General features: G+C 46.8%; 4 protein-coding genes across 4 annotated transcripts in view; all 4 read right to left on the minus strand.

The window, feature by feature from the left end:
* The window catches only part of OBSCN (obscurin, cytoskeletal calmodulin and titin-interacting RhoGEF), a 377,067-nt gene extending 346,407 nt beyond the window's left edge, over positions 1–30,660 (minus strand). The window contains exons 1-9 of the mRNA XM_078780751.1: positions 30,388–30,660; positions 24,032–24,307; positions 21,019–21,285; positions 20,638–20,904; positions 20,340–20,452; positions 9,601–9,754; positions 3,774–3,935; positions 3,528–3,632; positions 1–84 (exon numbers count right to left, since the gene is read on the minus strand). The exon at positions 1–84 is cut by the window's left edge and continues 186 nt beyond it. Of these exons, the coding sequence (XP_078636877.1) occupies positions 1–84; positions 3,528–3,632; positions 3,774–3,935; positions 9,601–9,754; positions 20,340–20,452; positions 20,638–20,904; positions 21,019–21,285; positions 24,032–24,307; positions 30,388–30,640 (1,681 nt within the window). The 5' untranslated portion in view covers positions 30,641–30,660. The remainder of the gene's footprint in view (positions 85–3,527; positions 3,633–3,773; positions 3,936–9,600; positions 9,755–20,339; positions 20,453–20,637; positions 20,905–21,018; positions 21,286–24,031; positions 24,308–30,387) is intronic.
* Positions 30,661–40,636: 9,976 nt separating this feature from the next.
* Positions 40,637–120,057, minus strand: LOC144892746 (obscurin-like). Its single transcript, XM_078781086.1, has 9 exons — positions 119,850–120,057; positions 86,982–87,733; positions 81,446–81,689; positions 47,589–47,861; positions 46,727–46,987; positions 42,698–43,000; positions 41,523–41,786; positions 40,759–41,037; positions 40,637–40,641 (listed from the first exon to the last, which is right to left on the minus strand). Exons 2-9 carry the CDS (start codon positions 87,720–87,722, stop codon positions 40,637–40,639), a joined length of 2,370 nt encoding a protein of 789 aa, XP_078637212.1. The 5' UTR covers positions 87,723–87,733; positions 119,850–120,057.
* A 7,546-nt stretch (positions 120,058–127,603) lies between these two features.
* Positions 127,604–128,940, minus strand: LOC137429279 (THAP domain-containing protein 6-like). The gene is made up of 4 exons (XM_068119250.2): positions 128,903–128,940; positions 128,539–128,743; positions 128,194–128,325; positions 127,604–128,018 (listed from the first exon to the last, which is right to left on the minus strand). The coding sequence occupies exons 2-4, from the start codon at positions 128,689–128,691 to the stop codon at positions 127,752–127,754; spliced, it is 552 nt and encodes a 183-aa protein (XP_067975351.2). The 5' UTR covers positions 128,692–128,743; positions 128,903–128,940; the 3' UTR covers positions 127,604–127,751.
* A 15,032-nt stretch (positions 128,941–143,972) lies between these two features.
* The window catches only part of LOC137428876 (gap junction gamma-1 protein-like), a 17,850-nt gene continuing 17,643 nt past the window's right edge, over positions 143,973–144,179 (minus strand). Inside the window, exon 4 of the mRNA XM_068118722.2 lies at positions 143,973–144,179. This exon is cut by the window's right edge and continues 2,329 nt beyond it. The gene's annotated coding sequence lies outside the window, so the exon portion shown is untranslated.

Below are 144,179 nucleotides of genomic sequence, written 5' to 3' on the forward strand. Positions count from 1 at the left end.
GAGAGAGTTGGCACTCCAGAATGGCACGGTGTCCTTCAATGATGATCTTGTCTCTCATAGTCTTTACAATATGAACGGGAGGCTCTATTGGAGTAGGCCAAGGAAACATGGATGGAAACTGTTAGAGTGGACTCACATTTTGATTCTCACTCTTCACTTTTATTTACACCTTATCAACAATATAATTCAACAAGTCAGATTTTTTTTTACTTACAAAATCGAAGATTTTTCAAGTATGTTGTTGGTCTTGTGCGTTATTCTGACTGTCTGCCTGTGTCTGTTTGTCTGTTTATCTGTCAATCGCCTACAGATCACAATTTTAAAACGATCTTCACGAAACTTCACCAGATAGTAGAGTTGGTCATAAGGAAGACGCCTATTGATTTTGAGGTCAAAAGTCATCTTGAGGTTAGATTTCTAAAATTGTCATTTTTCATCCGAATGACGAAGGTTGAACAGAGTTTGCATATCGAGTCAATAAATTGGGAAACCAAATATTTTTGAGGTCAAAAGGTAAAAGGTAAACTCAAGGTCAAGCTCCTAAAATCATCAATTTTCATCCTATTAATTTGAAAATTAAAGAGCAATTACATAGTGCATCACTGAATTGGGAAACCAACTACTTTTGAGGTCAAAAGGTCAAAGGTCAACTCAAGGTCAAGCTCCTAAAATCAATTTTCATCCTATTAACTTGAAAATTAAACAGCAATTACATAGTGCATCACTGAATTGGGAAACCAACTACTTTTGAGGTCAAAAGGTCAAAGGTCAACTCAAGGTCAAGCTCCTAAAATCAATTTTCATCCTATTAACTTGAAAATTAAACAGCAATTACATAGTGCATCACTGAATTGGGAAACCAACTACTTGAGGTCAAAAGGTCAAAGGTCAACTCAAGGTCAAGCTCCTAAAATCATAAATTTTCATCCTATTAACTTGAAAATTAAACAGCAATTACATAGTGCATCACTGAATTGGGAAACCAACTAATTTTGAGGTCAGTCAAAGGTCAACTCAAGGTCAAGCTCCTAAAATCATTACTTTTCATCCTATTAACTTGAAAATTAAACAGCAATTACATGGTGCATCACTGAATTGGGAAATCAACTACTTTTGAGGTAAAAAGGTCAAAGGTCAACTCAAGGTAAAACTTCTGACATCAATTTTCATCTGAAAAATCATCAATTTTAATCCAATTGACCCTAGCTTTGATTAAGATTGTCAATTATAATCTAAATGAAATAGACAATTTAATGTATCCATGGTAACTTTTTATTTTGGGAACAGATGGACTTTGCAAGTATCGTGCTCTGCATGACGTCTTTGTTGTTTATTTTATTGGTTATCTTTTTTAAAGAATAGGTAGCTCTTCCACATGGCTTTCATTATTATCGAAATCCATGCCATGACCAACTGGTCATACGTTTGCTCAATAATTTAGAGATAGAAAGAAATAGATAGAAAGAGAGACACAGAAAGAGGGAGAGAGAGAAACCCTTTAGGCCGAAAAACTACCCTAACCATGGTCGACAGAGACACAGAGACAGAGACAGAGAGAGAGAGACTGGAGTTATTGATCTCCCCAAGATGGCCCTTCTATAATTAATAGTTGTTCAGTCCACCTAATATATGTATGCTCTCCTAATCTCCCTATGTTAATATGCATGTACATGTAATTTATTGTCTGGTCAAACCTGTTCACTCCATTTAAAGGTGATAGCAGAACCGTTACATATGGCATAATACTTAGATCAAGCTTAACCTTGAATCTCAACAAAACATATTTGGAAGTAGACAAGAAGCCGGAAAAATACAAGTTAGATTTGTTGTAGTATTAACACACAAATGAGTTTGTGATCATCCATAAAATGTAAAAATTAATTAAATTAATCGAGATGGACAAAGCTTTCAATCAAGTCTATGCAGGTAATCTGCAAATGGTATCATCATCATAATCATCGATGTGTTGCTCTTCCACAGACACATTGCCCGATGGCAATCACCACATTTTGAGCCTTCAATCAGCACAAGTACGTTTGATAACATATCTGGAATATTTTGAATAAGTGATAGGAATTATCTATTTTTACCTGTTTGTCTGCGGTGGCATTCACCCCTGTTTGTGTGTTTGTCTGTCTGGGAGCAGGATATCTCAAAAAGTTATGGATGGATTTGGATGAAACCAGGTGGACAGATTTGATGTGTGACAAGGACGAATTGATTCGATTTTGGTGAAGATCTGGATCCGGATTCTGATGCAAGAATTTTTTTTACATTTATTAAGTGATTCTTCCAACTGAGAGAACGGCCAAAACGATACACAGTAGAGCATTATATTTCAAAAAGTTATTGAAGGATTTGGACGAAACTTGGTGGATGAGTTGGTCAGGTGACATGAACAAGCTGATTATATTTTGTTTAGAGTCCCACTCTCAGATCCAGCCCATCAATGGGATGCAAAACGTAAAATGTCCAGCCTAGCGGAGGTATGCTCTCTATTAAGTGCCATTCTAGTTACTCCCGCCAGGGAGTATTGCATTCGATCGTGTCCGTCCATGTGTGTGTGTGTGCATATGTGTGTTCGTATGTTCGTGTGTTCGTGAACAAGATATCTGGAAAAGTTCTGAACGGATTTGGATGAAAGTTGGTGGGATGATTGCCCTTGGGATAAGGAAGACTTGATTAGTTTTTGGTGAAGCTCAGGATATTATTCCGGATCCAGGAATTTTTTGAAGGATTTTTTACCATTGGAAGATAGGTCTCCAACTTGACCCATGGCGGGAGTATGCGCTCTACTGAGTGGCGTTCTAGTTTTTACTGTTATTGACAATCTACAGGATTTTCGTTAATGATAAATTATGTTTGGAATGTTGTTGCTCAAAACCCTTATACAGCACTAGCAGAAGTACCCGGCGTTGCCGGGCGGGGAGAGGGGGGCAGGGGAGGAGATGGGAGGGAGAGGGGCAGAGGGGGGGAAGGGGGACAAAGGAGAGGGGAGGGGGTAAGGAGAGGGGAGGGGAGAGGGGGGAAGGGGGCGGAAGAGGGGGAGGGAGGGGGGAAGGGGAGTTTGGGAGGGGGAGGCAGGAGAGGAAGGGGGTTCATATACATGCTGGTGGGTTAATGTAGCATTCATCACGTTTCTGAGTTAAGTGTGATGCCGATCAGGAAGAAGAAGAAGCGTACTACCAACTTCGTACATTTCCAGAATTGTTTGATTTATTTGTATTCAAATGTCTGGTGATTGTTTTGTATTTATTTATGCGAATGTGTACTTGTATATAACTGGCATTAATTTAAAAGGGGTTAGGCACTATCGAGCGATTTTTTTTTTTTTTACTCCAAAAAAACGAACTTTTTTTTCCAACTTTTTTTTTGTTTGTTTGTTTGCCTAAAACACTCCCAGGCACTCACTGATGAACCTCTGAAAGTTGGACGAAGATCCGTTCAGCCAACTCTGAGAAAAATGGCGACACACACCAACATCTCTCTTATGTAGTAGATTCCACAGTTATAGATGCTATTTATACCTTTTACCACCAGTTTGGCAGATGAGGAAGCGGACTCTGCAACAACCTTCACATCACCAGCCTCCCGTTTCTGCACATTGTCCAATGTAAGTGTAAACATCTTCCCTGTAAACAGTCATATTGACAAACACAAACAAGCATTAAAAATTACATTAAAGAAAGATCAACAAACACTAGTCATTTATTCATTCATTCATTCATGACATGCAAGGGCGTCGACAGCCATCCATCTACCCCTATCCCCACCTGTTTGTCGTGTCTTGACGTTTCTCCCTGGACGCAGCCTCTTATCATTGCGGAACCACTGGGCATCCATATCATCATGGGAAAACTCACAGGTAAAGATGGCGCTCTCTTCCTCAATCACTTCCTGATCCTCCATCGGCTTCAGTACCTGCACATCACGTGCTAAAAGCAAATGGATACAATTGATGTAAATTGTCATGAACATATCAATGTGATTCCGAAAGTACATAAATGTTTGTGTCGCAAGTGCAAGGAATTACAATACATTACAATATTGTTTATCCAATACAATACAATACATTACAATATTATTGTTTATTGAATTACAATACATTACAATATTACAATATTGCAAAGGACTTCTGTGACTCACTGGGACTGACAAAAACTGTCAATTTCCCGACCCGGATTTCAGTCAACGGAGCATCTTCTCTTCTGGACTTGGTTATGACTAACTTCCCTGAAAATGTCTGCTGCTCTTCTTCTGCTCCAATCGGTTCTTCTGATCATGTGCTTGTTAAAGTGGACATCTCTCTGACCATTCTCAGAGAGCCTCCTCAGCGTCGACGAGTCTGGCATTTCACTCAGGCCAACTGGCACGGTCTTCAAGCAGCCATCAATCATCTGGACTGGTCTCCCATCTCTACTGCCTCTGACATAAATTCTTCCTGGGAATTCTTCCAAAGCAAACTGCTCTCTCTCATGCACAGATTTATCCCATCTCGTCTTCTGTTGTCATACCCTTCCTCCCGTCCATGGTACACGGAATCTTGTGGTGAGGCTATTGCCCAGAAACAACTTGCTTTCGTCTCCTGGAAAGCAAATCCAACGGAAGGAAATCTCATTTCCTTTCACAAAGCCCGAAACAAGTGTGTGTCCACGCTCAGGAGAGCCAGGAAACAATATCTCTCCGTTCTCAGGACCGAACTCTCTTATCTGTCTCCCTCTTCCAAATCCTGGTGGCGTCTGGTCAAATCTGTTTCTGGTGTTTGTTCCCCCTCCATCCCCTCCCTCACCTCAAATGGCCACACGGCTGACTCCACACGCGAAAAAGCTGAATGCCTCAACTCTGTGTTTGCCTCTAAATCTTGTGTCCCAAACCCATCCCTCTCTGTACCCACCGTACCCAGTCGTACCCAGCTGCTCCTGGACTCTGTGTCCTTTCCTCCTGACAAGGTGGAAAAGTTTCTGTCAACCCTCGACTCGGATTCTGCAACTGGACCTGACGGCATCAGCCCACGGGTCCTAAAATCTTGTTCTTCCGCTCTTTCACTCCCTCTCTCTGTTCTCTTCACCCTCTCTTTTGCTCAAGGTCATCTTCCATCTGCTTGGAAATCTGCCAACATCACCGCTTTGCACAAAAAAGGTGCAAAAACAGATCCCAGCAACTACAGACCAATCAGCCTTCTCCCAATTATCAGCAAAGTCATGGAATCCATCATTGCTTCAGATATGAAATCTTTCCTCTTCTCCAATGGCTTGATCTCTGATCATCAATTTGGTTTCAGACCTGGACACTCTACTCTGGACATGCTGCTTCTGCTTTCTCAACAATGGATGGAGGTCCTCAATGCCAAACAGGAAATTAGAGCAGTCTCTCTTGACATATCACGTGCCTTCGATACGGTCTGGCACCCCGCTCTGCTCACCAAACTCTCCTCTTTTGGTATCCATGGAAATCTCCACGCATGGCTGGCGGACTTCCTCTCTAGTCGTAGTCAACGTGTGGCCCTGAATGGGTTTCTCTCATCTCCTCTTCCTGTTCAGGCTGGAGTTCCACAAGGCAGTGTTCTAGGCCCTGTCCTTTTTCTGGTCTTCATCAATGATCTCTCTGACTCTCTTGAAAATCCTCTGTATCTCTTTGCTGATGACTCTACTCTCTGTCGCTCCATTCTTCATCCCTCAGATCGGCAGTCTGCTGCCTCCTCACTCTCTGCAGACCTGGACAAAATCACAGACTGGGCAAACAAGTGGAACATGTCTTTCAATCCTGACAAATCTCACACTCTTACGATGTCTCTCCGAAAAGACCGACTGGACAACCCTCCCATCCACTTTCTGAATAATCCTCTCCAAGACGTTCTGTCACTCAAGCTTTTGGGTCTCACTATCTGCCATGATCTTTCCTGGGAAAACCACATTTCAAATCTGGCCTCCAAAGCCAGTCGCCGACTGGGCATCCTCCGTCGTGCGAAGTCCTTCCTTGGCACACCTGAGCTCCTCACCACATACAAGGCTTTCATCCGCAGCTCAATGGAATACTGCTCTCCCCTCTGGGCTGGTGCTCCTGCCTCACACCTAGCTCGTCTTCACGCTGTTGAAACCAAAGCATTCAGAATCATTGGAATCTCCCGCGATGAAGCTAACTCCAAGGGCCTCTCACTCACTCACCGCAGGCAGGTTGGTGGTCTTTCCATCTTCTACCGACTCCTCTCTGGCCTTGCCCCCCCAGCTCTCTCTGGGCTCTGTCCCGCAAATATTCCTACAGGTCGCACAAGATCTGCCTGCAACCCTCTTATGGTCAAACTGCCAAAATCAAGACTCTCTGCTCACCTTCACTCCTTCATTCCTCTTTTCTCCCACCTCTGGAACAAACTCCCTCACTCTCTTCAATCCCACTCCACCCTCCAGGTCTTTAAAACAGCTGTTCACCACCATCTCTTATCTTCCCCCATCCAAAACCTTGATCTTTTCTACCCCCGCTAATTTCACCGCATTTCCACTTTTTTGAAATACCAACTTCTGTCCTGGAAGTCATTGGTGTCCTTGTGTTTTATACTTCTCCCTCCACCCCCCCCCCCCCTTCCCATGCCTCCTCCCCCCAAGCCCTCTCCCTTCCACACATCTCCCTGCTCTCAAATGTTGTGTTTGTGTGCTTCACCTTCTCTCCCCATCTTGTTTTCCGCTCCCGCTTTTTATATATTTTGTTTGTCTGGTTGATTTGTTTGTGAAGTAAATGTTAGCTCTTTCACGAGCCTCGATTCAGTATACAAAAAAAAAAAAAAATAAATAAAAAAAAATCCCACAAACAGGCCCAGAACAGCCGTTACCCTCTCCGCTGAATTATAATGGATCATTTTTCGATCCATCACATGTAATTCATTTATCAATCCAGGCAGATCTCGCATTCTCACCCTCTCTCTTCAGAATGATTAATAAATGAACCTACCCATCTATTTCCAGAATCAACCACTTGAAAAGTTTCAGTCTCTTCAATTTCTGTCCCTCACCATCCGCTACAATCATACCTGGGCAGACCATGTAAAGAAAGGTAATCTCCAAAGCCAGCTGTTAATTTGGCATCCTCCTTCCTGCCATGTCCTTGCTTGGGAAATCTGAACTTGATCATAGCCTGAAAGTTCTTGTCTGTCACTCAATTATTGATATGGAGGTGCCCACGATTCATAACAGATGTTGTGGATCCAAAGCTCTCAGCATCATTGGCATCTCCTACATATAAACAGAAACACAGGATCTGCTGCTGTTTGCATTGCAGAAAGTTTGATGATCTCTGTTTTCGACTTCCCCTCATCTTGCTGCCTCTCCTCTTTCATACACAGTCAATACTTTGTTTCCATGACTTTGTTCCTCTCTTCACCCGGTTGTGGAACCTCCTTCCTCATTTTGTTCACTTAGTCAGGTTCACTATGTCAATAAATTATATTTCGTTCAAAATCATGGTAGATTAGCAAACCTATGCATTTTTGGAAAGGTTATAGCATAAGGAAACTAAAAATCAATGTTTACATTTGGAGAGATACCTGTATGGCGGCCATTTTGGATTTTCAAAATGGCCACTGTAAAATACATATTTTGTTCTATTTCTGCCTCTAATTACCCTAAAAACTTTTTAAAATATACAAAACCTATATTTTCAGGGACAAGGAATCCAATGAAAGTATCAAATTAGTGCTATGGGGAATGGTAAGACACGAATCAAAGGTTTTGAATTGCAAAATACTGTCTTTATATTCGCGATAAGTTGCATAATCAAATACATGTTATCATTTTGTACAGGCAGTTAATAACATCAAAATGTGTCACAATAATTCATATCACCAAACATACACAGGCAGTCAGCAAAATCATATATACACATGCAGTCAGTATAACTTCACATCTACACAGGCAGTCAATGACAAAATATACACAGGCAGTCAATGGCATCAAACATACACGATTACAGAATATGCCATTTAGAGTTCGTCATCACTGTCCTGTGTGTCGTATCCGACAATATAGTCCGCATCGTTTTCACAGTCCGTTCCACACAAGCAAAGGTCGGTCAAATTGATTGGCAAATCGAATTGGTCGAATGGTCGATCGAATCGAATTCGATGAATCGAATCGAATCGAATCGATCGAATTGGTCGAATGGTCGAATGGTCGATCGAAGCGATTGGTCGAATGGTCGAATTGGTCGAATGGAATTGGTCGATTGGTCGAATCGGCAAATGTAAACATTGATTTTCAGATTTTCCATGTAATAACGTTTCCAAAAATGTATAGGTTTGCTAATCTACCATGATTTTGAACGAAAAAACATAGTGAACCTGACCAACTCCCAAAGTCCAAGTTCAGTGCTCACCTCCACTAATTTATTCCTCACTTTCACCAATTGTGGAATATCCTTCCTCATTCTTTTCAATCCAATTCTTCTGCAGGGCTTCAAATAGTTAATGCATCAACCCAGGTAATCTTCCATCCATACCCATGATTTTTTATATCCTAATTCACCGTCTCAAGAGCCCCCACAACAATTTGAAGGTTGCTATGATTACCTTCCTCTTCTCTCATCCTGGGCATTCATCTACTTGTGTCCACATGTGATCATAATGTCCACTCTCAGAGCATCACCTTACCCTTCCATGAGCTGAGACTTTGTACACCAATAAATGTTTGTGAATATATTGTTTTTGTGCTTTGTGAAGTGTGTAAAACAAAATGAGAATCTCTGAGTAAGATAATTTTACATCTGAGAAATATGTAGGTATGTATCATATCAATCATAGGGACGAAAGTCCAGAAAGTTAAAAAAATATCTGGAATCATATCAATCATTGGGACGAAGTTAGCTGTCATTGCATGGCATGGTGCCACCATTTTTATCGGAATCTCGCTGTTCGTCAGAAAATATAGCAAATTTGATTGGTCGAGAAAATGTACAATTTTGCCCAAGTACTGTTAAACTGATAGCTTTTGGAAATGCAAACAAGGCAATTTGTGTTCTAAAAAAAAAATATATATATATATATATATATATATATACATATATATATATATATATATATGTATATATATATATAATATAATAAAAGTTTTAAAGGCTGTATATAAAAAAACAACATTGAATTGGATGTCTACCGCCATTGATTCACCTTCTTTTACACCACCTTATTTAACACATTAAATTAGTTCTTCATGCTTGCTTTTGTGCCCTTTGTGACGTATTTAAAAACTACGTTTATTGTTTGGAATGATTTTCAATTTTGTTTGACTGCCATACATGGAGACAGAGAAAACAAATCTCACTCCTTTATGCATACGTTCGATCGGGACGAGATTCCATACATTTTGCCAATTTCAGAGCCAAAGTACTGTTAATCTGCAAGTTAGTGTTCCGATTCATGTTAATGTTCCACAATGTTCAAAATATAAACTTAAATTGAAATTCAGTTGTTCTCCCATCATATAAATAGAGTGCTAGACAAGCAGAGTGACCCAATTATTGCTCAACACTACTTTGCGCTGCACACAGCGTAATGATGACAGGTGGTAAGGTAGCGTAGCAGTGTGTCAAAGCCAAATGAAAGTAAAATGTACAGACCATGAACCACCAGAGCAGCAGTCGTCTCATTTTGTCCAGCAGAGCAACGGTACCCTCCAGCATCGGTGAGCTCACACTGCATGATTTTTAGGCCACGCTTCCGGCCCTGAACAATGATCTGCCAACGATGGCCTGGTCTTATTTCTACACCATCCTGTACAGAAGAGCATAATAACCAGCATTGACCGGACAAATATTCAACGAGACCTCGACGCTCTCACATGGGGTAGAATTGCTATATTGGGCGGGAGTTGGGGGAAGGGGGAAGGATACGAGGAATAAAAGTGTTTGGGGAAGAGAACATGACAGCACTTGTAAAACAACAAATGAACATCAGAGGAGAGTGTTTATTTATAAAAAGGATGCACTTCACAGTCGAACATGGGAAGGTAATAAACATTTAAAATAAAGCAAATAAATCCCTCAAAATAATCCCAGCGCTTTACATTGTATATAACCAAATGTTGGAACTGAATAATCAAATAGTCCATATGAAATTAAATGGTTTATTCATAAATTAATAAATATAACACTTAAAATAAATAGTTTGAATGCATTGAGCGATTTTAAAATGTAGATATATTTAACATTGTTCTTCAAAGTACTATGTCCCATTACCACAGGCAAAAGTACATATATATATTGTGAGAAACCCCCCGGTGAAACCACCTTTGTTCTCACCCAAATGAGTGCCCCGCCCACCACTGACGTAACCTCCTGGGAGCCTCACGCGATTGGGAGGCGAGTCGGGACGTGATTGGTGGAGGGTCAGAGAGCGCGGCCGCCATCTCATGATACGGACGCAGCTCGGAGGTTCGAGGCCTCGAGGCGAGGGAACTTTCGTGACGCCTCACGACAGCGAGTTGTGCTGATCGTTTATAGTTATGGATTGTACGAGTGAGTGATTCCGGAAGAGAACGAGTGATTCCCGGAGATCGTAGATTGGAACTGTGAGTCCTATATTGCCTGCTTCGTGTTGGAGCTCCTGGCCGACCGTTCCTGGCGGCCTTGTGTGGTATTCCATCCTGGTATCCTTCGAGTCCCGGAGCTCGTCGATTGGAGCCGCGAGGATCTGACCTGCGTCTTGTTGGAGCGTCTGTGGCCGACCGTTCCTGCAGGCTTGTGCAGCCTGTTCCATTTGTTACCATTCATGGTTTTTTGTGATCGAGCCAATAAAGCATCGTGCCTTACCCCTAGAAGGCCGATTAAAACACAATTGTGTTGATTACGTCTCTTTTGTCCACTCCGTGGATTACTTGAAGCCCGGACATTCACGTCCGTATTCCGTGCTGGGAACATTTACCAGGCGGGATCGCGACAAATGGGTTGCTCGTCCTAGGATCATTCAAGTAAGAGCCATTCGATTGAGACGGGAATTCTGCAGTGGACGACATCTTCTGGCATCTGTTCATCGCCTTCTCACCAGCGGACGCCGTCTGGGAGGAACTTTCTCGCCGTAGGACGCTGTCTGGGGCAGAGAAGTGAATAGCCTCGGATCCCTCCAAACAACCGACAAAGAATAAGCGAATAGCCTCGGATCCCTCCAAACAACCGAAAAAAAAAAACAAAAAAAAAAACGTGAGTATTTGTACGTGGTATTTTTCTCATTGGCAATTTGATGTGCGGGTGATATTGCGTAGTTGTGTCGTATTTCCCCAACAGAGCGTTGTGTTTGAGCGTTGTGTTTGAGGTTGTGTTTTGTGCCTGGTCGTATGATAACTCGTAGCCAAGCTATGTCGACCAGGGAAGTGAGAGTTCAACCTGATCATGTTGACAGTCACGTGGGTGGCGAGGTGAGCGACGCAAGCAGCCTTGACCCGGGCACTCAACCCGAGATGTTAGGAAGCGATCCCATCATGACTAAATGCATGCGTTCGCCCTTCTGGACCGGGCTGACTCCGGTTCAACAACTTGACATGTATAACAGGGAGAATGACAGGGCAGAGGCAGAGCGTGCGGCAGCAGCAGAGAGAGAGCGTGCAGCAGCAGAGAGAGAGCATGCGGCAGCAGAAGCTGAACGCGTCAGAGAGCATGAGTTGCGAATGTTGACTGAACGACTGCGGGCAGAGGGGTCTGCTGCAAGAGTCCCGGAAACTGTTCATGTTCGTTTGCCGGACTGGACGGGAGACACGAAGCCAGAAGCGTATCTGGAGATGGCGGAGAAGTTGTTGGCTGCCGGTGGCATTGATGAGAGCTTGTGGGTCGGCCATCTTGTGAGCCATCTATCTGAGAAGGCGAGGGAGGTATATGCGAGGATGGCAACCGAGGACGCAAACAAATACAGGGCATTGAAGGCCGAGATTTTGAATGCCTATGCGGTGTCCGCATGTATTTATAGGAGAAATTTTTTCAGCTGGACTCGTGAGTCCAGTCAAACCTATGAGGAACATTCGCGGGCCTTGTTGGAACAGCTGCAGAGATGGTTCAAGGGGAGCAAGGTTGAGTTACCTCAAGCGGTTGCGGAACTCCTGGTGCGTTACCGTATCGATCAACAGCTTCCGCCTGACTTAGCATTGTTTCTTGTCGACAAAGACACTGTTTCCTTGGCAGACTGCGTCAACCTTATTGATAAACATGTTTTGGCGTGCAAAATGCTGCAAGTCACGCAGTCGCTTCGTAAGACGGAGGAGTCTGCGATCAAGACCGCCCCCCGTCTGCCCGGCGGCTGGATCGAGGGGAAGGGTTCTCCGATGACCTCCACTGGGGGCGCTCGCGAGCCGCAGACCAGGGCAGGGCCCTGGTGCGATTTCTGCAAACGCGTGGGGCACGGTGAAAACCGCTGTTTCTCTAATCCCGCCAGTCCGGCCTACCGAGGCGACCCTCCTGTTAAGTCGGAGGGAGATCAGTGGAACTCATCCGCCGGGCCCTCGCACACGACGGTGGCATCGGTGACCGAGGTCACTGCCACCGGGGCTAATTCCATTCATCCACTGCATCAGGAGTATTCAGGGACAGCCTTAGTGGGTGGCCCCGATTCGATGCTGAAGTTTGAGACCAAATACCTTCGGGATACTGGGGCGACACGGTGTGTTCTCCGGGTGGGGGTAGTTCCGGCCTCTCAGATGCGTTATACCGGCGAGTATACCCTCCTTCGGGGCATTGACTGGGTTCTTGGCCGGTACCCCCTTGCCCTCCTCGAGGTCCGGAGTGACATTTTTAAGGGTCCAGTGACCTGTGTGGTAGTACCCTACTACCCTATACCCGGGGTCTCCTTGCTGATTGGCAATGATGCCATAGCCAGGGAGGAGTCATTGACTCTGACCTGTGGGGGGGTCCCTAGAGCCCAGAGTAAACAGGCGGAGAGAGTGGCGGAGTCAGACATATCTTCACTCTGGCCCGAGGAGCCTAGCGCCTCGACTCCAGTTTCCGACGGTGACGTTGCGTCAGCTGAAGTCCACCCGAGCCTCCCGTCAAGCCAACCTCAGGTGCCGTGCTCCTCAGGGACCGCTCCCGCCATGTCGCGATTCAGCAGGAACGCTAATGCTAAGGTATATGTGGGAACCCTGGGCAATGGAGCAGCGAGAGCCGAGCTAGGGAGGGTCTTCGGGCATTACGGACCACTCCGCAACGTATGGGTTGCTCGGAACCCACTTGGATTCGCGGTTGTTGAGTTTGAAGATCCACGAGATGCTGAAGATTCGGTCAGAGCCCTTGATGGAAGGTTAATTTGCGGATCGCGGGTGTGCGTCGAGATGTCGAATGGCATGTCGCGGCGGCCTCGTTTCAGACGCCCTTTGGTCCGCAGGCCGTTCGACCCGAAAGATCGATGTTACCAGTGCGGTGAAAGGGGTCATTACGCATATGACTGTCGTTCTCGACACCGGAGGAGAACCCGCCGCTCTAGGTCTCGGTCCGTTTCCCTCCTGTAAATGTTTCCCCACCTTGAGTTTGGCTCCCTTGTTTCTCTATTGTGCTTTGGGTGAAGTGTAACTCTTGTGGGGTAGATGTTAATGGGGTGTATGGTGTTTAATATTGTGTGTGAAAAAAAAACAAAACTGGTTCATTGTTTACCCTGTTAACGCCTGTTAATTGCCTGTTGCGTTAATAAGTGCGTTATTGTTGCGTTATTGTGTTGCGCCATTGCGTTGCGTTGTATTGTTGCGTTGTTTCGTTATTGTTGTTAACAAGTGTTAGTAATTGTTAATTGCGTTAATTGCCTGTTAGCAATTCCCGCCATAATCTTGCCATGTGATTTGCACCTACTACAAATACTGGTTTTAAAAACGCCGTCTATTCGACGGGGTTTTTACTTAGGGGGGGAGGACTGTGAGAAACCCCCCGGTGAAACCACCTTTGTTCTCACCCAAATGAGTGCCCCGCCCACCACTGACGTAACCTCCTGGGAGCCTCACGCGATTGGGAGGCGAGTCGGGACGTGATTGGTGGAGGGTCAGAGAGCGCGGCCGCCATCTCATGATACGGACGCAGCTCGGAGGTTCGAGGCCTCGAGGCGAGGGAACTTTCGTGACGCCTCACGACAGCGAGTTGTGCTGATCGTTTATAGTTATGGATTGTACGAGTGAGTGATTCCGGAAGAGAACGAGTGATTCCCGGAGATCGTAGATTGGAACTGTGAGTCCTATATTGCCTGCTTCGTGTTGGAGCTCCTGGCCGACCGTTCCTGGCGGCCTTGTGTGGTATTCCATCCTGGTATCCTTCGAGTCCCGGAGCTCATCGATTGGAGCCGCGAGGATCTGACCTGCGTCTTGTTGGAGCGTCTGTGGCCGACCGTTCCTGCAGGCTTGTGCAGCCTGTTCCATTTGTTACCATTCATGGTTTTTTGTGATCGAGCCAATAAAGCATCGTGCCTTACCCCTAGAAGGCCGATTAAAACACAATTGTGTTGATTACGTCTCTTTTGTCCACTCCGTGGATTACTTGAAGCCCGGACATTCACGTCCGTATTCCGTGCTGGGAACATTTACCAGGCGGGATCGCGACAATATATATACCCAAGGTGATTGTTCATGGTCCTTTGTTGTTGGATCACATTGTGGGAGAGAAAAGGGGAGGGAAAAAGAGAGGGAGGGAAAGCCAAAAGAGTCGAGTGGATATATATGTACCACGACCAGAAAAGACAACTTAACAGGAGATTCCTCACCAAAATAAACCATAGATTTAAAAAAGATCTTGAAGAATTCCTTCAGCTTTTTCATTGACTATGCAGATCCTCAGAAGAGCACCAATCATCATCGGGGTTTCGATCGATCATTCAATCCCACAGCATCTCCAATAGTAGATTATCTTGCTTGTTATCACCCCCTTCCCCCTCCACACCTACTCCCCTATCCTCCCACCATATCTCTGTGTCAGTACCCTCCCCCACATCTCAAGCTCACATCCTTCCAACCACACTCCTCAAAGGCTTTTCCCTCACCCCACCTCCTCCAAGCTTCCCCCTTACCCCACCTCATGAAAGCTTCCCCTTCATCCCACCCCTCACATCCCCTTTCATCATCCTCCTCAACCTTGTCCTGCCTCCTCTCAACTTTAGTCCAGTTGCCAAATGGGATTCGGGAGCCCAAGCGTGTTTCGAGGTATGGTTGATGTTTTATTGTTGATTCTGGTACTATGGCATGTCCTGAGCAGGAATCAGCCGGGTACCACTTTGGCACCCTTGGGGAAAATATTTTACGGGCCAAAAACTAAATGGCCGCCGGGCGACTATGTCGCCGATCATAAATACCCCATAACTTCCTTATTATTGGTGTTAGAAAGTTAATCTTGGTGTCTACGCCTATGTTTTCAGGGTCCAGGAAGCCATTTATGCACCAAGATTACCCATAACTACATTAGAAATAAACAAATTTGTTACCACTGTTACCCATGAGAGTTCATACGGCACCTATGAAGCTCATTAGCATATGCATGCCACCAGGACGAGGGATGAAGTTCTGGAACTGCTCTGGATAGGCCCATAGTACATCAACAGCAACTCAATACAATTGCTGGTCGACAGTGAAGAGTGTTACTAACTGGTTGGTTCCTTGCGTAATTCTCTGGGACTCAACCATGGCAGTCATAATTGTGTCAGGATCAGATGGCATCATGTCAATGAGGGGAGTATAGATGGCTTTGGTTGAAGGTTTGACGGTATGCCCCTGTGCACGAGCCATCTCTGTGTTGAAACCATTATATTCTGGTGTGGACTCATCATGTGTGATCCTACACAGGAACATGTAGTCGGCCACCTGAGCTCTGTTCATCGTGATGACCTTAGCAGCAAGTATTCGCAATGGGAGGATGTGATGCAGGGCGCAGGCTTCTGGCATGGCCGGTTTCAGGGGCCCATTGTAGTGTTGTATATCTACTGGTAGTGTTGGTTCTTATTTCAGTTCCTCTTTTTGTAGCCTTCTGATTGTTGGACTGTCTGACACTTGGATATCATCTGTGTACTCCTGAAGTCGGGTTAGAAGCAAGGCCAGTGAATGTGTTGATTTGAGTCCATTTGGTGATGCTATGTTTGCGTCAAAGTTGTCAGCAACTGTTTGAACGAGACCAACCTTACTGTCCATCAATCCTTGAAGGTGTTTCTCTCTTGAGGCAGCATGGGCCACATATTTCTTAAATCGTAGGACCTCATCGTATGAACATGTTACGGCAAATTCTGAGCACTGTTCTATGAGTGATTTTTCCCTCAGGATAGTTCCAAGAGTTATCTGTAGTGTTGTTGGTCTGGTGGTTAGAACACTAGTTATGATGTTGCCTATCAGTAGAGCCGTGTTTGTGTGATCCAATTTGGGTGACAATTCAGCAAGCAAGTTTAGAAGTAGATCACTACATGCTTCAGAGGCATCTTCCAGCAATAGTCGAATTTTATACGTGTCTCGGTCAGCTGATCTTTCTGAACACTCTTTCTTGATTGTTTTGGCAATGGGTGTCACATCAACATCAGCGTTATCGTCAACAAGTTTGAGGAGATGAGGAGCTTTGCTGCGGAAGACGAGTATACTCGCAACTCCATTACCTGAGAGCACAAGGAGATCATCACCAAAGTGATTAACTAATCGATCAATGAGCTCGCGACGTGGTTGTACGATACCTCCATGATTGGCGTATGTATCTTAAATTTCAAGAGAGTTCCATACATGCGACTTATTTACTGATATTTCTTCAATCAAGGCATCAAAGGCAGAATCATCTGGTTGTGGAAAATTTGTTGCGGAGTTAGCAGCTGCTTGTATATTCTTGCGATTCATAAAGAGCTTATAACAATCATCATGATACTGCCCATCAGCAGCATGCAAATCTGAAACCGCACCACTAACTCGAACTCGGACTTCATCTGCTAGAGCTAGACAATCATTGCGAACATCACAGGTAAGTAATATGTTCTGCTTGAAGTGATCTGCTGTTCGACACTGGATTACTTTTCTCCATCTACCAGGATGCCGGGAGCTGGAGGCCAATGTTATACATCTCTCGCCACAGAACAAGCAATGTTCTTTGAAGTTGAAGTCTGTTGTCCCTGATCTGCGAGATTTTTTGTGGGCAATAACTTCATCAGTTCCTAGATTGTCATCTTTCTGCCTGGATAGAAATCTTTTTATGTGATGTGCTGATGTATATGTAGATACACAATTATTGTGACATCTGATCGAATCAACTCCAGCAAGTTTATTAATTAACCCATCACCATGCCTGATGCGACAGTTTCTAACAGTTTCTACTCTACAAACACCACAGTTTTTAAGATTAGGAGAATCATTTGTACAGTCAAAGAAGCATCTGCCATCCATCATTGGTAGTGCTGTTATATATACCTGTTAGGACAGAAAGAGATCAATGTTAGTGAACCACCACCATTATACATGCATAATTTAGTATATATATTGGTCATGCCGGCAATATCATGCTGTAGGGAAGTGACAGTGATAAATTAGATGGTATAAATGGCTTCCTGGACCCTGAAAACATAGGTGTAGACACCAAGATTAACTTTCTAGCACCAATAATATGGAAGTTATGGGATATTTATGATAGGCGACATAGTCACCCGGCGGCCATTTAGTTTTTGGCCCGTAAAATATTTTCCCCAAGGCTGCCAAAGTGGCAGCCGGCTGATTCCTGCTCAGGACATGCCATAGTACCAGAATCAACCATAAAACGTCATCCATACCGCAAAACTTGCTTTTCTGAAACTCCACTGGACTACTTCACCCTCCTGCCCCCTTAAAGTTTCCACTTCATTCTGCCCCTCACCTCTCCCTCTCTCATTTATCTGCATCAACTCACCTCCTCCCAACCCCTCATCCACTCACCTCCTCCAAGCTTTCTTCCACCCCTCTCCCCTCCCCCCACACACACAGCATCCTCCCAGAGCATCCCTCCAGCCCCGCCCCCTCCCAGCTTCCCCCACCACCCACAACCCCCTCCAAGCTCCTTTGCACATCCCTGTACCCTGCCAACAATGCCTCCACTGTCCCTAATTATGTGTATATGTGGACCTCAAAAATCTGAGGCCTTTGCTCCAACCTGACAGATTTCTCAATCCAGGCCACTGGTGAAAAACCACACAATCTGTTTAACAGAATCCTTCCACCCACAGGATGTTCCTCACTCCTTGGTGTCCTACCTTGGCTATTGTCTCCTCCGATTTGATAGGCCTGAACCACATTCTGACAGCGGAGTTGCACTTGTTGTTTGTTGTTGTTGGTTTTTTTTTTTTTTTTTTTTTTTTTTTTTTTGTTTTGTTTTGTTTTGTATACAAGATCGAGGCTCGTGAAAGAGCGAACATTAATCACACAGAAAGACAAACCGACACATAAAACATATAACATCGGGAGCGGTAGACAAGATGGGGAGAGAGGGGGAAGGACACAAACACAACATTTGAGAGCAGGGACCGAGAGACATGGAGACATCGAGAGATCTGAGAGAGGGCGAGGGCTTTGGGGGGGGGGCATGGGAAGGGGGCGGTGGGAGAGGTATAAAACATATGGACACTGCCAGGACTTCCAGGAAAGAAGTTGGAATTTCAAACAAGGTGGATCTGGGGTGAATTAGCGGGGGTAGAAAAGATCAAGGTTTTGGATGGGGGAAGATAAGAGATGGTGGTGAACAGCTGTTTTAAAGACCTGGAGGGAGGAGTGGGATTGAAGGGAGTGAGGGAGTTTGTTCCAGAGGCGGGAGAAAAGAGGAATGAAAGAGTGAAGGTGAGCAGAGAGCCGAGATTTCGGCAGTTTAACCATCAGAGGGTTGCTGGCAGATCTTGTGCGACCTGTAGGAATATTTGGGGGACAGAGCACAGAGAGAGCTGGGGGTGCAAGGCCGGAGAGGAGTCGGTAGAAGACAGAAAGACCACCTACCTGCCTGCGGTGAGTGAGTGAAAGGCCCTCAGAGATAGCTTCATCGCGGGAGATTCCAATAATTCTGAAAGCTTTGGTTTCAACAGCGTGAAGCCGAGCTAGGTGTGAGGCAGGAGCACCGGCCCATAGGGGAGAACAGTATTCCATTGAGCTGCGGATGAAAGCCTTGTATGTGGTGAGGAGCTCAGGTGTGCCGAGGAAGGACTTCGCACGACGGAGGATGCCCAGTCGGCGACTGGCTTTGGAGGCCAGCTTGGAAATGTGGTTTTCCCAAGAAAGATCATGGCAGATAGTGAGACCCAAAATCTTGAGCGACAGAACTTCTTGGAGAGGATTGTTGAGAAAGTAGATGGGAGGGTTGTCCAGTCGATCTTTTCGGAGAGACATAGTAAGAGTGTGAGATTTGTCAGGATTGAAAGACATGTTCCACTTGTTTGACCAGTCTGTGATTTTGTCCAGGTCTTCAGAGAGTGAGGAGGCAGCAGACTGCCGATCTGAGGGAAGAGGAATGGAGCGGCAGAGAGTGGAGTCATCAGCAAAGAGATACAGAGGATTTTCGAGAGAGTCAGAGAGATCATTGATGAAGACCAGAAAAAGCACGGGGCCCAGAACACTGCCTTGGGGAACACCAGCCTGAACAGGAAGAGGAGATGAGAGAAACCCATTCAGGGCCACACGTTGACGACGACTAGAGAGGAAGTCCGCCAGCCATGCGTGGAGATTTCCATGGATACCAAAGGAGGAGAGTTTGGTGAGCAGAGCGGGGTGCCAGACCGTGTCGAAGGCACGTGATATGTCGAGGGAGACAGCTCTAATTTCCTGTTTGCCATTGAGGACCTCCATCCATTGTTGAGACAGCAGAAGCAGCATGTCCAGAGTAGAGTGACCTGGTCTGAAACCAAATTGATGATCAGAGATCAAGCCATTGGAGAAGAGGAAAGATTTCATTTTACATCATTTCACTTTACATCAATAACTGAATTTCTCACTGTCCATGTACTGACCTTGCACCTCCAAACCCCGAGGAGTACCTTTGACTGCGACTTCTCCTCTGCTTCGTCTCTTGTTCATCTGTGTGTTGTACCATCCTCCTAACAGTGACGACTTCATATACATCTCTCTCTCTTAGACAACATGGACAAACGTTTAGCAACTCATCGTGTACCCTTCCCTCCTCCCCCAGCCCTCTTCCTTCCACAGATCTACCGACGTCCTTGTTCTCTACTGTTGTTGCGCTTGTGTGCTTCCCTCCCTCTCCCCCTCTTATCTCCCGCTTTCTTGTCCAAATCCGTCCATAACTTTTTGAGATATCTTATTCACAAACAGACAGACAAACAGACAGACAGACAGACAGGAGTGAAGGCATAACCTCCATCTACCTTTGGTGGTGGAGGTAACCAGGTCCGTCACCCCCATCTTCTATTAAATTACCTTGAACCATTTAACTTCCGCATTTTCTCTGGAGACCTCACAAGTGAAGGTCACTGCACTGCGATCTGCCGTGTTAACATCTTCCAAGGGAGAGGTGAACCTTACAGGCAATTCTGTCAAGAAACAAATAGACTTGATGTTAACAACAGACAAACTTTGGAAATACTGTATATAATATTGTGACACAGCTTCAAGACAAGCATCACAAACGAGCAGTGGAGATTTCAGTATGCAGAGTAAAATACAACATCAAAAAAGCTTCCAACTGCAAATATATCTCAACAGGACTCCAACGCACCTTCTACAGAAAGACGGGATGATGAACGGATGCCTTCAGCCTGAAAGGCAACTATACCAACATCCTTTGGCTGTAGATGGTTCAGTGTCAGGATGTGAACTTTGCCGGTCTTGTCAAGCTGACAAGTATTACCTGGGTACAACTCCACCCCATCTTTGCTCCATTTGCCATCTACATCATTATGAGACAGTTCCACCCTGAACGTGGCAGCACCTCCTTCTTGCACTGCAGTAGGCTTCAGGCCGCTCACAAGGAGCACGCACCGTGCTGTGTATATTTCATCACACACAGTAATACAGCACATTCCACAATGTTCTACAACCTTGTTACGAACGCTACCAACATATCTGGGAATGCAAATCACTCGTTTTGAAAACTTACGTTCAATGGTGAGACGGGCTTGCGTGCGGTCACCAGTCATCTCACAGGCATAGAGGCCACGATCCGATACGCAGACTTGATCAATAATGAGTGAATGCCTATTGCCTTGCACTTCAACCCTCAGGCGATTGGTCAGTGTCAGAGCTACACTATTTCGTGTCCATCGAAACTTGGCTCCTGGCCGACTTACTTCAACAGAAAGCTCAGCTCTCTGCCCTTCTTCAACTGACAAAGGCTCCAGCTTCTTCACAAATTGCAAAGGGGCCTCTGCCGAAAGCAAGATCATCGGAACAAGTGAGTAGAAAATGAACACTCCATAACGAAGTTTGATTGGATATGAGCACATGCTTATTCAAATCATTGTGTATTTGTGTACATTGTGTTAGTTATCCAGAAGGGGAGATCCATATAGCTATACTGTGGTAAATGTAGTATTTTCCATGTGTTTCAAGTAGGTTAGATTGCCATGTAACAGGGACCTGTCAGGGAAAGTCATTTGTTAAAATGTGACGCTGAAGAGGCAGCGTATGTAATTTATAAACAATAGTCAGAGAAATATTGGAGGTGTAAACACCTCTTGTTTATAGATGGGGCTGTGGCAGGACTTCCCATGACAGAGGCACATGCATCATGTGTGCGACTAGGCCGATTACGATATATCTGGCCAAGGTGCGCCAGCCATGGTGACACAGTGTGCTGTGGAGCAGGAAGTCTCAATTGGGGATTTATTTTTTATTGGGGCCGTCCCATGGGCAAGATGGCCCAGAGGAGAATTCCGCCCAGAAGGAAGGAGAGAACGGAGACCAGGAGGAAAATGAGGATGAGCGAGTGGGTTCACAAAGGACCTTGTGGTGCTGTTGCAGGCTATTGGGATTGTGGTTTCCTCGAAAGAAGCTTGGGATTGATCCAAGCTGGTATCGCCCTGTTTTTGGAGAGGAAGATAGAAGAGAGACAGAAGAGCCAGCACGAAGTCCCACACATCATCATCACATCACCACACATATCACAGAGACAGTCCCACATGCACAAAGTGCAAAGAAGCACTTTGAGGAGGAAGAAGTGCAGACAGAGAAGCCTCATTTGAAAAGGACAAAGGATGGCACGAGGCCTGATTGCGGGCCTGATCGTCGCTGGCCTTCCTTGTGCCTGGTTCACTCCATCGTGCTCTGTTTGGCTTTCTGCATCTTTGGTGCTACTCGTCACTGGCACTGCCCATGGCAGTTTTACTTAGTCTTTGGGTCCACTTCGTCACTGGCTCTCGTCTCACACCTGGTTTCCAAAGCAGGCTGCATTCAGGCCTGCGTCCACTCTGCACATCATAGACAAAAGGAAGTCCCGCGTGCATTCTGAACTCGTTGTACAAGTGTGTTCTGTGGCGCCTCGGGTGGGTGAGGTTTTGAGCTTTATTTCTCATCCTTGTATACAAGTTTGCATGTCCCCACTTACTTTTTGTGTCTTTTGATTGGCTTGGTTCGTATCATTCATAATAGCGCCTTGTCTACCCTCTTCCCTGTACTCGTCTTTACAAATAAACACTTTAAAAGGTAAGAAAATGTGAAAGACACATGAGAAGTGCTGATGCTAAAACAGAAACCGTCATACTTTGGACGATACATGCATGCAGTAAATGAAAGTCTGGAGAATCCGATTTGAAGCAATGCAAACAGATATTAGGTGGTGATTCCCTAGTTTCATTATCTGTGGTTGAAGAGTATGGTTGCTGCAAGAAGACGAAGAGGCAGCACTTGTATGTGCTGCTTGGGTGGGGTAAAGGCTACAACCGAGCTGTCTCTGTGAGAGCTTCAGGGGGCAGTACAAAGTAAGGATGTTTGGACAAAACTGATCATGAATGTCACAAGAAGTCTGTCATGACTTGACGGAATTAGATAATAAGATAACTAAGGTGTGATAAGGTCAAAAAGTATCCAGGAACCAAAGTATGTTTGTCTTTGACGTTTTTCAACAATATTTCCAAAAAAATCTACACATTACTGCACTGGGAGCCAGCGAATTGTTTTGATGATTGCAGCGACGTGATTAAACTCGCTAGCTTGAAACACAATTCTGTCTTCAATATTCTGAATAAGTTGTAAATGTTTGAGCGAAAAGCAGGTAAGTCTGCTAGCAGTGAGTTGCAATTATTTAACTGAGACATAATTAAACATGGCCCAAAACGTTTTGTTATCGGATTTGGACATTGGTGGGAGTTGGACATAAGTCTGAGAAATAGGATAATACAAGTTTACAGATTTTCACAATGTGTGGAATATAGGGAAAGGTTTGGGTCCATAGTGACACCTAGAATTGAAACAATGCAAAATTGCATTAGGTGGTGATCCCCTCAAGTTCCATTATCTGTGGTTGAAGCATTTTGAGGATGGAATTGGCAGGGCCGAGGACCAGGTCAGCCTTAGCAACATTGAGTTTTCAAAAGGACATGGAAATCCACTTTGGAATTTCATGTAGACAGGAAATCAGAGTTGAAAATGAGGGTGGACGACCATTTTCAATTAACAGGTAGATCTGGATATCATCAGCTTGTCAACGGAAGCTGATATTGAAATTCCGTTTAATTGCAGGAAGCAGGTCCAGATAAGGTGTAAAAGACAGATCCCTCGGGGATATTGAGAGATCGATTAATTGAGTCGAGTCGATAGCCAGCAATGTATTGAGATTGAGGAGATGTGTGATCTGTAAGATGACACTGAAACTTTCAAGAGGAGGCCCAGATATACTAAAACAGAACTAAATAAGGTCAAATAATATATTATGGTTAATGGACAAAGGCAGCTGTTAGGTCCAGAGTATTCAATTGTAGTTGATCTTTGGTCCGCTTTATAGCAAATATCATTTGTAACCTTCAGGATCAATTGATCATTTATATAATGCTTATTCGATTCTTCTTAAAATCCTTCCAAACGACTAATCACTTCCATCAAATTTACGGCTTTTCCCGAAAATGTATACCCTGTTAACCAAAAATTACATGTTAACATCGATATTATCATCTCACCTTGTACGACCAATTTCGCCGAGGTGAGAGCTTCCCCTGATACGGCCCTAATCTCCCCGGAATCTTCCATCTGTAAGTCTCGGTAAGTAATCTGGTGCCAGGGTGGTTCAGCTGAGATTCCCACTCGATCTCCAGCCACCTGTACTGTCCCGCATTTGAACCAGGTGACCGAGGCTTTGTCGGGGGTCACACAGCACCGGAACGTTGCATCTTTGCCCTCAATTGCCGTTGCATCTTGTAATTTGATTGGAAAGGTCACAGGTTGCGGAATTGCATCTGAGTTAGAGTAAGAATAGAGGAAATGAATTGCAAAATGGACAGGTAACGACAATTATTTACCTAACAAATCATCAATGAGTTTCATTTATGCAGCACAGTCTCATCAATATTAACACTCATTGTTAACAATATTAACATTAACAATATTAACACTAACTCAGTCTCATCAATCTCATCAATATTAACCATATGAATGGCATGTATGGTTACTCAAATGGTGGACGGTTGGGTTGGGGGATGTGGGGGAGTGGAGGGGAATGGGAGGCAGGGAAGTTAAGAGAAGAAATTGGTCAAAGGTGAGTACACCTAAGGCACTTGTCTGAAATGATGGCTGAAAAACTAATAGTGTTACTATTTCATCAAAAGAGTGTTACTATTTCATCGTTCTGTTTTGTGTTACAATTTCATCAAAAGTGTTACTATTTCATCATTGTGTTTTGTGTTACTATTTCATCAAAAGAGTGTTACTATTTCATCATTGTGTTTTGTGTTACTATTTCATCATTGTGTTTTGTGTTACTATTTCATCAAAAGAGTGTTATTATTTCATCATTGTGTTTTGTGCTACTATTTCATCAAAAGAGTGTTACTATTTCATCATTGTGTTTTGTGTTACTATTTCATCAAAAGAGTGTTACTATTTCATCATTGTGTTTTGTGTTACTATTTCATCAAAAGAGTGTTACTATTTCATCATTGTGTTTTGTGCTACTATTTCATCAAAAGAGTGTTACTATTTCATCATTGTGTTTTGTGTTACTATTTCATCAAAAGAGTGTTACTATTACATCATTGTGTTTTGTGTTACTATTTCATCAAAAGAGTGTTACTATTTCATCATTGTGTTTTGTGTTACTATTTCATCAAAAGAGTGTTACTATTTCATCATTGTGTTTTGTGTTACTATTTCATCAAAAGAGTGTTACTATTTCATCATTGTGTTTTGTGTTACTATTTCAACATTGTGTTTTGTGTTACTATTTCATCATTGTGTTTTGTGTTACTATTTCATCAAAAGAGTGTTACTATTTCATCATTGTGTTTTGTGTTACTATTTCATCAAAAGAGTGTTACTATTTCATCATTGTGTTTTGTGTTACTATTTCATCAAAAGAGTGTTACTATTTCATCATTGTGTTTTGTGTTACTATTTCATCAAAAGAGTGTTACTATTTCATCATTGTGTTTTGTGTTACTATTTCATCAAAAGAATTAGTATTTTGTCATTGTGTTTTGGACAAAAACAGTTCTCTCCTACCTCTCCTTCGCTGCCTTTCCAATACCTCTCCCCCATTCATGCCATAGCTCTACTTCCTCCATCCTTCAAGGAGTATATTCATGTTTTTAACTGTGCCGTGTTTAGTCCCAGTTTATCGCTATTCTGTTGTAGAAATGTTGGATCTTTGAGCCACTGTTCTCAGAAAATGGTTTCGAAAATCTCCCAAAATATATATTTCAACGAAGTCAATGAAGACAAAACTTCTTCTTCTGTGGCCTAATAAGACCATATTCAGGCCTTATGAACACCTCACATTTTCACAAAGGCAAATAGCACACTAGTCGAGCTTGTGGTCTGAGGAGCGCTGCAACACCTGAGAGAAAGGCTGTGGGGGTTATCTTAAACAATTGTGCATTCTTCACTTGTTGTGGCTAAATTAGACAAATGTATTTCAATTTCATTATTCAAAAAAATTGAAAGTACTTTTAATTGCAGTGTTACTGGGATATATAGGCCTAGATTACATTATATCTGAGAATGAACAATATACTGTGGGACCCCGCTATTGGGGGGGGGGGGGGGGGTTGAAAATACGTTTCTTGAAAATAAATGAATAGCGAAACCACGAATAGCGAGTGGGGCATTGTTTTAATGGAAAAAGGAGGATAGGTTTCCGAGTGGCGAAAATCCACGAATAGAGAGGCCCAAACTAGTCCGGCAGCTAAGCTAAATATAGCATAACAATTGTGCATTTTGTGAGGAAAGCACAAAATTTGGCACAGTAGTAGACCATCATATTATGAAAAGATCTGGATATTGGGCCATCTCAGATTCAGAGAGTAGATTTTTGCAAGATTTGCAGATTTTGCAGATTTGCAAGCTGAGATTGCAACGCCAGGGACGGCCGCCTCCTTCCTGCGAGCTGCCCACGTCACCCGCACAAGAAGAGCTCATCAAATCACTGCAGCGGCACTGCACATCCTGCAACACCGTGCGTATGAACGCCACTGTATGACATATGCTGATGATGCAGAAGACCTGCCTGAGTTCGAAGACTAGTGTCACCAGAGAGGAGAAGACATTCCCAACTTTCAGTACTGGGCAACTGTGCTGGAACTAGAGATGTTGGTACTGGTCTACGTGCGTTCTCTGCGGCAGGCTTCATTCACGATGTACCTTGATGCCCTGACGGAACTGGTCCCATGGTTCCATGCCTTATACCACACACACTATGACAGGTGGGTCCCTGTTCACCTGAGGGACATGGTTGCACTCCCAATGAAGCACCCAGATGTAGCCAGAGAATTCAGGGCTGGCAACTTCACTGTACAGAAGACGAAGAAGGTGTTCTCTTCGATCCCAATCGACCAGGCGCATGAACAGAATAACGCCTGCATCAAAGGAGATGGTGGAGCAGTCGGCCTCACTGACAACAAGCGGCGTTGGATGATTGCCGGGCCAGATGTTGCCAGGGCCATAGAAGAGTTCCAAGATGGCCATCAATACTGGGGGAGGCGAGAGGACACACGTCATCACGACCAGACACCAAGTGTGCAGACCTCTTTCGCCAAGGATGTCCGCGCCCTTGTCAGCGTCATAGAAGAGCTTGGCAACCCCTTTGAGGAAGAGAGCATGGATCTGGTTGTCCTTGACACAAAGGAAATTGCAGGTCCTGCTGCAGTTGAGACTGTCAGGAATGTGAAGAAGATTGGCCAAGAGCAGTTCCAGGCTTTCACCAGAGAATGCCTGGTGGAAAGGACCAAGCCAATTGATGATGCAATTCGTCGGAACAAGCTGAAGGTGTCATTTTGGAAAATGGCTGCCACAGCCATCAGGGGGCTGAATTTGAGATGGCCCAATATCCAAATCTGTTCATAATAGGATAGTCTACTCGTGTGCCAAATTTGGTGCTTTCCTCACAAAATGCACCATTGTTATGCTAAGTTGCCCCACTAAACCGTGAATGGAGAGGGAAAATCCGCGAATGTCAGCGACAATCCGCGAAGTTCGATGAAAATCCCACGAATGTATGCCGCAGCATTGTTTCAATGTGGAAAAGGGGATACGTTATAGGTTTCCGGCGGTTCCTGATTCCTGAATTTTCCTGCGCCCCTGAAAAACCGCGAATTCATGGAACAAGGCCGAGAATAGGAAAAAAAAAAACCTCGATGGCCGCGAATAGAAAAAAACCCGTGAATTTGCGGGACACTTTTCTGCGAATAGAGAAACAGGTCTCATTTTATCACCCGCGAATACGGGGAGCCCGCGAATAGCCAGGTCTGCCTGTATATTAAAGTTCATATATCTTCATTCATACTCACTAACACACAAACTTTCTGAAACAAAGACCAATTAAAATGCCTTTTCCCCTTGGGTGAGGCTAAGTCTTGTATATTATAGTGTATATATGGCCCAAAGCCAATAGCTCAACCACAACTAAGACCGCAGCTGCTCTCCTCTCTGGACTGGCGCCCTTGCCTCGTACCTTGCTCAGCTTGATGCCATGGCAACCATTGCTTTCAAGATCATTGGAATAGTCTCCGATGAAGTTGAACCTATGGGTTTATCACTTCGCCATCACCGACAGGTTGGTGGTCTCTCTGTTTTCTTCCGCCTCCTTTCTGGTCTTGCACTCTCGGCACTCTTTGTGCTTTGTCCCTCTCCCCAGGTATCCATAGGACACATGCAGTCTACCAGGAACCCATCCAAGTGAAACTGCCAAAAACCATAAACACTGCTCACATCCACCCAATTGTTACTCTTTTTTCCCTGCCAGTGGAACCAACTTCCACACTCTCTTCAATCTCATTCTTCCCTTCAGGTCTTCAAGAAAACGTGTCTGAAAATCATCTCAAGTCATCCCCCATACAAAGCCCTGATCTTTTCTACACCCATTAAACCACCACTACCCTCCCAAAATTTTGCCTCTGTATCCATCTTGTTCTCTCCTTGCATTCTCCCCTGCCACTCATCATTACCCGCATCCCTCGTTTGTCCGTCTCCACCTATTTTCTCCCTCCGCCGTGCTGTTGGAATTTCCCCTATCTCCTGCCGTTCCTTTTGTTATGTTCCATCCTGATCCATTCTGTGTTCTAGCTCTTCCTCGAGCCCTGACTCCGCATACAAAAAAAGAAGCTGATGTGAACCATACACATTGAAGCAGATTGCTTGAAGTATGACAGTGTTTGAAGCAACTTCGAGAATAACTACACCCGAGCTAATAATTGTTTTTTTATGTATACAATACACACACACACACACACACACACACACACACACACACACACACACACACACACACACACACACACACACACACACACACACACATGAGACAAACACTTAACACAGCCACTGAGCTTGGGGGAAGTGCTGTCACTGCCGCCACTTCCGGGGATGCAATGGGTACCAGCGACATAACAATTGCGCCGCTTTTCTCACCGTACTCAGTGGGGCATTTCCTCAAGAGGAATTTCCTCCTCCCCATGGAAGCCAACTAATGGGGATTGTCCATGCTCTATCCTTTTCAAGCAAGGAAGCAGCACATACCTTTTTTAAAGTTTCTGGTATGATTAGAATTCACTTTGTACTCCAAAAAGGTCAAAACAACATGGGTTATAAATACAGTATATTTACAACAACTTTAATGGGGCACACAAGTTAGACAGCACAGAATCCCAAACACAAAGTCAATCAATAAAGCAGGACACAAACAAATAAATTAACCCTGAGGTATAGGCCCACACACATACGATGCACAGAACTGGGTGAGTGTGGGAAATAGCAGTTAATTAAAAGATCCAGGTTGAAGGGCAGGTAATCAGGCCCCAAGAGGAAGCAGGAAGGTAGAATGAGGGCAGAACGTCCCAGCAGCAAAAGCCACAGGCCAAGGGAGCACCTCCTGGTATGCAACAAACAACCAAGGCCAGGAGGGAAAGTGAAGAGCAGGAACCCACTTTCTTCCAGTTCCCACCTCTCTGCTGACTGATTGCCCTTGGCCAATCACAGCCACTGGGAAGGGGGGTTGTGGGGAGGTCTGTCCGCATGGACCCATATAGGATCCCGCAATCACGTCCAGGGGATTATCTTTGCCCAATGCACAGCAGACCAATCACCACTCAAACATCCCTACAATGACAAACTGGGAAGGGTCCCATAACCCCTACCACCCACAATGATGTACAGTTGGAGGGTGGGGGAAGGAGCCTACTTTCTTTGTGGGTGGCAGGGGAAAAACGCCGCTTCACCCCCACCAAACTCCTCCCCCCCCCACCCAACTCGCCCAGCCTTGCTCAGTTGTCCAGGCGGACACAGGAAGAAACAATCCTACCATATCTACTCCAAAACAGACATGGTTCGTCACCCAGCGAGCCAAAGGACAAAAGCATATCCGAACAAATTTCCTTAATACAGATGGTAGCAATTCTAAGAGCTACATCAAACATATATGGTGCTAATGCCTGGAAACATAACTACTGACCCACAAACTTCATACGATTCAAACAAGCCTACATTATTATTCACACCAAAGTGATGTGTTCTGCATCAAAAAGAGTGACAAAACGTGAAAGAAAGCTCAGCATCAACCTTTTGCTGACCCTTTCACAATGATGTTAAACAAGATGAAGTTGAAACAGGGTCAACATCAGAACAGCTGTCGGATTATTTTTTAAATGCAGTTTAATTATTTTAGAACTGCACAACAATGTTCATTCCTCAACTGGTAAATGAGCAATCCAAACTACGCCACAAGCTCTTCAGAAGCTATCTGCACAACGGGCATATAGTAATACAATTAAAACTGTAAATGAAGACGTTTTGAGGAAGTGTATTGTGCGTCCAGAAATTGCAGGCATACCCATGACCTTCAGAGTAAATGTGACCTCATCATCATCGACCTTGCAGCTGTAGCAGCCAGAATCATGTGCACCGGGACACGAAAAGACCAAACGGTGCTTAAAGCCATCGGCCTCCATTTTCGGTCCTCGAGGACGAGACGTCTTCAACTCCTCTCCATCACATAGCCAACGAACAGTCGCGTCAGCATGAGAGACGTCACAGCAGAGTTCAGCGTATATCCCAGCTTGTACCGACACCATTCTTTCCAGCATTGCCTTTTTCGTGAATTTAGCTCCAGCTGAAGCAAAAACAACCATAAAAGCAACAGCAGAGATGTGAAATCATAAACACAGCATTGTACATCCCTCTCACACTACTGGTCAGGTCAGGTCAGGTCAGGTATGGGAGCATGCGCCGGGCATCGCGTCACCCATCACCACGTCAACTTTAGGCGGATACTCCAGTGGCCTCCATATGGCCATCTCCCAGGCAGTTGCCTGGCCCATCCCCATCTCCTTGAGATGCCAATCAACTTGCCGCAACCACAAGGCACATGGCGGCCCGTTAGCCTCTTCCACTCACGAGGCTCCCTCGCTGAGAGAATCTGGTTAGCAGGATCAGCGTCAGGGATACTCGTCACATGTCCATGCAGCCGCAGCTGATGCTCACATACTATACAGGGAACAAATCTCATGAGAGTCTCTCTCAGTAAACGCTTGTTAGGCACAAAGTCTGCCCAAAGATGGCCAAGGATTCTCCGAAGAGACCCAGTACCAAAAGCCTTTGTCTTAGATCCTTGGTCAGAGTCCAAGTCTCACATCTGTAGAGCAAGACTGGAAGCACCAATGGCTTAAAGACTCGGACTTTCGTCGTCCTGCCTAGGTACCGTCAATGCCACACCCCATGGTCCAGTGAATCCATAACTCCCCATGCCAGACCCAGATGTCTATCTGTCTCCTCAGGCCCAACCCAGATGTCTACCTCTGGCTCACAACATGCGGGGACATGAATATCGCTGCCAAAGTAAGTGAATATCTATCTATAATGCCAGTAATCTCTGTGTGTCTGTCTGTGACCGCTGTTTCTCGACAACCACGGGTCCGATATACTTGAAACTTGCCAGGTATATTGCTGGGGACCCGAGGATGTGCCTTTTCAAGGTTTCATATTAATCGGACAAGTAGTTAGCGAGCTATGTCCAAAAAACGATTCAACCAATCAGAGAGCAGCGAGCTATCACGTGTGCCGAACGTGCCGAACAGACTCTGCCTCGGACGGCACATTTGAGAGCGTATTCATTTATTTCACGTTGGCAAACTATGTTGGCGTTAAACTATGTTTGAAAACTAATTAAAACTACTTTGCGATTCTTTCGCTTTCCTGCGCGTTTGTGCACGCTATGGCGATTTCTTTACCAAACTCCGCAAGCCGTTCGCTTTGGACCAAACCATTTCATGTAAATAGAGGGGGGGGATTGTCACCGTACTCGCAAGCCGTTCGCTTTGGACCAAACCATTTCATGTAAATAGAGGGGGGGGGGATATAATTTTAGATATATATATAGTACGGGCATGCCCTAGTATCTGTGATCTCAACATCCTCACCACAGACAAGATAGAAACATCCAATATGTTATTTAAAGTATGGATCTTAGTTTTGACCATGGAGGCCCATAAACCCAGTGACCCCGACTCCTCATTCAGCACATGGAGGGCCCCCATAAGGATTCCAGACTCTTTGTCCAGATGACTGCATCATTTGTGAAATCATGGTTAGTTCGAGATACCGACACTCCCAAATGATACACCACAGCTAGATCTCTCAGACATCCTCCCTAAAATCCATTCCATACAAGCACTGTAAAGTGTGGGTGCAGTGCACACGCCTGACAAACTCCAGTAACAACTGGAAATAAGTCACAGATGGAACCACCACACCTCGTAGCACTATTAGTATCAAAGTAACGTTCAGAAACCAGATCTATCCGCTTTGGTGGCACTCCACAAAGATTGAGGATCCTCCAGCATCTCGATTCACTGAATCAAATGCTTTGTGGAGATCAACATAGGATGCAAACAGCACTTCCTGAAACTCTTTCCTGCATTCAGTGAGAACCCGAAGAGCAAGGATACGGTCGTCGTTGACCTCTTTGGTGTAAAGCCAGACTGCTCTGGGTGCTGGTGCTCAAGCAGATTGTGGTGAACACCATCAATAATTAACGAAGCAAAGACTTTTCCTGGCTCTGACAACCTCGTCGCCCTCAGTAATTGTTGCAGTCCTGGTGATCACCCTTTCCAGAGCGGGACAACGAGGCATCTCTTCCAGTTAGTTGGGATGATGAATGTATGTGCCAAGCAGAGCAGAGAACTCCATGCAACAACATGATTACAGCATTTCCATCAGCCTTGAGAAGCTCAGCATGGACGCCACAGATCCCAGGAGCTTTTCCCCTTTTCAACAGGTTCATGTCAGCCTGTATTTCCATAAACAAAGGTAGCTCACAGTTGATTGGAGGGTCAGCAATAGGGATAATACCACTCCTGACATCCAACTCAACAGCTGGTGGGTCAGCCTGGTACAGCTGCTTAAAGTAACTGAAACCAACTGGCCTTCACTTCAGACTCCTCTGCCAACGCTGAACAGCTCAGAATGCCATCAGGCCTGGCCCTGTGACTCTGGTCAATGATATCCTGTGTTCCTTGAGACACAATGTTCCTCTTCATATGACGGTGGGTTCCAAGCCAGCCACTGGCAGCATCAAGGATGGTTGTCTTGAAGGCACTCCATAACTCTTCAGGATTCCTTGAAACACCAAGATCCCTTGGACCCTCACTCAACCTGTTTGCAAAATCCTCAGCTGCCCTTTCATCCTTGAGCTTGCCAACATCCAGCCTAGGCTGGGATGGTACCATTCTCCGATTTGAGCTGCAGCTTCCGAGTTACTACAACAAGCCTGTGGTCGGTATTGAGGAACTGAACACTTCGGTAGACCCTGCAGTTCTGGAGCAACCTCCATCAGTGAGAACATGGTCAATCTCCATTGCCTCTCCATTGCCACACCATTGTTTGAATACCAAATCTAGTGATGTGCATGTGGGCGTTGAAACCATGAACCAACCTCCCTAAGTCCACAACATCTTGTGAAGTCAAAGCACTTAATGCTATTCTGGTTCCTGCTTCCAGACCCATGGGGACCAACACCTATCTCATAACCATCCTTATCAAAGGCCTAGCATTGGCTTAATGGTTAGGTGGCTGGCTTGTAATCTTAGGGTACTGAGTTTGAGCCCCTATCGTGTCGTTGAAATAACTTCAGGTGGGTTGACTCAGCCTGTCGTCCTTCCGTGGTCGGCGAAATGGGTACCAGCTTACTGGAAACAGGGGCATTGCATCAGCGGCACAGCCGCACCCCCAGAAAATGATGCAGCCAAGCAGCCACAGGCTGCATACGAATCACTCACCATTCCTATCAGTGCCAGTCTATGCATTGAAATCCTCCAAGACCAGAAGAGTATCTCTCCAGGGGGCACTGATCAACCACCAACGCCAGTGCATCATTGAATATCACCTTCACACTGAGATCACTCGCCTTAGTCGGAGCATATACAGAGACCAGGGAAATGGAACCCAGAGACTGACAAATCGTCAGTCTGATAATTAGCTCGCTGACTAGTGTTATCTCAATTATCATGGGAATCAGCTTGGACACAGCTACATCAACTATCTGGGCATGGAAATTATCAGAGCGACCAGACCAGTAGTAAGTGTAACCACCCACCATGATCTCACCATGATCCGGTCTCCAAACTTCAAAGTGCTGCAATACGGATGTTCAAATAATGGAGCTCAGATGAAAGCAGAGGCAGGTGGTCATGCTCTCTTAGAATGAGGACATTCCAGGCACCTACCTGAAGAGACCGCCTTAGGTTAACCAGAGGAGACCGCAGTCCGGTGAACAACACCTCAGCACCACCCAGACCTATCCCACCACAATCCGACCCAGGAGAGTTGCCCTGTGGTTTTCCTCCTATCATCAAAGAATGGGGGTTACAAAGGCTTTGCCATAACCCCGTCATCCGGTGAGCCGCCAATCGAAGGGCAGCTACACAGGAGATACTCCCACAGTGTGGGTTTTCCTTCGTTTGATTTGTGTTTTTCATGTATGTTGCGGAATGTTTAACCCTGGTGTTGGGCTAGCGGCTAGAGTGCCGGCTTAGGATCCTAGGATCCTGGGTTCGAATCCCGGTCGATCACTGAATTAACGCCAGGGGGGTTGACTCAGCCTGTCATCCTTCCGAGGTCGGCTAATTGAGTACCAGTTCACTGGTAATTCCCTGTTTGTCGTTAAAGGCGGCAAAAAGGGTTGGCGTCAGGAAGGGCATCCGGCCGTAAAACATTGCTTCAAAAAGGGGACCAAAAAACAACAACAACCACGGTTCCCGAAAAAGGCCAACCCCCGCTTTGCAGGGAAAAATGGCCTCTAAAGGTGGTTATATATGTATGTTGCGGAATGAAGTGTTTTACAGTGGCCAGAGTGCAAATCCTGCCACCAACCTCCTAGAAATAGATAACCCAACTGCAGGAGGATGTCTGCGGACACAGTTGGGCACCAGAAAATAATAATAATAATAATAATAATAATTGTTATGTATTGCATGGGATTAAACCGGAAGGCGGATATAAAGGAGGCGGGGCATACGGCTTGGCAGAGGAAGCTGGGCCTACGCTGGGCGCTTGTGGTTTTCCCGGCTGCGCAATAAACGACTGATGGTGCACTCAAACTGCCTTCCCAGCCTGATACATTACATGGCGACGAGGATGCGATTCTAGTGAGCGCGTGCAAAGCAAGCTGAGCTATTGCAGTTAGCTGTTGGCCTACCAACTCGTTATTTCACGGCATACGCTACTTGATCACCATGTCCTACGGCCGGATTGACGAGTTCAACCCGTGCGAAGGAAGCTGGGAGGCGTACATTGAGCGTCTACAGTATTACTACCAAGCTAACAGCATCGAGGATGATGCCAGGAAGAAAGCAATCCTGATGTCGGTATGCGGCAGCAAGACATTTACTATTCTGAAGAATCTCGCCATGCCCAGGACCACGATGGATTTGACACACGCCGAGCTTGTGGCAGCAATGAAGGTGCACTGCGAACCTACACCCTCAGTCATTGTGAGTCGATTCAATTTTTACATGTGTCGCCAAACCTCAACGCAGTCCATTTCGGCATTCATAACTCACCTGAAACACCTTGCCCAGCATTGCCAGTTTGGTGCTACATTCGACGACATGCTAAGGGACTTGCTCGTAGTGGGAGTGGAGCAAGATCGGATTCGCCGGCGCCTACTTGCTGAACGGACTCTGACATTTTCCAGTGCAAAGGACATTGCTATCGCAATGGAGTGTGCAGACAAAAATGCTGCAGATATTGCACGCTCCATCGCTCACCAGCCTCGTGCTGACCTGTCATCTGTCAACCGGGTGGGACAACATCCGACCCGAAAATCCGATGCCAAAACACCTGGAAACTGCTTGGCAGCTGGTGCTGGAAAATGTTTCCGCTGCGATGGGGAGCATTCTCCCAAGACGTGCCGTTTCAAGAATGCTGCTTGCAACGACTGCCACAAGGTGGGTCATATCGCCTCTGCATGCTTGTCTCGAAAACGGAGGGCAAGGAGAGAGGAATGCAAAACCCACCTCCTTGATTCAGAGCCTAACCAAGAAGATGTGACTGATGGAGACAGCCCGAGCCACAGAGTTCAGTCGTATGACCTTCTCCACACAAAGTCTGGCAGACAGTCTACTCCAATACTGGTTATAGTAGATATAGACGGACGGAATGTGGAAGTGGAGATAGACACGGGTGCTGCTATCTCACTCATGAGCGAAGCAGCTTGCCATAACCTGTGGGGGAATTGTGAACAACCTAGCCTCCATTGGTCCCCGATCCAACTCACCACGTATACTGGTGAGTCAATACAAGCCCGCGGGTTGTGTGATGTCACAGTAACCTACGGAAACAACACTCACCAATTACAACTCTTGATCGTCCCTGGGGATGGACCCACACTTCTCGGGCGAAACTGGCTCGATGTTGTCAAACTCAATTGGGAACACATCCACCAACTACAGGCTTCCAAGCCAGCAACTGTACTGCAGCACCTCCTCGTGAGATACCCGGACATCTTCAAGGATGTACTCGGGACATTGAAGGGCTTCACTGCCAAGCTCAACGTTGAGAAAGATGTGAAGCCAATTTTCTGCAAAGCACGCCCTGTCCCTCTCGCATTGCAAGAAAAAGTTAGTGCAGAATTAGCCAGACTGGAAAAGTTAGTTATCATTGAGTCAGTTCAGTACTCAAATTTGGCTGCTCCAGTTGTTCCTGTTGTGAAGGCAGACAGGTCGATACGCCTTTGTGGGGATTACAAAATGTCAATCAACAAATGTTCCACCTTGGACAAATATCCCATACCAAGGATCGATGACTTATACACAAAACTGGGCGGAGGACAGTCCTTTACCAAGCTCGACATGAGATCGGCCTACCTACAAGTCATTCTGGATGAGGATTCCAAAGAATATCTCACCATCAACACGCATCAGGGGCTCTACAGATACAACCGCCTGAGTTTTGGTGTCAAATCGGCGCCAGGAATCTACCAACGCTGTATGGACAGCCTGTTCGCTGCTGAACCACACGTTGTCGTTTACCAAGACGACATCCTAGTCACTGGCCGCTCAGAGCTTCATCATCTGGACAACCTCGAACGTGTGCTACGTATTATTTCCGACTCTGGACTACGCCTGGGAGAGACAAGTGTGAGTTCATGGTTCCGTCGGTGACCTATTTGGGCCATCGTATCGATGCCGAAGGCTTACATCCCACAGAAGAGAAGATCAGAGCAATCAAAGATGCCCATGCTCCGGCAAACATTACTGAACTCAAGGCTTACATTGGCATGCTGCAGTACTACAGCAGGTATATCCCAAACATTGCTACCATGCTGGGCCCACTGTATTGCCTGTTAAAAAAAGGCATCAGCTGGAAATGGGACATTCTGGAGTCAGCAGCCTTCCAGAAGTCAAAAGACATGCTGCGGTCTTCAAATGTGCTAGTTCACTATGACCCAGACAAAGACATGGCCCTGTCGTGTGATGCGAGTCAGTACGGGGTTGGTGCTGTTCTGTCACACATCATGCCAGATCGCACAGAGAGACCAATAGCATTCGCATCTCGTACACTGTCTCCTGCTGAGAAGAACTACAGTCAGTTGGACAAAGAAGGACTCGGCATTGTATTTTGAGTTAAGAAGGTTCACCAGTACGTTTTCGGTCGGCATTTCACGATTTACACGGACCACAAGCCACTGATTAGTTTGTTTGGTCCATCAAAGGCTACCTCAGATGTCTTACCACCTCGGATCATACGCTGGTCACTTTCACTCTCGGCTTATGATTACGATATTACGTGCAGACCTGGCTCCCCAATTTCAAATGCAGACGCAATGAGTCGCCTACCACTTCCGGACACAGTGTTTGACCCCCCTGTACCTGGCAGCATGATATCTCTGATGGACTTTTTGAATGACAACCCAATTGATGCCAACCAGATACGGACCTACATCAGGCGTGACCCACTTCTTTCCAAGGTCATTCATGCTACTGGGCATGGGTGGGGCCTTTTCCACGATGCTGACCCTGAATTGAATTCTTACAAGGTCAGGCAAAATGAACTAAGTGTCGAGAACGGCTGCTTGCTGTGGGGATGCCGAGTGGTCATTCCCCCAAACTTGCGCACAAAGATTTTGGACCAGCTTCACGATTGTCATCCAGGCATTGTAAGAATGAAATCGCTGGCAAGGAACTATGTCTGGTGGCCTCACCTCGACTCTGACATCGAACAGTGTGTGAAACATTGTTATCCATGCCAAAGCAGTCGAAACGCCCCTGCTAAGGCACCATTACACCTCTGGGAATGGCCCACTGAACCATGGCATAGGATTCAACTTCACTATGCTGGACCCATCGAAGGCCGTATGATCCTTGTTGTTACGGACGCTCACACTAAATGGATCGACGCCTATGTAACACATACAGCAACCTCACACACTACCATAGAGAGGCTGCGCCAGTGCTTTGCCACTCATGGTTTGCCACGCTTGATAGTCACTGACAATGGAACCTGTTTCTCAAGTTATGAATTCACTGAATTCACCTGCCTGAATGGTATAATTCACAAGTTTGTGAGCCCACACCATCAAGCTTCAAATGGACTATCTGAAAGCTCTGTGAGTTTTGTCAAGTCTGGTCTAAGTAAGATACCCGGCGGAAGCCTTCAGACCAGACTATCACGTGTGCTTTTCGCTCACCAAATCACTCCCCACACAACAACGGGGGTGACACCGGCTGAGCTGCTGATGAAACTACGTTTGCATACACGACTGGATTGTCTAAGACCAGACGTGGTGTCGGTTGTGTATCAAAATCAGTGGAAACAGAGACTTCACCATGACAAACATGCTGTACAGTGCTCTATAAAGGTCGGGGACCCGGTGTTTGCAAGAAACTTTGGTCGCGGAATGGTTTGGTTACCAGGGCGGGTTCACAAAAATGAGGCACCATTGTCCTACGTTATCAAACTAGAGGACAATCGAGTCGTCCGGAGGCACCTTGATCATGTCCAGTATCGGTCCTGTGATCCTGTCATTTTCACAAACTAGGGCATGCCCGTACTATATATATATCTAAAATTATATCCCCCCCCCCCCTCTATTTACATGAAATGGTTTGGTCCATTCGCAAAGCCAAAGCGAACGGCTTGCGAGTACGGTGACAATCCCCCCCCCCCCCCCCCCTCTATTTACATGAAATGGTTTGGTCCAAAGCGAACGGCTTGCGAGTACGGTGACAATCCCCCCCCCTCTATTTACATGAAATGGTTTGGTCCAAAGCGAACGGCTTGCGAGTACGGTGACAATCCCCCCCCCCCCCCCCCTCTATTTACATGAAATGGTTTGGTCCAAAGCGAACGGCTTGCGGAGTTTGGTAAAGAAATCGCCATAGCGTGCACAAACGCGCAGGAAAGCGAAAGAATCGCAAATTAGTTTTAATTAGTTTTAAAACATAGTGTAACGCCAACATAGCGCCAACATAGTTTGCCAACGGGAAATAAATGAATACGCTCTCAAATGTGCCGTCCGAGGCAGAGTCTGTTCGCCACGTTCGGCACACGTGATAGCTCGCTGCTCTCTGATTGGTTGAATCGTTTTTTGGACATAGCTCGGTAACTAGTTCTCCGATTAATATGAAACCTTGAAAAGGCACATCCTCGGGTCCCCAGCAATATACCTGGCAAGTTTCAAGTATATCGGACCCGTGGTTGTCGAGAAACAGCGGTCGCATACACACACACAGACACACAGAGATTACTGGAATTATAGATAGATGATATCTCGCCACTTCCTGAACCTGTGAACAGTGACATTGTTGCCGCAGATAGTACTGCACCACTCCCTGAGGCTGAACCCCATAACGCTGCTGCAGTACCACCAGTGGAGCCGTGTGGCGGCTTTGCACCACTCCCTGAGGCTGAACTCCATAATGCAGTTGCAGCACCACCAGTGGAGCCGTGTGGCAGCTTTGCACCCCGACGATCATCCAGAGTTTGAAAGGCGCCTACTCGCCTTGACTTGTAGCTAATATTCTTGTATGCATTTTGCATTCGATTTTCAATTTCAATTCAATTTTCGCATTCAATTTTGCATTTGCAATTTCGCAATTTTGTATGTCTGTATTTGTGTATGCTTTTCACTGTTATTTTCACATTGGTATTTTCACTGCTAATGGGAGGGGGGGGGGTGGGGAGATGTTATGTATTGCATGGGATTAAACCGGAAGGCGGATATAAAGGAGGCAGGGCATACGGCTTGGCAGAGGAAGCTGGGCCTACGCTGGGCGCTTGTGGTTTTCCCGGCTGCGCAATAAACGACTCATGGTGCACTCAAACTGCCTTCCCAGCCTGATACATTACAATAATAATCTTTGTTGACCCGTATCCAGGGAAATTCCTCTTCAACACGAGTACATATGGCCGTCGACTCACTATGGATGGTCGTTGGCTCACCAGGAGCTCCTCCGCCCTTTGCACACTACTTACATCCTTTATCTTGATTATTGTCCAAAACTCAAGTGAATCCCAAATAAAAATAATAATAATAATAATGACTTAGTGCAGTAAAGCAGCTATACAGTGTCTTCAAATAAAATTTATCCTACACACAAGTCAAGGTTATATCAGAAAGTTTAACACAAAACATTATTATCAATCATTCTGTGGAAGACATTCAACTTCAGTTCTGATATAGTTTGAATCAGTCCTTTTGACTCACCCAAGATATCAACAATGAAATTCAAGCAGAAGGCTCCAGCACAACAAGCGTAGCGTCCAGCATGGCTGAGGTCAACATTCTTCACTAAAAGTCTGCGGATGTCTGCAGAAGCCTCCACATGCACGTTGTCCTTCCTGACTTCCACGTCTCTGCCATCCTTACGCCAGACGACATCAGCCCCAGGTCGGGTCGTTCGGCAGGCAAGCACCAAATCATCTCCGCACCGTACACGTACCGATCCATCTCCGGGCGGTTCACGCAAAAGCTCAGCTACATGTTCTACCAGGAAACCAGCAGATACAACATGATTAACTAACTCCCGAAGAACCCGAAGCCAAAAAAATCAACATTAACCAACTCAAGTGTCCGCTTATCTCTTGATTCAGTTTGGAATGTGAAGGTTTTTAAATCAAATAACAAAAACTAAACTATTATTTCCAGTGTATTATTCTGAAATGTATGTTTGTACATAGTGAACAAAATAACAGTGACAGCGTTCAGATAGTATGATGGTTTTATGATTTATAACGAGTACATGTGATTCTAAAAATACAACACGTAAGCTTGGGTGTTCAAAGCCTGCAGTAGTGCAACAAGGATGCAGGGATGCAAGGAAAAGAGAGAGGGGATACAAGGAATAAAGATACTTAAAAAGAACATGGAAGGAAAGGCCATAAGGAATCGAGGCATGGCATGGACAGACACAAAACGAGGACATGTCGGATGTAGAAACATAAATAATGGGGAAAAAGAATTGCAAGAACCTTTGACAGTGAGCTTAGCCGTGTCTCTCAGATTCCCAGAGACAAAGGTCACCAGGCCTGAATCACAAGGCTGAGGTCTTGGAATGACCAAATAATTGGTGCTATTGGTTCTCGTAATGGTAAAACGGCCTCCATCCTGCAATCTCTCTCCATTCAATAACCAGGAACCCGAAGCATTCGCGGACAGTGTGATGGAGAAGGTAGCCTTGACTCCGGAATTCACCGACACGTCATGCAGTGGACTCTTGAGCACAAGTTTTCGTGCTGGGGGAAAGGAAGATGGATAATCTGTGCAAGCTTCACCAACATCTCACTGACTAGTCATATTGGATCAAACAAAGGTTGAAATATACATTATATTAAAAAAAAAAATTGGGTGATACCATTGCAGTATTTTGTGTGTTAGTGTGCCGTGTTCATTTATTCTTTTTGGGAGGGGAGGGGGAGGACGGGGAGACTCCTGATGTAATATTAATAATAATGATAATAATAATAACGACAATTAACCATTCCTTTCACGCCGTGAGATGCATCGGGTTGCCGAGGCAGTTTCATTTGGATAAGGAGTACAATCCTGGATGGGTCGCCACTCCGACGCATGATACTCAAATGGTTTATTACCCCTGTAAGCTGGGACCTATTTTGCCAACCTCAGAAGGATGTTGAGTCAACCCACCTGGTATTATTTCAATGGCATGACAGGGCCTCAAACTCAAGACCTTAAGCCAGCTAACTTAACCGTTAAGCCAACACCAGGCCTAATCACAATTAATATTTTATTTTAATAGCATATTTTGCCGATGGAATTTGTAAAACTAAAACCAGTCCAACAAATGTATCTCTTCATTGTAATGAGACTCTATTGTACTTTAACTGAAGGATAAAGGGGTCACCATTTCAAATAGTTTCCTTCAATTATGTTTCATCTCAATTAAAGGTCAGAGAATGAGAGAGACAGAGACAGAGACAGAGACAGAGACAGAGACAGAGAGAGAGAGAGAGAGAGAGAGAGAGAGAGAGAGAGAGAGAGAGAGAAGAGAGAGAGAGAAGAACTACAGACGCACAGCCAGACGGACAACCCAAAAACCCAAAGCCTTAGGCACCATCGGCTGCGGAAAACAAAAACCTGACCATTGAACCATGCTCAAACTCAAATACGATGTGTGAACTCTTACTAATGTAGTGGGAGCCAGGAACCTCAATACTGGGTCCACGTCCAGCCTTATTCACAGCCGCCACCCGGAAACAAAACTCTCCTTCCTCTGGAAGATCTCCAACCAGAATCTCATTGATTGGAATTGTATCTTTTTCATGGCAGCAGACCCAGGCTGTCGAAGTGGTACGGCGATACTCCACCACATAGCCAATTACCGGATACTTTCCATGTGGTGGAGCTTGCCAGCCCAGTGTGATGGAATGTTCACTCTGCGATCGCACTTCAGGTAGCTGTGGAGGTCCAGGTAGAAACTGCTTGGGAGCTGCGAATTAGGAAGAAAAACACGATTTCACTACCATTCATTATTATCAAACTGAATTACCATTCGTAAAGGCTACTTTGATGTAAACCATACTAATGCTGGGGGTTTTGCTAACATTTACAGTGCCTTCAGAAAGTATTAACACCCCTTGACTTTTTCACATTTTGCTATGTTACAGCCTGAATTTAAAATGGGTTAAATTGAGATTTTTTTTGTCACTGATCGACATGCCTAGAATTGTGCATGCCCAGAATGCATCGCAGAATGCCGAGAATGAAGGTACGGTGCAGGCCTAGAGTGCAGGTAAGGTGCATGGCAAGAACGCCTAGATTGCAGGTAAGGTGCATGGCAATAACGCCTAGAATGCAGGTAAAGTGCATGCCTGGAATGCAGGTAAAGAATACTAGAGTCGGTGGTGTAATAGTTAGAACGTCGGCTCCGTGTCTGGCAGGTCAGTGATTCAAAACCTGGCTGAGTCATACCACAGACTCAACAAGGAGAAAAAGCCATAAAATGTCGTAGCCCCTGCCATGGTTTCAGTAATTTTGCTGTGTGGAGTTAAAGGCTACCAGTTGGGCATATTTTGTTGGACTACAAAACAAAATTTTCTGCATATGCATACTCTCATGTATTGTCGTGGTGCCAAGTTTTAACAAATTCGGTCAAATACATGTCCGAGAAATGGTTGGGGACACGCTTAAGTAACAAAATGGCTGCCAGTCTGCCATCTTTGATCTGATCTTGAAAAGCAATGACGTGCATGTGCAACCCATCATTCATTATATCTGTGTGCCAAGTTTGAGCAAGATCGGTAACTGCCTGTCCGAGAAATGGTGGAAGACGTGTTTATTATCGGGTGTTTTTACAACAAAATGGCCGCCAGTCCACCAATCAGCCATATTTGATCAGATCACAAAATAAAGTGAGGTGCATGTGTATGCCGTCAAAATAAAGTGAGGTGCATGTGTATGCCGTCATGTACTGTTTGAACAAAATCAGACCATGCATGTTCAATAAATGGTTGAGGACACGTTTAACTAACAAAATGGCCACCAGTCGGCTGTCTTGGATATGATCTTGAAAAACAATGACATGTATATGCAAGCCATCATTAATTTTCTGTGTGCCAAGATTGAAGAAGATCGGTAAATGTATGTGTGAGAAATGGTTGAGAAAGTGTTCAACATCAGGTTTGTTTTACAACTAAAATGGCCACCAGTCTACCAGTCGGCCAGCTTTAATCAGATCGCAAAATAACATGAGGTGCACATGTATGCCATGATGTACTGTGCTTGTGCCAATTTTGAACAAAATCGGACAATACATATCCAAGAAATGGTTGGGACTTGTTTAAGTAACAAAATGGCCGCCAGTCGGCCATATTGGATCTTATCTCGAAAAACAATGACATGCATATTTAAGCCATTATTCGTCATCTGTGTGCCAAGTATGAACAAGATCGGTAAATGCTTGTCCGAGAAATGGTTGAGGACGTGTTCAACAGTTTTTTTACAATTATAAAATAGCCGCCAGTCGGCCATCTTTGATTGCATCGCGAAACAAAATGATGCACATATGTATACCACCATGTTTTGTCTTTGTGCCAAGTATGAAGAAAATCGATCCATACAGTCACGTGAAAAAGTAAGTACACCCCATGTAAAGTTTTGACTTTTTCAACATATTTCAACATACAGCTATTTGATCTTCATTTCAACAATATTGATAGATAAAGGTGATATAATATAACAAATATCATGAAACATTTACATTTTGTAATCCATTGTATAATTTAAATAAACATAAATGCAAATTTCGCATGTGGAAAAAGTAAGTACACCCTTCGCTCTAATAGGTGGTACTGCCCCCTTTGGCAGAAACAACCTCAAGTAGGCGTTTCTTCTAACTGTCGACCAGTCTCTGACATCGACTGGGAGAAATTTTTGCCCACTCCTCCATGCAGAATTCTTTCAGCTGTGCGATGTTTGAGGGGTTTCTTGGATGCACAGCTCGTTTCAAATCCCCCCACAACATCTCGATGGGATTTAGATCCGGGCTTTGACTTGGCCATTCCAGAACCCTCCATTTCTTTCTTTTCAGCCATTCCTTGGTGGATTTACTGGTATGTTTAGGGTCATTGTCATGTTGCAAGGTCCACCTTCGGTTGAGCTTCAACTTTCTGACAGATTGCCTCACATTATCCTCAAGCACCCTCTGGTACAATGAAGAATTCATAGTGGATTCTAGGATGGTGAGCTGCCCAGGTCCTGATGCAGCAAAGCTGCCCCAAACCATAATATTTCCACCACCATGCTTTACAGTTGGTATCAGGTTCTTGTGGTCAAATGCTGTCTTTGGTTTTCGCCAAACATGTCTTCTGGTACTGTGGCCAAATTGTTCTACCTTTGACTCATCTGTCCAGAGCACATTGTACCAGAAGTGCTGATCTTTGCCGAGGTGTTCATTGGCAAACTTTAGTCTTGCCCTGATGTTCTTTCTGGACGGCAAAGGTTTCCTCCTGGCACACCTCCCATGTAGATCAAATTTGTGCAGCCTCTTTCTAATGCACTTTGACATCAACAGTGGCAAGAGCTACCTGTAGGTCCCGTGATGACATTCTGGGGTTCTTAGAGACTTCTTTCAGCATCTTGCGGTCTGCTCTCAGGCTGAACTTGCTGTGGCGGCCTGGCCTGAACAAGTTGGCAGTTGTTTGGCATCTTCTACAATTGTAGATGATCTTCCGCACAGTCGAATGATTGATTTCAAATTGTTTGGAGATCTTTTTAAATCTCTCCCCAGACTTGTAGGCATCTATAAACTTCTTTCTGAAGGCCTCAGAGAGCTCTTTTGATCTAGGCATGGTGACGCCACACACTTCAACAACAAAGAGCAAACCAAACTAAATGTCTGAGGTTTAAATAAGACAGGTTCCTCCATTCCTCCAAGATCCTCTCTCACGATGTTCTAATCATTTGCACCTGCGCTGGTGCACCTGATTCTAATTTTAGGTATTTGAAGTAGTGATAAATGTAAGGGTGTACTTACTTTTTCCACATGTGAAATTTACATTTATGTTTATTTAAATTATACAATGGACTACAAAATGTAAATGTTTCATGATATTTGTTATATTACTTCACCTTTATCTATCAATATTTTTGAAATGAAGATCAAATAGCTGTATGTTGAAATATGTTGAAAAGGTCAAAACTTTACATGGGGTGTACTTACTTTTTTATGTGACTGTACATGTCCGAGATAGGGTTGCGGACGGCACGAACACACGGCAGGACACCTGGATGGACGGACAAGACCCAATCCATAAGCCTCAATTTTGGACTAAGTCCAACGAGGGCTAAAAAGGGATAAGAGCATGGAGAATCCCCATAAGGTGGCATCCATGGGAAGGAAGAAATTCCTCCTTAGTCGGAAATGCCCGGCTGAGTGTTGTGAGAATGGCGGTGCCATTGTTGTGGTGTTGCTGGTACCCAGTATACCCCGTGACATGATGGCACTTCTCCCAAGCTCAGTGGCTGTTTGTCACATCAAACAATCTTGTGTTGTGTCTAGTGTATTCGTCTGTATGTCTGTGTGTGTAAGATGTGTGTGTGGCAGCTCCACTATGAGCCATAGATCCTGTAAAAAAAAAAAAAAAAAATTCCCATCATCAGGATGTTACAAACAAAAACTTAAGACAGTTCTCCAACAAGGTTCAGATTTGCTCACCAATGACGACAAGCTGAGTAGATGTTTGTGATTCCCCCACCATGAAGGAAACCTGTCCAGCATCCTCCAAGCTGACTCCCTCCAAGGTCAGCGTGTGCTTCCGGCAAATGTTTGTCATACTGACTCCGGATCCAGGCATGACCTCCTGGCCATTCCGCAGCCAGTGAATATCGGTGGCTTCCCTGGCAAGCTTTACGGAGAAGCTGGCCTTCTCTTTCTCGTGCACCTCTGTCCTTCGTGGAAGCTTCTTCGTGATAATACCTGTAACCAAGCAGAGCTCTTACAGAGGCTTACGGAACACTGACGGCCTTGATAATTAATAAACTGCCACCATCACTTTTTGAGGAAGACAATTTCAAGCTTATTACTAGAATGTTTAGTCTCTTCTATAGAGGATGTGTGATTTGTGTTTTACACGAGCCTTAAAAAACCACCTTCAGAGGCCATCTTTCCCCGCAAAGCAGGGGCTGGCCTTTTTCGGGCACCGTGGTCCCCTTTTTGAAGCAATCTTTCATGGCCAGATGCCCTCCCTGCCGCCAACCCTGTAAGTCGCGTCTTGAGACACACAGGGAATTACCAGTGAACTGGTACTCAATTTGCCGACCTCGAAAGGATGACAGGCTGAGTCAACCCACCTGGTGTTAATTCAACGATTGACCAGGATTCAAACCCAAGATCCTAAGATCCCAAGCCAGCACCCTAACCGCTAAGCCAACACCAGGCTCTTGTTTTCCACGAGCCTTAGATCCTCTTTAAAAAAAAAAAAAGAAAAAAAAAAAAAGGAAAAAGGCCTTATACCCTGAACCAAAACCTTCGCAAAACAAATGCACAAATGGGAGTTCAGCAAAAAAACACACTTTACCTTTTACAGAGACTTCAGCAACTGTGCGGCTACCCTCATCCGTCTCACAGATGTAAACTGCATCATCATCTGCCGTCACGTTTCGGATGGTCAATTGACGCAGTGATCCATCTTCATGCATCTCATACTTGTCCGACGTCTCCCGCAGTCGAGTTTCCTCCAAGAACCAGCTAGCTGCCATCTCCGGTTGTGGGACCTCACATGCGAGCGTTGCTGTTTCTTTCTCTCGCACCTCCACATCCTTCAGCTTCGACTTGAATGGCACCAGAGGTTCTGCAGGGTGGAATTACTACATTTAATGTATCTCCAACAAACAATTCCTCAATAAACTTAATTACCAACACCTTCATACATTGTTACAACAAACAGGTGCACAACACTGCAAACACCACAACAAGTTTTGAGGTCACAGAGGACACTTCAAATGAAACTCCTAAATGATACATTTGATCACCTTGATCTCCCATTCACCAGCGGAGCTTGGGGGTCGGGGCAGGAGGGGCAATGCCCACACCTTAATTTTTTTAAATAGTTTTTTTTTTTAATGTTTTAGGCTCCAGGCACGGACTATATACAGTGCATTCAGAAAGTATTCAGACCCCTTCCCTTTTTTCACATTTTGTTATGTTGTTGCCTTATGCTGAAATCGTTTAAATTCATTTTTTCCCTCATCAATCTACACTCAATACCCCATAATGACAAAGAGAAAACAGGATTTTAGAAAGTTTTGCAATTTATTAAAAAGAAAAAACTGAAATATCACATTGACATAAGTATTCATACCCTTTGCTATGAAACTTGAAATTTAGCTCAGGTGCCTCCCATTTCTCTTGATCATTTTTGAGATGTTTCTACACCTTGATTGGAGTCCACCTGTGGTAAATTCAATTGATTTGACATGATTTGGAAAGGCACACACCTGTCTATATGAGGTCTCACAGCTGACAATGCATATCAGAGCAAAAACCAAGCCATGAGGATGAAGGAACTGCCTGCAGAGCTCAAAGACAGGATTGTGTCGAGGCACAGATCTGGGTCAGCCTACAAAAAAATTTCTGCTGCATTGAAGGTTCCCAAGAGCACAGTGGCCGGCCTCCATAATTCTTAAATGGAAGAAGCTTGGAACAACCAGGACTCTTCCTAGAGCTGGCCGCCCGGCCAAACTGAGCAATTGGGGGGGGGGTGGGGGGGGGGGTGGAAGGGCCTTGGTAAGAGAGGTGACCAAGAACCCGATGGTCACTCTGACTGACCTCCAGAGATCCTGTATGAAGATGGGAGAAACTTCCAGAAGGACAACCATCACTGCAACACTCCACCGATCTGGGCTTTATGGCAGAGTGGACAGATGGAAGCCAAACAGTTCAATCTTGGTTTCATCAGACCACAGAATCTTGTTTCTCACAGTCTGAGAGTCCTTTAGGTGGTTTTTTGCAAACTCCAAGCGGGCTTTCATGTGTCTTTCACTGAGGAGAGGCTTCCGTCTGGCCACTCTGCCATAAAGCCCAGATCGTTGGGGGTGTTGCAGTGATGGTTGTCCTTCTGGAAGTTTCTCCCATCTCCACACAGGATCTCTGGAGGTCAGCCAGAGTGACCATCGGGTTCTTGGTCACCTCACTTACCAAGGCCCTTCTCCCCCGATTGCTCAGTTTGGCTGGGCGGCCAGCTCTAGGAAGAGTCCTGGTTGTTCCAAACTTCTTCCATTTAAGAATTATGGAGGCCACTGTGCTCTTGGGAACTTGCAATGCAGCAGGGATTTTTTTGTAGGCTTCCCCAGATCTGTGCCTCGACACAATCCTGTCTCTGAGCTCTGCAGGGAGTTCCTTCGACCTCATGGCTTGGTTTTTGCTCTGATATGCATTGTCAGCTGTGAGACCTTATATCTACAGGTGTGTGCCTTTCCAAATCATGTCCAATCAATTGAATTTACCACAGGTGGACTCCAATCAAGGTGTAGAAACATCTCAAAGATGATCAAGAGAAATGGGAGGCACCTGAGATAAATTTCAAGTGTCATAGCAAAGGGTATGAATACTTATGTCAATGTGATATTTCAGTTTTTTCTTTTTAATAAATTTGCAAAACTTTCTAAAATCCTGTTTTCTCTTTGTCATTATGGGGTATTGAGTGTAGATTGATGAGGGAAAAAATGAATTTAAACGATTTCAGCATAAGGGTGCAACATAACAAAATGTGGAAAAAGTGAAGGGGTCTGAATACTTTCTGAATGCACTGCAGCCCTCATCGAGGCCAGGCCTTAAATAAAAGCGAAGAAACGTGTATGATGAAAAGTGTATGACGTTTGTTTCCGAGAAAGAGAGGTTGAAGCTAGCCGGTAGCGATCGTTTGAGTGAGACAGAAAGTAAGACCAGCAATCCTGACACGGAGAGTGCAAGATGGTTCCGTTCCGGGCACCACTTAAACGCTCATAAGTCAGGACGGTAATACTACCTTGGGCGGTTGCTGTCTACAACCTACTACCTACAAAGTTTACAATTAAGATAAAAACATCCCGTATTTAAACGTGAGTAACAGAGCAAAACGGAACCCAAGTGCGTGGATTTCTTCCCCCAGCCACGGCAGGTATCGCGGTATTTGCAGAGAGCGATGTGATTGGCTGCATCCTTTTTCAAATCAGGTTAACAACTTTGAAATTTGTCATTTTTCACAAGTTAAGCCACTTCAGACCGAAGCTTTTCTGCAATGAGATAAATTAGAAACTGTTTGTGCTGAACATAGAAGGCGATTATAAAGATTTTCTTCACTGACTCTTATTCACATAGAAGGCGATGTAACTGTGTGGCTGATTCCAGAGGACATTGTGGACGTTTACGTTAACCGAAGGGAAAAACGATTGTACCTACTTTAGTCATTAAGGTAAGAACAGTATTTATATTAAGACAATGTTTATGCATGCGAATCACCAGGGAGACACGATTCATAAAGTGCTCGATTTCGTTTTTCTATTTAAGAATTTGTTGTTATGTTAATCGTAATATTGGTGGTAGCTGGTAAACATGTCAAACTAGAAAGCATCTGACAATGCAGAACCCGTCCGCATCCGTTTGTATTCAGACGTCGTCCTATTCTTCTTCCACCTGCTCAAAATAACGAAAACAGTTTTTAAAAGAATACAAATTGAAAACTTATGATTTTATGTGGCCTTGACCTTTCATCCTTAGATCTAAATATTGTTACGGTTTTTAGAACCTTCACTTTGTAAATTTTAGTAAATGCTCCCTTATAAATGATCCCCTGTAAATATCCCCATTAATTGGCTTTATTAAAGATCGCACCCTAGTTAGTCCATGTACAACACGCAGAGAACTATAGGACCTCTCTGTAGTTATTTCATTATTATGTTTTTCAGTTAAGGATCTGTTCCCAATAGTTGAATCTGCGTTGCATTAATCAAATAAGATAGGCCCCTTTCAATTTCCCCAATCATCTCCGCTCTTCAAAGTGCAGTAACAGAAGGATAGCGTTCGCCATTTGCCTTGGGCTGTTTGCTGGCACCAAGCCGCCATTACGCACGCGGTCTCAAGCCGAGGAAAAAGGGGGTGGAACCACAAGAACAAGGTGTGGCACGTGAACTCATCATCAGAGGTGGAGCCAGCGAGCCCTTGCCGGCCAACCAGCGCCGAGGTGAGCCGACCGGTAGGCGTCATCAGAGCCGACGGCTTGATACAACAACGGACAATAAAAGCGCCTGTGAGGGACTGCTTCAACAGATGAGGTGAGAAGGAGTTCGGGTCGATGAGCTGGAGCGGAGCTGGGAGTGCGCCACGGACTGCTTTTGGTACGAGCTGCGCCACGAACTGCTGATGGTAACGGACTGCGCAGGGGACCGTTGATGATACGAACCTTGTTCGAGAGAGAGAGAGAGAGCGTTGGCACAAGCCACATATTACGTACGCCGTATCCCAGTTTCCCCGATATATGTAACGTCCGCTTGCGGTCCACGATACGCGCTCGCTGCCTGCCAGGGTTTCCCGCCACAACGCAAGTCCACTCCTGGAGCCTCAACGCCCTACCGTCTGCCTGGACCTTCTCCTCCTTCCCGCCATTCCTTCCTGCCATTCCCTGTCGTGTAAGTCTGTTTGTTTGTCCGGGGTTGTAATATAAGACTGTTTTAAGGTTGCCCTGTGTATCTGCTTCTTCCTCTTCCTGTACAGTCTTACCTTTCATTTCTTCTTCATTTCGTGTACATAATTAATAAATATCTGGTATTCCTTTACTTTAGTTTCTTCTTCCCCCGATCGCTTTAGTCCTTTCCCGATTGAGTACATGTGGCGCGATTTGGCCAACCGCTATAGTCGGGTTTAGTCTTTTGTTAACGGCCTGAGTCGTGGCTCGCTTCGCACAGCGTGTCCATTACAGCCGTGGCTCGGGCAGGGCTCATTTCCTCGCTTACCGGAAGGCGCTGGTAATTAGGTCATAGGAATAATTGACCTACTACACTATTCAGCGCTGACCGGAAGTGACGTAATAGCTCCAGGACCGGCGGAGACAGCCAGCTTAACAGGACAAGGGGATTAACCCCCCCTTGCTAACGGGAGTGCCGTCCCCCGGATCCGTAACAATATAATCAGTTTCTAGCTTTCGATTGGTGAACCAATTCTGTGACCCAAAATGCAAATTCTTAAAATTTCGGGTTGATCAGATGAAAATTGACAATAATATATTATGTTGACAATATTGACCTTTTGACCAAAATCTTTAATTTGCCTTCTCCATATCTTATCATAATAGAGCAAATGTATAATATACCATATTATGGTTATGTCCTTATGTATGTTTCTTTGTTTATATGCGACTAAAACGTCTTCTTCTTCCTCAAATAAAATCAACACCCTCTTAATTAACCCTCTTCATTACGTTTAGACTGCTGAGACTCCTCAGACCTTTGATGACCCTTTAATTCCCCCAAGACCCTTACGACCACCAAGACCCCTGAAGATCCAGAAGACCCCAAAGATCCTGAAGACCAAAAACACCCAAAGACCCAAAATACCCTTGAAGGCCCCGAGGCTCAAAATACCCTGAAGACCCAAATGGCAACCGAAGACCCAAATGGCCCCAAGGACCCAAAGGGCCCCGAAGACCCAAAATACCCCGAAGACCCAAAAATACCCAAAGACCCTTAAAGACCCAGAGGAACCAAAAGACACTTAAGACCCAAAACACCCCGAAGGCCCAAAACACCCCGAAGACCCAAAACACCCCGAAGACCCAAAACACCCCGAAGACCCAAAACACCCCGAAGACTCAAAACACCCCGAAGACCCAAAACACACCGAAGACCCAAAACACCCCGAAGACCCAAAACACCCCGAATACCCAAAACACCCCGAAGACCGAAAACACCCCGAAGACCCAAAACACCCCGAAGACCCAAAACACCCCGAAGACCCAAAACACCCCAAAGACCCAAAACACCCCGAAGACTCAAAACAACCCGAAGACCCAAAACACCCCGAAGACCCAAAACACCCCGAATACCCAAAACACCCCGAATACCCAAAACACCCCGAATACCCAAAACACCCCGAAGACCCAAAACACCCCGAAGACCCAAAACACCCCGAAGACCCAAAACACCCCGAAGACCCAAAACACCCCGAAGACCCAAAACACCCCGAAGACCCAAATCACCCCGAAGACCCAAAACACCCCGAAGACCCAAACCACCCCGAAGACCCAAACCACCCCGAAGACCCAAAGCACCCCGAAGACCCAAAACACCTCGACGACCCAGAGGAACCAAAAGACCCTTCAGACCCAAAAGACCCAAATGACCCTTAAATACCCCGAAGAATCAAAATACCCCAAAGACTCTTAAAGACCCAGACGAAACAAAAGATCCTGGAGACACAAAAGCCCCTGAAGACACCAAAGACTCAACAGACTCAAAAGACCCAAAAGACATAAAATACCCTTAAAGGCCCAGAGGATCCAAAAGATCCTGAAGACCCAAATGTCCCTGCAGATCCCAAACACCATGAAGGCCCAAAATACACCAAAATGGTCAAATATGCCTATCCCTCTTAAAGGGCGTGTGGTGAGTCACGCTAGTTATCATAATAAAGCTTTTTTGAAAATTTGATGGAAAAACTCAAATCGTAAAAAAAGTTACGGCCTGGACACACACACACACACACACACACACACACACACACACACACACACACACACACACACACACACACACACACACACACACACACACACACACACACACACACACACACACAGAGGGGGGGGGGTCAGAGTGGGGTCGTTGCCTCGGGTCCGTTGAAGGGCCCGAGCTTCTCCTGTAATTTTTTTTTAAACAGTACAGTGAAACCCTTAAATCAGCTCATCCTTATTTCCTCATCATTACATTTAAACTCAGAGGCCGATTTTGCTTTCTTGCCGGAAACAAAACTACATTTACCACTGTTAATGGTACAGTTTCAAACTTTACATGAAATGGTTATTAAACAGAAATGTGTGTTACAAAGAAATACATTTGAATCCTTTTGTCCAAAAAAATATTAATCATCTTCTGACGTATTTTTTTGCCAACTTATGGAGAAATAGTGTACACTAGTCGAGGGTGCAAATTGATTTAGCGGTCCAAACGTTCTGCTATCTCCCTTATTTTTGATCATACTGTTAGATAAAAGTGACCATTTGTTTTTAAAAGTTTTTTGTTTTTCATTAAAGAAAGTTTCTTAAAAACTGAGAAAAGAGAAAGGGTGGCGGTGGGAGATCCTGGTTGTTTGCCTCACTGGCTCTCGACTCGCGCACGCATACACACACACACACACACACACACACACACACACACACACACACACACACACACACACACACACACACACACACACACACAATAGAGAAGTCAAAACAACAGCTATGCTCCCATTCGAATGCATACTGAAGAGCAGGGCTCTTGCTTGAGACGGACGAAGTGACGGACAAGACACAAACTCGTCCGAGAAGATGTTTATTGTAAAAAACAACTCGGGAACTCTAAAAAGCCCGTTTATCGGGCTGCATATATATCACAACCCGAAAGCACAACCGAAACCGAAAGCCACGCCTCTCAGGCGAGGCGCGCTTTAGTGGTCACGTGACCGACAGGTGCAAAGGATTATAACCGCACACGCGGCACGCTTTGGTGGTCACGTGACCGGCCACCCCGGCGCCATCGTTTGCCCGCCGGTTACGTCACCGGCTGGAGCAAGGAGATTCTGTTGTTGGTCTCGCTTGGGGGACCCATGGGTCGCTACACACGCCTCCCCCCCCCCCCCCCCCCAGAATGGACTTGATCCAGGAAGGTCAACCTAAGGGGGGTCCGGATGACCCGACCGAAACAACCCCTGGCCAGTCGCGAGGGGGGGGGGGGTCCGGTGTGGTGGCGGGTGGTCGGACAGGGGGTGCAGTGGACGGGGGGCGGCCGCGCCACGGTGGGAGAGCCAGCCGTGGCGGCTGGCCGACGTCCATGTGGGCCGGCTTGAGGCGGTCCAGCGAAATCCGGTCTGCCCGGCCGCCGATGTTGACGATGAAGGACTTGTTGTCCCGTCGTAGGACCTGGAAGGGTCCGTCGTATGGTGGCCGGAGCGGCCCCCGGTGCGCGTTGTGGCACACGAAGATGTACTCCGCTGTGCGGAGTGCTGGAGGGATGTAGGATTGGGGGTCGCCGTGGCGGGACGTGGGCACCGGGGTGAAACGTAGGGCGGCCTCCTGGAAGTCCGTGCACTGGCGCGCGGCGGACCAGGGGCTGGTGGCGTCGGGAATGAACTTGCCCGGTACGCGGAGGGCCTGGCCATACACCAGCTCGGCGGTGGACGCCTGGAGGTCCTCTTTGGGAGCCGCGCAGAGGCCCAAAAGGACCCACGGGAGCCGGTCGGCCCAGCCGTCGTCCTGGAGGCCGGCCATGAGTGCGGCCTTCATGGAGCGGTGGAACCGCTCGCAAAACCCATTGGCCTGGGGGTGGTAGGCCGTGGTGCGGTGCAGGGTAACACCCAACGTGTGGGCGACCGCGCCCCATAGTTCGGACGTGAACTGTGGGCCGCGGTCCGACGAGATGTCCGCTGGTGCGCCGAAACGCGCGACCCAGGTGGCGATGAACGCCTGGGGCCATGTCGGCAGTGGTGGTGGAGGCGAGGGGCACGGCCTCCGGCCACCTGGTGGTCCTGTCCACCATGGTAAGCAGGTGGGTGAACCCCTGCGATGGGGGAAGGGGACCCACCAGGTCCACATGGACGTGGTTGAACCGTCGCTCGGGTACGGTGAAGGGAGCCAGCGGAGCCTGGGTATGACGGTGGACCTTGGCCCGCTGGCAGGGTGTGCAGGCATTGGCCCAGTTGCGGATGTCCCGCCGCAGCCCATGCCAGACGAAACGCGCCGCCACCAGCCTCTGGGACGCCTTCCGGACCGGGTGAGAGAGGCCGTGGAGCGAAGCAAAAATGCGCCGCCGCCAGGTGACCGGCACAACAGGGCGAGGTAGGCCTTGGGAGATGTCGCACAGCAGGACCGTGTCCGCGAAGGGGACATCAGCCAAGCGGAGGCCCGTGTCCGCCACCCAAAGCGCCTGCACCTTGCCGTCGGTGGCCTGGTCCGTTGCCATTAGGGCGAAATCGACGCTGAGGTGGACGGCGTTGGCGCCGGCTCGAGAAAGGCAGTAGGCCACAGCGTTGTCCTTCCCAGCGACGTGCCGGATGTCCGTGGTGTACTCCGACAAGGCGGGGAGGTGGCGCTGCTGGCGGGCCGACCACGGCTCCGTGACCTTGGCCATGGCGAAAACCAACGGCTTGTGGTTGACAAAAGCCGTGAACAGGCGGCCCTCCAGGAGGTGGCGAAAATGGCGGACGGCCAGGTACAGCCCGAGGAGCTCACGGTCGAAGGTGCTGTACTTCAACTCGTTGGGCAGGAGTTGCCGGCTGAAGAACGCGAGCGGCTGCCAGGCCCCGTTTACCCATTGTTCATGGACCACGCCCACGGCGTAGTCGGAGGCGTCTGTGGTGAGGGCGATGGGAGCCTGGGTTACCGGGTGGGCCAGCAGCGTGGCGTTGGCGAGGGCCCGTTTTGCGCCGGTAAAAGCAGCGTCCATGTCCGTGGACCAGACAACGTCGCGTTTCGCCGGCTGGCCGCGGAGGGCGGCGTACAAGGGCCGCATGAGTTGCGCAGCTCGGGGCACGAAGCGGTGATAAAAGTTCACCATCCCGAGGGACTCCTGCAGCGCCTTGACGGAGCGGGGGCACAGGAAAACGGCAATGGCCTCGACTTTGGCCGGTAGCGGCACGGTGCCGGTCCGGGTGATGCGGTGGCCCAAAAAGTCGATCGTCGCCGCACCAAAGTGACATTTGGCCAGGTTGACGATCAATCCGTGCTCGCTGAGGCGGCCGAACAGCGTCCGGAGGTGGAGGAGGTGCTCGGCTCTGGACATGCTAGTGACGAGGATGTCGTCCAGGTAGGTGTAGAGGAACGGCAAGTCACGCAGCACGCCATCCATCAGGCGCTGGAACGCCTGTGCCGCGTTTTTGAGGCCAAAGGGCATCCGGAGGAATTCAAAGAGGCCGAAAGGTGTAATAACGGCCGTCTTCGGGATGTCGGCCGGGTGGACGGGCACCTGGTGGTACCCCCGAATCAGGTCCACTTTTGAAAAAATGGTCCGCCCTGCCAACCAGGCAGAAAAATCCTGGATGTGCGGGACGGGGTACCTGCCGGGGGTAGTGGCGTCGTTAAGGCAGTGGTAGTCGCCGCATGGCCGCCATCCGCCCCCCGGCTTCGGGACGATGTGCAGCGGCGAGGCCCAGGCGCTGTCGGAGCGCCGCACGATGCCGAGGCGTGCCAGCGCGGCGAACTCGGCCTTGGCGACGGCGAGTTTGGCGGGATCGAGACGGCAAGCCCGGGCGTACACCGGCGGGCCCGTAGTGGGGATGTGATGCTCGATGCCGTGATGCACCGCGATGGCCGAAAACGTCAGTCGCGTGAGGGCTGGGAACTCCGCGAGGAGACGTGCGAAGTTGTCTGCCAATGGGAGGGCGCAGGAAAACTCGGTGGGCGCGGAACGGCTCAAAGCGCATGCCAGGGAGCTGAAAGTTTCGGCGTTGATGAGACGCCGGCGTTTCACGTCGACCAGCAGCCCGTGGGCGCACAGAAAATCGGCCCCGAACAAAGCCATGGGGACATCCGCCGTCACGAACTCCCAGTGAAAGAGCTGGCTGCCGAAGCGGAGGGCGACGGTGCGTGGGCCGAAGGTGCGGATGGCGGAGCCGTTGGCCGCGATTAAGGAGGGGCCGCAAACGGCGGCCCGCCTGTCCTCCGCCGAAGCGGGAATGACGCTCAGCTGGGCACCGGTGTCGCAGAGAAAGCGCCGCCCCGACGCTTGGTCCGCGATGAATAGCAGGTTTCCGGAACGGCCGGCATTCATTGCTGGTAGGGAACGCCGGCCCGCCCATTTCCCGACTTGCCGAACGTGCACGGGGGTCGACATGATCGGGCCTGTTGCCCGAACCTGGCGTGGAAATAACACCAGGCCGGGTCCGGCGGGGGCTCCTGTCGACGCGTCGGGACTGGGCGACGCGGTGTCGCCGCTGCCAGTCACGCCGGCCCCCGGGAAGGAAACTGCGTCGCGGGTGCCAGGCGGGTGGGCGGGAGGATTCCCGGCCGCCACCCCGACAAGCTGGCTCGCCGCTCCGGCGAGCCGGCTTGCCGAATCCATCTTGTCGGCCTCCTTGGCGAGGTCGCGGGGGTTCATGATGGTCGTGCCTGCCAGGGCGACCCGTACCTGGGCCGGGAGCTGGCGAAGAAAAAGCTCCCGAAACAGGAAATCCAAGGGGTGCTCGCCAAGCAACGCGAGCATGTAGTCCATGCGTTCGGACGGGCGCGTATCGCCGAGCTCAGGAAGGTCGAGCAGGCGTCGTGCGCGCTCAGCCGGAGAGAGGGCGAAAGCGCCCAGAAGAAGTGCCTTGATGGCATCGTACTTGCCGTCAGCGGGCGGGTTCTGGAGGAAGCTCAGGCAGCGGGCGGCGGTCGCGGAGCCAAGCGCGGCGACCACGTAATGGTATCGCGTGGCATCCTCCGTTATTAGTAAGGGAAACATATGAAAATCTGTTAACTAAATTGTTACCAAAAAAATTGTTCACCAATATGTTTGTAAAGGTGTGTAATAACATGTGTTAAAATGTTGAAGGTCAACTCCCATGGGAAACCCAGAAAAAAAGCTGTTGAATTCGGGTACCGAAAAATTATTTTCGAGAATTTTTATTTTTTTTAATCGGCCCTTAAGTAACTTATGAGGGGTCAAATAAGGGTTTTTCATGATTCTGAGTTGATTGTTAACATTTATATTTCACCACAGACACTCCTTTGTGGAAAAATAATTTCTAAATATATCTCATTTTCTACTTTGCAGGACATGGAGTCTAGCAATATGGATGAAGACGTTACTCCACCTGTGCTCAATTGCTTCATCTGTGCACGCTCGGATACACCAGCTGAAAGGCTCATACAGGCAACTCCAAAGGGATACTCAACTTTATTGAAACAAGCAGAAACTGTCGAAAATGTTACTGTTGTGGAACGTATGAAGGAGGCTCAAAAGGAAGGAAAACTGAGGTACCACCAGAAGTGTAAAAATGATCTGTACAACAACTTTGTTGCAACCACCAAGAAGTCAGCTCAAGCATCAAAGGCAGAGAAAGAGTCATCAAAGTTGAAGAGAAGACGCACTACTTGTGAGTTCAGTTCATCAACTGGCTGCAGTTCTAGAAGATCATAGTCAGTTGACCTCCTGTATAAGGATGTATGGAATCTTTGCAACCAACCAGCCCAGCTCTACAAAAATAATCCAGCACAAGCTAGAAAGAAATACAGAGTGCCAGATAATTTGACTGCAGATACACTGAAGGCAAGCTTGCTGAAGACAGCACGGAGTCGCGGGGATGACTGGGGCACTGAAGTCACTGGACGCCTGGAAGGGATCAACGACTTGGTAGCAGAAGAAACACTGTACCATTTGCGATGCAAACTTATGTTTGCGAGAGGTGACAGTTTGTCCAAGACTGATGAGGAAGGAAAAAGGAAGAGAGGACAGAGGAGTATTGATGAGGAGCGAGAGGCAGTTTTTATTGAATTCTGCGAATGGTTAGACTCAGAATTAGAGCATGGGGTAATGAACATGGACCAAGTCCATGAAAAGCTGCAGGAGTTTGATCAGTCACCAGAGAAGAGCCTTTCTTATTCAAAGCATTGGCTAAAGATAAAACTTCTAGAGAAATACGAAGACACCTTGTATTTCACAACACAGGAAAGAAGGGCAGATGTACTCTGTCTCAAAGATGGCACCGACAATATTCTGCGAGGGCATCATGCTAATCTTGACCATGGAGATGAGAAGACTCAGATCATAAAGACGGCACTCAAGTTCATATCCAATGATATTGCCTTGATTGATTTAGGTCCAAAGTCATACCCCACCACACACAGTATGACTGACATCGATAGTCAGCTGACACTTGTTCCTGCAAGCCTTCAGATGTTCTTGAGACCGATTGTCAAGACAGACGAAAGAGTTGCCGTTTGGGGGCAGAAATTTATTAAGGCCTGTCGACCTCGGTCTGGAGTATTGCCACACCAAATGGGGCTTGCCATACAACTTGATCATAGATTTGGGTCAAAATAGATGCTCAACAAGTTCCACCTGCTGGGATACACTGAGTCTTACACTGAGACACAAAACTACAAATACTGCTTCCTTAATAGTAGGAGTGGAGATGTTGTTCCAGATACTTCTGGCACTCTTGACACCATTGTGGAGGAAACCGATGAACAGATCAATGATGAGGTTGCAGTTGATGCTGCGCTTGAGGATCAATCAGTGATGACAGCCAAAGTGCCAGTTGCCTGAATGAGCCTTTCAGCTGGTGTATCCGAGCGTGCACAGATGAAGCAATTGAGCACAGGTGGAGTAACGTCTTCATCCATATTGCTAGACTCCATGTCCTGCAAAGTAGAAAATGAGATATATTTAGAAATTATTTTTCCACAAAGGAGTGTCTGTGGTGAAATATAAATGTTAACAATCAACTCAGAATCATGAAAAACCCTTATTTGACCCCTCATAAGTTACTTAAGGGCCGATTAAAAAAAATAAAAATTCTCGAAAAAAAATTTTCGGTACCCGAATTCAACAGCTTTTTTCCTGGGTTTCCCACGGGAGTTGAACTTCAACATTTTAACACATGTTATTACACACCTTTACAAACATATTGGTGAAGAAATTTTTTGGTAACAATTTAGTTAACAGATTTGTGAAATATCTCATAAAATGCCCTTACTATATGCTACGCAGGGCGAACTGGGAGTCCGCCTGTGTGAACCAGACGGCGGCGTGTGCTTCCCAGAAGGTGGGCAATTTGAGGGACACTGCGGTGTCCATCGCGTGTCGTAAATTCGGGGTCACCAGTGAAGAGCAGGGCTCTTGCTTGAGACGGACGAAATGACGGGCAAGACACAAACTCGTCCGAGAAGATGTTTATTGTAAAAACCAACTCGGGAACTCTAACAAGCCCGTTTATCGGGCTGCATATATATCACAACCCGAAAGCACAACCGAAACCGAAAGCCACGCCTCTCAGGCGAGGCGCGCTTTGGTGGTCACGTGAACGACAGGTGCAAAGGATTATAACCGCATGCGCGGCACGCTTTGGTGGTCACGTGACCGGCCACCCCGGCGCCGTGGTTTGCCCGCTGGTTACGTCACCGGCTGGAGCAAGGAGATTCTGTTGTTGGTCTCGCTTGGGGGACCCATGGGTCGCTACAATACTACCCTGGAAATCAACATTATGAACAACTATTGGGGACGCCTCGTTGCGGTGGTTGTACCGAGCCAATGATGATCATAGTGTCTGACATCTGTGCATTGGGTTGTGTTCCGTGTTGATGTGTTTGGTTGGTGGTCACGTTGAAATATTGGCGAGTTCAAATCAGGACATGAAGGCTTCTTCCACATTCGTTGATTTGTGTTTGAACTTATCATCAAATACATACAATGAATCATGTACAGATGCAATAATGTTGGTCTTTGGATCTGATCTTTCTTGATTTTGAGGAAATTTTCACCATAGGTGCACCTTCTCCTGCAGAATTTTTAACGATAATTATGACGTCATAGGTCACTGAGTAAGGGTGCCATCTTGGAAAAACCGAATAACTTTGCACCTCAATATAAAAATTGAGACAAGGCTCATTGTAAAGAACTCTCCATGTGGAATAAAATATGTGAATGATGATGTCATAGGTGCCTCAATTATGACGTCATAATTTGACATGAACAAAACTTCATCGATCAAGATGAGATTTCTTGAGCGTCATCTCAGGATAAATTGGTGGGGGAAAAAAATGATGACGTCATTGGTCACATGGTTCGACCGCCATATTTGTTTTAATACAAAAGCCCTAAAAAAAACCACTAAAAACACGTTCTGGCGAGGGTCTGTTTGTCCTTTCTTGTTGATGTTGTTCAATCGGGAAATAAAAATAACAATTACAATTAAATTAAACTATTGTAGGGGTTACCCCATTGGGACATAATCCACAGGCACGGGACCAGTGGGGATTTTGATTGTATGGGCGTGGCGTGCGCTCAGTTGTTGGAGCCACGCCTCCTGAAGAGTGAGTTGCGTTATAAAAGACGCGTGAGTTCCGGTATGTTTTAGTTCTGTTGGAATAAAGGAGCTTTGATCAAGCTACAAAGCGTCTCGCCCTCTCGTTATCCGCATCTCCAACATTGATGACCCCTGACCTTTAACCAATCCCGCACATCCAGGATTTTTCTGCCCGCTTGGCCGGTAAAGTTTTTTTTTCTAAGGTGGACCTCGTTCGTGGTTACCACCAGGTCCCCGTCCGGCCGCAGGACGTTCCTAAGACCGCGGTGATTACACCGTTCGGGTTTTTCGAATTCCTCCGCATGCCTTTTGGGCTCAAGAATGCGGCCCAGGCTTTCCAGCGCCTGATGGACAGCATGTTGCGGGATTTGCCATTTCTGTTCGTCTACCTGGACGATATCCTCATCGCCAGCGCTTCCAGGACGGAGCACATGCTTCACCACCGAGCGCTCTTTCAACGCCTCATCAGCACGGCCTTATCATTAACCTGGCCAAGTGCTTGTTTGGGGTGGCTTCAATTGACTTTCTCGGCCACCGCATCACGAAGGGGGGGTGGGGGGGGAGGCCATCCCACTGCCATCTAAAGTGGAGGCTGTGAAAGGTTTTCTGCGACCCTCACCGTCAAGGCCCTGCAGGAGTTTTTGAGCATGGTGAACTTTTACCATCGTTTCGTGCCCCGTGCGGCCCAGCTGATGCGGCCCCTTTATAAGGCCCTCAAGGGCAAGCCTACCAAACGCGCCATTGACTGGACCGAGGAGATGGCCAAGGCTTTCACGGATGCTAAACTGGCTCTCGCCAGCACAACCATGCTGGCGCATCCGTCACCCGACGCACCGATTGCTCTCACCACGGACGCTTCGGACTACGCGGTTGGTGCCGTGCACGAGCAGTGGGTCAAAGGGGCCTAGCAGCCGCTTGCTTTTTTTCAGCTGGCAGCTCCGCCCTAATGAACGAAAGTACAGTACCTTCGATCGTGAGCTCCCAGGCCTCTACCTAGCTGTCCGACACTTCCGTTACCTGTTGGAAGCCCGCCCGTTCACGGCGTTTGTGGACCACAAGCCCCTGGTTTTTGCCATGGCCAAGGTCTCGGAGCCATGGTCCGTCCGTCAACAATGCCAGCTCTCCTTCTTTTCCGAGTTCACGACGGACATCCAACATGTTGCTGGGAAGGATAATACGGTCGCCAATTGTCTCTCCCGGTCCATAGTCAGCGCGGTTCACCTTGGCATCGACTACGCCCGCATGGCGGCCGATCAGATCGCTGACCCGGAGGTCCAGGCCTGCAGGGTGGCGGTCACGGAGCTTCGACTGTCTGACGTGCCGTTCAAGGACACGGGCACCACGCTACTGTGCGACATTTCCTTGGGTCAGCCTCGCCCCGTCGTACCCACCAGCTGGAGATGGCTGGTGTTCGATGCCGTCCATGGTCTTACTCACCCGGGCAGGAAGGCGTCGCAAAAGTTGGTGGCAGTGAAGTTCGTTTGGCACTGGCTCAGGAAGGATGTGCGCGACTGGGCCAACACCTGCGTCGAGTGTCAACGCTCGAAGGTGCATTGCCCCAAGCGATGGTTTGACCAAGTAACGTGGCCCTGGTGCCTTACGACAGACCTTTCCGCATTCTGGAGACCGGGGACAAGCCCTTCGTGGTCGATATCGGTGGCGAACCGGACCACCTTTTGGTGGACCGCCTCAAGCCGGCTGATTTGGACCTGGACCAGCCCCCTCGGTTGGCTCAACCCCTGAATACGGACATTGCCCGTGCGAGTGAATTCTGGGGGGGCGCATGTTGGGATTACCCCATTGGGACATAATCCACAGGCACAGGACCAGTGGGGCTTTTGATTGTATGGGCGTGGCGTTCGCTCAGTTGTTGGAGCCACGCCCCCTGAAGAGTGAGTTGCGTTATAAAAGATGCGTGAGTTCCGGTATGTTTTAGTTCTGTTGGAATAAAGGAGCTTTGATCAAGCTACAAAGCTTCTCGCCCTCTCGTTATCCGCAACTCCTACACTATACCATTATCATTAAAATATACCAAAAATACTGTACCTAATTGATATCAATCTTTTTCAATAATGCTTGGTAACTAACATCTGGATTTTTGATACGAGCAACAGTACCCGCCCTACGGGTGGGGCTTCAATTGGGAAGCCCAAATGAAAAGGAAAAATATCAGAAATTGAAGGCTTTTTTTATTTTAAACGATTCATATAAACATCCATTGAATCATATCACATGCAAATCATCAAAATCTAAACAGTACATGGTGCCCATTTTGAAACAAGATTGAATTCTGCAAAAACGGAAGTGGCCGCTACACATCTTTCTCAGTCGCACGTTTATGTGTGAAAAGTGTGCACCGAATCTGTAACACGGAAGCGGCTGCTACACGTTTCTCAGTCGCTTTGCGCACGCTGCCGTGTTACTTCGGAGCCGCACGCTTATACAGGAAGAGTTCGTCAGGAGTTGATCTACTCTCTCCTGGTATGTAGAATTTCAACAAAAGCCACATCACTGTTCATATCGGTAAATATTATTCCATCGTGTTTGGAAAAATTGGAAAAACAATATAGCCTATTTTACTCCAGGGGCCCCTGGAATACCCACCCAAAATATTGTTGCGATCGGTTCAGCCGTTTTTGCGGTACCTTCGAACGGACAGACAGACGGACATTTGGTGAATTATAGTAAGATAATGTGCTGTTACACTTCAAAACGTAAACTTTCTTAACCGCTTTCAGCATTTTCTAAAAATGTAATAGTTGCACATTTTACGTTTAAATCTTGTTATATATTGTAACGAATGTGGAAACGTTACAATGTGAACGTTACAAAAGTATGGTAACACCCTGTTAATGTAAATAATGGTCGCAGCCGTCCTCCTAGTTAATTCCATGAAACTTACACGCAGGTCACGATATATCTTTTAAATAGTGTATTTCCTTATTCTATGTAGGCTAAATATGCGTTTCCCACTAGATTGACTTTGCATTGTATCAAACAAAATAAGCGTAGGCCCTTCCAATTCCCCCAAACATCTCCGCTCTCCAAAGTTCCTTTCAAAAGGGGAGTTGTTTTCAATCCCGCAGGCCGCCATTGCCCATGTGCTAATCTCGGAGAAGAAAGGCGTGTCTCCACCTCGTCATAAGAGGGGAGGAGTGAGCCAGCCCTAGCAGCCAATCAGCACCGCGGTGAGCGACCCGTTAGGCGTGCCCTCGGAGCCGGCGGCTTAATTCCGCCCGAGGTGATAAAAGCGACTGTAAGGGACTGCTTTACCAGATGACCTGGGAGATGAGCAAAGAGGCGGCACCAAGAGGAGCGGTGAGATGCGAAACGCTCCAAGCCAAAGAGGAGAGGTACTCGGCAAGGAAACCAGCTTTGGAGAGACGCGCTGAAAGGAGGGAGACGGCTCCACCACAAGAAGAGGAGCAGGTGTGCCGAACCAGCGCGTGACGTCTACCGCAGCGGATACGCGACGGAGGGTTTTCCCGCCAAAACCGCGAGGAATTGAGAGCTGCTGCCTCCGACTTTGCCTCCCTCTCAAGCAATCCACCTCAAGCCCTACCTGCCTGCAATATCCCCTGTGTAAGTGTGAACGTCCTGTCCTGCTCGTTGTCTTGGGGTTAAGTAAAAATGAATAGTGTAAGTTAACGATTCGCTGTGTTACTGCTTCTTCCATCCATTGCTTGTGTGTGTATAATAAATCTGTTCTTCCTCCGTATTCTTCTTCTTCTTCTTTTTCATTCTCTTTCGGTCGCTTTAGAGGTTTCCCGATTGAATATCTGTGGGGCGATCTGGTCAACGTCGGGTGGAATCGGGTTCTAATCGGGGAGTAACTGTTCGGACGCGGTTAAATACACCACCGCTCGGTCAATATAACATCTAAAACCGCGTCTGTAACAATTGGTTGTCAGGAGTTGGATTCGGACCTGGGACTAAATTTGTTAGGCCCAAATTTTGGAACACCAATTGTACTATTAGAGTAACAATTGGTGTCGAGGAGGGAGATCGGACCCGAAATCGGACCCGAAGCGCGCTTAACGCGCTCAAAATTATAAGCTGCCGAAATTTATTTTGTTTTATAAAACCCGAATTTTGAGATCGCGCCATGGACAATCAAGGCGATCGGATGTCGGTGGGGGAAATAGACGGGTTAGGGGTAACCCAGGACTTAGGGAAAGAAAGGGAGGAGGAGAGCAATGAGGAGGCGGTTGAGGGGGTATCAGACGCACAAAATGGCGCCTCGCACATGGCTATGGCGGCCGCGCCCGCTGCACAAGTGGGAGGGATTGACATGCAGGCCCTCATTGCGCAGCTACAGGCAGCTGTACAGATGAGTATGGGGAGCCAAATTGAGTGACTGGGTGAGCAATTGGGGGTAATGAGGGACGAAGGGAGGGGTACCGGTGAGAAGTTAGACAAAAATTTTGAGGGGTTAGACAACGGGATAAAAGAGGTAAAGAATGGGTTAACGGGGGTGGAAAACAGAATGGCTGCCCAGGAGAATCAGTTAGAGGGGGTGAAAAATGGGTTAACGGGGGTGGAAAACAGAATGGCTGCCCAGGAGAATCAGTTAGAGGGGGTGAAAAATGGGTTAATGGGGTTAGAAAATAGGATGGAGGACAAATTGCGGGAAATAGGGGAACAATCTGCCAGGGAAATCAAACAAATGGGAGAGCAGATAGAGGAGGTGAAAATCGGGGTAGAAACCAAACTGGATGCTCAGAGGGATGAATTGGGACAGATGAGGGTGGCATCTACAAAAGAGATGGAGGAAATACGACGAGGGGTAAGTAAGGAGGTTTCGGGGCTACGCGAGGAGGTAAAGCGAGGTGAGAAGCGTATGGAGAAAGAGGTGAGAAATAATACGGCTAAGTTACAAGGGGGAATAGAAGATCTGACGGAGGAGGTGGAACAGCTGACAGAGGGATAAACGAAGTTAGTGGAGCAGGTTCAAAGGAACACTGCAGTACTCGGAGGGTTAAAGGCGACACAAAAAGAAATTAAAAACGAATTAATAGCGACGCAGAGGCAATGTCAGATGGTACGTGAGGAACTGACAATGAGGGTGGACGAGGTGACAGAGATAATGGAGACAAAGGACCGGCAGGTGAGGATGCAAATAGAGACGGTCACGGTAGCCTTAGAGGACGAACTTGAGGAGACGCACCGAGAAATAAAAGAGGTTAAACAAAAATTAGAGGAAGTGGAAGAAGAGGTGAGTGAAATTAAGAAGGGACGAACAGAAACTAAAAGAGAAATCCAGGAGGAGGTGATGGAATATGTACAAGGTCTGTGTTCAAATCATGATGAGGTGCTCACTAACCAAATAAAAAGTTTGCAGGTGGCAAAGGAGGTGCGGAGACGATGTACGGAGGTGAGTGGCAATGTATATGATGTGAGGAAAGCTTCAGTCGGCTTGGGGATTGGTTTGGATCCGGGTGTTCATGAGAGGCCGTTGGTGAAGTGTGCGACAGGTCAGGTGTGCGAAAAAAGAGGTGTGCGAGAATGTCCGACCATGGGGTGTGTGAGGAAAAAGTGCACGCCGAGGAGTGAGTGTGCCGTCAGGAGTGAGTTGGTCGAAGCGCGTGTGCGAGGGAGCACATGGAAGCGCGGTGTGGTAAGTGTTACAGAGGAAGTAACGAAAAAGTGTGCGCAAGAGGATGCGCGAGAAAGGTGTGTAACGGACAGGTGCATGAGGAAAGAGTGTGCTGTCGAGAGTAAGGGTGAGTGCGCGACCGAGAGTGGAGGTGAGAGTAGTGAGAGTGACACGGAGCGTGAGTTGGTTGTGGCAGGTGAGCGAGGATGTACACCTGGAATGGAAGGATGCACACCTGGAATGGTAGAGCGTGAGTGGGAATGCACGCTGGAATTGGTAGTGAGGCACGTGGTTGGGTGTGCGGGTGAGAGCACACCTGTGATTGTCACAAAGGAGGTGACCGAGAAAGGGGCGCGAAGAGGTGTGTTGGTGAGGTGTGCGAGCGACGAATGTGTGCCAAGGTGTTCGGTGGTCAGGTGTGTGACCAAGTCGGTGAGCGGAATGAGGGTACCTGGGTGTGTAAGGAAAGGTATGAGCAAGCAAGGGGTAGCGTATGCATGTAAGCGTCCAGGTGAAGCATCGACGGTAACCGGTTTAGCGGTTAGAGCGACTTATAGCCGAATCGGGCCCTCGGTGCGTGCCGGGCTTCGCGTGCCGCGAGAACCAGCGGGGATCCGAGCCACGGCGGGTTCGAAAGGACCGCCGTGCGCGATCCACACTGGGCCTCGCGTGGAACGGCCGCGTCCGGGCTCCACTAGGCGGAGCGGGCAGCCCGATAGGACGGGTCGTCATGGCGACCACTTTCTATTGAGACGTGCCGGCAGGTCGAGATCGGGACATTGGATGGCTCCACGCCGAGGTGGTGCGTGGGATCTCGGCCCGGGTAAGCCCCCGCCCCTGCCCCGAATGCGGGACGCATCCAGCCGCCGGCACAAAAGAAGCCGCGTTCATTGCTCGGCTGTACGAAGCCGGGCTGTAGACGTGAATTGGCGCACCGAGAGGATGTAATAAGTAGACGGATGATGATGGTAGTGATTTGATACGAAATTTATAATAGTGGGTAGAATTGGCGCTAAATGGAAAATTTTTGAATTGGTTGGAATTTGGACGAGCAAAATTGATAGAGAGACCCCCGATGTGGTGGGATGGCAAATCCACCATCCCTCACAGAGTGGGGGGCAAATGCGCAATAGTTTATGGGGTGGCTATGACAACCGAGCCAGGGAGGGCTTGGATAATTGTAGGGATCTAGCGAAGATGACATTAGGTAACGTTAAGATTAGTTAGTGACTGATACCTGTAGTGGGGACGCAGGTAGATTAGTGTGGATGATAATGACGTGGGAGCGCAATAGTTTAAAGGGACGACTGGGAAGCGCAAGTTTCAGAAGGGAGTAGTTAGCTGAGATGATGCCGTGTGTGTGAAGATTGAACAGGTGAGAATTGAACAGGTGTGATTGCACAGGTGTGCAACTGAACAGGTGGATGGAGCAGTGTATGAGTGAGTGATAGTGATTGCGTGTTGTGTTGACCAAATGGTCCAGGAAGAAAGGAGGGTGCAGGTGGCACCAGGTGTGAGGGCACAGGTGTGCAACAACAGGTGTATGTGGCTGTGTGGAATTAATGGTAGTGTGGAATATCTGGAGTATTGGAATGGATGGTCGTGGAGTGAGAATGGTGGAAATTGTGGAGTGGAGTGGATGGTGCGAAGGTGTGAATGGGGGAAGAGTGGACCCCCATCACGGATACCCGGGGCGGGTAGTGTAAGTGTTAGGTAGAGGGTATAGGTAAATTGTGGTTGGATATTGGCATCTGTGGTGCGGGTGACAGAATGGTATTTGGATGGGTGCATTAGTGTTGTGGAAATGGCTGGGCGTGTAGCCTGTTAGTGTGTGTAGTTGTTTGGGCGCTCCACCACTGTAAGGATGTCGGCCAGGTGAGGCCGCAGGTGGGCTCTGGGAGCCGGTAGTAGTTGTTGTGGATGGGGCCCGAGGATCCGGAGGACGGACCCGGGTAGCCCAGTGCCAGAGGGCACCGAGTGGGGTGACAGAGCCAGGAGGGGCCTGCCCCAGTTAGATAGGTTAGGGTGAAGAGCTAGGTAAGCTCGGGTGGCAACTACAGTGGTGGAGGTGTGCAGGTGGGTAGACCTGTTGGGAGAGCTAGACGTCGCAGCCCAGAAATTGTGCGAGAGCACCGGGAGATGAATCGGGGGAGTGAGACCCCAAATTGAGAAGCACCACAGTTTGGGCAATGGGAATTGGTTATTAGAACCCATAGTGTAAGTTGGCCAATGGATTGGCAGGGAAAGACCCCGGGTAGTGTAAAGTGTGTTAAAGTCATTTAGAAAATAGTTAGGATGAAGGATCTCCTCGCACCATCTGCATCCACTCACCTGAGGTGACAGGTACTCCACACCATGCCATGTTTTGATTATTTTTTATGATGCAAATGTTTGGATTGTGAGACGCATCATGACGTGGGTGTGACATTGTGCTTTGATGTTCCATCTCTGCCTCCTTATGAGGATTGATGATGAATTGGGTGATGGCAAATTTTGGTTAGAGGAATTGTCGTGAGGAATTTGGTATAGGGGAAATATGGGGAAGACGTGACAGTAGTGACGAATTGGTAATGTGTAGATTTTGTACATATGGGGTAAGGGCAAGGGTAGGGTAGGTGACAGGGGGGTGATGTACGGTAGGGACGAGCTTTCTCACTTCGCCCTCTGTACGCATTTCGCCTTGCATTGCCTTATTGACGTGTACCCTTGTGACCTTACCCCTCGCTCAATTGTCTTTCTTTTGTCTCCCACATGACCTGTGCGCCATTGGGTGCCGAGGGGAGCGTGCGTGAGGTGGCCATTGTGCGCCCGAGATTCCCAGAACCAGCATGCATTGCGTTGATGTACCACTTTATGGACCGCTGTTCTGCGGCCAAGTACCACTTGATGGACCCCAGGTTCTGGGGCAGGGCACCTCTGTTGGAGACCGGCCATAGTGGCCAGGGAATCTTGCTTGCGGACCTCGGTAAGGTGGCACCTATGCCAAACAGGTGGACCACCCTTAGTTGGCCCCTGAGGCCCTAAATAAAAACGAACACAAGTTGTGCTTTTTATTATGTCCAAATAGGCCGCATGAAGCCAGAAGATGTCGGGAAGAACATCGGCCCAGCAGAGAAAGTGAAGACCACCACCAGTTGTTTTGTTGTGTTTATTAAGAACCATGGTGACTGCGCACCGAGTGGTGTTTTTGGTGCTTTGTGGTGCTTGTGGTGTTTTTGGTGCTTTTGGGTGCTTTGGTGGTATTGGTGCTGGTGCATCGATGCAATGCGTGCTGTCTCCTCCCTCCCAACAGGAATTTCTTTTTTTTCTTGTTCCCTAAAAAGGAAAAAAAAAAAAAAAAACACAGGTCCTGGGTTGCGTTGTAAATAAGAAATCACGTCATTGTAAATAATGCTCCCCACCGTAAATGTATAGTTTGAGAATAATTCCGTAATTCGGTTAGCTGTGGGCTTGAGTCTGTTAGACAGGGTGCAATGCAATAGGGGGACATACTTATTTGTGTTTTAAGATTGTCACACTCAGGGTCAGGTTAATTGTAGAGGGAATTACACCTACGTGTCACACTAAGTTAAAGTTTAGTAGGCCCGAGGACGGGCCTGAAGAAAGGAGGGTGCAGTGTAACGAATGTGGAAACGTTACAATGTGAACGTTACAAAAGTATGGTAACACCCTGTTAATGTAAATAATGGTCGCAGCCGTCCTCCTAGTTAATTCCATGAAACTTACACGCAGGTCACGATATATCTTTTAAATAGTGTATTTCCTTATTCCATGAAGGCTAAATATGTGTTTCCCACTAGATTGACTTTGCATTGTATCAAACAAAATAAGCGTAGGCCCTTCCAATTCCCCCAAACATCTCCGCTCTCCAAAGTTCCTTTCAAAAGGGGAGTTGTTTTCAATCCCGCAGGCCGCCATTGCCCATGTGCTAATCTCGGAGAAGAAAGGCGTGTCTCCACCTCGTCATAAGAGGGGAGGAGTGAGCCAGCCCTAGCAGCCAATCAGCACCGCGGTGAGCGACCCGTTAGGCGTGCCCTCGGAGCCGGCGGCTTAATTCCGCCCGAGGTGATAAAAGCGACTGTAAAGGACTGCTTTACCAGATGACCTGGGAGATGAGCAAAGAGGCGGCACCAAGAGGAGCGGTGAGATGCGAAACGCTCCAAGCCAAAGAGGAGAGGTACTCGGCAAGGAAACCAGCTTTGGAGAGACGCGCTGAAAGGAGGGAGACGGCTCCACCACAAGAAGAGGAGCAGGTGTGCCGAACCAGCGCGTGACGTCTACCGCAGCGGATACGCGACGGAGGGTTTTCCCGCCAAAACCGCGAGGAATTGAGAGCTGCTGCCTCCGACTTTGCCTCCCTCTCAAGCAATCCACCTCAAGCCCTACCTGCCTGCAATATCCCCTGTGTAAGTGTGAACGTCCTGTCCTGCTCGTTGTCTTGGGGTTAAGTAAAAATGAATAGTGTAAGTTAACGATTCGCTGTGTTACTGCTTCTTCCATCCATTGCTTGTGTGTGTATAATAAATCTGTTCTTCCTCCGTATTCTTCTTCTTCTTCTTTTTCATTCTCTTTCGGTCGCTTTAGAGGTTTCCCAATTGAATATCTGTGGGGCGATCTGGTCAACGTCGGGTGGAATCGGGTTCTAATCGGGGAGTAACTGTTCGGACGCGGTTAAATACACCACCGCTCGGTCAATATAACATCTAAAACCGCGTCTGTAACAATATATTGTCTTTACAGTGGAAATTTTTAGAAAAACTCACTGCACGAGTTTTCTTTCCCACATTCTGAGACCACATCGTCGGTGAAAAACACCTCATTACATATGAGACATGACCGAGACCACATCGTCGGTTATAAACACCTCATTACATGTGAAACATGACCGAGACCACATATTCGGTTATAAACACCTCATTACATGTGAGACATGACCAAGACCACATCTTCGGTTATAAACACCTCATTACATGTGAAACACGACCGAGACCACATCTTCGGTTATAAACACCTCATTACATGTGAAACATGACCGAGACCACATATTCGGTTATAAACACCTCATTACATGTGAGACATGACCAAGACCACATCTTCGGTTATAAACACCTCATTACATGTGAAACACGACCGAGACCACATCTTCGGTTATAAACACCTCATTACATGTGAAACATGACCGAGACCACATATTCGGTTATAGACACCTCATTACATATGAAACACGACCGAGACCACATGTTCAGTTATAAACACCTCATTACATGTGAAACATGACCAAGACCACATCTTTGGTTATAAAAACCTCATTACATGTGAAACACAACCGAGACCACATCTTTGGTTATAAACACCTTATTACATGAAACATGACCGACACCACATCAGTTATAAACACTTCATTACATGTCAAACACGACCGAGACCACATATTCGGTTATAAACACCTCATTACATGTGAAACACGACCGAGACCACATCTACGGTTATAAACACCTCATTACATGTGAAACATGAACGAGACCACATATTCGGTTATAAAAACCTCATTACATGTGAAACACGACCGAGACCACATCTTCGGTTATAAACACCTCATTACATGTGAAACATGACCGACACCACATCAGTTATAAACACTTCATTACATGTCAAACACGACCGAGACCACATCGTCGGTTATAAACACCTCATTCCATGTGAAACATGACCGACACCACATCAGTTATAAACACCTCATTACATGTGAAACACGACCGAGACCACATCATCAGTTACAAACACAAACACCTCATGACATGTGAAACATGACCGACACCACATCGTCGGTTATAAACACCTCATTCCATGTGAAACATGACCGACACCACATCAGTTATAAACACCTCATTACATGTGAAACACGACCGAGACCACATCATCAGTTACAAACACAAACACCTCATTACATGTGAAACATGATCACTTTTGATGGGAGGGGAGGTGTTTCCTGGGAAGGGAGGCACCGGTGTTCCCTCCCCTCCCCCACAACCCTCAGCCCCCTCCTCTCTCAGATCCGCCTGTGTAAACTGAAGGGTTTTGAAAGTGCTAAAAGGTGATTTGTGTTCTATAATGCTCAAGTACTGTATATAAATCAATTTAAATGAAATAAAGATTTGGAAGGTTGTCGAAAAAAAATTCTGAAACTTTGCCACCGTTGATGCAGCGTCTTTTACACCACCTTATCTAATACATCACATTAGTTATTCATGCCTGTTTGTGTCCTTTATGACGTCCTTAAAAACAGTATGTTTCCTGTTTGGAATGAATTTCAATTTTGTTTGACTGCCAGACAGACAGACCGAGAGAGTAAAACTATTATCTCACTCCTCTCTGCGCATGTGCAGTCGGTAAGAATTCAGAGCCAAAGTAATGTTAAACTACAGTTTCGTTTTCCGATTCATGTTGAAAATGTAATTAAGTTGCTTCATTTGAAATTAAGTTGCTTCAATTGAAATTAAGTTGCTCCTCGATCATAAACTGTCGACAGAGAGACAGACAGACAAAGTGAACCAATTGCTTAACCGCACTTTTCGTTTCACGAGCGCAGAGTAATGACTCTGCACCTTGGGAAGCAAGAATTGACTGAAACATTAATAAAGTGTCTTTATCATTCTTAATATCCCATGCTTTCCATTTGCCATGATACAAGTTTTGCCAAATGTAATTCAAAAACAAGATCACCACCTTGAGATTCGTTTTGGCAAAACAGATGTAGTTAAGTCTGCTCCCTTGATGTTGCAAGGAACTTCGTGACCAGATGTGGCCTCTGGCACTTTGCTCTACAGGCCACACGTGTGTAGAGCAGCAATAAATTCAGCTCAAAAGTAGTCACAACATAAACAGTGCAATTTTTTTTAATCAAAAGCTGCTTTGAACATCATTTATTTCGAGAATGCACGAGTGTGTTGCCAGGATATCGAAGAAAAGTGAAACGAAACTGGATATAGTTCACCTAGATCACACACACCGTCACACCTGTACAATATCTCAGGATCACAGACTGCACATGCTCTGAAAATATCCAGGGGAGCCATATGTCTTGCATCATATGAGGAATTTATCGAGGATTCTCTCTCTTAGCATCAAAAAGGCATTCAAAATTAAAATGAGAAAGTAACTTCTCTTTGTTAACTTCCCACAAGAAGCTTGTTGACATCCTCAATCTGAAAATGTTATTAACTCCGCCACCGAAGGTGTACGGAGGTTTTGTATTCATCCGTTTGTTTGTTTGCTTGTCTGTATGTTTTTGTTTTGTTTTTGTCTGTTCATATTTTCCTGAGGTGACAAGACATTGCGAACATCCTATAGGTGGAGCGAAGTCCTTCCAGGGCCCAACATGTCCATTTTTTGGAATTGCGTCTCAAGGATGAAGTTAAGATGTCTCGCTGCTCTTTGTTCCAAGGGCTGTTTTCAGTATTGTCAGTGAACCCTGGAGAGACTCCGATTGGACTTCCTTTCAGGTAATATTGACTGGTATCGTTTTTAAGGTTGGCAGGATGGCAGAGTGGTCCGCACACTCTTCTCTAAGCTATCCAGCCTGGGTTTGAATCCCGACCCAGTGATAAACCGTCATCCAAGGTGCTTCACAGGCAGAGCAATTCATCAATGTGTGTGCCATCCCTTGGATCCCATCTGCCAACATTAGTTGGGGGACGTTTGAGATCCCTTGGTGTGCTTTGTGGAGAGTAGGCGAGCTAACGCTGGCACACGGGACAAGTTACAAATTCCTGTCCTGACTTCCCATATGAGGGCGACCTATCCAGAATTGTAACCCTAGCCATGAAATTGCTTTGGCAGCACCGACACTTTTGATAGAGCATGGTACACGAATAAACTAGAACGACACTCGGTAGAGAGCACATACCTCCGCCAGGCTGACTGTTTACTTTTTGTATCCCACTGATAGGTCGGATCTGAATTTGGACCTGAACCAAAATTTAATCAGCTTGTTCTTGTCACCAACTCGTTCACCTAGGTTTGTCATATATTGTCCATAACTTTTTGAGACATTATGCAATGTATGGTTTTTTTGTCCCATCTCGCAATGGTGAAGAATCGCTTCAAAAATAAAGAAAATACAAATCTCGTATCCAGATCTGGATTCAGATATTCACCAAAGTCAAATCGATTCATCCTCGTCACATGCCCAACATGTCAAGCCTGGTGGTGACCTAACGGTTTAGGTGGCTGGCTTGATATCTTAGGGTCTCGAGTTCAAACCCCTGTCGTGCTGTTGAAATGACACCAGGTGGGTTGACTTGGCCCGTCATCCTTCTGAGGTTGGCAAAATGAGTACCAGTTTACTGGTAACAGGGGGCACTGCATTAGCAGCACAGCTGTACCTCCAGAAATCATGCAACCAGCAGTCACAGGCTCCTTACAAAAACAATAACAACCCAACCGGTCCACCAAGTTTCATCCGAATCCGTCCATAGCTTTTTGAGATATCGTGCTATATACCCTTTTTGACCCCATCTCCCAATGGTGAAGAATCACTGAAAAACAGACAGACATATAGACAGACAGACAGACAGACAAATAGACAGACAAGGATGAAAAGATAACCTCTATCCACCTTCTGTCGAGGAGGTAATTATCCAAGCCACATCACCATGATGATATGAACATAAGCAGTACACATGTTTTTGCTTCATGTACGTTACCTGGGTTATCTTTATTTTTGGGAGCGATCATGGCAGAGGCTTGTTGCCTATACACCGCCCAAATAAAGGGTCGTCTCATAAGAATGTGTTGCATGCTTGTACCAAGATCACCCGTAGGGAGGATATTCCGCTGGTAAACTCAAAGCAAAAAAAGAACACCATAACAAAAGTATAACTTCTTGTCAGGGAGTAACTATTCTATTGTTGAAATACTTAATTTTAAATTAGCAGGGGTACCCAGCATTGCTTTGGGGAAAAACTGAGAGGAGTGCAGGAGAGCCAGTGGGGCTGGGGGTGGGGGGCGGGCAGGAGAATCGCTGGGGCGGGGAGAGCAGGGCAACCAGTGGCCAGGGGTGGGGGAGCAGGAGAAGCGCCTGTGGTGAGATGGGTGCAGCGGCTGAGCCGGGGAGGCAGGGAGGGAGGTGTGGTTGGAACAGAACAACAACCTTTGAACTCCACATACTCCACAATCCTGAGGGGGAGGCAAGCAGGGTTCAAACTCCAGCCACAGAGCCCTTCCACCCAACCCAAACACCCTGGAGATAATGTACTGCATCACTCCACCAGGATATGGACACAGAGGACTCGATTCAACACACTTGTTGTCAAAGTAAGTTTTAAGATTCGGTTGTGACCACACCCACAAACTGCCGCAATATAATTTTGAATTTAGTTTATCGATGTCATCATTAGCCATGGTCATTAAAAAAACCAAATAGCCTTTGTTCAACAGGAACTATGTGTCAAGTTTGGTGGACAACTGGATGCAAACAGACAGACACACAAACAGACAGACAGACAAATGCATAGAAAATGACTTTTCACCCTGCACTTGCGAAGCAAAAAATCAGGCTTAAGCAGTTCAGTTGCATGCGTATGTGTGGCGTACATACTGTATGTGTCTGCGTTTTAAAAAATATTTTTCTTGGCAACAGTTGGTCCGATTGACACAAAATTTTGCGATGGGGGCAGGGGACCCACCAGGTCCACGTGGACGTGGTCGAAACGCCGTCCAGGCACGGTGAAAGGTGCTAGCGGGGCCTGGGTGTGGCGGTGGACCTTGGCCCGCTGGCAGGCCGTGCAGGCGTTGGCCCAGTCGCGGACGTTCCGTCGAAGGCCGTGCCAGACGAAACGCGCCGACACCAGCTTCTGAGAAGCTTTCCGGCCCGGGTGAGAAAGGCCGTGGATGGAGGCGAAGATGCGGCGCTGCCAGGAAACGGGCACGATGGGGCGAGGCTGGCCCTGGGAGACGTCGCCGAGCAGGACGGTGCCCGTGAAGGGGATGTCGGCCAGGCGGAGGCCCGTGTCCGCCGCCCGGAGGGCCTGCACCGAGGTGTCGGTGGTCTGGTTGGCCGCCATGAGCGCGAAGTCCACGCCGAGGTGGACCGCGTTCGCGCTGGCCCGAGAAAGACAGTCAGCCACGGCATTGTCTTTGCCGGCGACGTGCCGGATGTCCGTGGTGAATTCCGACACGACGGAGAGGTGGCGCTGCTGGCGGGCCGACCACGGCTCCGTGACTTTGGCCATTGCATAGACCAACGGCTTGTGGTCGACGAAAGCCGTGAACGGGCGGCCCTCCAGGAGGTGTCGGAAATGGCGAACGGCCAGGAATAGCCCGAGCAGCTCGCGGTCGAACGTGCTGTAGTTTAACTCGTTCGGCCGGAGTTGCCGGCTGAAAAAAGCGAGTGGCTGCCAAACCCCGTCCACCCATTGCTCATGGACGGCGCCCACCGCGTAGTTGGAGGCGTCCGTAGTGAGGGCGATGGGCGCGTTGAGCACCGGGTGAGCCAGCAGCGTTGCGTCGGCGAGGGCCCGTTTGGCACTGGTGAAGGCCGCGTCCAAGACCGCGGACCAAACAATGTCATGCTTGGCCGGCTTGCCCCGGAGGGCCTCATAAAGGGGCCGCATGAGCTGAGCAGCGCGGGGCACGAATCGGTGATAAAAATTCACCATGCCGAGGAACTCTTGGAGGGCCTTGATGGAACGGGGATGCGGGAACGTGGTGATGGCCTCGACCTTGGTCGGCAGCGGCACGGCCCCGGTCTTGGTGATGCGGTGGCCCAAAAAGTCAACGGTCGTCGCGCCGAAGTGGCATTTGACCGGGTTGACAATTAAGCCGTGCTCGCTGAGGCGACTGAACAGTGTTCGGAGGTGGAGGAGGTGCTCGGCGTGGGACGTGCTGGCGACGAGGATGTCGTCCAGATAGACGAAAAGAAACGGCAGGTCGCGCAGCACGCCGTCCATCAAGCGCTGGAACGCCTGGGCCGCGTTCTTGAGGCCAAACGGCATCCGCAAAAATTCGAACAGGCCAAACGGCGTGATGACGGCCATCTTCGGGACGTCGGCCGCCCGGACAGGTACCTGGTGGTAGCCCCGTATCAGGTCAATTTTCGAAAAGATGACCCATCCCGCCAAACGGGCGGAAAAGTCCTGAATATGCGGGATCGGGTACCTGTCGGGGGGTGGTAGCGTCATTGAGACGGCGGTAGTCGCCACACGGGCGCCATCCATCCCCCGGCTTTGGCACGATGTGCAGTGGCGAGGTCCACGCGCTATCGGAGCGCCGCACGATGCCGAGGTGCTCCAACGCGTCGAATTCGGCCTTTGCCACGGCGAGCTTGGCTGGGTCGAGGCGGCGGGCCCTGGCATAGACCGGCGGGCCCGTAGTGGGTATGTGGTGCTCGATCCCATGCCGCACCGCGACGGCCGAAAACGTCGGCCGCGTGAGGGCCTCCACGAGCAGGCGAGCGAACTCGTTCGTTGCCGGGAGGGCGCACGCCAGTTCGGTCGGCGCGGAGCTGCTCATTGTGCACGCCAGGGAGCTGAAGGTCTCGGCGTGGACAAGGCGACGTCGTTTGACGTCGACCAGCAGCCCGTGCGCGCAGAGGAAGTCGGCGCCCAGCAAAGCCACGGGGACGCTGGCGGTAACAAAAGTCCATTGAAAGCGCTGGCTGCCGAAGCAGAGGGTGACGACGCGTGGGCCGAAAGTGCGTATGGCCGAGCCATTAGCAGCGACCAAAGAGGGGCCGCAAACTGCGTCCAGCCTGTCCTGCTCGGAGGCAGGTATGACGCTCAGTTGGGCGCCGGTGTCGCACAGGAGACGCCGTCCAGACGCTTTGTCCCGAATAAACAGCAAGTTGCCCGAGTGGCCGGCGCTCATGGTTGGGAATGAACGCCGGCCCGGCCGTTTCCCGACCTGCTGAAAGTGCACGGGGGCCGGCACGTCCGAGCCTTGTGTCCGAACCTGGCGTGGTAATAACACCACGCCCGGTCAGGTGGAGGCCCCGGCCGTCGTGTCGGAAGCGGGCGGTGCGGCGTGGCGGCCGCCAGTTGCACCGGCAGTTCGGCCTCCAACCGCGCAGGGCGTTCGGGCGTCGTGGGCGTCGCCTCGGACGGCGGCGGGCTCCAGGTAACCGCGCCGATGTGCTGGCCCGCCGAGGAGATCTTATCGGCTTCCCTGGCGAGGGCGCGGGAATCCGTGATCAAAGTGCCAGCCAGGGCGAGGCGTACCGGGTTAGGTAGCTGACGGAGGAACAGCTCCCGGAACAGGAATGCCGGAGAGTGCTCGCCGAGCAACGAGAGCATATAGTCCATGCGCTCGGACGGGCGCGTGTCGCCGAGCTCGGGCAGGTCAAGCAGGCGCCGTGCGCGTGCTGCCGGTGAGAGGGCGAAAGCGCCGAGGAGGAGCGTCTTCAGCGCGTCGTATTTGTCAGCAGCCGGCGGGTGCTGGAGGAGGCTCAAGGCACGGGCCGCGGTGGTGGAACCGAGCGCCGCCACAACATGGTGGAAGCGGGTGTCGTCCGCGGTGATGCCTCGCAGGGCGAACTGGGAGTCCGCCTGGGCGAACCAAACAGCTGCGTGAGTCTCCCAGAAGGTAGGCAGTTTAAGCGTCACTGCCGTATCCATGTCGGTAGGTCACCAATGAAGGAACTGCGCTCCAACGCGAGTCGAAAGAATTGACGCGACCAAAGACGGAATTCGTCCGAGTTGCTTTATTGAAACAAAACAGCTCAGGTATTCTGACAAGCCCGTTTTTCGGGCAACAATATATATACACATTTATGTCGGGAAGTTTGCCCGGCAAAAGCTATACCGGGCATGCCCGGGTATCAAGGGCGAGCCTTGGAAAGGCGAGTCTGGACCTGCCCGGGCGTGTTTGGCTGCGGCCTGGCAAGTCGAGGCTGGGCGTGCCCGGGCGCTCTGGGCGAGCGCTGGAAAGGCGATAGCGGGCATGCCCGGACGCTCTGGGCGAGCCCTGGAAAGGCGATAGCGGGCATGCCCGGATGCTCTGGGCGTGCCCTGGAAAGGCGATAGCGGGCATGCCCGGACGCTCTGGGCGAGCCCTGGAAAGGCGATAGCGGGCATGCCCGGACGCTCTGGGCGAGCCCTGGAAAGGCGAGAGCGGGCATGCCCGGGAAAGACGAGACCGGGCGTGCCCGGGAGGTTCGGGCGTGCCCGGGAACAGTGAGTCCGGGCATGCCCGGGAGAGGCGCGTCTGGCCGTGTTCTGGCCGGTGCAAGGCGATTATGTACATCCAGCGGTAACCGCTACAGGAGTTTGCTTGCACCAAGTTGACTGTGCGGGGTAAGTATTCCATGAATACCATCTCGTTTTTACAGGTGGAGGATGCATGGCCATTAATACAGAGTGAAATTTATAATTGTCATAAAATAAAAGTAGTTAGATTGGTGCATCATCCTTTAAAAATCCTGATAAGATCAATACATGATTTGCATATATGTGGATGTATTAGAGAAACCATTACGTAGGATGAAATCATCAGTGACAAAGATAGGAAGTTCACAAGAAAAGAGGGGAAACATTGAAAAAGCAAACGTTGGACAATTTCCTTGTCGAAGTAAAAAACGATTGGTCAAAAAATATTTAAATTACACTTACCATTAACGAAAAGTTGCACCGGACTAAATGTCTGACCAGCAAGATTTCTGGCAGTACAGGTGTACAGGCCGCTGTCTTGAAGTTTGCAGTACAACACCTTCAAGATGGAGTTACCATCAGCATCCTCGTACATCCAGTATCGCCGACCTTCATGCACTTCCAGTCCATTCTTTTTCCAAATAACTTCCGGCCGTGGCTTTCCAGTCACGTAACAGCTGAAACGTGCATGTTTTCCCTCACGTACCTGCGTAGAGTGGAAGTAATCATTTATGAACACACCGGTACGGGACAGCTGCAACCACGCAACAATGAGGTGTGACCGCAATGTTTTAGGAATACCTGAAATTCAAGGTATACTGTAATTCCGTCACATGAAAGAGGATAGAATGCCACATACTGGGACTTATACAAGGATATTTGGAGAAGGTCCAGGATGGACAAATCAATGTAGTCTATGTAGGATTCAAACCTAGGATCGCAGCATTATACAAGGCCTACCCTCAGATAAAAATAACAAATATGTCACTTGTTAATTATGCAGCAGTAAAGTTTTCCAAGTATAATTCCCATCTTACAAACTTACATTGTTTGTATTCAATGATGCAATACTTTTTGGTAGAAAGGATGTCCTGAAAATCATCAAATAAAATGGAAGCAAAATAACATACATGACAGGATTGGTGATGGCTCCATTAACTGGCAATCCAACAGAGGAAGGTGAGGACAAAGGACATTGCCATGGGATAATAACAATAAATACAAGGCACAGGGAGGTGAAATTCACTGCACTTGATGTGCAATGCACGAAGAGTACAACGAGTGTTAATTTACATCCATAGGATGTCTAATAAATAATCAAGATAGAAGCACACCTCTTGCTAGGCCTCAGACTTTGGCATGCTCACGAGGCTGTATCGTTGAAACAAAACGTCTCGGAAGATAAAGAAAATAGGGTCGCATTTGTATATGTAGATGTATACTAACCTGCGCGTGTGTTGCACATCATGTGTAGCGGATTTCACCTTCCTCCTCCTTGTATTTATTGTTATTTTAAAAAAACACTTTTGTACACCGCCCTTGAGGCATCACCGTCTACAATTCCAATAGGAGATAAATAATTACTCTTTTTTTTGGAAAATGTTTTTCGAGTTTTATGTTGAAGAAACAATCATGTTAAAAAAACATTGGCCTTTAAATATCCACTCAAATCGTCCTTATGAAGGGGGACAGACAAATACACAAATACTCACTGTGGTTTATATAACGGCAGGTATAATTTACGACATGCAAACATGCGCAAAATCCTCCAAGGATTTACAAGGAACTTCATTGTATGAGGATGCCATTAGTCCCATTAAGTGTGTGGATAATCATGCCAATATCTAAGAACCCTCCTCCCACACAAGCCCGACACCTTCGAGGTGCCTATCCAGTATCCACCTCAATTTTAAAACTACCCACTATTGCTGCTGCCACTACCTTTCCAGAGAGGTTATTCCATGCATTTACTACTCTCTTAGTGAAAGACCCCTGTACCTCACTGCCGTCTTAACTCTCCTAATTACTCTGAAAGTGCGGCCTCTGGTCCTATCACCGTCTATTCTGCTGAAAACCTCTTCTGCACACATTCCCTCGATACCTTTCATTATCTCAAACATCTCTGATATCCCCTTGTAATCACCATCTTTCTGATATAGAAAGTCCTGTCTCCTTCAGCCACTCAGTTTGGACAGGCTAAGCTCAGGATTAATCTAGATGCTCTACACTGAACCCTCACTATGGCAGGTATGTCCTAATGATATGGTTTGTACTATCGTGAATTTTTTTCGGCATTGAAAGCACTGTATGAAGAAGAAGAAGAAGAAGATGAAGACAAATAACCATTCCTCTTATGTCTTTGGATGCATAGGGTTCCTGAGGCTGTTTTTTCTTGGCTCGACAGCACAGACCTGGACGGGTCACTACTCTGACGCAGTGTAATTGAATGGCTCATTCTTCCCATTGGCCTGATACTTACTTTGCTGACATTGCAAATATGACAGGCTGAGTTAACGCACCTGATGTTATTTTAACGGCATAACAGGGTCTCAAACTCAGGACCCTAATATCTTAAACCAGTCACCATAACCGTACAATATTTCAGGTCAGGTAAGTCTTTTGGGACTGCCATGGTAACATCTAACCCAGTGTGACCTGCCGCATGGTCGGGTTGTCGTCGACGAAACCGACACCCCTCGCTGGCTTTACTAGTGGGGAGGGTGACTCTGACACCCTGCCAGGACTAAAAACAACACCTGGCAAAGGGCAGATGAGCTCCCGTAGGGAGCCAACAGCTATCCAGTAAGGAGATGGTGTCTCCTAAAAAACAGCCATCCGGTTTGGGCCGGTTCAAGTCATACCAAAGACTTTAAAAACGATAAGTACTGCTTCCTTGCTTGAAAAGGATGAAGCACGGACAATCCCCATTGGTTGGCATTCATGGGGAGGAGGAAATTCCTCTTGAGGAAATGCCCCGCAGAGTATGGTGAGAAAAGTGGCGCCATTGCTATGACGTCGCTGGTACTCAGAGTATCCCTGGAAGTGACTGTAGTGATGGCCACTTCCCCCAAGCTCAGTGGCTGTGTTGTGTTTGTCCCATCAGTATGTCCTGGTGTGTGTGTGTGTGTGTGTGTGTGTGTGTGTGTGTGTATGTATGTGTGTGTGTGTGTCAGCTCCATTACGGGCCTTAGCCCATGTATATAAAAAAAAAATCCAACTCCAGGCTTGTGTTTGAAAGTCTCAATGATTCAAACTTCAGGATCCCTGCTCACCTCAACTCATTCGCTCCTCTTTTTCCTCCACTTCTGAACCAACTTCCGCATTCTCTGAGCCAACTTCCACATTCTCTTCAATCGAATTCTTCTTTCCAGGTGTTAAAGACAGCTGTTCACCACCATCTCAAGTCACCCACCCCCCCCCCCCCCCCCATCCAAAACCATGATATTTTCTACCCCTGTTAACCAACCTCCACACCCCTCGCAATTATTTCCAAATTTCCACTTTTCCTTCTTGAGTTTCCTTCTGTATCCACTTTGTCCACCCAATGCGCCCTCCCCTACCCCTAATTCCTCCCCACATCAATTATTTGTCCAAGTCTCCCTCTATTTTGCCCTTCCATTCTGCTATTGGTGCCCCCTGTCTCTACTGTTCCTTTTGTCCTCTTGTTTGTTGATCCATTCAGTGTTCTCGCTCTCACATGAGCCTCGACTCTATATACAAAAAAAAACTACGAGGCTTACCAATAAAATGCCTAAAAAATTCGGTTTAATATTTACCCTGCACTCACGAAGGCTCATTGTCACGTACTCCCCATGGGGAATAATATATGTCAATGATGATGCTATCGGTGCCTTTATTATGACATCATAATTCAAGAAAAATAACACTTAATCTGATCAGTATGAAAAAAAATTCTCTGCAACTGTTGCTCTGATGGACACAGAGTTTTCACCATAGGAGCGCCTCCTCCTGTACAATTTTTTGTTGACCATGACATATGTCACGTGGTACAGGCACCACCTTGAAAAAACCGAAAAACGTTGCACCTCTATATCTCCAAAACCTCTCCAACGAAAAAATGAAACATGGTTTATTATAAAGAACTCCGCATGGGGAATAAGTGTTGTTAACAATGACGTCATTGGTGTCTTAATTATGACGACATAATTTGACAAGTACAATGCTTAGTCCGATCAGATTGAGATTTATTGAGCTTTGATCACACACCAATTGTGTTAGAGAATGGAAACTTATAATGTAATCGATGATGTGGTCTGGCAGCCATATTGGATCAAAGAAAAAAAAAACCGAAGCAAACAGAAAAGTTGGCTCGTACCAAGTTGACTGCGCGGGGTAAGTATTCGATGAATACCATGTCGTTGTTTATAAGTTTGGCATATCCGGCAAATATTCATGACTTCCTGTCATCGTACGGACCACCGAAAGATTTTAAAGCAAATCGAGGTGATAATTTAGCCAATTCAATGTTCGTGCAAATGTAACAACATATAATTATTGTCTTAGGCAGCTCCGCTCATCTTGGATAAGAATATGAAGGCATAACGAAAATGTGATGTTCAGTTACATATTTCGTAACTTTGTGTCTGTTGTTGAAAGGTTGATTGTCCAAGAAAACTGCGCAGTCTTGTGCTTGAATTTTTTTTTTTACTGTGACCTTTGATGACATTTGACTGAACCGTGAGGTGAAGGATCAAGAGAAGGTTGTAACACCGAATGGTATGCTTTGTCCACACGAATGTTACATTCCACTCTGCGATAACACAGAAGAAAGGAATTCTGAACAGCTGCACTGGAAAAAATAAATTGAAGGGATTAGATTTTAGTGGAATACGCAGACAACTTGGCCTCATCGTCTGAGAACATGTCTGCTGATAATGTGACCCGAAGTTTGAATCCGATTTACCGCAATGATTTGTAGAATTCTTATCAAAGTGTGTCACTAGGTAAATCGAAAAGGTGGACAAGGTACGAGCAAGGCCATTCATGACACTGAAGGTTTTAGCAGAGTTGCTTAGGTCCAATTTTCATTAAGATCGTGCACTTTGTGACAAAAGCACCAACCTTGGCACAAACCTTCTTGGGGATGTGTAGAACAATTTCAGAAGTGGTGCCAAAAAATCAGACCAGCTTAATAACGTCATAGGCCACGCCCCCTTTTTAAACAAATTTTGCCATATCGTCCATTTTTTTCTTTAATTAATCACGAGTGCATTTTGTGATTGCCGCGAAAACGCGTTTCGTTGCTAAATTAAACGCAAATCGAGCGAATATGTCAGTACCAAGAGTGGATCATGGGTACGTATACTCTAACAAATCTGAGATAGATTTCAATGATTGTGAAGATAGTTTTGACAATGCTGACTTGGTATTTTGGTGATTCGGGTGATATTACACGTAGTAAATAATAACGTTGAGCGTAATCTGTTAAAGTGAGAGATTTCCTGCCTGGTTCGCAAGACGAATGCTTGGCCTAAAAGCTAGCCCAAAAAAAACCGTAGTATGTTTACCAATGTAGAAAAAATTTAATGTATAAATTTAAAAGCTCTTAAATACAAAACCTTTAAAATATGTTTTAAATGTTTAAACAAAAGCATGTTTAAAATTTGATACCAAACGTAGTATGTTTAGATTGACATACCCTTCCGCGTGACCATAAGTGACCTTTAGTGACCTATAGATACCCTCTGAAGAAAAAAGAATACATTTTAAGTATGTTTATGGCAATGTACATGCCATGAGCTTTAATTTGATGCCAAATTTGACGTTTATATGAAATTATTATGACATAGTTACGTAATATATAAAAAGGGGGGTGGCGTATGTGACGTCATTAACATGTTCGGATTTTTGGGCACCCCTTCTCAGATTGTTAGTTGGACCCCAAGGAAGGTTTTTGCCAAGTTTCATGCTTTTGTCAGAAAGTGCACAATAATTTTGCTTGCCACCCTGCTATTTCCAATCACGTGCGCAGCCTTACCGAAAATGTCTTGTCACTTGTAGTGCTTGGAGCATCGGTCACCCACACCGATGAGCGTGATAGCCGAGCCGGGGAGAGAGAGACGGGGCGAGCTTGTGCGGCCCTCCGGCTTGGGGATACTGGTGGAGATATTCGGCATGGCGATGATGATGGAGACAACTTGATAGGGGAATGGCTGCCAGGAGATGAAATTGGTGATTGCGACTTGTGAACTCTGATTCTTTCTGGTGATGGAGAGAATGTGCGCACAGGTGAGCGGGACGTGTAACGACGACGCTTCGACGACAAATCTCGACCAAAGGTATTGCCACTGTAGTAATCAAACCATCGGCACTCATCCCGGCCTCTGTGGTGTGCCTCAGACGTAATCGTCTCATCGGTTTTCCAGCCATGTCGGCTGTGCCCCGGTGGAGGTTTACTGCTTACTTTGTCATCAGAGCCAGAAACACAGAGAGTGACCGCTGCGTATGCCTCCCCAAGAGAGTTCCATGCTCGACAGGTGTACGTGCCACTATCGCTGGAACGTAGCTCGCAAATAGTCAGCCGAAAAGTGTCCTCATCGTCTGAGATACGGAAGCGACCACTCGACTGAAGCCGATCTTGATCCTTCTCCCAGGAGACCAAGGGTGCAGGGCTTCCAGCAATGCGGCAGCTCAAAGTAGCATCCTTACCAAGAGCGATGGTGTAAGCCTTGGGTCGTGACAAGAAGCGAGGAGCACCGAATGAGTGAGTATCGCTCATTGTTCTTTGTTCTACGGGTGTGGGACAGCACAAGAATTAGGGTATACGGTGATGGATTATTTTAAAAATGTTATTACTATTGATGACCATTTTTCTGGTTCCTGAACATTACAATTTGTCATGAAAAACACATTCATGGAAAGGAAATTAGATTGCATCACAACACAGTCAACAATTTCTCAACATAATGTAACACAAGAATAATAGTCAACAGTGTCAGAGGAAATACAGAAGTATGACTTTTCTGTGGATACCCAGGAGCATCAGGAGGGGGGAGAGGGAGAAGATTAAAAAAATTAAACTTGACAGTGAAACCCCTCATCAGCTCATCCCCATTTCTTCATTGTTACATTTAAACCCAGAAGCCGATTTGGCTTTCTTGCCGGAAACAAAACAACATTTACCTCTGTTAATGGTACAGTATCAAACTTAACATAAATGGTTATTAACCAGAAATGTGCATTACAAAGAAATGGGTTTGTATCCTCTTTGTCCAAAAAAATTATTAACCATCTTCTCACGTATTTTTTTGCCAACCTCATTCAAATATTCAACAGTCCTTATTAATTAATTAATTAATTAATTAATTAAATTAGTTAATTAATTATTGATTAATTGATTAAACTCATTAATAGCGTTCAACAGTCAAGGAAGGGCATCCGGCCATAAAAACATTGCCTCAAACAGGTAACCATGATTGTCATGGGGCCCGCAAGGCTAACCCCTGCCGTAGCAGGGAAAAATGGCCTGAAAACGATCATTCATTCATTCATTCAGTCAAGGGTGCGAATTGACTCGATCGGTCCAAATGTCCCGCTATCTCCTTTATTTTCGATCATACTGCGAAATGAAAGTAACCATTTGTTTAAAAAAAATAATTGTTTTTCATTAAAGAAAGTTCCTTAAAAAGTTATAAAAGAGTGAAAGGGTGTGGGTGGGGGTGTCGAGGTTGTTTGCATCAGGGCCCGTGCTGGCTCTCAATGCGCCTGTGCATACCTGCACCCAGTGGCGTACCTAAAGTATTGCAGGTATGACATTAGGGTGGTCCAAAAATTTGATGATTGGATTTTCATATCTCCACAAGCCTGCCCCTATTCCTATTGAAGAAAGTAGTTTGTGCTGAAAATTTGAGCTTGATTGGACAATATTTAGAGGTTGCTCAAAATGTTGACAAATTTTAATGAATAATAAGATACAGAATTTTTAGCATCATACATCAATTCATAGATAATTATCTATTTTCAATTACTCAAATTATTTATTATTGTTGGCTTGCACTTGTCTTGAATGGTACGACCAAGAGATTGTGCAAAAGCACTGGCCACAAACATAGCACGCCGATCTGAGAGATTTACTCTGTCCAGAGTTGCCACTATTGCTGGAGTGATCACCTTGATGGGAGCCTTTTTCACCTGTTTGGCAGAAGATGGACTTTGGAGTTTGAATTCATTGTCCCCTGAATCGGAGCTTTCAATCTCAGACTCATCATCATCATCAACCACAGCCGATGTTGATGAAACAGATTGCATTGCTGTTTGAGTCTCAGCAGCATGTTTCTTCTTTCTTTTATCTTCATTCTCAAGCCTGATGCGCTTTCTGTTCTCCTTGACTGCCAGAGTGTTGTCCACAGATCCCGTACGTGAACTTGAGGGATCCTCACGCTGCACGATAAGGAACGCTTTGTCTTCTTCATTCGTCATTTTCTCAAGCGCATCATTTGGTGAGCTATCGAAGAGGGATTGAAGATCATCTTTGAACATCTGCTCCTTCACTCTATAGTTTTTGAATGTCTTGGTTCTATTTTTCTTTACCAGTTTGTAGGCATCATACAATTTCAAAAGTTGGAGCTCACAGGAATCTTCTCTCTGCACTGGAATTCGTGCTTTCTCCCAGTATGCACACACAGCTTGTACACTAGGTTTGGCACTTTCACGAACTGTATGGTGTTCTTGGATGTGATGGTACACCATTTTCTGCAATGTGTGTCCTTTGGTTGGTAGTCCCCCACATATTATTTCCTTTTCAGACTTGCAAAGCAACCAAACTGTGGAAGAGCTGCGAGTTTCTGCCATCTGAAAAAACAGGATAAATTTAAAAATGTTATTTTTGGAGCAACCTCTAAATAAGTTCCAATTGACCTCATATTTGGTTCAAATGATCTTTATAAACATAGGAACAAGGGCAGCCTTGTGGAGCATGGATTTTTAATAGTATTGAATAATACATATATCTGTGGACCACCCTAGTATGACATGTGCCCTGGGCACCACTTGAAGGGGGGCGCCACTGAGCAGCTTCTATTAAAGTCAGACAAGCCATCCTCGGATAGTGAAAAAAGAATTTTCATTCGGCAGGATGTATCATTCGCATTGACCGTATTCAAAAGAGGCTGCAGGATCCTAGCATGAACTTCCACGATGCTGCCCTGGATTTGAAAGCCCTCCAAGATCATTTTGATGATGAAAGAGAAGTGTTGGTCAGTGAGTCACTCGAAGAAGGACTCGGTCTCTGTCAAGAATGGAATATTGAAGTTGAAAGACGTCAGAGACGAAAGAAACGAATGGCTGATGAGAACTCGAGAGACGCTGGGTTAACAGCCAAGGAGGAAATGGAAAGAGTCATGAAGGGAACATTCGACCGTCCTCACAGAGAAATGGATGAAAGGTTCGCTCGTTTGCACGACACTGACGCCAAGTTGGGGTTCCTTCTCGATGTCGAGGGACTGCGTTACGGCTCCGACAGTAACGACCTAAAGAAGAAGTGCGAAAATGTGGGTGAATTGTACAGCTCTGATGTTGATGGACAGCAGCTACATGAAGAAATTTTGGATTGCAGAATGTTGCTATCAAGTCGGGCCAACATGAAAATATCAAGACCTGAAGAGCTTCTCCAATATTGTTCAGTATGGAGATGAGAGTGTCTTCCCCAATCTTCGCATTGCTATTCAGATAATGCTAACCATCGCAGTTTCCATCGCCAGCTGTGAGAGATCATTCAGCAAGTTAAAACCAATACTTTTGTATTTGAGAGCCTCCATGGGTCAAGGCAGACTCTGTGATCTTGCTCTGCTGAGTGTAGAAAGAGAAGAAACTGAAAAAAAACTGACTTTGAGCACATCATAGACCAATTTGCATCAGTGAAAGCAAGGAAGGTGCAGTTGTAATGTTCATGTAGTGCCATACTTTGTCAATTAAAATATTAACGAGCTTGACTTGTATTTTTGAGCTGATTTTACGGTAAAGTTATCTGAAAGATGGGTGTCAGATGTTTGGACAGGTGCGCAATTTCAGTGCTTGCCATAGGCGTTATTTTCCGTAGATACGCCACTGCCTGCACCTCCACCTGTACAGACTTTGGGGATTGGGAAATTGAGCATGATTGTGCTGTCACGACACAAACAATAACTTAATCCATCAATGTGGTTAATTCACCAAATGAATTGCATTCCTTCCATTTGTTGAATCGTTTTTAACATCAACATGTCATTATACATATCATGCATATAATGCCTAAATCCTCAAAGGTCCTTGATGAACATAAATGTTTGTTTGTGTTTTTATAGTTTTTTTTGTACACAAGATCGAGGCTCGTATAAGAGCCAGCACATTAAACAAACACACACACACACACACACACACACACACACACACACACACACACACACACACACACACACACACACACACACACACACACACACACACACACACACACACACACACACACAAAAAAAACAATAAAGGGAGGGGGAGACAAGATGGGGACAGAGAGGACAGCACACAAGCACAACAGTAACAGAACAGAACAGAGACATCGGGAGATCTGTGGAAGGGAGAGGGCTGGGGGAAAAGGGGGGAGGGGAAAGGGTACACGATATAAAACAAATTGACACGACTAGGAATTTCAGGAATGAAGTCAGAGATTGAAAGAGGTGGATTTTGGGTGTATTAACGGGGGTAGAAAGATCAAGGTTTTGGATGGGGTAGAAAAGATCAAGGTTTTGGATGGGGGAAGATAAGAGATGGTGGTGAACAGCTGTTTTAAAGACCTGGAGGGAGGAGTGGGATTGAAGAGAGTGGGGGAGTTTGTTCCAGAGGCGGGAGAAAAGTGGAATAAAAGAGTGAAGGTGAGCAGAGAGTCTTGATTTTGGCAGTTTCACAAGAAGAGGGTTGCTGGCAGATCTCGTGCGTCCTGCAGGAATATTAGGGGGACAGCGCACAGACATGGCTTGTGGGGCTAGGCCAGAGAAGAGTTGGCAGAAGACAGAAAGACCACCAACCTGCCTGCGGTGAGCAAATTCAAGGCCATCTGAGTCGGCTTCATCGCGGGAGATTCCAATGATTCTGAAAGCTTTGGTTTCTACAGCGTGAAGCTGAGCTAGATGTGAGGCAGGAGCACCAGCCCAAAGCGGAGAGCAGTATTCCATCAAGCTGCGGATGAAAGCTTTGTATGTGGTGAGGATCTCAGAGGTGCCAAGGAAGGACTTCGCACGACGGAGGATGCCCAGTCGGCAACTGGCTTTGGAGGCCAGCTTGGAAATATGGTTTTCCCAGGAAAGATCATGGCAGATAGTGAGGCCCAAAAGCTTGAGTGACAGAACTTCTTCAAGCGGGTTGTTGAGAAAGTAGATGGGAGGATTTTCCAGACGGCTTTTCAGAGAGACATAGTGAGAGTGTGAGATTTGTCAGGATTGAAAGACATGTTCCACTTGTTTGACCAGTTTGTGATTTTGTCCAGGTCTGCAGAGAGTGAGGAGGCTGCTGCCTGCCGACCTGAGGGTTGAGCTATGGAGCGGCAGAGCGTGATCATCAGCAAAGCGATAGAGAGGATTTTCCAGAGAGTCAGAAAGATCATTGATGAATACCAAAAAAAGCACAGGGCCCAGAACACTACCTTGGGGAACTCCAGCCTGAACAGAAAGGGGGGATGAGAGAATTCCATTCAGGGCCACATGTTGACTGTGACCGGAGAGGAAGTCCACAAGCCTTGCGTGGAGATTTCCATGGATACCAAAGGAGGAGAGTTTGGTGAGCAGAGCGGGGTGCCAGACCGTATCGAAGGCACGTGATATGTCGAGGGAGACAGCTCTGATTTCCTGTTTGGCATTGAGGACCTGCATCCATTGTTGAGACAGCAGAAGCAGCATGTCCAGAGTAGAGTGACCTGGTCTGAAACCAAATTGATGATCAGAGATGAAGCCATTGGAGAAGAGGAAGGATTTGATATCTAATTATTGAACAGTGATTAAAGTTAACTGCATATATTTCATCTATCTGAACCATGAACGCAGTTTTGGGTTTGCAATGTGCAGGAGCAAGCACCAAGAATGTCTCCAATATCACCTGCATCTCCCGTTTCCCTCCTGCCCTCGCAGTTTTAACAAGGCAAATTATGAGCAACTGAAAATATTTAAATACACCGAAAAATACAAATGTGCAAGTTCAACATGATAATCTCAACCTTGTGGATCATATAATATATGGTCCACCATTTCAATAAGTTTATTTAGTTCTGATTATTCAGAGAATTAAACATTTTGAACATTCAACGTCAATTTTGCTTTCATGTATTCGCTCACAAACGCCGAAGAAAAATTTAATGGGAAAAGGAGCAAGGTATAATGGGGCTTGGTGTGATTGTGAGAATACCCTTCATGAGTTGCATTCGATAATAATCCCACCTAGAGCTGAGATTTAGTTTCATGTTCTTGAAAAAGATGTGTAACAGATTTGTTTCTTCTCACACTCAGCTTGCAAGTGCAATTTCAGGGGAAGGAAAACTGAAGGTGAACGTAATGTGATGCATGTTTTCCATTAACATTTGAAATTTGACTTCAGAAAAGCAATTTTAAAAAATGTAAAACACAACGTTTTGATTGAAAATTGTGCATCATAAGACAGGTTTATTTAATAGGAAAATATAGAGGAGGGGTTTGAAGTTGAAAGATTTTGGGTGAGTTAATTCACAATTACTTGATCTAGTGACAACCAACATGTTACGTTGATTATTAATATCTTCTACTAAATATGAATGTGTATGCATGTGCAGTTGTTGATGTCTAACCATTTAAAAGCACATTCAGGATGGACTACAAGGGGATAAAAACATCAAAATGGTGTCAAGGGAATGCGGTTTTAGACACACACATGTGGGGATGGTTGACAGCAGCCTTCCCAACAAATAATGTCACACTGTATCTTGAGATAATCATTTTATATCATGCTTATGCTGATATATGCACCAAGGGAAATAATAATTGCTGTACTATACAAAGATACACCAGGGAAGCCATTCCCACAACAATACACACACATATATTTATATATATATATATATATATATATATATATATATATATATATGTATATATATATATATATATATATATATATATATATATATATTGTTACAGACGCGGTGGTGGATGTTGGTTTACCGAGCGGTTTGGTATGACCGCGCCTGCACGTTTACCCGATTATACTCGAACGTTGACTAAGTCGCGCTATGCTAAATCAATGATGGAAAAGACACAACGGCTGGATTAAAATGACACGACACCAAGGGTTCAGTTCTCAAGACCTCCGGAGGAGGTTATATTAGGGCGGAAGGTCAGATTACAACTACAAGAGGGACAGCATAGAAAGGCAGGCACTTAAACACACTCTTATATTAACCCCGACAGACGACAGATAAACGGGACAAAAACTGACTCACACGGGGATTGATGGCAAGGAAAGCGGGTAGTCGATGGCTCAAGGTGCACTCTTGGCTCAAGGACAGAATCGACCCGGTCCGGTCCAGAGATGCAGGGAGGTCACAGCGCTCGGAGGTCACGACTGGTTCTTTCCTCTTCAAGCTCGGGGCGCATCTTCCGTCACGTCCGGCAAGTGGCTGCGTATATCCGGCGGGGAGTGACACGCCCTCGGCTAGTTAGCTCCGCCCCAGATGGAATCGGTCCGCCCTTCTTATTGGGTGCGGGGGGGTTACTGGCTCCGCCCCTGACGAGGAGCTGACAGCCAGCCCCTTCGTGGTAACCCCGTGGAGCGCATGGGCAATGGCGGCTAACCACGCCGGTGTGAGGACGCACACTCCCCGCACGCCGCGCCGTGCCCCTCTGTTGTTGTAGTTGTTGTTGTAGTTGTTGTTTCATGGGGAAGATGGGAGGAGGTGTGGGGAGGTCCTAAACTCACTACTGGTGCCATACAATCACATTCTGGTGCAACGAAGAGTCAGAATTAATGGAAACGAGTCCTTAACTGACATAGACTAAGAATAACTAGCAAGATGTCCGAAAGTTGTCTACGTGAGATGCGGTGGACCTGGGCACGACATTTAATGGGGGAAAAAGGGGAAGGTCGGTTCTACAGAGTGTTATTTACAGGCAATGGGACTAGGGAATGGGGGATTGGGGATAGTTGGGGAGTATTGGGGAAATAGGGGAGTATTTACAAGCGGATATTGAGGCCAAATCCCATATCCGCAACAATATATATATATATATATAGCATAGCATATATATATTGTTGCGGATATGGGACTTGGCCTCAATATCCGCTTGTAAATATTCCCCTATTTCCCCAATACTCCCCAACTATCCCCAATTCCCCATTCCCTAGTCCCATTGTCTGTAAACAACACTCTGTAGAACCGACCTTCCTCTTTTTCCCCCATTAAATGTCGTGCCCAGGTTCACCGCATCTCACGTAGACAACTATAGGACATCTTGCTAGTTATTCTTAGTCTATGTCAGTTAAGGACTCGTTTCCATTAATTCTGACTCTTCGTTGCACCAGAATGTGATTGTATGGCACCAGTAGTAAGTTTAGGACCTCCCAATACCTCCCCGCATCTCTTCCTCATGAAACAACAACACCAACAACAACAACAGCGGCGCGGGGAGTGCGCGTCCTCACTCCGGCTTGGTTAGCCGCCATTGACCATGTGCTCCGACGTGGTTACCACTCAGGGGCTCACTCTCAGCTCCTCGTCAAGGGCGGAGCCCGGTAACCCCCCGCACCCAATAAGAAGCGGCGGACCGATTCTATCTGGGGCGGAGCTAACGAGCCGAGGGCGTGTCACTCCCCGCTGGATATGCGCAGGAAGACGGAGGTGACGTCAGATGAGCCCCAGCTACGAAGAAGAACGGACGCCACCTCCAGCGCGACGATACCTACCCGCATCTTTGGACCGGACCGGGTCGATTCTGCCCCTGAGCCAAGGTGCACCTTGAGCCATCGACTACCTGCCCCTCCTTGCCATCAATCCCTGTGTGAGTCAGTCTTGTCCCGTTTGTCTGTGGTCTGTCGGGAATAAGATAAGACCGTGTATAAGTGCCCACCTTTCTGTGCTGTACCTCTTGTGCCGTGTAATCTAAACGTTCTGCATATCCCATATTATATCCTCCTCCGGAGGTCTTGAGAACTGTACCCCTGGTGTCGTGTCATTTAACCCAGCCGTTGTGTCCTTTCCTTCATTGATTTAGCATAGCGCAATTCGGCCAACGTTCGAGTGTAATCGGGTAACTTGTGCGAATACGGCGGCCATTCCGCTCGGCCCAGCATAACATCTTACTAAGTCGTGTCCGTAACAATTGGTTGTCAGGAGTTGGATTCGGACCTGGGACTAAATTTGTTAGGCCCAAATTTTGGAACACCAATTGTACTATTAGGGTACCAATTGGTGTCGGGAAGTGGGATCGGTCCCGGAGCGCGTTTCACGTGCTCGAAATTATAACGGCGAAATTTGATTGTGTTTTACAAAAAAAAAAAAAAAAACCCGAATTTTGAAAGTCGCGCTATGGCAAATCAAGACGGCTGGGTTCCGGTAGAGGAGAGTGAGGCAGGGTCGATCCAGGACCAAAATGAGGGACATGAGGAGAGCGAAGCAGTGAGGGTGGCAGGTTCGCAAAATAGCGTCGTCGCGCACGAGGTTACGGGCGCGCAAAATGGCGCCTCGCACATGGCCACGGCGACCACGCCCGCGACCGTAGTAGCACCGCTGGTAGATTTGGACCTTTTTTTCATACAAATGAAGGCCCTTATGGCCTAGAATAGCGAGAAAATGAGGGAGGAAATGAGGGCTGATAGTGAGCGATTGGAGGGCCAAATGGGGGTAATGGGGAACCGGATGGATGCTCAGGGTGAGCGATTGGAGGGCCAAATGGGGTCCAATAGCGAGAAATTGAGGGATGACATGGGGGCCCAGATCGGGGGGTTAGGGAGTAGAATAGAGGGATTAGACAATAGATTAGGGGAAATACAGGAGGGGTTAATGGGGGTAGAAAACAGAATGGCCATTCAGGAGAATCAAATGGAAGGGATGAAAAAGGGGTTAGAGGGGTTAGAAAACAGTATGGAAGGCAAATTGAGGGACATGAGGAACCAAGCGGAAAGGGAAGTTAAACAAATGGGGCAGCAGATAGAGGGGGTCAGAATGGGGGTAGAAACCAAACTGGATGCTCACAGGGAGGAAATGGAGCAGATGAGGGTGGCATCTGGGCAGGAGATGCAAGTGATGGGAGAAGAGATCAGAAGAGGTGTGAGTGAGGAGGTTGGAGGAGTGCGCGAGGAGGTGAGGCACTGTAAGGAGCACATGGAGAAGGAGGTGAGAAAGGGGACTGTAAAGTTACAAGGGGGCATAGAGGACCTGACGCAGGAGGTGGAACAGCTGACGGAGGGACAAAAAGGACTAACGGAGCAGGTTCAAAGGAACACTGCGGTATTAGGAGGGTTAAAAGCGACACAGGAAGAACTAAAAGATGACTTGATAGCGACAAAGAGGCAATGTCAGATGGTACGTGAGGGACTGACAACGAGGTTGGACGAGGTGACAGAGGTAACGGAGACGAAGGACCGGCAGGTGAGGACGCACATGGAAACGGTCAAGGTAGCCTTGGAGGACGAGCTTGAGGAGACGTACCGGGAAATAAAAGAGGTGAAGCAGAAATTAGAAGAAGTGGAAGAAGGGGTGAGCGAAATTAAGAAGTGACGGAGAGGGGATAAGAAAGAGATAAAAGAGGAGATAAAAGAATTGGTCCAAAGTCTGTGTTTGGATCGTGATGATGTGCTCATTAACCGGATGAGGGATTCGCAGGTGATGGAGGAGAAGCGAAGAGGAAGAGGACCCAGTGTAAGTGGTGACCAATATGGTCGTGCGTATGATGCGCCAGGTGATTTAAGAAGCTTGGGGGTCGAGATGGACCCGGGTGTTCGGGAGAGGCCGTTGGTGAAGTGTGCGACAGGTCTGGTGTGCGAAAAAGGAGGTGTGCGAGAAAGTCCGACTCTAGGGTGTGTGAGGAAAAAGTGCGTGCCAAGGAGTGAAGGTGCTGGCGAGAGTGAGTCGGTCGTAGTGCGTGTGCGAGGGAGCACATGGAAGCGCGGTGTGGTAAGTGTTACAGAGGGTGTGACGGGAGAGTGTGCGCAAGAGTGTGCGCGAGAAAGGTGTGTAACGGACAGGTGCATGGGAAAAGAGTGCGCTGTCGGGAGTAAGGGTGAGTGCGTTGTCAAGAGTGGAGGTGAGAGTAGTAAGAGTGACACGGAGCGTGAGTTGGTTGTGACAGGTGAGAAAGGATGTACACCTGGAATGGAAGGATGCACACCTGGAATGGTAGAGCGTGAGTGGGAATGCACGCTGGAATTGGTAGTGAGGCACGTGGTTGGGTGTGCGAGTGAGAGCACACCTGTGATTGTCACAAAGGAGGTGACCGAGAAAGGGGCGCGAAGAGGTGTGTTGGTGAGGTGTGCGAGTGACGAATGTGTGCCAAGGTGTTCGGTGGTCAGGTGTGTGACCAAGTCGGTGAGCGGAATGAGTGTACCGAGGTGTGTAAGAAAAGGTACGACGAGGGGCATGGAAACGGCTGGATGTATGAGCACGAAAGGGGTAGCGTATGCTTGTAAGCATCCAGGTGAGGCATCGACGGTAACCGGGTTAGAGGTTAGGTCGACTTTTAGCCGAAGCGGGCCCTCGGTGCGTGCCGGGCTTCGCGTGCCACGAGAACCAGCGGGGATCTGAGCCACGGCAGGTTCGAAAGGACCGCCGTGCGCGATCCATGCTGGGCCTCGCGTGGAACGGCCACGTCCGGGCTCCACCAGGCGGAGCGGGCAGCCCGATAGGAAGGGTCGTCATGGCGACCACTTTTGGTTGAGGCATTCCGGCAGGTCGAGATCGGGCCATGGGATGGCTCCGTGCCGAGATGGTGCGTGGGATCTCGGCCCGGGTAAACCTCCTTCCCTGCACCGAATGCCGGACGCATCCAGCCGCTGGCACAGAACAACCCGCATTCATGGCTTGGCTGTACGAAGCCGAGCTTTAGAAGTGAATTGGCGCACCGAGAGGCATTAGTGAGTAGACTGTGTGAAGAGGATAGTGTTTTGGCCCCAAAATTAGAGAAAAACAAAATTTGATAATTGGCAAAGGATTGGCAGTAATGATTGGCAGATGATGGGTAGTGATTGGCAAATTTTTGATTTGTTGAAATTTGATGTGCAAAATTGGTAGTGGGAGATGCCCGATGTGGTGGGATGGCAACTCTGTCATCCCTCACAAATGGGGGCAAATGCGCTATAGCTTATGGGGTGTATGGCAGTGAAAACTAGCCCGGGTGGGTTAGGTTATATTGTGTGTAGGGCCCTAAAAGATTGACATTAGGTAACGTTAAGTTTAGGTAGTGACTGATACCTGTAGTGGGGACGCAGGTAGATTAGGGTGGATGATAATGACGAGGGAGCGCAATAGTTTAAAGGGACGACTGGGAAGCGCAAGTTTCAGAGGGGAGTAGTTAGATGAGATGATGCTGTGTGAGAACTGGACAGGTGTGTGGAGCAGTGTGGAGCAGTGTATGAGTAGTGAGTGTTGTGGATCAGCGCGAATGCGCTTGGGGAGAGAAGGGTGCAGGTGGCACCAGGTGTGAGAGCACAGGTGTGCAAGTACAGGTGTGTGGAATATATGGAGCAGAGAATGAGTGGTGTGGAGAGAGTTGGAGTAAGTGGTACGGAGTGGTGTGCATGGTGCGAAGGTGTGGATGGGGGAAGGGTGGACCCCTTTCACGAGTACCCGGGGCGGGTAGTGTAAGTGTTAGGTAGAGGGTATAGGTAAATTGTGGTTGGATATTGGCATTTGTGGTGTGGTTGCAGAATGGTATTGTGGATGGGTGCATTAGTGTTGTGGAAATGGCTGGGCATGTAGCCTGTTAGTGTGTGTAGTTGGTTGGGCACTCCACCACTGTGAGGATGTCGGCCAGGTGAGGCCGCCGGTGGGCTCTGGGAGCCGTTAGTGTCAGTGGGGCCCGAGGATCCGGAGGACGGACCCGGGTAGCCCAGTGCCAGAGAGGGCACCGAGTGGGGAGAGCGCCAGAGGGCCTTCCCCAGGTAGTTAGGTTAGGGTAAGGAGCAGGTAAGCTCGGAGGCAACTGCAGTGGTGGAGGTGTGCAGGTGAGTAGACCTGCTGGGAGAGCTACACGTCGCAGCCCAGAAATTGTGCGAGGCACCGGGAGATGAATCAGGGGAGTGAGACCCCAAATTGAGAAGCACCACAGTTTGGTCAATGGGAATTGGTTTTTAGAACCCATAGTGTAAGTTGGCCAATGGATTGGCAGGGAAAGACCCCGGGTAATGTAAAGTTGTTAAAGTCATTTAGGAAATAGTTAGGATTGATGAACCTGTCGCACCATACGCAGCCACTTACCTGTGGTGATGATGATGACTCCACACCTGTGTTTTCTTTGTTCTGTGTGCAGGAAATGAGAATTGCTGTGTGGATTGGTGAGACGCATCACGGCGTGGATGAGACATTGGGGTGATTCCATCTCTCCCTCCTTAGGAGGGACTGATGATGAATTGGTGATGGCAAATTTTGCTGTTGAGTTGGAGATGGCAAATTGTGATGAGAGTTGGAAATGGCAAATTTGATTGGTTAGGAGGGAGAGAAGACGAATTTGGTTTATGGGAGGAACGGGGAAGACAGTAGGGACGTTTGTTGATTTGTAAAGTAGATGTTTATGGGTAGTGTTGTGTTTTGTGGATACAGTAAGGGGTAAGGGAGGGGCAATGTAGGTTACCTGGTGGGGGGGGGGGGGGCATACGGTAGGAACGTACCTGTCTCACCTGGTTCCCATGTGCCCCCAGTGTGCATCATCTTGTATTGCGTGCACTTTTGCGCCCTTACCACCTTACTCACTTGTCTTCTTCTTTTGTCTCCCACCTCCGAGGATCTGGCTTTGGGGCAGAGAGAGAGGAGAGAGAGGTGCTGGCTCCGCAGTTGTGGGCCTGTACTTTCGCTGCTTGCTGCCTGGATCGATACACCATATGGACCGCAATTTTTGTGGCCGCCCACCATGGACCGCAGTTCTCTTGCGGGCAAGCACCACCCGTTGATGGACCTATGGGTCAACGTGGCACCTATGCCATACAGGTGAACCACTTTTAATTGGCCCCCTGACGGCCACAATTCAGAAATGGACGCGGTTGGCGCCTTTCTTTATTTTTTAAAGAAGCAAGAAGGCCAAGTGCACCACATGAAGGCAAGACCAGCGGCAGAACATCGGCCGGCTGCGACACCACCGGTGACGTTGAGCACTTTATTGGTGCACCGGATGGTGCTGACTGTACATGATGGGGTGGTGCTTTTGGTGCTTGGAAGGGGTGCTCTGCACATTATTAAAGGCCGTAGGGCCACAGAGCACTCGTGGGTTGGTGTATCGATGCTGGCATGCGTGCTCTCTCTATGCATAACATCTGCATGTGTTCCTCCAAAAACAGGTCCTGGATCGTAGTGTAAATATCAGTGTAGTCTTGTGTAAATAATGCTCCCTACCGGCTGTATGTTTAGTTTGAGGATTCTTTCCGCGATTCGGTTATCCTGTGGGTGTGTTTCTGTGAGGAGAAGGGTGCAACGTCGCAGGGGGACATATTTACTCATTTGTGAACATCTGTAAAACTGTCGCACTCAGGGTTGAGTTAATAGTAGAGGGAACTACATCTGAGTGCCACACTAAAGTAGGTAAAAATTTATCGGGTCGGGACGCCCCGAGGTAGAGAAGGGTGCAATGTTGCGGATATGGGATTTGGCCTCCATCCATATCCGCTTGTAAATATTCCCCTATTTCCCCAATACTCCCCAACTATCCCCAATCCCCCATTCCCTAGTCCCATTGTCTGTAAACAACACTCCGTAGAACCGACCTTCCCCTTTTTCCCCCATTAAATGTCGTGCCCAGGTTCACCGCATCTCACGTAGACAACTATAGGACATCTTGCTAGTTATTCTTAGTCTATGTCAGTTAAGGACTCGTTTCCATTAATTCTGACTCTTCGTTGCACCAGAATGTGATTGTATGGCACCAGTAGTAAGTTTAGGACCTCCCAATACCTCCCCGCATCTCTTCCTCATGAAACAACAACACCAACAACAACAACAGCGGCGCGGGGAGTGCGCGTCCTCACTCCGGCTTGGTTAGCCGCCATTGACCATGTGCTCCGACGGGGTTACCACTCAGGGGCTCACTGTCAGCTCCTCGTCAAGGGCGGAGCCCGGTAACCCCCCGCACCCAATAAGAAGCGGCGGACCGATTCCATCTGGGGCGGAGCTAACGAGCCGAGGGCGTGTCACTCCCCGCTGGATATGCGCAGGAAGACGGAGGTGACGTCAGATGAGCCCCAGCTACGAAGAAGAACGGACGCCACCTCCAGCGCGACGATACCTACCCGCATCTTTGGACCGGACTGGGTCGATTCTGCCCCTGAGCCAAGGTGCACCTTGAGCCATCGACTACCTGCCCCTCCTTGCCATCAATCCCTGTGTGAGTCAGTCTTGTCCCGTTTGTCTGTGGTCTGTCGGGAATAAGATAAGACCGTGTACAAGTGCCCACCTTTCTGTGCTGTACCTCTTGTGCCGTGTAATCTAAACGTTCTGCATATCCCATATTATATCCTCCTCCGGAGGTCTTGAGAACTGTACCCCTGGTGTCGTGTCATTTAACCCAGCCGTTGTGTCCTTTCCTTCATTGATTTAGCATAGCGCGATTCGGCCAACGTTCGAGTGTAATCGGGTAACTTGTGCGAACACGGCGGCCATTCCGCTCGGCCCAGCATAACATCTTACTAAGTCGTGTCCGTAACAATATATACAGACGGCATTTAATATGGAATATTTTTTTGTGGGGGTGAACTTACTTTTCGAGATGACTTAGAACCAAAAGTTCATTGGAATTATGTTGAAATTATTCTCAATTTTGTTAATGCGACCTTTAAAAGAAACAAAAACCACATTTGACATTTCGAAGCAAAGAAATTGATCCTTGAAAGTGATGTAAACTGATATCGAACTCAATTCATGGGCAGTACTGTGTTAAACTTCTGTGCGTTTTCCAGAAGTATTTCTTTATTTTGCACATTAGCCAAAAAATGTTTCAACAAAAACAAAAGCTAAATTATGACTGGGATTACGGACAGTAAAATTACAGTTCAGTACTTCGTGTAACCCCCACGAGCATTCAGGAGAGCACATACACGTCGAGGCATGCTGTTCACGAGATTTGCCAAGGTTTGGACAGGAATCGCTTGCCATGCAGTGACAATAGCCTGCTGCAATTCATGCACAGAGGTAGGCTGCTGGTCCAAGTTGTCGATTTGACGCGTTAATTCTGCCCACAAGTTCTCTATCGGATTCATATCCGGGGACATGGCAGCACTCCATATGCTCTACACCATGGTCAGCAAGAAAGTGTTGGATCATGCGAGCACGATGAGGCCATGCATTGTCATCTTGGAAGCCAAAGTTTCCTCGAAAGGCTGCACGAGCAAATGGAAGCAATGTTTCTTCCAGAATGACCCTGTACTTGAACTGGTTCAGGTTTCCATTCAGAACAACCAGGTCAGTTTTTCCCCCTGCATGAAAAGCAGCCCAAACGGTCACCCCACCACATCCAGCTTGGACTCTGGGCACTATACAATCTTCGTTGTGGGCTTCATGCACTTGTCTGCGCACTCGGACGTGGCCATCTTGACGATAGACCAGAAATCTAGACTCGTCACTGAAGGTCACTTGATTCCAGTGTCCTGGCTGCCATTGACGGTGCTCTCTGGTCCACTGCAATCGGCGCTGGCTGTGTTGTCTGGTCAGGCGTGGCTTTCTCAGGGGACGCCTGGCATGATAGCCTGCTTGAACCAGTCGTTGGTTGACTAGCCTTCTGGATACAGGCACAACATTTGTCAGTTGCTGCCACTCAGCCCTAAGCCGATTATCTGACTTGGTACGGCCATTGCAGACTAACCGGTGCAGCTGGCGATCATCTCCCCTTGTGGTTCTGCGTGGACGTCCTGGCCTCGGTATTGGAGTAGGGACACCCCTCTGAGCATTTCGTTTCAGGATCTTTGACACCTGACCTTGAGTGATGCCATACTGCCGAGCAATAGCACGCTGTTTCATGCCAGAATTTCGTAAAGCCACTGCTCCATGACAAACAGCATTGTCAAGTTGACGGACCAGGCAATAACTTTTCCAGACGTGCAGCAGTTGTTTTCCACTAATACAGAACGCAACAACCCTTATATACCCGATTGTGAAGCAAATCGTCAAATGTACCTGTCCTTACATTTTGTCACGCCACCTGTGATATAATCCTGTTATTGACTTATTGCTGCGAAACACAATCGGTGACATGGTTCTTTCAACAAAGACATCACCGAAGGGTAAAAGAAACTCACCAGATTGATATACTGAGTTCAGAAAGTAAACCCAAGTCAAGAAAAAAAAAAAAATTCCATATTAAATGCCAAGTCTGTGTTTATATATATATATATATATATATATATATATATATATATATATATATATATATATATATATATATATATATATATATATATATATATATATATATATATACAGACTTGGCATTTAATATGGAATATTTTTTTTCCTTGACTTTTTTTCTTGAAAGGACAGACAACACTGTGGCTTGCTACCTGGCTGTTTCTCCCTGCCGGCTTACGTGTCCCCTTTTCAAAGGCACTGCGTTGCTGTACCTCCTCCTCACCCACCTTACGCACACAACCCATCCGGCTCTGACAAGGCCCCCAATGCTGTCTCTCCAACGTCACCAGCCTATTCCTGGTCGCCACCCAATCTTTCCTGGGAGTCACTGGTATCACCAGTACAAACATAAGTTCAAAACACACCCATATATATATATATATATATACACACGTTATAGAGGAACGGGCTTGTTTTAGCTGAGAAAAATGACTGTACCTGAGTTGCTGTGTTGTCATGATTTACACCAATCAAAATACAAACAATTATTTTGCACAAATTTATTTGTAGTGTTTGTGATATAACATTTTTATAAGCAATTTAGGTTGAAGATTTCGGTTGAAAATATATATAAAATTCAAAAAAGAACCCTCAGCACATACATACAGGAGGGGTAGGTGCAGACTGGAAGTTTTGGACGATTACACCTCACCCCCACCTGATTTAAAACACCTCACCACCAAGTCCTTTAAAACACCTCACCCCCACCTAATTTAAAACACCTCACCACCAAGTAATAAAAAACACCTCACCACCAAGTAATTTAAAACACCTCACCACCAAGTACTTTAAAACACCTCACCCCCACCTAATTTAAAACACCTCACCACCAAGTAATTGAAAACAATTCACCACCACATAATTTAAAACACCTCACCATGAAGTAATTTCAAACACCTCACCATGAAGTAATTTCAAACACCTCACCATGAATTAATTTCAAACACCTCACCATGAAGTAATTTCAAACACCTCACCATGAAGTAATTTCAAACACCTCACCATGAAGTAATTTCAAACACCTCACCATGAAGTAATTTCAAACACCTCACCATGAAGTAATTTCAAACACCTCACCATGAAGTAATTTCAAACATCTCACCCCCACCAATTTAAAACACCTCACCATAAAGTAATTTCAAACACCTCACCATGAAGTAATTTCAAACATCTCACCCCCACCAATTTAAAACACCTCACCATAAAGTAATTTCAAACACCTCACCATGAAGTAATTTCAAACATCTCACCCCCACCAATTTAAAACACCTCACCATAAAGTAATTTAAAACACCTCACCATAAAGTAATTTCAAACACCTCTCCATAAAGTAATTTAAAACACCTCACCCCCACCAATTTAAAACACCTCACCATAAAGTAATTTAAAACACCTCACCCCCACCAATTTAAAACACCTCACCATAAAGTAATTTCAAACACCTCACCCCCACCAATTTAAAACACCTCACCATAAAGTAATTTAAAACATCTCACCCCCACCAATTGAAAACACCTCACCATAAAGTAATTTAAAACACCTCACCATAAAGTAATTTAAAACACCTCACCATGAAGTAATTTCAAACACCTCACCATAAAGTAATTTCAAACACCTCACCATGAAGTAATTTCAAACACCTCACCATGAAGTAATTTCAAACACCTCACCATTAAGTAATTTCAAACACCTCACCATAAAGTAATTTCAAACACCTCACCATAAAGTAATTTAAAACACCTCACCATAAAGTAATTTCAAACACCTCACCCCCACCAATTTAAAACACCTCACCATAAAGTAATTTCAAACACCTCACCATAAAGTAATTTCAAACACCTCACCATAAAGTAATTTAAAACACCTCACCATAAAGTAATTTAAAACACCTCACCATAAAGTAATTTAAAACACCTCACCATAAAGTAATTTCAAACACCTCACCATAAAGTAATTTCAAACACCTCACCCCCACCAATTTCAAACACCTCACCATAAAGTAATTTAAAACACCTCACCATGAAGTAATTTCAAACACCTCACCCCCACCAATTTCAAACACCTCACCATAAAGTAATTTAAAACACCTCACCATAAAGTAATTTAAAACACCTCACCATAAAGTAATTTCAAACACCTCACCATAAAGTAATTTAAAACACCTCACCATAAAGTAATTTCAAACACCTCACCCCCACCAATTTCAAACACCTCACCATAAAGTAATTGAAAACACCTCACCATAAAGTAATTGAAAACACCTCACCATAAAGTAATTTCAAACACCTCACTCCCACCAATTTAAAACACCTCACCATAAAGTAATTGAAAACACCTCACCATAAAGTAATTTAAAACACCTCACCATAAAGTAATTTAAAACACCTCACCATAAAGTAATTTAAAACACCTCACCATAAAGTAATTTCAAACACCTCACCCCCACCAATTTCAAACACCTCACCATAAAGTAATTGAAAACACCTCACCATAAAGTAATTGAAAACACCTCACCATAAAGTAATTTCAAACACCTCACCCCCACCAATTTAAAACACCTCACCATAAAGTAACTTAAAACACCTCACCACCACATAATTAAAAACACCTCACCACCAAGTAATTAAAAACAGTTCACCCCCACCTTATTTAAAACACCTCACCACCAAGTAATTCAAAACACCTCACCACCAAGTAATTAAAAACACCTCACCCCCACCTTATTTAAAACACCTCACCACCAAGTAATTCAAAACACCTCACCACCAAGTAATTTAAAACACGTCACCACCACATAATTAAAAACACCTCACCACCAAGTAATTAAAAACACCTCACCCCCACCTCACTTAAAACACCTCACCATAAAGTAATTTAATACACCTCACCCCCATCTAATTTAAAACACCTCACCACCAAGTAATATAAAACACCTCACCACCAAGTAATTTAAAACACCTCACCACCAAGTAATTAAAAACACCTCACCCCCACCTTATTTAAAACACCTCACCACCAAGTAATATAAAACACCTCACCACCACCTTATTTAAAACACCTCACCACCAAGTAATTTAAAACACCTCACCACCACATAATTAAAAACACCTCACCACCAAGTAATTAAAAACACCTCACCCCCACCTTATTTAAAACACCTCACCACCAAGTAATTAAAAACACCTCACCCCCACCTTATTTAAAACACCTCACCACCAAGTAATTCAAAACACCTCACCACCAAGTAATAAAAAACACCTCACCACCAAGTAATTTAAAACACCTCACCACCAAGTAATTTAAAACACCTCACCCCCACGTAATTTATAACACCTCACCATAAAGTAATTGAATACACCTCACCCCCACCTCATTTAAAACACCTCACCATAAAGTAATTTAATACACCTCACCCCCACCTCATTTAAAACACCTCACCACCAAGTAATAAAAAACACCTCACCCACACCTAATTTAAAACACCTCACCATTAAGTAATTTAAAACACCTCACCCCCACCTCACTTAAAACACCTCACCATAAAGTAATTTAATACACCTCACCCCCATCTAATTTAAAACACCTCACCACCAAGTAATATAAAACACCTCACCACCAAGTATTTTAAAACACCTCGCCACCAAATAATTTAAAACACCTCACCCCCACGTAATTTAAAACACCTCATCACCAACTAATTTAAAACACCTCACCCCCACGTAATTTAAAACACCTCATCACCAACTAATTTAAAACACCTCACCCCCACGTAATTTAAAACACCTCACCCCCATGTAATTTAAAACACCTCACCATAAAGTAATTTCAAACACCTCACCCCCACCAATTTAAAACACCTCGCCATCACGTAATTCAAAACACACACCCACGTGATTTAAAACCACCACGTTATTAAAAACACTTCACAACCACGGAAACACAAGTTTGAGGGAGTCGTTAAGTGACAACACAGACACTGCCCAGATGTGTAGATATATAGATAAATGACTGTACCTGAGTTGCTGTTTTGTCATGGTTCACACCAATCATAATTCACACAATCATAATGCACAAATGCATTTGTAATATACGTGATATTACATTTTATAAACAATTGAAGTTGAAAACTTAAGTTGGAAAGTCATCCATTACCAAGTCATCCATTACCAAGTCATCCATTATCAAGTCATCCATTAACAAAGTCATCCATTACCAAGTCATCCATTACCAAGTCATCCATTACCAAGTCATCCATTGCTAAGTCTCCATTACCAAGTCATCCATTAATAAGTCTCCATTACGAAGTCATCCATTACCAAGTCATCCATTACCAAGTCATCCATTACCAAGTCATCCATTACCAAGTCATCCATTACCAAGTCATCCATTACCAAGTCATCCATTAATAGGTCTCCATTACCAAGTCACCCATTACCAAGTCATCCATTACCAAGTCATCCATTACCAAGTCAGCCATTACCAAGTCACCCATTACCAAGTCACGCATTATCAAGTCACCCATTATCAAGTCATCCATTACCAAGTCATCCATTACCAAGTCATCCATTACCAAGTCATCCATTACCAAGTCATCCATTACCAAGTCATCCATTACCAAGTCATCCATTACCAAGTCATCCATTACCAAGTCATCCATTACCAAGTCATCCATTACCAAGTCATCCATTACCAAGTCATCCATTACCAAGTCATCCATTACCAAGTCATCCATTACCAAGTCATCCATTACCAAGTCATCCATTACCAAGTCATCCATTACCAAGTCATCCATTACCAAGTCATCCATTATCAAGTCACCCATTACCAAGTCATCCATTACCAAGTCATCCATTATCAAGTCATCCATTACCAAGTCACCCATTACCAAGTCATCCATTACCAAGTCATCCATTACCAAGTCATCCATTATCAAGTCACCCATTACCAAGTCATCCATTACCAAGTCACCCATTACCAAGTCATCCATTACCAAGTCATCCATTACCAAGTCACCCATTACCAAGTCACCCATTACCAAGTCATCCATTGACAAGTCATCCATTACCAAGTCATCCATTACCAAGTCATCCATTACCAAGTCATCCATTACCAAGTCACCCATTACCAAGTCACCCATTACCAAGTCATCCATTACCAAGTCACCCATTACCAAGTCACCCATTACCAAGTCATCCATTACCAAGTCACCCATTACCAAGTCATCCATTACCAAGTCACCCATTACCAAGTCATCCATTACCAAGTCACCCATTACCAAGTCATCCATTACCAAGTCATCCATTACCAAGTCACCCATTACCAAGTCATCCATTACCAAGTCATCCATTACCAAGTCACCCATTACCAAGTCATCCATTACCAAGTCACCCATTACCAAGTCACCCATTACCAAGTCATCCATTACCAAGTCACCCATTACCAAGTCATCCATTACCAAGTCACCCATTACCAAGTCATCCATTACCAAGTCATCCATTACCAAGTCACCCATTACCAAGTCATCCATTACCAAGTCATCCATTGACAAGTCATCCATTACCAAGTCATCCATTACCAAGTCATCCATTACCAAGTCATCCATTACCAAGTCACCCATTACCAAGTCACCATTACCAAGTCACCCATTACCAAGTCACCCATTACCAAGTCACCCATTACCAAGTCATCCATTACCAAGTCATCCATTACCAAGTCATCCATTACCAAGTCATCCATTACCAAGTCATCCATTACCAAGTCATCCATTACCAAGTCATCCATTACCAAGTCATACATTACCAAGTCACCCATTACCAAGTCATCCATTACCAAGTCATCCATTACCAAGTCATCCATTACCAAGTCATCCATTGCTAAGTCTCCATTACCAAGTCATCCATTACCAAATCATCCATTACCAAATCATCCATTACCAAGTCACCCATTACCAAGTCATCCATTACCAAGTCACCATTACCAAGTCACCCATTACCAAGTCATCCTTTCAACTGTTCAAGTTGGTTGTTTTGAGAGTCGTTCATTCTACTCTTCCAAAGTGAAAGTTAACAAATAGGTTACTCTGTTATTTCAAATGTGGTACCTGGATTTTGTTACTATAACACTTCAGAAAAAGAGTAATTTATCTTAAGTGTGGACAATGACATATTGCATTGATCACCGTTTGTCATCTAATCTCCAGGTTACCAGAAGGTAACGTTTGGTAAGTATTAAAAAGCAAAACGAGGCCCTCCTTGGACCCAAAGATTCCTCTTCATTTTTAGGTTTTGATTTCTAAAAACAAGTTGTGATGTTCTCAAGCCGTTTTAGAGGACAAACTTCTGCTCTTTCATCCCTGGATTCCGCCTCTTCTTTCAGCACATTACTTGGTGTTCTGGAATTCCTTCCCCCCACCCATTCTTCCCCAAGCATTCCCCTGAACATTCTGTCCCTCCACCATGCTGTTGGTGTGCTTCCCCACCTGTCCACTGTGTTCTAACTGTTCCATTATATAGTATAAAGCTCTTCCACGAGCCTCGACCTTGTGTACAGAAAAAAAAGGGGAAGCATTTTCAGATCTTCTATCTCATTGAATATCTGCACCGATGGTGTTTAAATGATTTTTAAGGAAGTGTCAAGTTGAGCTTCTGGACTTCTGAAGTTTGTTGCGATATCCCTGGTTTTGTTGTGATCACCATTTGTAAATTAATTTCCAGGTTACCAGAAGGTAATGTTCGTTAGATATCAAAAAGCAGAACGGCCCTCCTTGGACCCAAAGATTCCTCTTCGTTTTTAGTTTTTGATTTCTAAAAACAGTTTCAAGGCATCTTTGACTTTGTGCTGAGCAAGACCATCATATGACTACATTGTCGGAAAACTTTACATTCGGATAATTTTTATACAAGTCGAGCTTTTTGTATTCTAAAAATGTTGCAGAAACATTTGGCACACTTTAAAATTAAAATATTGGCAGTAACTGGCAGCAGGATGGCCAATGTGATACTTTGATTGCATCTTGAAGAAGCAAACTTACAATAACCTATCGTCATGACAATGTCAGGTTCACTATGTTTTTTCGTTCAAAATTTTGGTAGATTAGCAAAACTATACATTTTTGGAATATTCAGCGCATGAGGAATCCAAAAATTAATGTTTACATTTGCGTAGACACCTTTGCAAAAATGACACTCAGGACAGTGATGAAGATCTGTAAAAGCATATTCCTGAACGGTATAGACCTCGTAGATCCTGTGTATAGGACTTATAGTTCAATCTGATACTACCTATAACTTCCTGTAACAACCTATAACTTCAAAGGACTTGCAATATCATGTATTATGTAATACAGTTGTATCACAAATATAAAGACAATGGTTTTCAATTACCTTTGTTTGTTGCTTTTCTATAATCCTGAGCACGATTTTGAGGCCTTTATTGGATTCCTTGACCCAGAAAACATAGGATTAGCATATTTAATTAAGTCTCTAGTTTGACTCGAAGCCGAGATCGCGCAAAATATGTATTTTATGGCGGCCATTTTCAAAATCCAAAATGGCGGCCATGCAGGTGTCTGTGCAAATGCCAACATTGATTTTCAGATTCTCCATGCTCTGAAGATTCCAAAAATGTACAGGTTTGCTAATCTCCCAAAATTTTGAAAGAAATTCTATTTGTTAACATAGTGAACCTGACTATCTTCATCACTGTCCTGAGTGTCATTTTCGCAAAGGTGTCTACGCAAATGTAAACATTAACTTTTGGATTCCTCATGCTCTGAATATTCCAAAAATGTATAGTTTTGCTAATCTACCAAAATTTTGAACGAAATTATATTTGTTAACATAGTGAACCTGACTAAATGGGCTAGCAGGAAGGCCTAGGCTCTAGACTCACTCGAGGTACACACAATCGCCTCTGAATTGTCTAGCCTAGGTTTGAATCCCGAACCAGCTCGAAACTCTAACCCCAGTATTTCCCAGGAATGGTGATTCGTCAATGTGTGGCCCTTGGGTGGACAATAAACTCCCGGCATTAGTTGGTGGATGTTACAGACCTCACTGTGTCCTTCGTGAAATGGAGGTGAGATATCGTAGGCATCATCGCAAAATTATACAAATCCCTGCTCCAACATACAGGGGGCACTGCATCAGCAACACAGCCAAGCCCTCAGCCAATGGATGCCACTCTACAGCGTTGTGCTACATATGAAAAAAAAATCATAACCAATTCATCCAAAGGATTTGGTGAGGGCCAACTTCGCTGCCAATGTATCTTGCTCAACCTCAGCCCCATTTGGCTAATCCGATCATGTGCTTCTGAAGGTCAACGTCTCTCTAGCCATTCTCTGAGAACAGCCTCGGCGGCGGTGAGTCTGGCAGTTCACACAGACAAACTGGCAAGGACTGCAAGCAGCCATAACACTTCAGGACTGGTCTCCTATATCTATTTATATACCGCCCCTGACTTGTGCACAGATTCATCCCATCTCATCTACAGTTATCTTACCCATCCTCCCACTCTTGGTACCCTGAACAATTCTGTGTTTGCTACATAATCTCGTGTCTTTAACCCCTCTCTCTTCATCCACCTTTCCCAGTCATACCCAACTGCTCCTGAATTTTGTGTCATTTGCACCGGAGAAGGTGGAACATTTTCTGACAACTCTTCACTGTGACTCTGCAACTGGACCGGATGGCATCAGCTCACGTATCCTAAAAACCTACTCTGCTGATCTTGCACTTCCTCTCTCCGCCATTTAACCGTACCATTCAACACGGGTCATCTTCCATCTGCTTGGAAAACAGCCAATATCACATTATTGCAATAAAAGGTGCAAAAACTGATCCCCTTAACTACACAGCAAAGCCCTGATCTTATGTCATCAATTAGCTTACTTCCGATCACCAGCAAGGTTATGGAATCCATCATCGCAATTGATATGAAATCCATCCTCTTCTCCAACAGCCTCATCTCAGATCATCAATTTGGATTCAGACCGAGTCACTCCACCTTGGACATGTTGCTTTTCACTCTCCCAAAAATGGATGTAGGCCCTCAATATCAGACAGGAGATCAGGGCCATCTCTCTGCACATATCTCAGGCTTTCGATACAGTCTCGCATCCCATATTGCTCTCCAAACTGTTTGCCGATGGAATCAAAGGCCAACTCCACTCTAGGATTGCTGACTTGGTCCACTCTCATCGCCGATGCGTGGCTCTCAACATAACCCTTTCTTCTCCTCTCCCTGTCAAAGGTGGAGTACCCCAAGGCAGTGTTCTAGGCCCATCTTATTCCTAATCTTCATCAATGATCCCACTGACTCTCGGGAAAATCCTCTTTATCTCTGCCATGACATCTCTCACCTTCCTGACAGACATGACACCTCTGTGCCATGGCAGCAGCCTCTTCCTTCTCCTCAGAACTTGACAAAGTCATAATCTGGTCAAAACTTAGAATAAGTCTTTCAATCCCGAGAAATCCCACACATACTATCTATACATCTCTCTATCTCTCTATCTCTCTCTCTCTCTCTCTATCTCTCTCTCTATCTCTCTCAGGACCGTTCCACTAACCCTCCCATCTACTTTCTCAACAACCATCTCAAAGAGATTCAGTCACTCAAAACGATTGGGTCTCACGCTCAGCCATGATCTTTCTTGGGCAAGCCACATTTCAAAGTTGGCTTCCAAAGCCAGACGCCAACTGGGCATCCTTCGTCGTGAAAAGTCCTTCCTTAGCACACCTGAGCATCTATCCACCTACAATACTTTCATCTGCAGCTTGATGAAGTACTGCTCTCCCCTCTAGACTGGCTCCCCCACCTTGCATCTTGCTCAGCTTGACACCATGGAAACCAAGGCTTTCAAGATCATTGGAATCTCTTGCGATAGGCACAGGCAGATCATTGGAATCTCTCGCGATGGGCAGGGAGATGAAGTCTATCACTTTGCCATGCCCGATAGATCTGTAGTCTCTGTCTTCTTCCGCCTTATTCCTTGTCTAGCACCCTTTGTCCAATCCATGCTCTCCCCCTTCCTTTCCCTCCCCCCTACCCCATTTATCTACAGAACGCACATTGTCCAACAGTAACCCCCTCCTAGAGAAACTGCCTAAATCCAAATACACTGCTCACCTCCTCTCATTAATTCCTCTTTTTTTCCCCACCTGTGGAACCACCTTACACACTCTCTTCAATCTCATTCTTCCATCCAGGTCTTCAAGACAGCTGTTCACCAACATCTCAAGTCATCCCCCATCAAAAGTCATGATCTTTTTTACACCGGTTAAACCACTCCCGACCCCTCCCGAAATTTTGCTTATATATCCATCTTGTCCATCCCTTGCTTTCTCACCTAACCCTCACCGTTACCTGCATCCCTTGTTTGTCCGTCTCCATCAACCTTCTCCCTCTGACCTGCTGTTCCCGTTGCTGTATTGTGTCCACGCACCTAGACCATGCATAAAATGTATAAAAATAAAAAAATTCAAATGTATAATGATTGTTGCTCAATGCTGGTGCAGTCTGCTGTGGTTGCTAAAGTATAGGTACATTGCATACAAAAGCATTCGTCCACCTTCGGTGGTGGAAGTGACGGAGGTAATTACATTCGTCCACCATTACATTACATTCGGTAATTATTCGTCATGGCCATCACACCAAAAAAACAAAAACACAAAAAAAACAGAGGTGCCAACGATGAGACCCAGCAAAGTGAGGATACAACCAGCAACCTACCAATACGAGTATCAGAGAAGCGAGACAAAGACATCGGCTCTGTGCTCAGATAATCGAATCGCCATCATGGTAGGTGTTCACACCGGACTCTCGCTAACCGTAACTATCTCTCACACACATACACACGGAGACCAGGCACCACCATGGGAACAGGGGATGGAGGCACAAAGGGAGCAACTGAGAAAATAAACGGGACAAATACAGCAAGTTAAGGGGAAATCGAAGCCCAAAGCGAAAGAGGGGAGTCCAAAAAATAAAAAACAAATCCAAAATTGGAAATAAAAACCAAGAGGTAATGGCTGCTGAAAGCAAACTCAAAATAGAAGTGATTGCAAGAAAGATAAAAACTATGACAAAGTCAACAAATGGAGAAAACAGAACCTCATGTTTGGAAATAACCCGAAAAGATTCTACCGCAGACGAGGGAAACAATAGCAAAACTTGTCAAATCCCCATGAGGAAGATAAACTTGAAAATTTCTGGAAAATAACATGACAAAAAGGAGGATTGGATCCAAAACTTGGAAGGAAAGAAAAACAAAAAACATCTGAAGGAAATGCCTCCTGTGGTATTTAATGAAGAAAAACAAGACCGAAAGTCTAACAGCAGCGTAGTCGTGCTTGTAAAATAGTATAAACCACAAACACACATGATTAGCTTTTTTAACAGTCGCTAATGCTGTTTATAACATTAAACAAAGAAATTTGGAGGAATCCCGACATCCGTGAGGCAAGCTTTACTTACAGAACTGAGGGAAGATCTACTGTAATCTAGATTATACCCCACAAGGGTTGGGTACGTACCGTTTTGTCGGTTTCGGAATGCCGATGCTTTCAATATTTGATGGTCATTTTAACAATCCGTTTGTTGGTGTGTTCACACTGAATGAAAAACGTAAAGGTAGAGCATGGTGATTGTGATATATGACAGGTTCGACGATATGAACGGCGGTGTGTGATGAGATGAGTCAACCGCCGTAATGACATCAGACGTAATCACTTCACCCCGTCATGTGACCAGATCCTCAGCTCTGATTGGTATACGTTTGAGGGGACATACATACATACATATACATACAGACAGACAAACACTGTTCTAGACAGCTTTTGCCCTATGGGCTATGCCATAAAAAACGAGTAAAAATGCCAAACTTTAAAAGCTCAGGCCCAGATGGAATCCCAAAGTTCTGGTTAAAGCAACTAGATTCCCTCCACAATCACTACATTCAAGCATTCAACAAGCTTATCCAAGGGGAAGAGACCTTGGATGAGTGGTTCACAGTAGATAACACCTCTCTCATCCCAAAGTCTGAAGAGACCCAATGACATCACAAGTATCGACCAATAACATGTCTGCCAATAACATACAAACTCCTGACAGAAATCACAGAAATGACGTACCATCACCAAACACAAGAAGGAGGCCCAGAGGCAGAACAGGAAAGACGTAAAAGAGGATGCTATGGAACGATAGACCACCTCTTACTAAACAAGGTCATTCCTGAAAATTTCAATACAAGAAGAACAAAATTGTCCACAGAATGGATACACTACAGAAAAGCTTTTGATAGTGTCCCACATTCATGGATGATACAATGCATGCAATTGTTCAAGATCAACCCCTAAATAATCAAACTGATAGAGAAAGCAATGGAGCTTTGGAATACCACATTGATATTACAACAATCGGAAGGAAAGATCGAAATACCATGAGTGAAAATACGTCAAGGAATCTTCCAGGAGACAGCATTTTGCCTGTCCTGTTTTGTTTGGCTCTGCACCCACTGAACAATCTCGTTAATGAGCAAGGACATGGATACACTCTGAAATCAAATATGAAATACGACAAAATTTGGCAGAACAACTCAAAATCGTGAAACAGTACTCCACCGACATTAAAATGGAATTTGGTCTGGATGAGTGTGCCAAGTGCACATTCATACACGGTAGATCAACAAAAACAGACAGCACAAAAATTAACCCAAATTCAACAATACAGGACCTAGACAACTGAGCATTATTCAAATACCTCAGAGTAGAAGAGAGCCACCAAATATGTCAAAAACAAATGTGCAAAAGAATTACCAAATAATACGTGTGTAGAACGAGGCTGAGCCTGAAAACATATCCATGTCCAAGGAACAAAATCAAAGCTATAAACCAACTCGCAATACCAGTATTCCAGTAAAGCTGCGGAATAATAAACTGGACACAATCAAAATCAATAAACTGGATATCAAAACAAGGAAACTCCTTGCAATAAAACCATCCACAAGGAAACCATCCACAAAATATTTTACAAAAAAATCAATGCACCCCGAGAATGTACCTGCAGAGACGAGAAGAAGGTAGCGGCCTGATGGAGCTCAACCAAGTGCACAAAATGAGAACTGTAGGTTTGGTCGAATATGTAAAAAGTGCAACAGACTACAGAACCCAATTTGTAAGCAAATATGAAGAGAACAAACCAAGGAAGGTATCCATACCCCACCGAGCAAAAAAATTCCAAAAACAGGTGCGAATAGAAGATGCTGCACAGGAAAATTAAACAACAAGAAATACATCCCCAACAATTACAAAAAGGACAAAAGATATACTGTATATAAAAATATCAATAAATATACACCAACAACTGGGAGAATGACAAAAGAGCAGGAAAATACAAACAAGAATTGGACAGAGCTGGGATAGACAAAGAAGGATCATTGGAATGGCTAAGAATAGGTCAGCTCAACTGGGACAGCGAACAAATCTTACTATAATTCACCAAATGTCCGTCCATCTGTCTGTCTGTCCTTTCAAAGGTCCCGTAAAAACTGCTGAACCAATCGCAACGATATTTTGGGTGGATAATCCTGGGATCTCCAGGAGTAAAATAGGCTATTTAGTTTTCCCAATTTCAGCTTTAGTCTTCAGCATTCTCAGGTTTGGACTCCCGCATAACATTCGCGGTCGCATAACGTTCATTGTGACGATGTTTTCATTGTGACGATGTTGTTTTCCCGGGTGCCGAACAAACGGCTGCACTGATCGCTGCACAGCTGCACCGATCGCTGCACAGCTGCACCGATCGAACTCGGTGACCTCGGACAAAGACCTTTTATAAGGACACGGGTTGAATCTCTGCTTTAGATAATTCTAACCCATTTCAACTGAAGGAAACACATATCGGGAGTACATACGACATAGCGATTGTGAACACGATTATCGATCACGATCATCACGATCATAGTAGATCGATCATTGTGGGACATTTGGTGAATTATAGTAAGATACTGTTTAGATTTTGATGATTTGCATGTGATATGATTTAACGGATGTTTATATGAATCGTTTAAAATAAAAAAAGCCTTCAATTTCTGATATTTTACCTTTTCATTTGGGCCTCCCAATTGAAGCCCCGCACGTAGGGCGGGTACCGTTCCTAGTCATAATAAATGCCCAATATCAAGGGCACGACACCAATGGATTAAAAAAGATTGCAGGACTGAGCTAGATGGACAAGTGTAGATACTGCAAGACAGAAACAGAGTACTAGTCACCTGCTCTTGGGATGCAAAACACTATTATCAGAACAACTGTACACATAACGGGCACAACAAAAGTAATTCATTGGCATATCTCCAAAAATTTAAACATCCCAGAACCAGAAAACTCATGGAAACACGAACCAAGGCAATCATTGAAAATAAGGATGTCATGCTCATGTACGATCTGATGATTCCATCGAGCGCGAAGGCAGAAAACAAAGCATTGCGTCCGGACATTGTACTCAGGAACAAAAAGGAAAAGACAGCATTGATGATCGAGATATCAGTACCTAGCGATTTTGGCATAAACAACGCAGAAACCAAGAAATTGACCAAATACCAAGAACACAAAAATGGAGCAAAAATATCGTGGAAGCTGAAGAGCGCCAAAATTGTACCATTGATAAATTATTGGAGCAACGGGAATGATACAAAAGAAACTTAGACGTATTAAAAACCATCCCCGGGAATATTCAGACAAATAAACTATAACTGGAGGTAATCCGGGACTTGGTGACGATCCTGAAAAGAGCCCTTGGAACAAAACTCTAAAAAAGTTGAACATCTTGGTCCATGAACCGTGATCCCTTACCAAAGAGGAGGTGGATACTTTGGGTCCTGGGAGGACTCCGTTCCACGGCCTCCTGAAACCCGCAAATGGAGATAACAACCAACGACACACACACACACACACACACACACACACACACACACACACACACACACACACACACACACACACACACACACAGTATGATCTAGATCGGAGGGGACATCGCAAGGTCGTGAAGACCGCTTCAGCATGAAAAAGTAAATGGAAACTTTCTTTTTTTAAGCTCGGGCTTTTGTTCGAAACCATTTTTTTTAAACCTTGAAATGGAAAACTTCAACCCACCAGCATTCCATGATCGCATCACATCCAGAGAAAAGAAAAGTGATTGTTACCTTCAGCAACTAAATATAAACTAGGTATGTCATACCTTTTTTTAAAGTTTAGACCAAAAATAAAAAAATTCAAAAGCACCACGCATGTTCAAACAAGGAAACCTGGTTACCTGATGGTGATGGGCTCAGGACCAATTAAAAAGGTAAAGGTGGCGTTGGACCCCTCAATATCGATTGACCTTCCGAGATTCCAGCACATGAGATCAGAAACGGAACCTGGACACGGACAGGACGCGGTCCTCGCCCGTCGTCTCTGCCCACCGATCACGAGGGCCAAGCTGTTGCTACGCGGTCTCGGCGACTCGGCCTCACAGGGAGGGAGGGTCATCGCCCGAGTGGGACACAAATAGAGCGTCCACCCCGCGGGTCCCTCTCACCACGATCCCGGCTATATTTAGGACCCAGCGAACAGGGGAGCTCGAACACCCTGCTCAGTGCTCACCATCCGCATGATCGTGGCACGAGAGGTACACACGTGCTCACCGCGCACACTTGCACTGGGTACATGAATCCGGTGGCCATGACCAAAGGTCCAGCCGGGTCATCACTTGGTGTTTTAATACGAGAAAATGCTGCATTTTAATGGATGCACACGCACAACCATTTGGATGATGAAAACGTCTCCTCGTTTCCAGTGTGATGAAAACATCTTATACCAGAGAGTGGGGGACGTCACAAACAAGATGGCGAGGTTTTGATACTGAAGTGTATCACACCACACGAAGGCCAGTCCAGTTATACGTCACAGATACAAAACGTGACATAATCATTAAACAAGAACAGCACTCGGTAGAGAGCATACCTCCACTAGAACAGCACTCGGTAGAGAGCATACCTCCACTAGAACAGCACTCGGTAAGGAGAGAGCATACCTCCACGAGAACAGCACTCGGTAGAGAGCATACCTCCACTAGAACAGCACTCGGTAAGGAGAGAGCATACCTCCACTAGAACAGCACTTGGTAAGGAGAGAGCATACCTCCACTAGAACAGCACTCAGTAAGGAGAGAGAGCATACCTCCACTAGAACAGCACTCGGTAAGGAGAGAGCATACCTCCACTAGAACAGAACTCGGTAAGGAGAGAACATACCTCCACTGGAACAGCACTCGGTAAGGAGAGAGCATACCTCCACTAGAACAGCACTCGTTAAGGAGAGAGCATACCTCCACGAGAACAGCACTCGGTAAGGAGAGCATACCTCCACTAGAACAGCACTCGGTAGAGAGCATACCTCCACTAGAACAGCACTCGGTAAGGAGAGCGCATACCTCCACAAGAACAACACTCGGTAAGGAGAGAGCATTCCTCCACTAGAACAGCACTCGGTAAAGAGCATACCTCCACTAGAACAGCACTCGGTAAGGAGAGAGCATACCTCCACTAGAACAGCACTCAGTAAGGAGAGAGAGCATACCTCCACTAGAACAGCACTCGGTAAGGAGAGAGCATACCTCCACTAGAACAGAACTCGGTAAGGAGAGAACATACCTCCACTGGAACAGCACTCGGTAAGGAGAGAGCATACCTCCACTGGAACAGCACTCGGTAAGGAGAGAGCATACCTCCACTAGAACAGCACTCGGTCGAGAGCATACCTCCACTATAACAGCACTCAGTAAGAAGAGAGCATACCTCCACAAGAACAATACTCGGTAAGGAGAGAGCATTCCTCCACTAGAACAGCACTCGGTAGAGAGCATACCTCCACTAGAACAGAACTCGGTAGGGAGCATACCTGCACGAGAACCGCACTCGGGAGAGACCATACCTCCACTAGAACAGCACTCGGTAAGGAGAGAGAGCATACCTCCACTAGAACAGCACTCGGTAAGGAGAGAGCATACCTCCACTGGAACAGCACTCGGTAAGGAGAGAGCATACCTCCACAAGAACAGCACTCGGTAAGGAGAGAGAGCATACCTCCACTAGAACAGCACTCGGTAAGGAGAGAGCATACCTCCACAAGAACAGCACTCGGTAAGGAGAGAGAGCATACCTCCACTAGAACAGCACTCAGTAAGGAGAGAGCATACCTCCACTAGAACAGCACTCGGTAAGGAGAGAGCATACCTCCACGAGAACAGCACTCGGTAAGGAGAGAACATACCTCCACTGGAACAGCACTCAGTAAGGAGAGAGCATACCTCCACAAGAACAGAACTCGGTAAGGAGAGAGCATACCTCCACAAGAACAGCACTCAGTAAGGCGAGGGCTTACCCTCCACAAGAACAGCACTCAGTAAGGAGAGAGCATACCTCGACTAGAACACCACTCTAAGGAGAGAGCATACCTCTATTAGAACAGCACTCGGTAAAGAGAGAGCATACCTCCACTAGAACAGCACTCAGTAAGGAGAGAGCATACCTCCACCAGAACAGCACTCGGTAAGGAGAGAGTACACCTCCACTAGAACGGCACTCGGTAGAGAGCATACCTCCACTAGAACAGCACTCGGTAAGGAGAGCATACTTCCACTGGAACAGCACTCGGTAAGGAGAGCGCATACCTCCAATAGAACAGCACTCGGTAAGGAGAGACCATACCTCCAATGGAACAGCACTCGGAAAGAAGAGAGAGCATACCTCCACTAGAACGGCACTCGGTAAGGAGAGAGCACACCTCCACTACAACAGCACTCGGAAAGGAGAGAGCATACCTCCACTAGAACAGCACTCGGTAAGGAGAGAGCATACCTCCACTAGAACAGCACTCGTTAAGGAGAGAGCATACCTCCACTAAAACGACACTCGGTAAGGAGAGAGCATACCTCCACTAGAACGGCACTCGGTAAGGAGAGAGCATACCTCCACTAGAACGGCACTCGGTAAGGAGAGAGCATACCTCCACTAGAACAGCACTCAGTAAGGAGAGAGCATACCACCACAAGAACAGCACTCAGTAAGGAGAGAGCGTACCTCCACTAGAACAGAACTCAGTAAGGAGAGAGCATACCATCACGAGAACAGCACTCAGTAAGGAGAGAGCATACCTCCAATAGAACAGCACTCGGTAAGGAGAGAGCATACCTCCACTAGAACAGATCTCGGGAAGGAGAGCCTACCTCCACTAGAACAGCACTCAGTAAGGAGAGAGCATACCTCCACTCGAACAGCACTCGGTAAGGAGAGAGCATGCCTCCACTAGAACGGCACTCGGTGGAGAGCATACCTCCACTAGAACAGCACTCGGTTAGGAGAGAGCATACCTCCACAAGAACAGCACTCGGTAAGGAGAGAGCATACCTCCACTAGAACAGTACTCGGTAAGGAGAGAACATACCTCCACTAGAAAAGCACTCAGTGAGGAGAGAACATACCTCCACAAGAACAGCACTCGGTAAGGAGAGAGCATGCCTCCACTAGAACAGCACTCGGTAAGGAGAGAGCATACCTCCACTAGAACAGCACTCGGTAAGGAGAGAGCATACCTCCACAAGAACAGCCCTTGGTAGATGACTCAAAGGTTAGAGGTAAGGTGAGGTGATGTGAGGTTGTAGGGATGGGTAAGAATAATGAAAATAGGGATTGCATAATGGAAGGGACAATATCAGAGTAAATGACAAAGGAGAAGGATCACGGGGTAGTAATCGACGCGGAGTGAAGAGTATGGAGTTTGCGTGCAACATGGGTATTGGAATGGTTGTACAGGCTTGATTGGCCGAATTTCCTCCTCTTACATTCTTTGTGAACCCCTATTGAAATTGAAAAGTAATCCGACAACATCAAATCTAGTGTGCGATTATAATTTTGTTCAAAACGAGAACTACCGACCAACCACATTCTTCAAATTAGGCTCGCACGGCACCTCAATTCATAAAATTAGGCTCGCATGGCACCACGATTTTTCAAATTAGGCTCGCACAGCACCTCAATTCTTCAAATTAGGCTTGCACGGCACCTCAATTCATAAAATTAGCTCGCATGGCACCACGCTTTTTCAAATTAGGCTCGCACAGCACCTCGATTCTTCAAATTAGGCTTGCACGGCACCTCAATTCATAAAATTAGCTCGCATGGCACCACGATTTTTCAAATTCGGCTCGCACGGCACCTCGATTCTTCAAATTAGGCTCACATGGCACCTCAATTCTTCAAATTAGGCTCGCACAGTCAATTCTTCAATTTAGGCTCGCATGGCACCTCCATTCTTCAAATTAGGCTTGCCCGGCACCTCGAATCTTCAAATTAGGCTCGCACGTCACCTCGATTCTTCAAATTATGCTCGCACCGTCAATTCTTCAATTTAGAATCGCATGGCACCACGATTTTTCAAATTAGGCTCGCACGGCAGCTCGATTCTTTAAATTAGGCTTGCACGGCACCTCAATTCATAAAATTTGGCTTGCATGGCACCACGATTTTTAGCCACGTCGCAGACGCTGCTCATAGAGTGCCCTCTGCTGTTGTTGTTGTTACCTCTGCTCTTCTTCTTGTTGTTCTTGCACAGAGGACAAAATCTCAAAGCTCCACCCATTCTGGGACCATAGCTCCACCCATTTTGGGAGAGGCTTCATATAAACAAATATCCACCATTTTATTAACTCGCATAGCTTTGAGGCCTGTTTTGTAGGCCCGTGGTGTCTTCCTCTCTCACACAGTTTTCTTTCAAATCAAATTCGATATATCATTTCATTTTTCACAGTCGTTAACATAGTTTTAGACATAGATATATATATATAGATTGGCAGTTGCCGGCCAATCGCAAGCGGCCGAGCGAGATTTGCGTCCGCCATCTTGCCACAGGATAACTGGGCGTTGTCATCAATCTGCGCTGCTGGTAGCCAGTGGTAGGTGCCACGTCTTAATGAAGTCTGACGTCGGCCAGGCTTCAAATATCACAATGTGCTTTAGGCCTTTGCTGTAATTATATTTTGAAAGGAGTGGGAAGTCAGAAGATGTTTGGAGACTCTTGTAACGGGCTCGAGAGAGGAAAAGGAAGACGTGACTGGCACTGACAGCTCTTGTTTCAGGATTCGCGATGGTACTCTATATCAGCCTGTGGATATGGCCTGTTGTTTGTTCAGCGATTTGTTGACCATTCAACAAGGATAAATGCAAAGTCATGCATATTGGTCCTGGCAACAAACATATCGACAACATGGAAGATAAAGAATTGAGCGAAACATCACCAGAAAAGGAATCTTGGTGTACGGATTAATATAATGATCTCAAACCCAGACTCCCGAAAAAGGCCAACCCCTGCTTTGCGGGGAAAAATGGCCTCTAAAGGTGGTTTTTAAACCCAGACTGCAATGCTCCAAAGCCGCAGCTGAAGCCATTTTGGGACTAATAAACAGACCATTTAAATACATGGACAAGGATTAATTCATCATATTGTACAATACAGTACCTTATACTGAGCGAGGGGTCTGGGACTATTTGCCCCAGTGTGAGAACAATATGTTCACATATTAATTATTGTAACAGTGTCAAGGCATTCATTGTTTGACTTGCTATTTGCAGGAGTTGAAGGTTGTCACTCACAAGCACAATGTGGATCTGTCATCATTGAATTTAACTGTTTTCTTTAACATTTGTACTTGTCCACTTTTGCGTTGAAAATAGCAATAAATATATAGGCTTACATTATATGCACCACACTTTCCTTGCGGTTTGAACTCTGCCTCACAGCAACAGCAGACCAGCACATCACACTAGTTAACGACGGTGCAATCTTCGCAACACCAACGAAAACTGCTCTCCCAAGCAAAGTTGAAGGGATATGAACAGAAAACTTACGCAGACACCCACGCAAAATACCAGCAGCTGTGGCCAAATCTCTGCCAAGCATTTGTTGGTTTCCTGTGCAAATATTAACGGAGAAATATTTGTTTGAATTAAAGATGCCACTATCATTGCGCAATTTTAATAAAAAGAATCAAAGATTGTTACATGTAATATATTGTTACAGACGCGGTTTTGGATGTTAGTTTACCGAGCGGTTTGGTATGACCGAGTCTGCACAGTTTACCCGATTATACTCGAACGTTGGCCAAATCGCGCTATGCTAAATCAATTAAGGAAAGGACACAACGGCTGAGTTAGATGACACGACACCAGGGGTACAGTTCTCAAGACCTCTGGAGGAGGTTATAATATTTGTATGCAGAACGTTTAGATTACAAGGACAAGAGGTACAGCATAGGAAGGTAGGCACTTAGACACACTTATCTTATTCCCGACAGACCACAGATAAACGGGACAAGACTGACTCACACAGGGATCGATGGCAAGGAAGGGCAGGTAGTCGATGGACAGCACAAGGTGCACCTTGGCTCAGGGACAGGATAGCGCGGTCCAAAAGATGCAGGGAGGTATCGTCGCGCTGGAGGTGGCGTCTGGTTCTCTTCAAGCTGGGGGCGCATCTGACGTCACCTCCGGTAAGTGGCTGCGTATATCCAGCGGGGAGTGACACGCCCTCGGCTCGTTAGCTCCGCCCCAGATGGAATCGGCCCGCCGCTTCTTATTGGGTGCTGGGGGTTACCGGGCTCCGCCCTTGACGAGGGGCTGACAGTCAGCCCCTTCGTGGTAACCCCGTCGGAGCACATGGGCAATGGCGGCTAACCAAGCCGGAGTGAGGACGCCCACTCCCCGCGCGCTGTTGTTGTAGTTGTTGTTGTTGTTGTTGTAGTTTCATGAGGAAGATGGGAGGAGGTATGGGGAGGTCCTAAACTCACTACTGGTGCCATACAATCACATTCTGGTGCAACGAAGAGTCAGAATTAATGGAAACGAGTCCTTAACTGACATAGACTAAGAATAACTAGCAAGATGTCCGAAAGTTGTCTACGTGAGATGCGGTGGACCTGGGCACGACATTTAATGGGGGAAAAAGGGGAAGGTCGGTTCTACAGAGTGTTGTTTACAGACAATGGGACTAGGGAATGGGGGATTGGGGATAGTTGGGGAGTATTGGGGAAATAGGGGAATATTTACAAGCGGATATGGATGGAGGCCAAATCCCATATCCGCAACAATATTCATGGATATACACAGAGCTAAGAAATAAAACCACATCACACGTTAACAACATTTTAATAAAACACAAATACACGGGTTAGTGATATCACACATGTACATATGTACACTGAGTGTGTGTACAGTAACTGTACACTGGGTATGCCTGTCAATCACTGGCCTTTGAACAGCACCAGCTTGGTTGACTCGTGTCTTATTGACATCCCCATTCGCCTAACATTGTAGGTCTTTGCAATGTGGTGCTGCCTCAGGTCATAATAAGCATTGGTGAGAATACCTATCAGGTCGTACAGGTGATTATCTATGCCATATTGGGTTTCAATGATATGATTGCCCATATCAAAGAGTTCTTCTGAAGCTGTCATTTCCTTCACACATAGTAGAACCTGCTGAAATGTACAGAGTTTGACTGTGTGCACATCCATAAGGCTCTGGATGGCCTTCTCAGCAGTGTGCAAGACCTTCACCACACCTGGTGATGGGATCATAAGACCACCATTGTTCTTCAGCCTGAGCAGGTGGTAGGACTGAGAATAATCCTGAGGCATCTAATCGGAGAACAAAGCAAGTCTGCAAGTGTTGCACTGCACAGCTTTGCACACACGCCTGACTATCCATCCGGCAATGTATGTGATGCTGTTGTCCAGTAGACATTTGTTCTGTGGTGGTATCCAGTTTGCATAGTCATGCTCAGCCATCACACACACAACACTGTCAAAGTTGTCACAGTCATCCGACTGGCTTGTAGTAGCCATGCAGAGTGTGCCATCTTGAGCACGAACATTTCCAGTTTTGGTTGGCTCAATTCCGCAATGAACAGACAGCTTCCGGAGGCGACGACTTTATTTTTTAAATAGATCCATGGGAAAGTCTGAAACGAAATATATAACATAAAACATTGCTCATGTATGAAAATCTTTTAGAAAGTAATGTTTAGACCAAAAGTATGGTTATTGAACACAAAGTGATGTAGTTGTACCGATAATCAGATTATCAGAATGATATTTGTTGTTTGACAGAATGAACTTCATTCAGATGCCAGTGGCATATATATCTACGTAATGTAACCAATACGATGAATAAGTCCTACCACGGTACGCCTGGAGCTTTTCTTCTAGTTCTGCTGTCATGAGGTTGCGTTCCTTCAACTCATCCTCTATGGATGATAACGTGCTCTTACATCTTTTCTCTCTGGCCTTTGTGTTTTTCAGCTGCAGCTCTAAGTCAGCCACTCGATCCTCTGTCCTCCTCAACTTGACTTTTCCCACAGCTTCGTCGGGCGCTGCATAGCTATGGAACTACAACATCACAGCACAAATAATATGCATGAGCAGAATATCACCAGACAAATATGTCCCAAAAAAAGGATGATTTTTCACTAGGACTATGTAAATTACCTGTAGTACGTGACTAATTTTTATATAAAAATCAATCAATGCTAGCATTTTAAACTACTAATTCCAATATACATACATCAGGTATACTTGAATGTACATGTCCACTGTCAAGGCTTTTAGTATTGGATTCATGCATGTGAGCCTGATGGTCGTCCTGGCGCTCCTCCAATGCCCTCTTTGAAGTTTGCGTTTGACGTTTCTTCTCATGCTGAAAAGCAAACATCAGCCACATATTGTCAATGTAAAGTATACCACAGAATAAAACATGCAGTTACTTTATCTGTCTTAAAGTTAGAGTCAAAAAAGAGTCCGCCGCCGCGTACCATTACATATAGTTCCCACACATTTTACACACTGTCCAAATATTAAAGTATGAAGGTTTTAGTTCGTTTAGAAAAGATCACAAACAACACAAACATACTTTTTGCAAGTGCTCTGGTAAGTCAAACTTTGATGGGACTGCATCATGACGTAGTCTTTTGGTTTGGCCTGTAAGATCGAAGTCCACAGGTAAAAAGTGTTGGCTGCACACGACATCCCAGGGCTTTGGCTTCCACCCCTCTACCCGTTTCATCTGAATACACCATTTCCTTCTTCTTTCTTCATGCCCTTCACTGGTGGGGAAGCTGAAAATAAGATAGCGAATTGTTTAAATTCAATCCGATTGAGCTGCATGGAAAGCAGACCTCAAACCTGCAGATTTTATTAGGTCTACTACCCTGTAAACACAAATAAGAGATATACATGTCATATATTTAGAAGAGATATTGTGGTATTCAACTTACAGATGAAATGTCAGACCATTCCCCTTCCTCTGTATATTTCGGCATCGTGCATGTGCACACTGCCTGGGCATCTTGACTGTAGCCTAGGCTACTCCCTCCTATATTTGAAGAAAGAACAAGCACAATGTAAAAGTTAATGCTTATCTATCTATAATTCCAGCAATCTCTGTGTGTCTGTCTGTGTGTCTGTGTGTCTGTGTGTCTGTGTGTCTGTGTGTTTGTCTGTGACCGCTGTTTCTCGACAACCACGGGTCCGATATACTTGAAACTTGCCAGGTATATTGCTGGGGACCCGAGGATGTGCCTTTTCAAGGTTTGAAATTAATCGGACAAGTACCTACCGAGCTATGTCCAAAAAACGCTTCAACCAATCAGAGAGCAGCGAGCTATCACGTGTGCCGAACCGTTAATGCAATGCAAGCGTTAATGCGTTAATGCAAGGCTTTTCTTTTTTTCCCTCTTCTCTTTCTACTTTTCCTTGCGATTAAATTGCAAACAGCCAAAATACGTTGGCGCTAATTGAATAATTGGCCATTAACACTAAAATAATCGTAACTGCGATATGCCAACTTCCGGACAGTGCAGCCTTCCATGTTGTTGTTGTTTGCAGCAGCTGTTTGCAGCAAGGCAAGGCTTTTCTTTTTTTCCCTCTTCTCTTTCTACTTTTCCTTGCGATTAAATTGCAAAAAGCCAAAATACGTTGGCGATAATTGAATAATTGGGCATTATGTTTTACAACTAATAAAAACGAATTTGCGATTCATTCGCTTTCCTGCGCGTTTGTGTACGCGATGGCGATTTCTTTACCAAACTCCGGAAGCCGTTCGCTTTGGACCGAACCATTGCATGTAAATAGAGGGGGGGGATTGTCACCACTCGCAAGCCGTTCGCTTTGGACCAAACCATTCCATGTAAATAGGGGGGGGGATATAATTTTAGATATATATATAGTACGGGCATGCCCTAGTATTTATAATGCTTATATAAATATAATAGGCCTACCTTTGACTGCTTGGCAATAATATTGAAAACAGGATAAGTCAAGCCCCTGGTGTTGAAGATCTCGGTCGAGAATTCTAACCCCATGAGAATTCCTGAACATGGCCAAGTTTCCTCATGAGTCATGGATAGTCCCAAATGTGCCCCAGAATCTCCTATCTTTATTCAATGATTTATGAGAGCTGCATTTTGGAGGTACATGTACCTCATGGACAGAACATTTAAGAGAATTAACATTCTACTATGAACCAGTGTTAGTGTAGACAGGCAGACGATGCGTTAAATATCACCAAAGTTACAACATTATCAGAGTCTGGCAACTGAATGTGTTTTAATCCAATGTACGACACTAACCTGATACTTTGTTCGCCAGTTGTAGTCAATTTAATCAACAATAACTTGCAAATGACGATGACGCGAGTGCATTCCACAGATGGCAACTTGAAAGCTTTCCTGCGGCAAGATGGCGGCCGCAAATCTCGCCTTGTCGTGACCCACTGCCAATCTATACATATATATCTATGGTTTTAGACTCGGTTGAAAAAAAACGGGAAGAAAATCCGATGAAAGTTGCCCTTTATAGAACGAAATGAATTCTCAAAGGCCTGTAACTTCAAGTCCATTGAGATATATATATTTTTTAATCGCGGCATGTTCAGTCATACACCGCTCGAAATAAGAGACGGGAAAATGCCGAGATATATATATTTTGTTTAAATCGTGGCATGCTTAGTCATACACCGCCCGAAATAACAGACGGGAAAATGCCGAGATATATTAAAAATTCGTCCATTTGATGACAATCGTCACGATGAAATATTTAATTTATACGTCGACACAATAATGTGGAGAGAGGAGCATAGCTTCGTTCACGTGTCGCTACACACGAGAAATTGCCGAGATATATTTTTTTACAATCACGGCATGGTCAGTCATACACCGCCTGAAATAACAGACGGGAAAATGCCGAGATATATTAAAAATTCGTCCATTTGATGACCAATCGTCACGATGAAATATTTAATTTATACGTCGTCACAATAATGTGGAGAGAGGAGCATAGCTTCGTTCACGTGTCGCCACACACGGGAAATTGCCGAGATATATATATTTTAAATCACGGCATGGTCAGTCATACACCGCCTGAAATAACAGACGGGAAAATGCCGAGATATATTAAAAATTCGTCGCCACACACGGGAAATTGCCGAGACATATTTTCTCTTTGCACAAAAATAACATCAAGTAATCGAATCAATAGGAATGTCCTGTGCTTATAACATCGACGTTATAGGCACAGCTGCATCTAGGCATTGTGTAACATCGACGTGGCTTTTGTTTTAATTAAAACTTTTTGTACTTGTTCAAATTAGGTTGGCACGGCACCTCGATTCTTCAAATTAGGCTCGCACGGCACCTCGATTCTTCAAATTAGGCTAGCACAGTCAATTCTTCAAATTAAGCTCGCATGTCACCTCGATTCTTCAAATTCCGCTCGCACAGTCAATTCTTCAATTTAGGCTTGCATGGCACCTCCATTCTTCAAATTAGGCTCGCACGGCACCTCGATTCTTCAAATTAGGCTCGCACGGCACCTCAAATCTTCAAATTAGGCTCGCGCGGCACCTCTATTCTTCAAATTAGGCTTGCACGGCACCTCAATTCTTCAAATTAGGCTCGCACGGCACCTCAATTCTTAAAATTAGGCTCGCGCGGCACCTCTATTCTTCAAATTAGGCTTGCACGGCACCTCGATTCTTCAAATTAGGCTCGCACGGCACCTCAAATCTTCAAATTAGGCTCGCACGGCACCTCAATTCTTAAAATTAGGCTCGCACGGCACCTCAAATCTTCAAATTAGGCTCGCGCGGCACCTCTATTCTTCAAATTAGGCTTGCACGGCACCTCAAATCTTCAAATTAGGCTTGCGCGGCACCTCTATTCTTCAAATTAGGCTCGCACGGCACCTCTATTCTTCAAATTAGGCTCGCACGGCACCTCGATTCTTCAAATTAGGCTCGCACGGCACCTCGATTCTTCAAATTAGGCTCGCACGGCACCTCAAATCTTCAAATTAGGCTCGCGCGGCACCTCTATTCTTCAAATTAGGCTTGCACGGCACCTCAATTCTTCTTAGGCTCACACGGCACCTCAATTCTTCAAATTAGGCTCGCACGGCACCTCAATTCTTAAAATTAGGCTCGCGCGGCACCTCAATTCTTCAAATTAGGCTTGCACGGCACCTCGATTCTTCAAATTAGGCTCGCACGGCACCTCAAATCTTCAAATTAGGCTCGCGCGGCACCTCTATTCTTCAAATTAGGCTTGCACGGCACCTCAATTCTTCTTAGGCTCACACGGCACCTCAATTCTTCAAATTAGGCTCGCACGGCACCTCAATTCTTAAAATTAGGCTCGCGCGGCACCTCTATTCTTCAAATTAGGCTTGCACGGCACCTCAATTCTTCTTAGGCTCACACGGCACCTCAATTCTTCAAATTAGGCTCGCACGGCACCTCAATTCTTAAAATTAGGCTCGCACGGCACCTCGATTCTTCAAATTAGGCTAAAAACAGTGCCTCAGTTCTTCAAATTATGCTCGCATGGCACCTCGATTCTTCAAATGAGGCTGGCATGGCACCTCGATTCTTCAAATTAGGCTCACACGGCAACTTAATTCTTCAAATTAGGCTCGCACGGCAGCTCAATTCTTCAAATAAGGCTTGCACGGCACCTCAATTCTTCAAATTAGGCTCGCAAGGCACCTCAATTCTTCAAATTAAGCTCAAATGGTACCTCAGTTCTTCAAATTAGGCTCGCACGGCACCTCAATTCTTCAAATTAGGCTCGCATGGCAACTTGATTCTTCAAATTAGGCTCGCAGGGCACTTCAATTCTTCAAAGTAGGCTCACATGGCACCTCAGTTCTTCAAATTAGCCTCGCACAGCACCTCAATTCTTCAAATTAGGCTCGCACGGCACCTCAATTCTTCAAATTAGGCTCGCAGGTCACCTCAGTTCTTCAAATTAAGTTCACACGGCACCTCAATTCTTCAAATTAGACTTGCACGGCACCTCAGTTCTTCAAATTAGGCTCGCACGGCACCTCGATTCTTCAAATTCTGCTCGCATGGCACCTCAGTTCTTCAAATTATGCTTGCACAACACCTCAATTCTTCAAATTAGGCTCGCATGGCAACTTGATTCTTCAAATTAGGCTCGAACGGCACCTCAATTCTTACAATTAGGCTCGCACGGCACCCCAATTCTTCAAATTAGGCTCGCACGGCACCTCAATTCTTCAAATTAGGCTCCCAAGGCACCTCAATTCTTCGAAATTAGGCTCGCATGGCACCTCAATTCTTTAAATCAGGCTCGCACGGCACCTCAGTTTTACAAATTAGGCTCGCACGGCACCTCAATTCTTCAAATTAGGCTTAAAATGGCACCGCAATTCTTCAAATTAGGCTCTCACGGCACCTCAATTCTTCAAATTGGCTCGCACGGCACCTCAATTCTTCAAATTAGGCTCGCAAGGCACCTCAATTCTTCAAATTAGGCTCACATGGCACCTCAGTTCTTCAAATTAGGCTCGCACGGCACCTCAATTCTTCAAATTAGGCTCGCACGGCACCTCAGTTCTTCAAATTAGGCTCGCATGGCACCTCAATTCTTCAAATTAGGCTCGCAAGGCACCTCAATTCTTCAAATTAGGCTCACATGGTACCTCAGTTCTTCAAATTAGGCTCACACGGCACCTCAATTCTTCAAATTAAGCTTGCACGGCACCTCAATTCTTCAAATTAGGCTCGCACGGCACCTCAGTTCTTCAAATTAGGCTCGCACAGCACCTCGATTCTTCAAATTCTGCTCACATGGCACCTCAGTTCTTCAAATTATGCTTGCACAACACCTCAGTTCTTCAAATTAGGCTCACACGGCACCTCAATTCTTCAAATTAGGCTCGCAAGGCACCTCAATTCTTCAAACTAGGCTCACATGGCACCTCAGTTCTTCAAATTAGGCTCGCACGGCACCTCAATTCTTCAAATTAAGCTCGCACGGCACTTCAGTTCTTCAAATTAGGCTCGCACAGCACCTCGATTCTTCAAATTCTGTTCGCATGGCACCTCACTTCTTCAAATTATGCTTGCACAACACCTCCAATTCTTCAAATTAGGCTCGCATGGCAACTTGATTCTTCAAATTAGGCTCACACGGCACCTCAATTCTTACAATTAGGCTCGCACGGCACATCAATTCTTCAAATTAGGCTCGCACGGCACCTCAATTCTTAAAATTAGGCTCGCGCGGCACCTCTATTCTTCAAATTAGGCTTGCACGGCACCTCGATTCTTCAAATTAGGCTCGCACGGCACCTCAAATCTTCAAATTAGGCTCGCACGGCACCTCAATTCTTAAAATTAGGCTCGCACGGCACCTCAAATCTTCAAATTAGGCTCGCGCGGCACCTCTATTCTTCAAATTAGGCTTGCACGGCACCTCAAATCTTCAAATTAGGCTTGCGCGGCACCTCTATTCTTCAAATTAGGCTCGCACGGCACCTCTATTCTTCAAATTAGGCTCGCACGGCACCTCAATTCTTCAAATTAGGCTTAAAACGGCACCGCAATTCTTCAAATTAGGCTCGCACAGCACCTCAATTCTTCAAATTAGGCTAGCATGGCACTGAAGGAGCTGAGCTCCAACGCGAGTCGAAAGAATTGACGCGACCAAAGACGGAATTCGTCCAAGTTGCTTTATTGAAACAAAACAGCTCAGGTATTCTCACAAGCCCGTTTATCGGGCAACAATATATATACACATTTATGCCGGGCGTTTGCCCGGGAAAACCGAGACCGGGCATGCCCGGGTGTCAAGGGCGAGTCCTGGAAAGGCGAGTCTGGACATGCCCGGGCATCCTGGACGCGGCCTGGCAAGTCGAGGCTGGGCGTGCCCGAGCGCTCTGGGTGAGCCCTGGAAAGGCGAGAGCGGGCATGACCGGACGCTCTGGGCGAGCCCTGGAAAGGCGAGTCTGGACATGCCTGGGCGTCCTGGACGCGGCCTGGCAAGTCAAGGCTGGGCATGCCCGGGAAAGACGAGACCGGGCGTGCCCGGGAGGATCGGGCGAGCCCGGGAACAGCGAGTCCGGGCATGCCCAGGAGAGGCGCGTCTGGGCCCGTCCGGACGAGCCCGGCATGGCGATCGCGCCCTGGCCGCGTCCTTGCAGGTGCAAGGCGATTGTGTACATTCAGCGGGAACTGCTACACACGCCCCTCCAGAATCGACCTGCACCGGCAGGGTCAATTTAAGGGGGGTCCGGATGACCCGGCCAAAGCAACCCCTGGAGGGTCGTGGGGGGGGGGGGTCCGATCCGGTGGTGGGTGGTCGAGCGGGGGGAACTGTAGACGGGGGGCGGCCTCGCCGCGGAGGAAGGGCCAACCGTGGTGGTCGGTCGACGTCCACGTGTGCCAGTTTGAGGCGGTCCACAGAGATCCGGTCCGACCGGCCGCCGACGTCGACAACGAAGGACTTGTCACCCCGTCGCAGGACCCGGAAGGGCCCATCGTACGGCAGCCGGAGTGGCTCCCGGTGCGCGTCATGACGCACAAAGACGTACTCCACTGTGCGAAGTGCCGGGGGGACGTAGGACTGGGGGCCACCGTGGCGGGATGTTGGCATGGGGGCAAATCATCGGGCGGCCTCCTGGAGGTCCGAGCGCTGGTGTGCGGCGGACCAGGGACTGGTAGCGTCGGGCACGAACTCGCCAGGGACGCGGAGCGGCTGGCCGTAGACGAGCTCGGCGGCGGACACCTGGAGGTCCTACTTGGGGGCCGTGCGGAGGTCCAAAAGGACCCACGGCAGCCGGTCGGTCCAACCGTCGTCCTGAAGGCCAGCCACGAGTGCGGCCTTCATGGAGCGGTGAAACCGCTCGCACAACCCGTTGGCTTGGGGGTGGTAGGCCGTGGTGCGGTGCAGCGTGACCCCCAACGTGCGGGCGATTGCGCCCCAAAGTTCGGACATGAACTGTGGGCCGCGGTCGGACGAGATGTCCGCCGGTGCGCCGAAGCGCGCGACCCAGGTGGCGATGAACGCCTGCGCCACGTCGGCGGTGGTGGTGGAGGCGAGGGGCACGGCCTCCGGCCACCTGGTGGTCCTGTCCACCATGGTGAGCAGGTGGGTGAACCCCCGCGATGGGGGCAGGGGACCCACCAGGTCCACGTGGACGTGGTCGAAACGCCGTGCAGGCACGGTGAAAGGTGCTAGCGGGGCCTGGGTGTGGCGGTGGACCTTGGCCCGCTGGCAGGCCGTGCAGGCGTTGGCCCAGTCGTGGACGTTCCGTCGAAGGCCGTGCCAGACGAAACGCGCCGACACCAGCTTCTGAGAAGCTTTCCGGCCCGGGTGAGAAAGGCCGTGGATGGAGGCGAAGATGCGGCGCTGCCAGGAAACGGGCACGATGGGGCGAGGCTGGCCCTGGGAGACGTCGCAGAGCAGGACGGTGCCCGCGAAGGGGATGTCGGCCAGGCGGAGGCCCGTGTCCGCCGCCCGGAGGGCCTGCACCGAGGTGTCGGTGGTCTGGTCGGCTGCCATGAGCGCGAAGTCCACGCCGAGGTGGACCGCGTTCGCGCTGGCCCGAGAAAGACAGTCGGCCACGGCGTTGTCTTTGCCGGCGACGTGCCGGATGTCCGTGGTGAATTCCGACACGGCGGAGAGGTGGCGCTGCTGGCGGGCCGACCACGGCTCCGTGACTTTGGCCATTGCGTAGACCAACGGCTTGTGGTCGATGAAAGCCGTGAACGGGCGGCCCTCCAGGAGGTGTCGGAAATGGCGAACGGCCAGGAATAGACCGAGCAGCTCGCGGTCGAACGTGCTGTATTTTAACTCGTTCGGCCGGAGCTGCCGGCTAAAAAAAGCGAGTGGCTGCCAAACCCCGTCCACCCATTGTTCATTGACGGCACCCACCGCGTAGTTGGAGGCGTCCGTAGTGAGGGCGATGGGCGCGTTGAGCACCGGGTGAGCCAGCAGCGTTGCGTCGGCGAGGGCCCGTTTTGCGCTCGTGAAGGCCGCGTCCATGGCCGCGGACCAAACGATGTCATGCTTGGCCGGCTTGCCCCGGAGGGCCTCTTAAAGGGGCCGCATGAGCTTAGCAGCGCGGGGCACGAATCGGTGATAAAAATTCACCATGCCGAGGAACTCTTGTAGGGCCTTGATGGAACGGGGACGCGGGAACGAGGTGATGGCCTCGACCTTGGTCGGCAGCGGCACGGCCCCGGGCTTGGTGATGCGGTGGCCCAAAAAGTCAACGGTCGTCGTGCCGAAGTGGCATTTGGCCGGGTTGACAATTAAGCCGTGCTCGCTGAGGCGACCGAACAGTGTTCGGAGGTGGAGGAGGTGCTCGGCGCGGGATGTGCTGGCGACGAGGATGTCGTCCAGATAGACGAAAAGAAATGGCATGTCGCGCAGCACGCCGTCCATTAAGCGCTGGAACGCCTGGGCCGCGTTCTTGAGGACAAACGGCATCCTCAAAAATTCGAACAGGCCGAACGGCATGATGACGGCCGTCTTCGGGACATCGGCCGCCCGGACAGGTACCTGGTGGTATCCCCGTATCAGGTCAATTTTGGAAAATATGACCCGTCCCGCCAAACGGGCGGAAAAGTCCTGGATGTGCGGGATCGGCTACCTGTCGGGGGTGGTAGCGTCATTGAGGCGGCGGTAGTCGCCACACAGGCGCCATCCGCCCCCCGGCTTTGGCACGATGTGCAGTGGTGAGGCCCACGCGCTATTGGAGCGCCGCACGATGCCGAGGTGCTCCAACGCGTCAAACTCGGCCTTTGCCACGGCGAGCTTGGCCGGGTCGAGGTGGCGGGCCCTGGCATAGACCGGCGGGCCCGTAGTGGGTAAGTGGTGCTCGATCCCATGCCGCACTGCGACGGCCGAAAACGTCGGCCGCGTGAGGGCCGGGAATTCCGCGAGCAGGCGAGTGAACTCGTTCGCCGTCGGGAGGGCGCACGCCAGTTCGGTCGGCGCGGAGCTGCTCATTGTGCACGCCAGGGAGCTGAAGGTCTCGGCGTTGACAAGGCGACGACGTTTGACATCGACCAGCAGCCCGTGCGCGCAGAGGAAGTCGGCGCCCAGCAAAGCCATGGGGACGTAGGCGGTCACAAAGGTCCACTGAAAGCGCTGGCTGCCGAAGCAGAGGGTGACGTCGCGCGGGCCAAAAGTGCGTATGGCCGAGCCATTAGCAGCGACCAAAGAGGGGCCGCAAACGGCGTCCCGCCTGTCCTGCTCGGAGGCGGGTATGACGCTCAGTTGGGCGCCGGTGTCACAAAGGAAACGCCGCCCGGACGCTTTGTCCCGAATAAAAAGCAAATTGCCAAGGTGCCCGGCGCTCATGGCTGGGAATGAACGCCGGCCCGGCCATTTCCCGACTTGCCGAAAGTGCACGGGGGTCGGCACGTCCGAGCCTTGTGTCCAAACCTGGCGTGGTAATAACACCACGCCTGGTCAGGTGGAGGCCCCGGCCGTCGTGTCGGAAGCGGTCGGCATGGCGTGGCGGCCGCCATTTGCACCGGCAGTTCGTCCTCCAACCGCGCAGGGCGCTCGGGCGTCGCCTCGGACGGCGGCAGGCTCCAGGTAGCCACGCCGATGTGTTGGCCCGCCGAGGAGATCTTATCGGCTTCCCTGGCGAGGGCGCGGGGATCGGTGATCGACGTGCCAGCCAGGGCGAGGCGTACCGGGTGAGGCAGCTGGCGAAGGAACAGCTCGAGGAACAGAAAATCCGGAGAGTGCTCACCGAGCAACGAGAGCATATAGTCCATGCGCTCGGACGGGCGCGTGTCGCCGAGCTCGGGCAGGGCGAGCAGGCGCCGTGCGCGTGCCGCCGGTGAGAGGGCGAAAGCGTCGAGGAGGAGCGTCTTCAGCGCGTCATACTTGTCGGCAGCCGGCGGGTGATCGAGGAGGCTCAGGGCGCGGGCCGCGGTGGCGGAACCGAGCGCTGCCACGACGTGGTGGAAGCGGGTGTCGTCCGCGGTGATGCCTGGCAGGGCGAACTGGGAGTCCGCCTGGGCGAACCAAACAGCCGCGTGAGCCTCCCAGAAGGTAGGCAGTTTAAGAGTCACTGCCGTGTCCATGTCGGTAGGTCACCAGTGAAGGAGCTGCGCTCCAACACGAGTCGAAAGAATTGACGCGACCAAAGACGGAATTCGTCCGAGTTGCTTTATTGAAACAAAACAGCTCAGGTATTCTCACAAGCCCGTTTATTGGGCAGCAATATATATACACATTTATGCCGGGGCGTTTGCCCGGGAAAACCGAGACCAGGCATGCCCGGGTGTCAAGGGCGAGTCCTGGAAAGGCGAGTCTGGACATGCCCGGGCGTCCTGGACGCGGCCTGGCAAGTCGAGGCTGGGCGTGCCCGAGCGCTCTGGGCGAGCCCTGGAAAGGCGAGAGCGGGCATGCCCGGACGCTCTGGGCGAGCCCTGGAAAGGCGAGTCTGGACATGCCTGGGCATCCTGGACGCGGCCTGGCAAGTCGAGGCTGGGCGTGCCCGGGCGCTCTGGGCGAGCCCTGGAAAGGCGAGAGTGGGCATGCCCGGGAAAGACGAGACCGGGCGTGCCCGGGAGGTTCGGGCGTGCCCGGGAACAGCGAGTCCGGGCATGCCCAGGAGAGGTGCGTCTGGGCCCATCCGGACGAGCCCGGCATGGCAATCGCGCCCTGGCCGCGTCCTGGCAGGTGCAAGGCGATTGTGTACATTCAGCGGGAACCGCTACAGCACCTCAATTCTTCAAATTAGGCTCGCACGGCACCTCAATTCTTCAAATTAGGCTCGCATGGCACCTCATTTCTTCAAATTAGGCTCGCACGGCACCTCATTTCTTCAAATTAGGCTCGCACGGCATCTCAATTCTTCAAATTAGGCTCGCACGGCACCTCAATTCTTCAAATTAGGCTCGCACGGCACCTCAATTCTTCAAATTAGGCTCGCACGGCACCTCAATTCTTCAAATTAGGCTCGCACAGCACCTCAATTCGTCAAATCAGGTGTGGATCGCACCTGGCGATACTTTCAGAAGTCCACTTTCTCTCATGCACCAATTTGTTGCATCACGTCTGCGGTTTTTCTATCCATCCTCCACACCCTGAGACACTGAATCCCAGTTTAAGTGAAACAGCTTGTTTTCTCAGCTGGGAAAGGGAACCCGAGTGAAAGGAACTTTCATTCATTCCACAAGGCTCACAAGTGCATCCATCTTAAAGCAAGCCAGAAAACATCTAAAACAAGAAAGAGCAATCAGAGATTGCAGACCCTCGCCAGGATGTGTTTTCAGTGGTTTTTAAGGCTTTTGTGTTAAAACAAATATGGCGGCCGAACAACGTGACCAATGACGTCATCGGGGTTTTTTATCTCCACCAATTTATCCCTAGATGATGCTCAAGAAATTTCTTCCTGATCGGATGACGTTTTGTACTTGTTGAATTATGACATCAAAATGGAGGCACCTAAGACAGTATGACATCATCATTAACATATGTTATTCCACAAGGAGAGCTCTTTACAATGAGCCATGTCTCAAGTTTTTGCTGTGCAGTGCTTTCAGAGATATAGAGGTGCAAAGTTATTCTGTTTTTCCAAGATGGCGGCCATACCACGTGACCTATGACGTAATAATTATAATTATAAAATTCTACAGGTGGAGTTGTACCTATGGTGAAAGCTTCCTGTCAATCGGACCAATGGTTGCAGAGAAAATCATATTTATTCTGTGTAGACAAACAAACAAAGACAAACGGACTCAAATGCAATACCCTCTCTTTTGGCGAGGGTAATAAATAAATAAACAAGAAGATGTCATGCGTAGCACGTACTTGCAAAATCCCCCTCCCCCCCCAAAGTTTTCCATTGATACAGCAAATTGTCCATTTCATGAAGATTAAAATTTACGATCTTGATCAAAGCTTGGGTCAACAGGATGAAAAGTGACGATTTTTCAGATGAAAAATGATTTTAGAAGTTTGACCTTGAGTTGACCTTTGGACCTCATAAATAGGTGGTTTCCCAATTCAGTAAGGCAATACACAAATGCTGTTCTATTTTCAAGTCAATCGGATGAAAATTGATGGGTTTTCAGATGAAAATTGATGATTTGGGGTTTGACCTTCAGTTGAACTTTGACCTTTTGACCGCAAAAATAGTTCATTTCCCAATGTATTGACTCGATATACAAATGTTATTCAATTTTCAAGTCAATCGGATTTAAAATGACGATTTTAGAAATTTGACCTCCAGATGACCTTTGACCTCAACATCAATAGGCTTCTCAATTGGGACGACCTAGACAACTTGGTGAAGTTTCGTGATGATTGGTTTAGAATTGTGACCTGTAGGCCAGTGACAAACAGACAAACAGAACCACAAACGCAACCGACCAATATCGTTGAAAAATCTTCGATTTTGCAAGTAATAAAACAACACCGAAAGTTTAACAGCTGGAAAGCTGAGCTTGTTTGATACTTTAGTTGAAGAGGATAGCATGACCTGGGTGGGAATACGAGTTCGCAAATAATGTAAGTATTAAATTATTTTGAAGTACTCTAAGTCTCTAAGCTGTCTGTCACCATGGATATGAAGAGATTGCATTAAGACACTGGTTTATTCTATGTTTTGAGTCAACAACTCGGCTTCACGCTGTTGAATCCAAAGCTTTCAAAATCATTGGAATCTCCCGCGATGAAGCTATCTCTGAGGGCCTTTCACTCACTCACCGCAGGCAGGTAGGGGGTCTTTCTGTCTTCTACCGACTCCTCTCCGGCCTTGCTCCCCCAGCTCTCTCTGTGCTCTGTCCCCCAAATATTCCTACAGGTCGCACAAGATCTGCCAGCAACCCTCTGATGGTTAAACTGCCGAAATCTCGGCTCTCTGCTCACCTTCACTCTTTCATTCCTCTTTTCTCCCGCCTCTGGAACAATCTCCCACACTCTCTTCAATCCCTCTCCTCCGTCCAGGTCTTCAAAACAGCTGTTCACCACCATCTCTTATCTTCCCCCATCCAAAACCTTGATCTTTTCTACCCCCACTAATTCACCCCAGATCCACCTTGTTTGAAATTCCAACTTCTTTCCTGGAAATCCTGGCAGTGTCCATATGTTTATACCTCTCCCACCCCCCCCCCCCCTTTCACATGCCTCCCCCCCAAAGCCCTCTCCCTCCCACAGATCTCTCGATGTCTCCATGTCTCTCGGTCCCTGCTCTCAAATGTTGTGTTTGTGTCCTTCCCCCCTCTCTCCCCATCTTGTCTACCGCTCCCGATGTTATTTGTTTTATGTGTCTGTTTGTCCTTCTGTGTGATTAATGTTCGCTCTTTCACGAGCCTCGATCTTGTATACAAAAAAATAAAAATAAAAAATAAAAATAAAAATGAACCAACCATACACCGCTTCAATCCAGTAACTTTGTAACAACATAATGTATGCACTCAGTAACGATTATATTTGCTATATTACTATTATGAACGTTGATATTATTACGAAAACGATACTACTGTATTAAGAAACCTGGGCAAATTTGTCCAAAACTGCCTGAAGGTGAGTTATGAAAGCATGAAGCCTAAGGCCTATACGTACTGTGTAGTTTGAAGAGCTGTAACGCCTACGCTTTTGATATTTGATGGTCATTTTTACAATCAGTTTGTTTGTTTCACACTGAATGAAAAACGAAAATGTAGAGCATGCAGCTTGTGATACACGTCAGGTTCGACGAGATGTCCAGCCTGAACGGTATAGGAATCAAAATGGTGGTGTGTGGAGTCAGCCGTCGTACACCGTAATGACATCATTAACGTAATCACATCACATCACCCCTGTCATGTGACCAGATCTTCAGTTGTAATTGGTGTACATGTCATGGCAATGAGTAGGGGCACCCAAATATCCCCACCTTCTACATTATAATACTGAGTATTGCCCCCCCCTCCCCCACTATACCCTCCCAATCCTCTTGAGGGCAGTCTAAGACCATACATGATAACTCCACTTCCCACCAGAAGACCTCCCGAGGAGATCTATCACTGCCACGGTCGGCACATTGGATTCCTTGCACCCTAAGAATGAAATATTATGTCCGCCTTGTGGCACTCAGGCTCCTCACTGTCTGGGCCACCTCTTTGATCTCCCAGTATGGGATGAGGGTAGGGGGACGTGGTAAGAACTATGTATATGACCAGCTTGACGGGTGGGACTCTAAGGTTTTCGGTGTATGGCCTCGAGGCGCTTCCTTGTGCATTGTACACATCACGACTTGCTAATGTGGGTCGTGCTGCCGTGTACCGGGCGCTGCCGTCTTGGCGCATAGACTAAAAATATTCCGTGCACGTTAATTAATAATTTCTATTCAAATTACACCACACAATGTAATACTTACATTACATAAACCTCTTGTACCACAGTTCCAAATGCCTCCAGGGGTTCTTATTGGGGTTAAGGGGACGGGGGGGGGGGCTGATCGCTGCCCCCACATACATTTGTGAGGGACACATACATACATACATACATACATACAGCTTCTGACTGGGAATCCGGCGTCGTTGGGATCTCAATGACTTGCACCAAAATCATTGAAATATCCCACAATGAGGCCGAGTCGATTGGCCTACCACTTCCCCATTGTAGACAGGTCGGTGGTGTCTTCTCCCACCTCCTTTGTGGTCTTGCACCCTCTGCTCTTTCCATGCTTGCCCTGCCTCCCAATTCCCTCCCCCCACCCCCCATCCTTCCCCCTAGGTTTCTGGAGACCCCTTTTGGTGAAACTTCCAAAATCCAGGATCACTGCTCACCTCTACACATGTTCCTCTTTTTCTAGGTTTTCCTTCCAAAGACATTGCTTCATTTACTACAATTATCATTTACTTCTATAGACAGTACCAACTCCTTCCCTTAATTCAATTTATAAATCTAGAAATTGCAAACTTTACATATTAATGTACCTCCAAAATAATTTTTTTCAAAATTTTATTGCATTGCCTTGATCGACATGTTCAATACCATTTGTCTATTCAAGTAGTATGTGGGCAGGGGTAGGAAGACAAAAATATTTTATTGATAACATTCACAATCCAAAACATTGACGTTTTCATTTTCTGATACAGGCACAAGATTGGTAACAACCTTTAGAGGCCATTTTCCCCCCACAGAGCAGGGGTTGGCTTTTTCGGGTACCATGGTCCCCTTTTTGAAGCAATGTTTTATGGCCGGATGCCCTTCCTGCCACCAACCCTGTTAG

Source organism: Myxine glutinosa, chromosome 6 (assembly GCF_964187855.1).
Source record: "Myxine glutinosa chromosome 6, kmMyxGlut1.1, whole genome shotgun sequence".
In the NCBI taxonomy this organism is placed as follows: domain Eukaryota; kingdom Metazoa; phylum Chordata; class Myxini; order Myxiniformes; family Myxinidae; genus Myxine; species Myxine glutinosa.

Excerpts from the sequence above, each read along its gene's own strand:
- LOC137429279 (XM_068119250.2), bottom strand. The coding sequence starts at position 128,691 with ATGAAACGGGTAGAGGGGTGGAAGCCAAAGCCCTGGGATGTCGTGTGC. Across the intron at positions 128,326-128,538 it reads TACCAGAGCACTTGCAAAAA|CATGAGAAGAAACGTCAAAC; the intron begins GTATGTTTGTGT and ends TTTGCTTTTCAG. Across the intron at positions 128,019-128,193 it reads TACATTCAAGTATACCTGAT|TTCCATAGCTATGCAGCGCC; the intron begins GTATGTATATTG and ends GTGATGTTGTAG.
- LOC144892746 (XM_078781086.1), bottom strand. The coding sequence starts at position 87,722 with ATGAGCGATACTCACTCATTCGGTGCTCCTCGCTTCTTGTCACGACCC. Across the intron at positions 81,690-86,981 it reads CAAGTGACAAGACATTTTCG|GTACGTGAGGGAAAACATGC; the intron begins GTAAGGCTGCGC and ends CACTCTACGCAG. Across the intron at positions 47,862-81,445 it reads GGTGCAACTTTTCGTTAATG|AACCTCTGGTGCCATTCAAG; the intron begins GTAAGTGTAATT and ends TCCACCCTGCAG.